The sequence below is a fragment of the Culex quinquefasciatus genome, chromosome 1, assembly GCF_015732765.1.
Source record: "Culex quinquefasciatus strain JHB chromosome 1, VPISU_Cqui_1.0_pri_paternal, whole genome shotgun sequence".
Taxonomy (NCBI): Eukaryota; Metazoa; Arthropoda; class Insecta; order Diptera; family Culicidae; genus Culex; species Culex quinquefasciatus.
Genome location: NC_051861.1, coordinates 4,758,703 through 4,880,012, shown reverse-complemented (window position 1 = coordinate 4,880,012; position 121,310 = coordinate 4,758,703). Strand labels below are relative to the sequence as shown.

Below are 121,310 nucleotides of genomic sequence, written 5' to 3'. Positions count from 1 at the left end.
TGCAAAATGGCTTCTTTGGGCATACCGAAGGCACCAAAAAAGTTTCAGCCGGATTAAAAAATACAAAAAAATCGAATGACCGAATTCCTAGAGAACTGCTCAACTCGAAGAATCGCTCTGCTACTGAACAGTTTCCAAATAGCCCAAGTAACATTTTTTCCAGGAGGTCTACAAGAGCTCTTCAAGATAGCTACAGCATAGCAGTTTGGACCGCGGTAGGATAAAATTCTCTTCAAAACTTCTTCAGGAGTTTGGAAGAGTACTTGAAGAGAGTTTTATCCTACCGCGGTCCAAACTGCTATGCTGTAGCTATCTTGAAGAGCTCTTGTAGAACTCCTGGAAAAAAATGTTACTTGGGAGTGTAGTCCTGATGATGCTCTCTGACGGCACCGGTCTTCAATCAGTCGAAGATTAATCTAATTCTATCTACTAAACACGAACAAAGTATTAAATTACCAGCATTTTGGACTGTGCGAAATCTTTAGACCTCCAAGTCAGACCTGGTTAACCTCCCGCGCTCGCTACACCGAGATGAGTCAGACACCCAGAGAGACCTCTGATCTCCGCGAGGGACCTCCAAGTACAAAATGATTAATTGCAGTCCGTCCGTCCGTCGCGTCACCCAGCTTCAGTTTAGTGCAAATTTGTGCCGAAAAGCACGAGTGCGCGCGCTCGTGCAATTATCGATGGCTCTTCAGCACCGCACCGAAGAGGTCCTCGAGTGAGAAGCGCTTAAGGTAAGACCTCTGGCACTCGATGTGCACGAGCCGTGATGACCCATAGACGAGGGTGCTGTTTTTTTTGTTGAGGGGGCTTAAGAAAAAGGATAAAAATATTGAATTCGTATGATTTAATTATTAACTTAAACTGAGTCATCTATTTCTGTAAAACAATTGATAATTTTTCAAATATTTTTTTTAGAATTTTTATGTTTTCTATTTCCTTCCCTGCGCAGGACGTTCTCCCTGCAACATTCTACCCCGCATTCAAAGTGGTGAATGTTCATCAGCATGCTGGGGCACAATATTGTTTGGAGTTTGGAAATAGAGTCGTAAACCGTACGTGATGTTGTCGGGTTTCGTTATTGTGTATGTATAGCTTCAAAACTTCAAGTGGAGCGCGATCGGGTACAGACGTGAACTTTTCTGAGCCCACTGCGGGGGTTAAAGTGAACGTTTTTTTTTGTTGTTGTTTTTGTATAAAAGTGTTGACCTTCCAAGTCCAAGTCTTTCCAATGCTCTGTTCTTCTCCACTGTTGCTGCCGCTTATTGTTTTCCAAACTATTTGGCCAAAATGTGCGCCTATTAAGAGATATTTTGCGTTCATCCTAATTTTCTACGCTCATTAACAAGCATGACGGGCTGAAGGTGTCGTCGCCTTCGGAGGGTCCGAAAATGGAGTTGACCCCCGCTGTCGCCGACGAACTTCACACGTGATGGCCGCCGCCGACGGGATCATCGAAGCTGTGCAAAATATCTGGACATCTGAGTCGAAGGTGGTCGGCGTCGTCGTCGGAGTCGTTTGGAGGTTGTTAGAGAGAGGAACAAGTTTAATCACCAAAGCCTTGATTACTCGTCTGGATCGTCGGATCTTGGACGGAAGTGGCGCTTCTCTAAGGCTGAAGTGATTGAGATAGTCGTGAATCCGATGGTTGGAAATAAAATAGAACTTAACGTTATGCTTCTGAGATACGATTTTCTGTAAACAATATTTATCGGAATTCATGTAATGGATCAATTCCACGTCAAATAGAGAATCGGTTGTACCCGACCCTCTCCGATTTCAATGAAACTTTGTAGACATGTTATCCTAGGCACATATAAGCCATTTTTGTGTATATAGAGCCAGATAAGCTTATTACATTGCTTATAACTGAAAACATAATATTTTTTCAGTGTATTATAGTACTATCTAGGTAGTAAATAAGCATATATCTGTAAGCCCATACATCCAATTGAAATGTGGTCAAAGTCAAACTTATGGGAAATTGGACGAGCTTTCCGGTAAAAATATTTTCGAGACTGAAAAATCAAGTCTGTCTTATAGAAATTGCCAAAGACAATCAAAAAACCTATTTTTTCAACATTTTTATTTTTAAAACCGCTGTAACTTCACAAGGATTGGACTTAGGACAATGGTCAATATGGAGACATTTATGTAAAATTATGTGGAGAATCGATTCCCGTATACGGTTTTTGAAAATTTTGACGCTTAGAGCACTTTAAAAAAAAAAACAGTTTCAGTAAATGATTTTTAGGTGAGTTGCTCCATTCTGCATTTTTAGTGAGTCTTTTTAAGACATCTTAGGCCATTTTCACAAAAATGTTGAACGAAAAAAAATCGTGGGCTCACCTTCAAATTTAACTTTTAAGCTTAAAAATTTGAAAATCTCATAAAAGTGGAGTGTTTTTTTCTTTCAGTGTATTTTTTCAGAAAGCCCGTCAAATTTCCTACAAGTTTGTCTTTGGCCACTTTTTGATACGATGCAACGGCTTCGAGAAACAGCAATATTTAAATTACGAAATACAATAGAGCAATTCCCTACCAAAGCCGGAAATGGATTTTGGAGTTTAGTTGTATTTTTTGATTTGGCTCAAACTTTGTGGGGGCCTTCCCTATGACCAAATTAGATATTTTGTGTCATTGGTTCACCCATACAAGTCGCCATATAATTTTGGCTGCTGTCCATACAAAAATAGTATGTAAATATTCAAACAGCTGTAACTTTTGAGTGAATTTTCTGATCAATTTAGTGTCTTCGGCAAAGTTGTAATACCTACAACTTAGTGAAAAATAGTGATTTTTGGAAAAAATCGAAATTTCATGCAAAAACAAATCTGAAGTTATTTTTTGATGCAAAATTGAATTTGCAATCGAAAACTATTTTACATTTTTTTTGATAAAGGGCTCCGTTTTCAAGATATAGTCACCAAAAGTTTGATTTTAGCAAAATATTTGCAGTTTTTCGAATGTTAAAAATAGTGACCGTGAGCGACCATTTCTAAATTGTCTAAGAGACATTGAAGATAGGACCTCGGGTTGCTGAGATACAGCCGCTTCAAGAAAAAGAAACACGAAAATTGAAGTTTTCTAAGTATCACCAAAACAACCCACCATTTTGTAATGTCGATATCTCAGCAACTAATGGTCCGATTTTCAATGTTAATACATGAAACATTTGTGAAATTTTCCGATCTTTTCGAAAAAATATTTTCAAAATTTTCAAATCAAGACTAACATTTTAAAGGGCGTAATATTGAGTGTTTGGCCTTTTGAAATGTTAGTCTTGATTTGAAAATTTCAAAATATTTTTTCGAAAAGATCGGAAAATTTCACAAATGTTTCATATTTTAACATTGAAAATCGAACCATTAGTTGCTATGATATTGAAGATAATGGTGGGTTGTTTGGAAAACATAAATTTTCCTGTTTTAAACTGTTCTCAGCAACTAGGTCCTATCTTCAATGTCTCTTATAAAACAATCGCAAAATTCGAAAAACTGCAAATATTTTGCTAAAATCAACTTTCGGTGGCTATATCTTGAAAACGGGCCTTTATCAAAAATTGTAAAATATTTTCGATTGCAAATTTTTACAACAAACTGCAGATTGTTTTACATGAATTCGATTTTTTCAAAAATCATATTTCAAAAATCATAACTCGGCAGATTTTTTAACCATGTTTCTCTATAGCTCAAAAGTTGGCATTTTCGTCCCTAAAACATATCAAAATCTCGAAAATCAAAAAATACGTATTTTGGAAATCAGTTTTAGTGAAAAAGTTGATAAAAAATCACCAATTTTTTTACCGTGTATATTTTTTTCTCAGTTGTCCTCATCAATACCTACAACTTTGCCGAAGACACCAAATCGATCAAAAAATCCTCAAAAGTTACAGATGTTTGAATATTTCATACTATTTTTGTATGGACAGCTGCCAAATTATATGGAAACTTATATGGTAACCAATGACACAAAATAGCTAATTTGGTCATAGGGAAGGCCCCCACAAAGTTTAAGCCAAATCAAAAAATACAAAAAATAAAAATGGTCGAAATCGGCCGATTTCGTAGAGAGTTGCTCAATAATATTTAAAACACTCTTCTTCTTCTTTAAACGCTCTTCTCAAATGTCATTATCGAGTGTAACTGGCTCCATATACACAAAAATGGCTTATATATGCCTAGGATAACATGTCTACAAAGTTTCATTGAAATCGGAGAGGGTCGAGAAAAAAGTACCTAAAAATTTCCTGTTTTGGGCTGGAATTGCTCAATGACATAAACCACCAGGCGTCTCCAGCAAAATGTACTGGAAACTAATTTTGATGGAGAAGCATGGTACTTTGAATTCTATTGATACCTTTATCGAAATTCGCATTTTGCCTTCCTCACTGTCTAAACCCTAATCACCAAACAATAAAATACGGGTCTAATACAGGTCAAGGAATTCCTATGCTAAATTTGAGCCAAATTGGAGCACTTTTGATCTGGATCATTACTGGCTAGACGAAAATCTACAACAATGTTCTACTTTTTAGAATCTAATTTTTACAGGACGGGGTCGATCAATGTAAACATGTTGAGCCAACAACTTCCATGGTTGATGTGTATCCATTACTTCGAATTTGTATGAATTAAAAGATTTTTTGATAAAATTTTGTAAAGTTTTTAGGTTATAATCGTTTTCAGGACACCAAAATGAAAGAAATAAAAGATCAAAAACTTAAAACAATCAGAATATCTTTTCCTGTGCTATAACACGGCGGTTATTGAATGTGCAATGATTCTGAGTCGCAAAATGTGCTATATTACCTTTAGAAATGTGTAAATATACATCTTTTTTATGTGTTTTTGCACTTTTACCACATCAATTTAGGTATATTGACATCGAAAATTAGCAAATTAGCTTATAAAAACCATAAAAACTAGAGCCATCATAAATTAAACTTTTTTTACCTATGAGTTTTTAAATATTCTAAATGTATTGCGCGTATTCCCGTAAAAGACACGCGGCAAACCAGCCTCGAAACGACGCGCCGCACTTTCGGCAAATGCGCGCTGTCAAATCCCATACTGTGCGTTTTGTTTTTGTTGATCTTCTTCTTCGAATTGCATGGCATTGTTGCCGGAAATGTTCTTTATTGCACCAAAAGTGTAGAAAATCGTTGGCAACAGTGTCTGCGGCACAATCTGAAATGCCGCGCGGCGTGTACCTTCGAAAGAAACGGACAATATACAAATGCATGATTTATTTGACTTATTAAAGCTGCTTTGTTAACTTTTTATTGCATGCAACATGTAACAAAAATTTACAATTTGGAGGCCAGCGTAAACAAACCATGAGCGCTCCTGAGCATAATTTATAAACAATAAGAGTTTTCTAACAACAAGGGAAGTAAAACGCAATGATTATCAACAAAAGGAAAACACATGTTCAACTATGCTCGAAACCCAGCATAGCCTACTAATGCTTCATGAGTTTCCCGACTTGAAAAAAGTACAGGAGCGAGTTTTGTTTTGTTTTTATTACACTAAAACCCCCGTTTACGCGCAGGCGTTACGCTTTTTGTTTGGTTAATTTCTCGAAAACGGTGTAATGTTTTTACATTATTTTGAAAGCAATTTGTAGATCTGCACAAGACCTATAAATCGCTTTAAAAAGATTGCAAAAATATTGCGTCGTTCCAGAGAAATCGACGAAATACAAAGCGTAACGCCTGAGCGTAAACCGGGGTTTTAGTGTAATTGTTTCCTTAAAGTTAAGAAAATTATGTTTGCCGTTGTACATATAACTGTTTGACATGTACAAAATATGAACAACATTTGCTTGCACTGTGGCATTAAATTTAGTAAACCAGACCCAACGAACATGCCCAAACTCAGAGCAAATGACTACTTATAGTGTGTGTGCCAGCACACAAACACGCATTCTGAAGAAGACGAGCATCGTCGTCAAAATAATAAACGTCCAACTAACCGACTAAACCCAAAAACTTGACCACCTACAACGCAAGGTTTGAGGTTATGCGGTTGGATCATCGCAGCTCACAGCCTACTGCGGACCCAAAAGAGGTACTGCCGAGGGTAGAAGTGCCAAATTGCATGCTGCCCCTCGTGGATGAAATGCAAATCCACGGTTGCGGGCAGAACGATTTTCGGCTTGAATGTGTGTGTGGAGACCACTTTTGGGCAGTTGGACGACTAGCAGGGCTGTTTAGGCTTTTTGAGGTTAAAGACAGTTGCTACAGTGGTGAACGTTGGAAGAAGCTCACGTTGGTGCACACATTTCGGTGCAACGACTCTGTTGTGTAACGTTAATAAATTGTTTGCAGGTTTTGGCAAATAAATAGAGGAGAACCTGTATAATTTTGGAATTAGGTTAAAGTTCAAAACATGCCATAACCTTTAGTTGGATGTTTGCAAATAGTTTCTTTTCCAAGGTCAAGCTGTAAATTTCTACCAACTTCCGAAACTTCCGTCGAAATTACAATTCGTTGTCACCATCATAAAGCTAATTGTTTGTAAATCAGCTGGCTTCCAGACCAGCAGCAAAATCTCAACCTTTTTAACAACTCGCAAATTAGTGTCATAAAATCCCGTGAAACTGTGGTAGCTTTTAAGCAAATGCTTGACATAGAAAAATTTGCACTCAATCAAGCGATACGACCGAATTTAGAGACCAACAAAATTCTCACGTCAAAGCACGGCTTAGAAGCGCAAAACCCCCCAAAAATATAAAAAGTAATAACCGAGGAAAGATTAATTGTCGTCGGTTGACGGCGTGGGACCAAGATTGGGTCGTAATTGGACAACAACCATGGTTTAGAGTAAAACATAAATTTACTTCTATTGTTGTTGTTTTCACCAGTTTCCGAAGTAAAATAAAACATTTTCTGACACAATATCTGTCAGCATCTTTTTACCATCTTTTATTAATGTCTAACAAGATAATCGTGATTCGATTTTTTGAAATGTAGTGCTTTTTGAAAATTAATCCAACACTTTTTAATTGTGAGTTTCCCGAGCAGACGGAAATAACTTGGGAAGGTCAGTTTTGTTGTTGTGAGAAGATCGAAATATGTTATTGGGATGATCGGATTAGTTGTTAAAATAACAAAAATCAATAACAAAGATTTGTTCGAAGAATAACTTGAACTGTTATTATGTTGTTGTTGCAATAACAAACCAATAACACAGAAGGAATCATGAAGGAAGAACAAGATTTGTTATTTTGTGCGGAGAGGTGGAGCAGCATAATAACAAAAAATGTTATTGAACTGGTATGTCTCCATAACAAAAAAAAGTTATTGTTTTGGTTTATTTGTGATTTGCAAATAAACCTGCAGTTGCCATAACTCCTCTGTACTAGTCAGGGCTGCAGAGTCGGGTACCTCAAGCGACTTTGAATCCATACTTTGAAGACAACTCCGACTCTGGATGCAGGATATGACGTCAACGACGACTTCAGCTCTCCAAAATACCCGACTTCACAGATTCCGACTCCAAGTAAAAGTTGCTGAAAATTTGCTGAATCCGATGCAGTCTCCAAGGTCTCACTTCAGCTCGAACTTCAACGTCAGCTCCGACTTCCTGGCTCTGTGAAAATAATAACAGTTTTTGTTATTCACACTTCAAAAATTCTCAATAAATAAATCAATTCCGTTAGGGAATATAACAAAATTTAAAAAAAAAAGAACTCTCAAAAGTTAATTTTATCGGATTCATTTTAGCTTGAAACCCCATTTCATGGTGAAATAAATGACCCCGATGAAATTGGTCAAAATTATTTCATAGTTCTAGCCAATTTTAGTATAATCCCTTAGGGGGTAAATCAAATAATTAAAAAAATCAACTTTTAAAATTTCAAATTTTTAGAATAATTTTAGCTTAAGGACCCCATTTCATGGCCAAAATAATGACCCTGACGAAATTGGTCAAAATTATCGCATAGTTCTAACCATTTTAAACAAAGTCCTTTAGGGGGTATATCAAATAATTAAAAAAATCAGCTTTCAAAATTTCAACTTTTTAGAATAATTTTAGCTTAAGGACCCCATTTCATGGTCAAAATAATGACCCTGACGAAATTGGTCAAAATTATCCCATATTTCTAGCCAATTTTAGCAAAGTCCCTTAGGGGGTATATCAAATAATTAAAAAAAAACAACTTCCAAAATTTCAACTTTTTAGAATAATTTTAGCTTAAGAACCCCATTTCATGGCCTAAATAATGACCCTGACGAAATCAGACAAAATTATCCCAAAGATCTAAACATAGTTAACAAAAGAAAAAATAATAACAGATTGTGTTATGGACACTTAGAAACTTTTCCATTTGTGCGATTTATGGTTGGTAATTTTATTTCTAAGTCATTATACCGAACGAATAACAAATTTTGTTATTAAGAGAGTTTTTGAAATGTACAACATTTCCTCTTATTAACGTGTTATTAAACATTTTCAATATAATACCACTTCTATACCAAAGTTTGTTATTTTATCAGAAACTGTTATTATTTTTTCTTCTTGAAGTTGAACTTCAGGATAAAATAATAACACTTTTTGTTATTTTAACAGGATATGTTATCGAAATATATAAATATATAAATATATTTTGTTATTACCGTCTGCCCGGGTTGAAATTTGTTTTCATCAATATTGCGCAATTTACAAGTTCCTAGGCAATCCTGAAATTTTCGGAATATAGAGATATTTAGAAATGGTTAAAGTTACTTCGTCCTACGGTGCTGTCAAATGAATTAAATTTGCTTTACTTCTTGGAGGCCGGTGGCGCCTCCAATTAGCAATCCCATTTGACAAAGACAAATTTTGAGCGGAACCTTGGGCGCGTTCGTTTTGGCGTAAATCAGTCTTTGGCGCCCCCCCCCTTCTTGAAGAGATTCAACACCAGATGCTATCGCGCCCTAATTAACTCGTAAAGATTAGGATTTTAGTCACGAGGGTCATCACATAAATTGGCAGTTTTGTACATAATTTTCGCACCACCTCGAATTGTGTCGCATGGGAAGTTACGCTACGTTGTCAACATTGACCCAGTGAGGAAAGTGCATCGTAAATCTGGTCCGGACGACCACCAACGGCCACAGATGCACATCAAAGTGGGCGGGGTAATTTTGGGGTAATTTGGTACTTTTTTCGGCGGGTCACGTTCGGCGAACCTTCGCTGATTACGTGAAGGTGATGTGCAGTTTGAGTTGCCAAGGAAAGCCAAAGGGCATTGAATGAGGTTAGTAGATTACACGGTAAGCCTGAGGAGCGTTCCTGACTTACGTACATGTTGTGCGGTTCGCCTTTCTGTTGTTGCCAAATCGCGTTTTCAAATGTATCCAATTTCAATTAATTTGTTCTGTTTCATCCTTTTATGCCTTTTGTTGTGTGTCTTTCGAAACGCCTTCACCTCCGTTGGATTTTTTTTCAAATATATTTTTATTCAACTTCTGCTGCAGGCCGCCGTTTGCCCATCATCCCAAATACAGAGACCCTTAATTAAATCATTACCAGGTCACCATAATTGAGACTTCAATTTCACCGCACCAAGCACCAACAACAGTCGACGAGTCGTCCAGCCAAGAGTGAAGGCAAGCAACGGTAGAATGCAAATCGCATTCAAATGGCAGTCTGCTGCGTTCGTTTGAGAGACCAAGAAGCAGAGGGAGGAGGAGGAGGAGGATGCTTAAAAAACAACAAACCTCGCGCAACATGCAATTATCAACCAGCAGCCTCAAAATACGTGTGTGCATTAGGGTGGCAAAAACGTGGAAAAAAAGCTCATATTTCTAATGCCTAGTCAAAACAAAGTCTGGATTTTTAGCAATTCGTTAAGGTAAGTAAAAAAGTTGAGCTCCACACTTAGTTTTTAGTTTCTTCTAGCTACCCTAGTATCAATTCATACGCGAAGAGACCTCCCTAAGCTGAGCTGAAGAGCATCAACAAACATTCGAGCAAACACACACACACTTTTGGCACACTACATCAGCATACCCCTAAAAAAAGAGCCAAAAAAGTGATGGGCCCAAAGGGGGCACTAAAAATAGACAAAATCTTAGACCTGCTGCAGCAGCTCTCAATCGACGGATGCTGCTCGGCCGGTCATATTATTGCATTGCAAGTTTCGATGGCTTTTGGGCTCATAAGGCATCAAAAGGCCAAAAATTGAGGCTTTGTCATGCGAGTGTGACCCTCATCTGAAGAAGACGATGATGTTGTTTGCCATGTAAATAAAACCTCAAATTTTGGTTTTTAGTCAATTGCGACGAAGACAAATATTGTCGGAGAAAATAATGTTCTAAAGCAAATTTTCAGCTTCACAAATCAAAAAAGTCTTCAAGAATTGCACAACACTGTTCGCAACCGCCATTTGTTCCAGCAAATAATCCTTTCCAATTTGTTACGGGTTCACCTTCGACTCATCACGGCGCGGCGACAATTTGATAGATTGGCAAATAAAATCGTTCACCCTAGCGACAACAATATTACTGATGCTGCCTTTGCCAGGAGTCAAAAGGTACCGCAAAATGTGCGCAAACTTTACACCGAGGTGAACCGTTGTTTGTGCAGTTAGGGTGGTTCTTAAAAAAATATTCTCGAAATTTGTGTTTTTTGTTTGAACGATGTTCCAAATTTCAACAAGCATTCATGATTTTTTTTCCTGCAAATAACCTCCCTAGGATCCCCACATGACACAGAGATGTGCAGAACGTGAAAAATTAAAAACAATCAAATTAAACAAATGAAGCGTCAGACCTTGTACGCAATCCGTGATCTGACTGTCAAACAACAGCGAAAACCCTACGCCAGCATTGTCAGCCCCCACTGATCGCAGATCCGACCCTGGCGTGTTCGGTACCATGGAGCAATTTGCACGCCGCCAACTAGATAGATGTGATATGCGAAAATGTTTGGCAAAAAAAAAACAAAAAGTTAGCATTATGCATCAAGAGGAGCCGAGACCCCTAAGGGCAACCCCGCTCGGGGTGGGAGGTTGCCAACGTGTTGATGCTTTTGGATAACCGGCCACTAAACGACATTCAGTCAATTGGAGCTTAACATTTCAAAAGGGCACATAACTTTTGTAAACAATAGTGTATCCCTTTCACTCGAATGACAGTTTGCATAAGGTGTGAGAGGGACACACTCTTGTTTACAAAAGTTTTGTGCCCTAATGAAATGGAAAGCACGAATTGTGTCAATTGTCAGACACCAAGCAAAGAAAAATAGTGTAATTTACAAAGTCCAAGAAATCTACATATTTTTCGGAGAAACTCAAAACATGTAGCGAAAGGTATCTCAAACTTAATTTTAAATCTAAAGTAACAACTTTTCGTAGCTTCAAAAAATCAAAATAAAGAATTGAGATTTGTGTTGTCAATATCAAACATTTGCCAATTATCAGAATTATCTGAAAATGTCATGTCTATCGAATTACTTTTATTTTTTCCTGTTTTTCCATTTTTTAATCTTTAAGTAAATTAGCAAATGACATATTCCGGCGTTGCAACACCACGAATTTTTTTGTAAAGCTCTTTTCAGAGCAACTGAATATGACTTCGGTTTTATTGTAGCGTCAAACGTGGATTTTATAAAATAATAAAAAAAAATCCCATTCAAATTCCCATAGAAAGTTGAATCGCTTTGCGCAAAGTGAGGACTAAACCAACCGTTCCTAAACTTTAAGAAAGTTGTTTAGGGCCCAAAAAGGAACTGAAAAATCACTCTGCTCGCTAAATTTGGACAACTTTATGTAATCCACACAACCATGTTACATCCTAATGTTTTACGTGTTGGCAACAACAAATTTCTAGAGTTATCTTCTGAAAACACTCAGTCGCCAGCCAGCGACAAGTTAAGACGTGTTTTGCTCGTGTTGTCATCTCGCGTGCTTGAAAGTTTTTGACAGATGGAGGTGGAAGAATCCTCCGAGGAGGAAGATTTTCGTCCCGTCCGCGGGAATCGGAAGCGGAAGAAGTCAGGCGAGGTCACTGGAAACGGCATCGAAGGAGAAAAAGTTGAGAAGACCCTGCTCAACAACAACAAGTTCAGCCCGCTAGCGGATAACAAAAACAACAACAATGCCAGCCCAGCAGGAGGAGGGGCCGCCCCGGCGGTTCCACCACCCGGCCAGTCGGCAGGTAAACAAAAGCAACCACCTTTGGTGGTGAAGAATACCACGGATTTTTACAAGCTCGTGGCGATAGTGGAAAGTTGTAAATTAGGTTTTAAACCGATTTACAAACTAACGATTGGAACCAAGGTGACCTGCTTCTCTGTCAAAGATTTTGACAAGTTGCAAAAGCTACTCAAGAAGAAGAAAGTGGAATTCTACACCCACGATCGGCGGAGCGAACGAAATCATCGGGTAGTTCTTCGTGGTTTTCCTGATGAACTGAAACCGGACGAGGTCAAGTATCTCCTGAAGAGGGATCTCAAGCTGGACGCGCTGGAAGTGCATGCCATCAAGCGGAAGGAAAAGTCCACCGTGGACGAAATTCCGTACATTGTGGTCTTCCCCAAGGGATACACCAATCTTAAGAAGCTCTCTGCAATGAAGGTTGTGGCAAGCACTATCATCCGGTGGGAGGCCTACCGGAACAAGCGGCCGAACGTGACCCAGTGCAGGAACTGCTTGCAGCTGGGTCACGGAACCAGGAACTGTCACCTGAACGGCAGGTGCAACAACTGTGGGGGTCCCCACAAGACGGACGAGTGCAAAGTCCAAGAAGCCGAGCCGAAGCGGTGTGCCAACTGCTCTGGAGCCCACGAAGCCACGGACCGCAGCTGCCCTAAGCGTGCGGACTTCATCCGGAGGCGCCAGCAGGCGTCGAAACCGAAACCGCCGGCAAGGAAGGCGGAGAAGCAGAGTCCAGCAGTTCCGGCGTTTACTCCGGCGGAGTTCCCTCCGCTGCCCGGCGCAGTTCGGACGGAAAATCAAGGATCGCCCTCGTCCGCAGGAAGCAGCCAAGGTGGCCCCCGAGACGGTGGAGCCACGGAGAAGGAAGCCGGGGAGGTACTCTACAGTTCGGCTGAGCTGTGGGGGATTTTCTCCGAGTACATCGGCAGGTTTAAGACCTGCAAGACCCGCTTGGACCAAGTAACCCTCGTCAGTTACATGATCTCCAAGTATGGAAATTAAGGAGTTTTTTTTTTGTTATTATATATTGTTTTACTGATCCTCGGTCCCAACCTGGTCACAGCACCTAAAAGGACCTAATAAAAATAAGTTAAGAAAAAAAAAATATATCTTCTGAAAAGGATCAATTATCCATTTTTCATTAGTTTTTGGGTATTTTTGAAGACCATTTTCTAATGGCGGTTTCAAAAACTCTTCAAAATTGGAACTTTAAATATGGTGGTGCAAAAGGTTAAAACGACAAATGTTTAAAAAAAATTATGCTAAGAAGCTTTTTTTACCGATTGAACCTTGTCATGTGTTGCCTTGTAGCAAAACCTAACTATTCGATTGATATTTAATCAGCCATAAATCACTGTTGCAAAAAAAAAGAAGTTCATATTTTCAACGGTAAGGACCGTCGACTTTATCAAATTGATGTACAGCTTTGGTTTTTTTGTTGTTGTTGAACACCTCAGTTGTTCCGGAATTATTCACGTAAAATCACTACTTTTAAACTGCCAAATCATCAACTTCCGAACAGCTAATTGAAAAATTACCAGTTTGAGGAGCAGCGCACTCTAATCATCAATTCGGAACTGGGCTTCGACCTTGGCGCGATTCTCTATTCACGATTATGACAGCGATGAACAGGTGACTTGAGGTGGCCCCTCTGCCATCTGCTCTCAGCTCAACCGTGCCAAATTTCGAAAGTCATAATTTGATCACCCTTTTGAGACCGCGCGACCGGCTGGCTGGTGGCGTATGACGTGACGTTCTGACTCTACAAGGTACGACGACGACACGTGGTCTGACTGACTGCGACTCCTCGCGGCCTGCCAACAGATTAGATTCAATTAGATTGTAAACTTCAATTAGTTGGGCCCGCGGTGAGGATGCTGAGTGTGTTAGGAAACAAAAGCCCTGCTGCAGGTTCTTGGAGGCTTTGACTTCGTTTTTACGACGTTGGCACGATTTATGACGGCTCGTGCCGCAGTCAAATATATAAAAAAGGGTACCTTTGATGAGCTCCGGTGGCGGCGGCGACGGCGTTTTTGATGATGAGAAAAACGACCGGCGAAATACCGTCGATGGGCTACAAAAAGATCCCGGCGTAGAAAAGGTAGTACTTAGATTGGAGGCGGATAGTAGATGCAGGTACACCTGAGCGCGGCGCGAAACTGGAAGTTCACTAGATGAAAAACAACCGTATCCGAGCATAATGTAAGAAGTTTCACGCTAAATTACATCACTTTGAGTGTGATATAAATCACAAAAGCGAAGATTCGGATGGCCTCGAATGAACATTATCGAAGCTGAGTTTACGACAGAGATCGCGTTAGAACATAAACTATCAAAGCTTTGAGCTAGTTCATAAAACGGTTCCGGACCTGCGGTCCGGTTATTTTGTACTTTATCCAGTTTAATGTTTCTGTGACCCTTCAAAGTTTAAGGCAGGTCCGTACTTATTCAAGCGCTGCCACTTAAATCTTGTAAAATGCGTTTATATTTATTTATTTAGGTGTGTGCCATTTGATTTAATGACAACCTTCATTATCTCATAAATATTAGTGTGAACTACGACACTTAAATGTTTGCTATACTCACTTAAGGTTGAAACTCCATTGTTTAGTGTCGAATGTTTGCGTCATATTATTTTAAAATGAGTGAAGAAGCTGTTAGGGTACAGAAAAGACATTTCCCGCTTTAAAAGATGCATATAATTTTTCATAAATATAATTGATTATTGAATGTTTATAGCTTACACATTTAAAAAAAAAATCTGTTCGCAAAAAAACTAGACAAAAATTTTAATTTTATATGGAACTATTTAACATTCGTATGAATGTTATCATGTTTTGACCACTTTGTAATATGTTTTTTTTTGCTTCTTTTTTTAAATATAAAATATGATCAGGGCAGCAGGCTTGGTCGAATGGTTGTTGTCCGCTTAGTAAGCGGAAGATCATGAGTTCAATTCCCATCTGCTCCAACCTTCCATCGGATGGGGAAGTAAAACGTCGGTCCTGGCCTTGGATGTTGTTAGGCCGTTAAGTCATTCCAAGTGTAGGAGTCGTCTCCACGCTATAAGTACAAACAACACATTATACCAAGCCTGCTTCGGTGGAATCGGTGGCGGCGGTTGGATTCGCAATCCAAAGGTCGTCAGTTCGAACCCTGGAGTAGAAGGTTCCTTGGAGTAAAAATAGGTTTGGGGCCTCTTTGGTCCCGAGACCCTCAAAAAAGCATTTTAAGTTTTCGTTGGACCTTTTTAAATGTTGGACTAGATATTTGAAACTTTGAACTATTTTTCCTTAATAGCCTATCTTATATACCCTTTCGTTTGCACCCAAGACAACTAAAATAGGTTAAAATGGTGCGGAGTTATGATTTTTTGAAAAATGTGGCTTTTGCGAAAATCGGCGAAAATTGCCATTTTTCGGACCACCTTAATACGGCGTAGGTCGCCCTGATGGCCAAACAAAAAACTACGGGTCAAATTATTTCGGCCAAGGAACCCCCAGAAAAAAATTGAGCCCGATCGGAGAACAACTTCAACAAAAATTAAAATTTTGGTGAGTTTTTATTGCCGCCTAATTATTTTGTAATTTTTTTTAAAGGGGGTATACAAAAGCTTGAAATACAAAATGGATTCGCCTAATGTAAAATTTGAAATATATAAAAATCGATCGATCGACAACAAGCAAACCATTGAAAAAGTGACATACAAGTATGAAAACTGAAGAGGCTAAAGATAACGATAGGAGGTGGTGGAACAAGCCTTATACTATAGAAACAAACATAAACTTAACGAGATAAATGCAAATTAAAAGATAAAAAATTAAACAAGAAAAACATAAAACAAAATAAGTATAAAAAATCTACAACTAAAGTTGTTCAAAATAACTTCCTGAACACGGAAAAAAATAAAAAAATCGAGGGATAAGAATTTTGGTTTAGTAGTTTTAAGTATACTTTAAATAAACTTATATATTTCAGAAACCAAAGTGTAACATTTCGTTTTTTACCGTTATATTTGAAAAAAAAAAATTTGCGTTAAGAATTTTTTTTTTTGCAACAAGTTGCAAAAAGAGGATTTTTTCAGCAAGAGTCGTACATTTATCCAACGAGGTTCACCGAGTTGGATTAATACGAAGAGTGCTGAAAAAATCAAGTTTTTCAACGAGTTCCATACAACATTTTTTGCAATTCCAAAAAACACACACTGAGTGAAATTTTATGTCAAAAAAGTACAGAGAAATTAAAAAAAGATTGTGTATTGGTATCACTCTTAAAAATGAACCAGTAGTTCGAACGTAGATGATATTCAACCGTAGTTATTCAAAGAAATGTGAAAATATCTGTAATGCTTGCATTTATCTGTGAACCTGTGATTATGAAATTGTGTCAAACTTAACCTAAAAAAAGCATTGCACCTGCAAGCTATCATTACCAGTTTAGTGTTTCAAATAACAACAATTTGTGGTACCCAAATTAATTCACTGTTTAATCGGTACAACCACACAACACGCAACATGTAATCTACACTACCATTATACAGTCTCTATCTCTCTCTCTCTTCATAAAAATAAGACTCACAATTGAGCCGTTAATCGCATTTTTGTGCGCCAATCATCCTCACTACCTTTCGTGCGTGCTGCATTTTCTCTTATGTTTTGAGCTTCTTTCTTTTGTGTACGCTAATCCAAAACTACTCAGTTTTTTTTTGTAATTTAAAAATAAACCCCTAATGAGTTTTTTTCCACGTGGCAAGTGTGTACTCAACTTTTTGCAGCAATCCTAATCAGATCATTAAATTTTTCAAGTCACTTTTCGAAATCGTGTTGTACCGGCAACATGATCCAGCAGTGGGGCAGCATAAATGCTATGTTGGGACGGTAGTGGGGGGTAAGCGGCAAGGTAAACAATAATAAAGGTTGGCTCATTCTAAAGAAGGTGAGAATTGCACAAAACGGTTGGCACGACGTGGTGTACCACGTGTTTGGAACACTGCCTGTGGCAGTCGAAACAAAACACAACAAAGTCGAAAATATGCCCGTGGAGGGACAGATACCGAAAGAAACATCAGTTGCAAATGCCATACCGTTTGGGGTAGTTTGACAATCGTACTGAGCAAGTCTGAATCTGGGTTTCATTGAAAATTTCTAAAATCAAATTTTCGAACGTTTCAGCAAAAAAAAAAATAAGGAAAAAATTTACATTTTTTTTTAAATGACATTTTTTTGACGCAAATTTACAAATTTCCCCACTCATATGCATATTATCAAAGTGTAGCATAAAGCGATAATTGATGGAAGCTGCGTAAACAGCCATCAGGCAGCAACGCCCCAAGCTCGTGTTGAGCTTTTGCGGTTGAGCGCGTTTTTTTGCGAAAGCTTCCCGCGTCATGCGCCATCGCAGTGTGCCATGCTAGCGGTGATAAAATCTTTTCAGCTTGCGCAGAAAATTCACCCTGCGGGGCGGCTAGAGACGCCTAGAAGGCAGGTCACACTTTTCACACCTGACTGACCTGGTGGTTGAATTAGGTGCAGAAATAGGGGGAATGTTTTGAAAAAGGCTGAAAACTTATTTTAGAATCATAAATACAGTGGACTCTCTGGCTGTCGATCTTCTGGATATCAATATTGCTCCAGCTGTCTATAAATTTTGCAGTCCCTTCAAATAGATTGCTTTGATTTTTCGTCTATTGGCCTATCTACAATCACTTAGCTTACAATAGTTAAGTAAAGTAAAACTTAGAAAATGTACACAACTTACGGCCGTCATCCACAATCAACTTAGAAAATTTGCTGGGCTGATATACGTTGCTATGCAGTTGTTTGTTTACCTTTGATATGGAAACGTCAACTTACCGTAGATTTTGAAATTTTCCAAACCATACGTCAAGTTTCTAATTTTATTCCTTTTCATTGTAGAAGATCAGATTCATTTCCATTGATTCAAACTCCTAAGCTAAGTGAAATTTTCTAAGTTAAGTGATTGTAGAGAGGCCATAACGCTCTCGACGGTCTTTTCAAAATCGACAATGAGAGAGTTTACTGTATCAATGAAAATTTGACAACAAATTTAAAATTGAGATTAGCTTAACAATGCCCCTTTCAAGTGTTATACCCCAAACGTGAGGTGTATTATCATGTGGTTGAACTGCTTCATATGTATGGAACTGTTTTGGAAATCCGATTTGATTTTGTTTTTGCACCACAAATGAGAAGTGTCTCAACACATGTGACTTGACTGTTAATTTATAAACATTAAACGATGCAATGTTTATTTATGACTATTGTTCAACAAACAAATTTCAAATAATAAATAGTCATAGAAGTTCAAAATTACTTGTTTTCTGAATGATTTAAAACTCCATATATTAAAAAAAAGTCAAATTCGTTGAACTATTCAAAAGTCTGAAGCTATACACTGCAAACCATAATTTCCCGGTTCTCGATTCCATCCCCTCAGGACGATGGTAAACCGTGTCTCCTGCTTCCGTTTGCCACCACTCCCGAATGGCCTGTTGGTGCACATTTCGGAGGAACAAAAACGTGCTAATGAAATATTCATAAACGTGGCCTGCATTCATCATCCCGGAACGGCCGTCCGTCGGCGTATCCAGTTACAGCGAAAAGGGAGGGTTGTTCGGTTTTCAAAAAAGCATAGTTTTGTTTTCAAAGATTTATTCATAAAATTACTATAAATTTTTAAATGGTTAAATTGTTTAAGTCAGGAACATGAAGTTTTCTTTGAAATATAAAATTGAACATTACACACAGTGGACTCTTTTTTTTATATTCATAACTTATATTAGGTCAGGGATCGACCAGAGCAGGATCAGTTTCAAAATATAAAATAAAATAAAAAAACTCATCTCCATTGGAGATCATGTAACTGACGAGGTTACTTGGTCCAAGCGGGTCTTAAGGTTTTGAATCTGATGTACTCAAAAATGCACAGCTCAGCAGTGTAGAACCTCGACAGTGGACTCTCTCATTGTCGATATTGATCGTCGAGAGCTGGAGGTATAAAACTATAGAACACAAAATCAAAGCATTATGGAGCATGCTTTACAAACAATATAAATTTCAACTTTTATTTTGCAAAGCATTGAATTATCTGCACAAATTATGAAAATTGCAAAGATGCATAATTTCATTATTTCATAAATTCCGAAATGAAATTAAATTAAACAACCCTCACCGAACTAACCATCGTAAATGTTCCCCAGTTGTTGTTTTCCGTTTGACCCGCGGGCGCGAGGTGGAAAAAAGGGGTTTATGGATGTTGATGGGGGTGTTGTTGCAAATGCCGTAGCGGGCAAAAAATCGATTCTACCGGGTTTCTCAAATTCAGGGCAGCAATCTACCAGCGCCACCAGATGATATGAGCTACATTATTTCGAAAACAGTACCGCCCGTGTGTGTGTCCAGTTTAATAAACAAACGAATAATTCAAATGTGAGGAAGAACATTTGGAAAGGGGTTGAACATTTTAATGTACTTCGAAATACCAGAATTTTATGGTTATTTATTTACAAATGAAAATATGTCTCTCAAAAGCATACTGCAAATACTACTTTTAAAATTGCAAACATGATTCGATTAATAATTCGAAAAATTGACCGCTTGTACCATTAAGCAGCTTCTGTTCATCTAAGTGTGAAAATGTATCATGGTTTCCAGCAAGATTTTCCGACTCATCTAGCTGGAAAAAGAACATTAATTGATTATGATTTCGAAAGCTTCCTATGTGGTTCTCTATGTAGGGATTAGCCAGTAAAGTTTTAATTGCTTACTTCAACCTACGCTTAATTTCCATCTTTTTCCAGATCAGATTCACCTACAAACCATTAGTAATAATCAAATTTGCAGAGATGATCAAAGGGAAACATTGAAATTAACATAAATCTTCATAAATGGTCTGCTAGAAAGAAAAACGAAACCGATTTGGGGTCACAAACACACGCACTCACGTGGAAAATCGAAAAGTCACGCAAAACAACTGCTGCCGATTGCTGGGAAGAAATGGAAGAAAGCTCAGAAAAGGAGGAAAAACGTTGGAAAACTATTGGCCATTTGCGTGCGAACGGTGCTGGAGGGCAATGAATATGAATTTTTCCCCGTCCAATAAAGTTTGCTCAAACGACTTTCACTGAGGGTCTCTTTTGGATTGAAATGGTGTCGTAAAGAATCATCCGGAAAACTTGAATCACCTTTTGACATGAAAAAAATGCCAAAATTAGCTTTTAGTAAAAAAAAAAACAGATTGATCTCAGAATCAAAAAATCTTCTGAGAAGCGTTAAAATCCATGAAAAGGCTCGACTGAAAATATGTTCTCCTTAAATCCAGCAAAAGAATCATGCCAACGGCCAACAAACAAATGTTGATGCAAGCCATTAGAAAGCGAAAATATTGACAAATTGAAGAGATTTTTCAAGCAAGCGAAGTTCCACCAAGGATAAGATTATCCAAACTAGAGAGGACATCGAGAAAAGAAAGCATCATTTGAGGAGATTGAAGAAACCTTAGATAAATATTGAAATATTGAGATAGCGAAAATCGACAACGAGAGAGTCTACTTCAAAGAAAAAAAAAACACAATTTCTTAAGTCATAAGTATAAGTTTAAAGAAAAATCATCGATCACATGTGAAGCAGGTTGAGGAATTTCATTCAATTTGCGGTTTCTCAAGCAGGTACTAGACTATGATAAACAAACTCACACTTTTTGACAGTTTGGCAAGTTGTTTGAACTGTCAAATACGAACAACTGCGAATTTGTATGCTTCTTAGTCCAATAGCAATTAATAAACAGCTGAGAAGTTTAAATTTGATGAAAAATTAGTTTTCGTTGTCGCCTTATCAGCTTTTTTTCCAACTCGCGATATATATTAGTTTTTTTAGAGTTAAAAATTGAATCCTTTGTGAAATCAAAAAAAAATATCATATTTTTTAACATTTCAAAATGTCCCAAACAAGTGTAGTGGCCGATTCAAAAAAATACTTTAAAAAACTCCGAATTTGACGCTCGACTGAGCTGCGAACAAAATTCAATTAAAAATTCCACAATCTCTCGATTCTAGCAAACGACCGTTCCGCAATCTGGATTAGATATTTTGTGCCGTTTTCCCACCTATACATTGGGAATGATCCAATTCTGAACCCCTCTTGTACGCCCTCACAAACATCTCCCGGAAACTGTAACCAAGCCAAGTTGACAACAACAAAACCAAAGAAAAAAAATCGAAACAACAAACATTTCACCGAAATAAAAAAAAAGACAACTTTTTGTTTTGCACTGTCCACTTCAACGACTCGTAGGAGGAGTGGGTGTGATGCGAGGGGTTCCCTCTCCAGGGAATCGTCCATTACGGAAGAGTGGGTTTGCATGTGATGGTATGTGGAGTACGCGAGCGCCATTTTTGGTTCCCCAACACCCCCCCTCCCTCCCCATCTGACGGGTGCCCCACAAACACAAGAAGACCAAGAAGATCCATCTAGTGGGCCGAAAATAGGCTCCTCTGACGGATACGGTTAGGTCGAAACTATTTCGACGCAAGGATTAACGGCCTGCTACGGTTCTTATTAATAGCCGGGAATAAGTCGCAGGTTCTCCTGGATGTTGATGGTTTCTTCGGCCGTGCCGTTAATATTTAATGGGTTTGTCGATACGGTGACGTCACACCGGGGAAGGACCAATCAGGGCCGTCGGCACCGAGCGGACATGCGCACCACTTTTTTCGGAGGGACTCGCGAGCGAATCCTGGCGTGGTGAATTTGGCCAGGATTCGCTCTCACGGCCGTTGTGTGCAGCCTGATGGGGGTTCGTGAGCTCAAGAATTCCGAGCACCTGGCTAGAATGTTTCCACGTTTGCTGCGACCAGGTCGAACGGTCCTCTCGTCGTGGTCCTCTCCGTCGTCGTCGTCGTCGTGCGGCCACTGAGGAATTTTCCTCACTCACACCACCGCCGTTTTTCACCGGAGTTCTAAGTGAAAAGTGTGAAAATTTTAGGATTTTTCCGAGTTTTTTTCCGTTTGAATTTTGATTTTGAGAAATCGCGAGTGTGAGTGTGTGAATCAATTCCTGATGCGCAACTTTCTTTTCTTCAGTTTTGCGGTGCCCTCCGGGGGTTGGTAAAAGCAGTGTGCAAAGTGCCGAGACAACCATTTTCCGAGGAAACTTCTAGGTGAAAATCAGTGAATCTTGAAGCCGATCGAAGGAGTCCACAGCTATTCGGATAACACAGCGCGGGTCGCAATCCAAGACACCCGTGGAATTATCTAGTGTGCCGCGGCGGCGACCAAAAAAGAAGGGAGGGTTCTAAGGCCCTTTGCCAACCCGTGACAGTGGCGTCGTCATCCGAGGGAAACGGTGGGGGTGAATCGTCCGCCCTGTTCTCCAAGTTCGGAAGCTCGCTGTTCGGGCCCACCAGCTCACCACAAAAGGTCGTAACCAATATCCGAGGATTCCTGTCGAACCGGCTGACCGGAGTGTCCATCCCCGATACAGGTACGGGTTTTTCCCTTGAATCCTTCCCATCCCACCGAAATTCCCCCATCAAAACGACGCGCTACCAAGCAAGTTTTCTTAGACCAACGAAAGAGGTCATCCCACAATTCAATAAACGTCAACGAGCCAATTATGTAATTAAACTTTATTCAATCTTCGTCGCAGCAATTTGTCTTTGTCCCTGCGACGACACGGCACAAGACAAGACGAGTAATTCGATTAAACAGACAGTCTTCTCCCCCCCTTAAAAGGGCCACCCTTTGCAGCGCATTTTGAAACCTAACCTCATCGTAGAAGAAAACAATAGCGGAGCTGTCAAATTAGACGCTAATTAAACAATTTAGCAAAAACAATTCAATTCTTCTCATTTTCCATCGTACTGAAAATTAAACATTCAGAAAAACAAAATGGCGGACGAGATTTTAGTCTTTTCCACCTGCTCCCATTTTTTCTTCGAGGAGTTGGGGTGTTCGGGGGTCGTTTGCTCCCCAAAGTCGTTTTCTCCAGCTCCGCTCTCACACTCACCCCTAGCATGTATGTGTGAGAGAGATTCCGGGGTCAATGTGTTGGTAAACCGTGGTGAAATTCCACCATGGAGGGGTCCGTCCTAACCAAAAGGGGGGGGGGGCTGTTTGGGGGGTTACATAATCGCCGCATGTATGGGTGACTGTTCTTACTGGTTCTTACGCCGGATGGCGCGGAGCTTTTGTGAATGAAGGCATTCCCGTCAAACACGCACGCACACAAGCGCCCGCAAATCGGCCCCATTGGGGAGAGACCACGCGAATCGATAACGAAGTTGGCTGTGGAGCTCTCACACTCACCTTTCGAGACCAAAATAGATCAGCGGTTGCTTGGATGTTTGGCGGTTGGCTGCAAGTTCAAGACTTTTCCAATCGTTCTTGTTGGAAATAAGGAAATGCAAAACCAGAAATCGGAAAACAAATTGCCGGAATTGGCACTGATGAGCACAGTTTCCAAAAATAAATTGGCAGATAATCCAATAAGTCGGGGTGCGGTTTTGCCACTAGGAGAGGTGGATGTTTCCGTGATTTTTGATTGGGCTCGTTCTGCATTCTTTGGCTTTTCTTGCCAGGAAGGTTTATGTAATCGATTGTTGGTTGAATGGAAGCCAGAAACGTTTATTTGTGCTAGCGTTTATTTTTAGACTTTGCTGTTTATGGTCTTGCAAACAATCAGATTTATATTTCTTAAAAAAGAAATAAACACTTCTATGTTAAAACAAACTATGAAAGTGGATAGAATATAAAAATAAGTGTGTTTATTTAGCAATTAAAATAGAAAAAAAAATAAATAATTTACGGGGGTACGCTAGTATTTGTCCCAAAAAGTAAATTTATATCCATTTTACATGAAACATTAAAATTTATTTTTAAAGAAATATTTTTTGCTCCCGTTTTTTTTTTCATTTGACGGAAAGTGGGGGTAGGGGGATAAAAACTTGACTTAACATATTTTTAAAGACAGAAAATTCACCTTCTATGCAGTCATGCTTTTGAACGGGTTCTCCGTTCGTTCAAGTTCACACAGCAACACGGAAAATAACAGCTCTGAGAACGAACGCTCTTCTCTAAGAAACGTTCGTTCAGTAGGCTTTTTTGAAACGAACGGAGAACCCAGTTCAGAACTCTAGCTTTTTCCTTTGATGGGACCTCAGTAGACCAGCTAAACTTCATTCACTTTTAATCACCCCTTGACATATCAGCCCTGCTAGCTCAGTGGTAACACATAAGTGTAGTAATCAAAGGTAGTGAGTTCGAGAATTCGAATGATTTGTTTTTGTTTTTTGTGTAGTTCGAATCATTTTTTTTTCATAAACTTGAAAGCTTTAAATTTGTTCAAAACCACGGTGGTCATAAGGTTTCGTCTGTTTCTTAGTTGAAAGCTTCAGATGCATTTTTAAATATAAATCGTTTAGCTTTAGTTTTCATAGCCTCTCTACCTGGATTTTCCCTTGAATGGTATAATAATTTAAGTCCAAAAGTTGTTTCACTACCCAACTAAACACCAAATAAAATAAATGAATTCAACAAAATAAGATTCGAACTCACTTTCTCTGATTACCAAACTTTCATGTTACCACCGATCTAACCAAGCTATATGAAAGTCAGTCTACTGATTGTCAATATAAGTCAAACTGTCGCCATGGAGAACCTTTGGCTACAGGCGGTTTACAGAACGCGTTCCAAATGTTGAAAGAGAACGGCACGAAAAAGTGACGTTCTGTTTTTGGAACGAAAACCAATGGCTCCTGCGCTGTGGGTTCAGTTCACACTGAAGAACGAGAACGAACGCAGAACGGGTTCCGTGCAAATTGCATGACTGCTTCTATGAAACATTTAGAAAATTTTCAAATCTAGTCATAAATGAGAAAATGTCTTTAACCCCTCTTAAACTTAAACTATATTATAGGCTAAATTTAAGATTTTAGGTTTAATTTAAGAAGATTTTGACAATTAAAAATGGTCACCGGGAACACAAAGAGAAAATGTACCAAATTCAAAGAATGCAAAGAAAAGTCTATCTGCGAAAAGAAAAAGAACTACTGAGGTTTTTAACTCTCGCATTCTTTTCATGAACCCTTCCACCCCCGTTTCCCACAATTGTTATGTTCTGAAATTATTGAATTCGTAAATTCTTAAACTTTTTATTTCTTCAATTCAGTTCTTTAATTTATAAATTCTCAATTTTAAATTTCTGAAAATCAGATTACCTTGAATAATTTTTGAAGTCACATCTAGATTCGATTATTCCAAGTCAAATTTTTGCAAGGACTTCAGGTACTATTTATGATTTGAATTAATTTGTAAAATGTCTGTATTTGAGAATTTTGTTTCTAAACCCTAAGCTCTTTGCTATTTCTATGTTCAACGGTAAAAAAACACTTTTATAAACCACGTTTAATCATCTTTTTAATTTGAATGCCAAAATGTTACAAAGACAAGACAACATTTTACGATTGATTAACAATTATCCCCTTGAAACGAGCTGTGAAGTAAGATACCTTCTTCGGTTATACAAAGTGTCATTGTGCTGATTAAAATAAGTTTCTTCATCATTATGAACAGTAATATCAGCAATTTAAGCATTATTTTAGAATGCCGATTTAAAATATAAAAATTTAAAAAAATAAATCTTTGTTTTTTTTATATTTTAAATTAATTGAATTTTTTAATTTTTGATTTTAAGATTTTTTGTTTTGTCAGAAATTTGATGATTAGTGTTTTGACTTTTCTCTTTGTTCGACTTCATCCTGAGCAAAATAAAATCTTTTTTTTAGTAAACGGCATTTCAAGATTTTGCATTTTGAGATTCGGCTTCATAAAGTATTTTTGGATTTTCGATATTACTATATTAAGTGCATAATTTTACAGGAAACGTTTGTAATTTTCATTTTGTAACAAAGATGCTATCATTTATCTATAGAGCAATTCTCTACGAAATCGGTCTTTTTTCTTCAATTTTAATTTTTGTATTTTTTAATCCGGCTGAAACTTTTTTGGTGCCTTCGGTATGCCCAAAGAAGCCATTTTGCATCATTAGTTTGTCCATATAATTTTCCATACAAATTCGGCAGCTGTCCATACAAAAATGATGTATGAAAATTCAAAATCTGTATCTTTTGAAGGAATTTTTGATCGATTTGGTGTCTTCGGCAAAGTTGTAGGTATGGATACGGACTACACTGGAAAAATAATACACGGTAAAAAAATTTGGTGATTTTTTTATTTAACTTTTTATCACTAAAACTTGATTTACAAAAAAACACTATTTTTAATTTTTTTTATTTTTTGATATGTTTTAGAAGACATAAAATGCCAACTTTTCAGAAATTTCCAGGTTGTGCAAAAAATCACTGACCGAGTTATGAATTTTTTAATCAATACTGATTTTTTCAAAAAATCGAAATTTTGGTCGTAAAAATTTTTCAACTTCATTTTTCGATGTAAAATCAAATTTGCAATCAAAAAGTACTTTACTAAAATTTTGATAAAGTGCACCGTTTTCAAGTTATAGCCATATTTAAGTGACTTTTTTGAAAATAGTCGCAGTTTTTCATTTTTTTAAATTAGTGCACATGTTTGCCCAGTTTTGAAAAAAATATTTTTGAAAAGCTGAGAAAATTCTCTATATTTTGCTTATTCGGACTATGTTGATACGACCTTTAGTTGCTGAGATATTGCAATGCAAAGGTTTAAAAACAGGAAAATTGATGTTTTCTAAGTTTCACCCAAACAACCCACCATTTTCTATCGTCAATATCTCAGCAACTAATGGTCCGATTTTCAATGTTAATATATGAAACAATTGTGAAATTTTCCGATCTTTTCGAAAAAAATATTTTTGGAATTTTCAAATCAAGACAAACATTTTAAAAGGGCGTAATATTGAATGTTTGGCCTTTGTGAAATGTTAGTCTTGATTTGAAAATTCCAAAAATATTTTTTCGAAGAGATCGGAAAATTTCACAAATGTTTCATATATTAACAAAATCGGACCATTAGTTGCTGAGATATTGACGATAGAAAATGGTGGGTTGTTTGTGAAAACATCAATTTTCCTGTTTTTAAACCTTTGCATTGCAATATCTCAGCAACTAAAGGTCGTATCAACAAAGTCCGAATAAGCAAAATATAGAGAATTTTCTCAGCTTTTCAAAAATGGGCAAACTGTGCACTAATAAAAATGAAAACTGCGACTATTTCAAAAAGTCACTTAAATATAACGAAAACGGTGCACTTTCAAAATTTCAGTAAAGTACTTTTTGATTGCAAATTTGATTTTACATCGAAAAATGAAGTTGAAGACGATTTTTGAAAAATCAGTATTGATTAAAAAAGAATTTTTGCACAACCTGAAATTTCTGAAAAGGGCATTTTATGCCTTCTAAAACATATCAAAAATAAAAATTAAAAATAGTGTTTTTTGTAAATCAAGTTTTAGTGATAAAAGTTAAATAAAAATCACCAAATTTTTTTACCGTGTATTATTTTTTCCAGTGTAGTCCGTATCCATACCTACAACTTTGCCGAAGACACCAAATCGATCAAAAATTCCTTCAAAAGATACAGATTTTTGAATTTTCATACATCATTTTTGTATGGACAAATTATATGGACAAACTAATGATGCAAAATTTCTTTGGGCATACCGAAGGCACCAAAAAAGTTTCAGTCGGATTAAAAAATACAAAAAAAATCGAATGACCGAAATCCTAGAGAACTGCTCTATATATATAAAAAAAAAATTCGACGGTTTTGGAGCGTCGGAGCGTCGGACCGAGGTGCTCTTTGTTTCGTTGGGTTCGTATAAGCCCAAGGAAGGTTTATACGCTAACTAATTGACACTTTGGCCACTCTGGAACCGATTCCGGAGCATTGGCAAATTGTATGGAAAAAGTTACGTAAAATCAATTTTGATCACAGGAGGCTGAATAAGCAAAAACCCAAAAAACGTCAACAAACCAAAAAAGGCAGAACGAAGTTTGTCGGGTAAGGCTTGTTATTTATAAAATGATAGGTTCCTGAAAACTTTAAAAATAAATCTTATTTAAAAATTACTTCAGGAAAAAATTGGTCATCCCTTCGATATTTAGATTGTTTTAACAGTAGCATAACTGTAGCATAACATGTTACCATGAGTAAACAAAATTGTGACACGCTTGTCTACAACTTCAAGCTTGAAATTCGATTTATGACGTCTCCATATTTAATCTGTTAATTGCTTTAACATACACCCAGAACTGGGTATCGGCATTCGAGAGGATAAAGAGCACGGTTCGGTAGTAAAATGGTACTGTGTGCGGACGGAGAGGATAAATCCCGAAATTACCGAGAGTACTTTACTCATGGTTCATCTTCAAACAAAGTTCATCTATAAAAAAAGTACCGGTACCGAGACTCGAACCCAAGACCATCGTCATATTGAACCGTGCCTTTGCCGTATGGGCCATCTTGGTTCGGTAACTAAACGGTGGTCATTTGTCCATATAAGCCACTCAATAGGATGAACTGTTCCAATGAACGAATGAATACGCGAGAGGACTATACTCTCGCAAAATAGCACTTTCCTCACGTTTCTTTTCGTGAGGACTATCCCCTCGTTTTTTAACTTTGGGAACTCTCCTAGGAAAATTACCTTCATCGTAACAGATTTTTAATACTTTAATGTTGGTTGTACAAAAGTTTAACAATAAAAATGTGTTTAGTGTAAGTGCATATCGTCGCCGTCGTGCTAACTTGTCGTACTTGCATTTTGGTCCAAATTGAGTTAAGAACGTAATTTTGTGCAGCTCACAATCCCTCACCTTTTGACTTTTAACAGATCGCCAAAATTCAATTTCAATCCTGAGATATTCAACGAAATCCGAAAAACTCTCACTTAACATAGTTTCAATATTATCGTGCTAACTTGTCACGCCCTGAAAATTGATGAAAGAACGACAACTGGCCAAAGGGATTTCAGTTCAGAACGCGTTGGACGCACGTACAAGTTAGACAACCGTAAACATTTGTAATTATAACTCGGGGACAACCAACATCAACCAAACTTCGGGACATTGCACATAATGGTCAGCCAAACAAATCGTGTTTGTTTTTGTTTACATTGCGTGCTTTCGTTTTTGTTTATTCAAGGTCAAACATTGAAAAGCGTTTTTCTCGGAACGTCAAAAAGGCGGGTGCGACGAGATAGCACGACGACGTCGATATATTTTCCACCTTCATCTCAAACTGGTACATCAGAGTTAATCTCGTTAGTCACGGCATCCAAGTGCATTCAACCATTTCATCGTAACGTAAATACTAAATTTGTTTTGCAAACTGCCCCATCCCTTCAAGTTTCAAGTTTAAACGCTAGGTAAAAACTTCATCTAGTCTGAGCGAAAAAAAATCGATTCCATTTCCCTCAAAAAAGATTCGCTTCCAGCGAACTGCAAAATAGGGAAGTCCAACTTCCTACGAATTTTCGTATCCCGCTGTGTCTACCTGCAAACAGTAACCACCACGTTTTTCGTCAGTACGATTTTCCACCAGACATCAAAAACTCGTGCCGGGCTGGGCCGGTGACTGACAGGACCAAACCCCAATCAACCACGCCACACCATCCAGCCTCGAGGGCAAAAATTATAACTTTTCCCCAACCCTCCTGTTATACAAAACTCACATCCTGAAGATATACAGCTATACACTGTAGCAACCCCTCGCGAATGCGCCCAAAAGTATACACCACCGCCCGTGAATTATTTGAGCAATTCTCTACGAAATCGGTCTTTTTTCTTCAATTTTAATTTTTGTATTTTTTAATCCGACTGAAACTTTTTTGGTGCCTTCGGTATGCCCAAAGAAACCATTTTGCATCATTAGTTTGTCCATATAATTTTCCATACAAATTTGGCAGCTGTCCATACAAAAATGATGTATGAAAATTCAAAAATCTGTATCTTTTGAAGGAATTTTTTGATCGATTTGGTGTCTTCGGCAAAGTTGTAGGTATGGATACGGACTACACTGGAAAAAATGATACACGGTAAAAAAATTTGGTGATTTTTTTATTTAACTTTTTATCACTAAAACTTGATTTACAAAAAAACACTATTTTTATTTTTTTTTTATTTTTTGATATATTTTAGGGGACATAAAATGCCAACTTTTCAGAAATTTCCAGGTTGTGCAAAAAATTATTGACCGAGTTATGATTTTTTTAATCAATACTGATTTTTTCAAAAAATCGAAATTTTGGTCGTAAAAATTTTTCAACTTCATTTTTCGATGTAAAATCAAATTTGCAATAAAAAAGTACTTTAGTGAAATTTTGATAAAGTGCACCGTTTTCAAGTTATAGCCATATTTAAGTGACTTTTTTGAAAATAGTCGCAGTTTTTCATTTTTTAAATTAGTGCACATGTTTGCCCAGTTTTGAAAAAAATATTTTTGAAAAGCTGAGAAAATTCTCTATATTTTGCTTATTCGGACTTTGTTGATACGACCTTTAGTTGCTGAGATATTGCAATGCAAAGGTTTAAAAACAGGAAAATTGATGTTTTCTAAGTTTCACCCAAACAACCCACCATTTTCTATCTTCAATATCTTAGCAACTAATGGTCCGATTTTCAATGTTAATATATGAAACATTTGTGAAATTTTCGATCTCTTCGAAAAAAATATTTTCAAAATTTTCAAATCAAGACTAACATTTTAAAAGGGCGTAATATTGAATGTTTGGCCTTTTGAAATGTTAGTCTTGATTTGAAAATTCCAAAAATATTTTTTTCGAAAAGATCGGAAAATTTCACAAATGTTTCATATATTAACATTGAAAATCGAACCATTAGTTGCTATGATATTGAAGATAGAAAATGGTGGGTTGTTTGGGTGAGACTTAGAAAACATAAATTTTCCTGTTTTTAAACCTTTGCATTGCAATATCTCAGCAACTAAAGGTCGTATAAACAAAGTCGAATAAGCAAAATCTCAGCTTTTCAAAAATATTTTTCAAAACTGGGCAAACATGTGCACTAATTTAAAATGAAAAACTGCGACTATTTTCAAAAAGTCACTTAAATATGGCTATAACTTGAAAACGGTGCACTTTATCAAAATTTCACTAAATTTGCAAATTTGATTTTACATCAAAAATGAAGTTGAAAAATTTTGCGACAAAATTTCGATTTTTGAAAAATCATAAAAAATTCATAACTCGGTCAATGATTTTGCACAACCTGAAATTTCTGAAAGTTGGCATTTATGTCCCCTAAAACATATCAAAAAAAAAAATTAAAAATAGTGTTTTTTGTAAATCAAGTTTTAGTGATAAAAAGTTAAATAAAAAATCACCAATTTTACCGTGTATCATTTTTCAGTGTAGTCCGTATCTATACCTACAACTTTGCCGAAGACACCAAATCGATCAAAAAATTCCTTCAAAAGATACAGATTTTTGAATTTTCATACATCATTTTTGTATGGACAGCTGCCAAATTTGTATGGAAAATTATATGGACTAACTAATGATGCAAAATGGCTTCTTTGGGCATACAAAAAAAATCGAATGACCGAAATCCTAGAGAACTGCTCATTTAACAACATTCGTGTGAATATTTTATGAGCAAAACATAAGGCAAATAGCAAATGCCTGGATTTCTACTCCGGTGTGCTCCGGCCGACTCGAAATTGTGTTTATTCCCTCGGGGCAGACGAGCTAGTGAAGTCGTAGGAGTAGGGCAAGAAGGGCCTTTTCCATCATTTTCCCCCTGGATTTGGCCGGCAGTTGGAGGGAAGCAAAAACTCGGTTTCGCTCTCGGATGTGTGCGAAATTGTAATACAATTTCTTTAACGTAACTTTTGTCGTATTTTTGCCTCGTTTGCTGAAATCGCTTTAAGGATGCTTTTGCATTCGGAAAAAAAGGAGAGAACTTTCCGGAAGGAAACCTGGAATTACGTTCTCCAGGCTGAAGATTCGGGTACAGGGCGCGTGGGAAGTGGGATTAATGATTTCATGAATAAATTTGAAAGCAGTGTGCGATTGCTTCCTGCACTTCAACGGGCAGGAATATTTAAGTTGAGCGCCGAAGAATGAAGGGTGTAAAATCGTTGAATTATAAATGAATTTTTGAATAATTTTATGAAAAGATTTAATGGTGCTGCGAAGAAAATAAAATGTACCTGTATAAAAAGAAGCCATTTTGCAAAATCAGTTTTTCCACACCATTGAGCTTGTGAATATTATACAAAAGTGTATTTAGCCTTATCGACGACAATAAACGATAACTCTTTTAAAATAGGGGAGAGTGGGGAGACTTGATCCCCGGGGACACTTGATCCCAAGCCTGTATCTCGTCAGCATGTGGGTAAAACAATTAGCTTTGTTCTAGAAAGTTGTGCGAAATTGACTAAAACTCATTGTAGAAAACAAAGAAAAAATATTAAAAAATGTTTAGATTGAGTTACACACAATTTTCTAAAAAGTGCTGCAAAAAACTTCCAAGAGATCTTTTTTCTTTGTTTTGATAAGTATAGAAAGCACTCAAAAATTGTTCAAAAAAATATTTTTTATACATGAATTGTTTGATAAACATATCAACTCCAAAACCCTTACGCATTTGACGTTAAATTTATCGTCATACAATTTTTACAATCAATTGTTTAAATAAGTGCGTTTAGGGAGACTTGATCCCTGCATTTTTACATTCACTGGAATCAGCCTCAAGATTAAATAATTGGGCTGGGTTTTAGTACATAGTTTCCTTAGTATAGTTGAACATAACTTACTGCAGATTGAACCATTTTTCAAAAGTTTTGTAAACAAAAATTACCAGCTTTTGTAAACATGCTCAATTTTGGCCTAAAAAAGAAAATTTTAAGTTTTTAAATATTTTGCATGCTAAACATGTTATATTTTGAACACAAACGTACAGGTTTAATGTTAAATTGCTGTAACTTATAGAAAATTAAAAGTTTGGATGAATAAAAAACATTTTGCTTAAGATTTCTTCAAAATGTTGAAAGGGGGATCAAATTACCCCCAACATTTTGAAAATGCCGGTTTAAAATATTTGTTGAAACGCTTGGCATGATTCGAAGAGTTTATTTGATGAAATACCCTTATCAGCCAAACATAGTTGAATGTTTAAGCTTTCAATTCACGCAAAAAGATCATAGTTTTGTGAGAAATTAACAGAGTTATGTGCGATACAAAAAAAGAGGATCAAGTCTCCCCACTCTCCCCTATCTCACTAAAACTTCCTTCTTGAAACCAAATCTGGTTAAACCAGATTAAAACAGAAAAAATAGCTTTCACTAACAAGATAATTGCTGCGACTTTTTCAGAAATTTCCGTAGTTTTTTTCAATTCTCAATTTTAATAATTTTCAGTATACCTAGATATTTAACGGAGCGTTTTAAAGAAAAAAACACATCATTACAGTTTGTTGTAAAATACTCAAATTTTCACAAAATGTAATATTCCCTGCAAATGCTCGAGTTTTAATAATTTTCGATATGAGTATCAAACGATGAGAAATTTTGTAATTATTTTCAAAGAATTGAATTTTTTTATTCATAAAATACTAAAATTTTCATTAAAATACTAAAATTTTATTATTTAAATGAAGCGCAATTTGATATGCATTTTCACTGTTATAGATTTTTTTTGATAAGGCCGTTGCAAATATTTTTCAAAGTTTATGCCCCCCCCCCCCTTTAAAATTAGTCCGAAAAATCCGGGGGCAAACAAAATATTTTTCCAAAAAACTTAAAAATTTCCATGAAAATAGAAGTCTTATCAACGGAAAACAATCTAAAATGCATTTTTTGCATTTCCGTCTTGAAACTTCCTACTTTTCCTGTCATTCTCGCGTGACGAAACAGCCTACTTTTATCTACTAAAAATAACAGAATCGAATAGAAACACATTTCAAAACAAATGCTGAAAAGTTCTACTTTTCAGCACTAAAATGGATGCTGAAAAGTTGAACTTTTCAGCACTAGTTTTGAAAAGTAATATTTTTCAACATTTTTTTGACGATTTATTGACAAAATACATGAACATTCGACTTATAATTTCACTCAATGGGTGTTTTTCAGAAATGCAAAAAATGTTGTATGGAACTCGTTGCAAACCTTAATTTTTTCAGCACTTGTCGTATTTATCCAACTTAGTGAACCTCGTTGGATAAATGTACGACACGTGCTGAAAAAATCTTCTTTTTTGCAACTTGTTGCATAAACTACTATTTCTGCATTGATAATAAATTTTAGCATGTTTGGGCTTGTTCAAAATGTTTTGAATTTTTATGAAATTCCAACGTACAGCACCGCAAAAAATTTATTTTTCGAAAAAAAAAATTTTTGTCAATGCTTAGATATTTTGCAAACTAATGATGGCAAAACAAATGGACAGGTATATAATAGGATGTAACAAAAATGACTTTTTGGCGGGCATTCAAGGGTTTGTTCCGGTGGGCATACTAAGCCCAAATCCAAAATATGAGCTTGATTGGACGTAACAGGAGCTGGCGCTCCGGCCTTCAATTTTAAATGGGATTTAACCCGTAAAAAAAGATTTTTTCAAAAATGTCACTTTTTGAGGCATTTTGGCCACTGAAGCGTTTATTTTCAACATCATTGGCGTGTAGGCCAGATCCTTGCGCATCTTTTGGTATATATAACATTGAAATTTGGAGTACCCTGGAGCTCGGTACAGACCTTCAAAGTTTGGCATTTTTTCGAAAAATCGGTCCCGGCAAAAAAGATATGCGTCGCGCCTCGCGACGCCCTAGACGCCATTTGATTTTGCCGGGGTCGATTTTCGAAAAAATGCCAAACTTTGAAGGTCTGTACCGAGCTCCAGAGTGCTCCAAATTTCAATGTTATATACAGTGAGTCAAATATTTGTCCGTACCCCCCCCGTACGGGAAATGTTTGTGATATAAAAGTACATAAAATTCGACTAAAGTGCCATGTTTTATACATCAATCGACGCGGCAAAATGTCCTCTTTAAGACATTGTCATTGGATTTGCAAAAAACTTTTTCTTGAAAAATACAAAAATTGTTTACTGAAAAAAGTTAAAAAAAGAGGTCAAATAATTGTCCGTACCCCCTAGTAAAAGTACAAAACTTTCCGTGCTGAGAATTTCTGTACCGTTCTGGGTCAGAATGTTTTGCTTGGGGAATTTGAAAATTTCAAATTTCAGACTAGGGAATCGTAATCGGGCTGTAGTGGACGAAATTGGATGCTTCAAATTGCAAGAGGTGGGTTTTTTTGTCCTCTATCTGATCACCACAAAATTTCCCTCCGAGGGGTTGAACCGGTTCCGGGACAATCCGGATTGTTTAACGGTATTGTTCCGAAACAGTATTTTTGGTCGAAAAATGTCAATAAAAAAGATGAAATCAATGTATATTTTGAACAAATATTGTTGAAACTTGTTCAATAGAGACTCTTACAACACAAAATAGCAATTTTATAAAAATAGTTGTTTATAAACTAATGTTTTGACAAGTTTTACTTTAAAAAACTAAATTTAATCCAATTTTTAATATAAATTAACTAAACAAACTTATCAGAAGTTCAAAGTTGTCACAAACTGGCTAAAGGTACTAGTATTTGACACTGAAACAACATTTCATAAATGAATTCACTTAAATCGATCAGATTTTGTACTTTTACTAGGGGTACGGACAATAATTTGACCTCTTTTTTTGACTTTTTTCAGTAAACAATTTTTGTATTTTTCAAGAAAAAGTTTTTTGCAAATCCAATGACAGTGTCTTAAAGAGGACATTCTGCCGCGTCGATTGATGTATAAAACATGGCACTTTAGTCGAATTTTATGTACTTTTATATCACAAACATTTCCCGTACGGGGGGGTACGGACAAATATTTGACTCACTGTATACTAAAAGATGCGCAAGGATCTGGCCTACACGCCAATGATGTTGAAAATAAACGCTTCAGTGGCCAAAATGCCTCAAAAAGTGACATTTTTGAAAAAATCTTTTTTTACGGATTAAATCCCATTTAAAATTGAAGGCCGGAGCGCCAGCTCCTGTTACGTCCAATCAAGCTCATATTTTGGATTTGGGCTTAGTATGCCCACCGGAACAAACCCTTGAATGCCCGCCAAAAAGTCATTTTTGTTACACTCTAGTATATAATGCATTTTAAAACACTTTTTTTCATTAAAATGTTGAAATTATGGGTCGTAAATTGAACTTTTATACTTTTTTATTATCCACACTTTAGTTTTTCCGATGGATTGTATGGGGCTTCGAATAATCGAATGGTTTTTGTTTTATTTTCTACTTTTGACAACAGATTCAATATCTGCGACCCAATTTTAGTTAAATTTATTAAAAGTGAAACTAACTAATGCATTTTCTCAATATTTAATCTCCGCCAGTTTGGACGCCATCTTGAATTGAACAAATCTTAATCACTTAAGAGTAGTTTAGGGGTGCTTGACTTGAGCTTGAGCTCGACAATCAAAAATAAGAGAGTAACAATTTTTCTTTGTGAAACAAAATATACACTCAAACCCCGATGGTTTGACACCAACTGTTGTCAAACGAACGGGGTCACTTTTTAGTTTGACACCCCTATTACACGGAGTTCACACGCACTACCAAACGTTTGTTTTGATAGTGTGCGTGAGCGCCGTGTAAAAGTGACAGTTGGTCGTTTTTTAGTTTGACTTTGACCAACCAACGCACAGTGGTCCGAAACCGAAATCTAGCGTGACAAAATTGATACCGGCCACACGTTAAGATTTAGAGCTTTGGTGTCTTCGGGACAAATTATCAGGGTCAATAGGGGCATCTTTTGGTATGGTGGACATTAGGGTGGTCCAAATTTTAGGGTGGTTCAGAATTTTTATTTTGGCGGGATGACGAGATAGCGCTTTGGTGTCTTCAGAAAAGTTGTAGAGAACACCATTCTGAGCAACTTTGCTCAAAAGCACAAAGCTCTATCTTCAAACGGGAAGTTTCTAGAGCCATTTTTGTAATTTAGGTTGAAGTTTTTAGGAAAAAATGAGTTTTTTGAATTTATCAACTCAGGCTTGTGTCGTAGCGAGTTGGTGTCTTCTAGACATTTGTAGAGCTTATCAAAACACACATTTATCTTCCAAGAGAGCAAAAATCGGACCTTTAAAACGAAAGTTATAGCCAAAATACGACGAAAAAGACGCCATTTTGAAATGTGAATAACTCGAAAAGGTGGTAAAGTTTAACCTCGCTCTTAGAAGCATCTGAAAGTACACATTTTAGAGTACATTTGCTGAAAATATCTCGGGGGTCTTTTTTGTTTAACTTATTTAATCTCAATTTGAAAATGAGCCTTTTTCAATCGTTTTTTGCCCATAACTTTTGATAGAGTTGACCAAAATTCATTTTTCAAGAATAAAAATGTTCATTTTGACAAGCTCTACAATTGTCTAGAAGGGCTCAAAAATGTACAAAATGATCTAGTGGTTGTAAAAGAAGAAACAAGTTTTGGCTGAAATATTTCAGGAATAAATTTAATTATTTTGTTGATTCCTGAAATATTTCAGCCAAAATTTCTTTACAACCACTATATCATTTTGTACATTTTGAGCCCTTCTAGACAATTGTAGAGCTTGTCAAAATGAACATTTTCTTAAAAATGAATTTTGGTCAATTCTATCAAAAGTTATGGGCAACGATTGAACTCATTTTCAAATGGAATTAAATAAGTTAAACAAAAAGACCCCGAGATATTTTCAGCAAATGTACTCTAAAATGTGTACTTTCAGATGCTTAAACCACCTTTCGAGTTATTCACATTTCAAAATGGCGTCTTTTCGTCTATAACTTTCGTTTTAAAGGTCCGATTTTTGCTCTCTGGAAGATAAATGTGTGTTTTGATAAGCTCTACAAATGTCTAGAAGACACCAACTTGACAAGTCAAAAAACTCATTTTTCCTAAACTTCAACCTAAATTACAAAAATGGCTTTGAAGATAGAGCTTTGTGCTCTTGAAAAGTTGCTCAGAATGGTCTTCTCTTTCTCAAGACACCAAAGCGCAATCCAAACCACCTGGTCACCAGCCAGCCCCTATTGACCCTGATAATTTGTCCCGAAGACACCAAAGCTCTAAATCTTAACGTGTGGCCGGTATCAATTTTGTCACGCTAGATTTCGGTTTCGGACCACTGTGCAACGGGGTACAAACTAAAAAGTGTCAAACGAAAAAGTGACCAACCACCGGGGGTTGAGTGTGCAGCTGGGAAGGCAAGGTATAGAGTATAAATACAACACGTTAAATTATTATTGTTATTGATAAAAAAGTAGATATTATTTCAAAAGAAAAGACTCTTATGCCAGCTTTGTCTCGATGAAGAAATATTTAACGAAGGCTAAAAGCATCCCTGAAATGAACCCAGACGGTTTACGATCTCAATCCCATCAAAAATTCATAACTTTTTCCTTTCGAATATAAAAGTATTTTTTCGAAGCAAGTATTCCATCTGTCGTCAGGATAAAGTAACAAACATCATGAATATTTAACTACCAAGTACTCAAGTCCAAAATTGTACGAATATTCGTACAGAAAACAAACCCCTAACACACGCACAATAAAACCCACCAACACCCCCACGAAAAATAACCCATCTGATGTTGGTTTTCTCCCGACATCACCTCATCACGAAAATTTGTCACGTTCCAGCATTCCACATTTTCCGACGCGAGGTGAAGAGATTTTCACCTTTCCAACCCGTCCCGTCCCAGTCAAGGGCCACTTTACGCCCCTTCTATCTTTTGCTTTAAAATTTCAAACTTCCCCCCACCCGAATTGTGTATCGCTTTCGTCACGCCACAAACCACCACCGCCGACGGAACGCACGGCCCAAAATTATTGCCGGCAATCATAATTGTCACCCCTCTCGTTGCTCGAAAGAGAACAGGTCCTTTTTCCGCCACCCCAAGTCACAGGGATGCTGGCCGACCCTTCATCGCTCTTTTTTTCGGGCACCCCTGCGTTGAAGCACGAGGATAACAAAACACGAGATATTTTATTTTATCATTATGATTCTCTTATAATACTTTGTTTTGACATCACAATTCGTCTTGCTTGCCTTTGTCTTTGTGTGTGCGCGGAGGCGGTCACAAACACAAACTTGCAATCTTGTTCACGGAGAATCAGCATTACACTTTTTGCAGTTCGATTTTACACCACCGACTAGTTTCAATCCTCGAACTGAAAAAGGTGTAAAATGCGAACTGCAATAAGTGTAAAAGTTACATCTTTTCCAGTTCAGGTGTCCGAACTGCAAAAGGTGTAATTTTTGAACTTAGAAAATTTTTGAAGATTTTGCGGAATTGTTTCACCCGCTGTCAAATCGGGACTGTGTTTTTTTAGAAGCTGGCGGTCAGACGATTTGGAATGGTAAGTGTTGTACAAAGTGAGACAGGTGCCGGAAAAGGTAAAATTCCGGTTCCCACAGATCGAAAACCCAAGAATTACGGGCCAGTTAATGTTTTTGTGGCCAGATCCGGTTGATTTCTTGGTTCTTCGATCTGGGGGAAAACAAAATTGAATCCGGCAGGAACATTTACAAATCTGTCGGTTGCGGCCGGAATGTGCAATATTTCGGTTCCCCTAGATCGGAAAACCAAGGATAAAGAGCCAGTGAAAGGTTTTGTGGCCAGATCCGGTTGATTTCTTGGTTCTTCGATCTGGGGGAAAACAAAATTGAATCTTCCGGCAGGAACATTTACAAATCTGTCGGTTGCGGCCGGAATGTGCAATATTTCGGTTCCCCTAGATCGGAAAACCAAGGATAAAGAGCCAGTGAAAGGTTTTGTGGCCAGATCCGGTTGATTTCTTGGTTCTTCGATCTGGGGGAAAACAAAATTGAATCTTCCGGCAGGAACATTTACAAATCTGTCGGTTGCGGCCGGAATGTGCAATATTTCGGTTCCCCTAGACCGGAAAACCAAGGATAAAGAGCCAGTGAAAAGTTTTGTGGCCAGATCCGGTTGATTTCTTGGTTCTTCGGTCTGGGGGAGGCGAATTACTATCTTCCGGCAGGAACTTTCACGAATCTTTCTGTTGCGGCCGGAAAGTGCAAGATTTCGGTTCCCCCAGACCGGAAAATCAAGAATTACAGGACAGTGAATGTTTTTGTGGCCGCTTTCAGTTGATTTCTTGGTTCTTCGGTCTGGGGGAAGCGAAATACTATCTTCCGGAAGGAACTTTCACGAATCTGTCGGTTGCGGCCGGAAAGTGCAAGATTTCGGTTCCCCCAGACCGGAAAATAAAGAATTACAGGCCAGTGAATGTTTTTGTGGCCGCCTTCGGTTGATTTCTTGGTTCTTCCCCCAAACCCGAGAACCAAGAATATAACTGAATCCGGCCACCAAAGTGTCCACAGGCCATGAATTCTTCGTAATACGGTTTGGGGAAAAGGGAATCTTGAGTTTCGCGATCTTGGCCGGCAGATTTTAAAGAGTCCTTACAGGAAGGTACAATTCCGCTTTTCCCAGGGAATTAAGAATTTTACCGGAACCGGTTACAAAAGTATCCACCGGTCACGAATTCTTCATTATCCGGGGTTTGGGGAAAGCGAAATTGTACCTTACAGTCCGAACGTCTGATGCGAGATACCGAAAAAACATTAAAAATGCTGTATCTTTGGCATCTTTTGACCAAATAAGTTCGTTCACCCCTCAAAAGAACCGGACAAATCTCTATTTTCAGAATCTACAAAGAAATCCGGTCACTTGGCCACGGAGATATTCCGGAACCTAGTGGGGTAGGTTTTTGTCCGGGTATGCAACCCAATCTACAAATCATGATTATTATCATAAATTCTTCAAAAAAACCATCCCAATTTGCTCCAAGACCTGTTCTGGACATATAAGGCATATTCCTTTGATCCCGGACCATCGGATATGAATTGGCCACCCTTCCGGAACCGACTACACAGGAACGGATGTCGAATTCTACATCAAGTCTAATATGGCTTCCGACATGTCAAACGGCACTAAATTTGGCTCAGGAAATCAAATTTGACATCCTCAGTACGTTCTGGTGCCATTTGGCCACCCTTCCACCAACCCGGAATATCCGTAACATGGTTCCGGTGGACCAATTTCGGTAATTTCACGAGCACACTTTCCGACATGTCAAACAACACTGATTTTGGCTCAGGAACTCAAATTTGACATCCTCATTACGATCTGGTGCCATTTGGCCAGCCTGCCATCAACCCGGAATATCCGTAACATGGTTCCGGTGGACCAATTTCGGTAATTTCACAAGTACACTTTCCGATATGTCAAACAACACTGATTTTTGCTCAGGAACTCAAATTTGACATCCTCATTACGATTTGGTGCCATTTGGCCACTCTGCCACCAAACCGGAATATCCGTAACATGGTTCCGGTGGACCAATTTCGGTAATTTCACGAGCACACTTTCCGACATGTCAAACAACACTGATATTTGCTCAGGAACTCAAATTTGACATCCTCATTACGATCTGGTGCCATTTGGCCACCCTGCCACCAACCCGGAATATCCGTAACATGATTCCGGTGGACCAATTTCGGTAATTTCACGAGCACACTTTCCGACATGTCAAACAACACTGATATTTGCTCAGGAACTCAAATTTGACATCCTCATTACGATCTGGTGCCATTTGGCCACCCTGCCACCAACCCGGAATATCCGTAACATGGTTCTGATGGACCAATTTCGGTAATTTCACGAGCACACTTTCCGACTTGTCAAACGGCACTGATTTTTGCTCAAGAACTCAAATTTGACATCCTCATTACAATCTGGTGCCATTTGACCACCCTGCCATCAACCCGGAATATCCGTAACATGGTTCCGTTGGACCAATTTCGGTAATTTCACAAGTACACTTTCCGACATGCCAAACAACACTGATTTTTGCTCAGAAACTCAAATTTGACATCCTCATTACGATTTGGTGCCATTTGGCCACTCTGCCACCAACCCGGAATATCCGTAACATGGTTCCGGTGGACCAATTTCGGTAATTTCACGAGCACACTTTCCGACATGTCAAACAACACTGATTTTTGCTCAGGAACTCAAATTTGACATCCTCATTACGATCTGGTTTTTGAGTTTCTGGGCAAAAATCAGTGTTGTTTGACATATCGGAAGATACACTTGTGAAATTACCGCAATTGGTCCATCGGAACCATGTTACGGATATTCCGGGTTGGTGGCAGGGTGGCCAAAATGGCACCAGATCGTAATGAGGATGTCAAAAGTTCCTGAGCAAAAATCAGTGTTGTTTGACATGTCGAAGTGTACTGTGAAATTACCGAAATTGGTCCATCAACCATGTTACGGATATTCCGTTTGTGGCAGGTGGCAAATGGCACCAAATCGTAATGAGGATGTCAAATTTGAGTTCCTGAGCAAAATCAGTGTTGTTTGACATGTCGGAAAGTGTACTGTAATTACCGAAATGGTCCACCGAACCATGTTACAGATATTCCGGGTTGATGGCAGGCTGGCCAAATGGCGCAGATCGTGAGATGTCAAATTTGAGTTCTGAACAAAATCAGTGTTGTTTGACATGTCGGAAAGTGTGCTCGTGAAATTACCGAAGTCCATCGGAACCATGTTACAGATATTCAGGTTGGTGGCAGGGTGGCCAAATGGCACCAGAACGTACTGAGGATGTCAAATTTGATTTCCTGAGCCAAATTAGTACCGTTTGACATGTCGGAAGCCATATTAGACTTGATGTAGAATTCGACATCCGTTCCTGTGTAGTCGGTTCCGGAAGGGTGGCCAATTCATATCCGATGGTCCGGGATCAAAGGAATATGCCTTATATGTCCAGAACAGGTCTTGGAGCAAATTGGGATGGTTTTTTTGAAGAATTTATGATAATAATCATGATTTGTAGATTGGGTTGCATACCCGGACAAAAACCTACCCCACTAGGTTCCGGAATGGTGGACACTTTAGTGACCGGTTCCGGTTAATTTCAGTTCTTCTATTTGGGGGAAAGTGGATAAGGCAAGCGCAAGATACCGCTTCCCCCAAACCAGATAACCAAGACTTTTCGGACATGATCGGATTCGGTTGAATTATTGGTCCTCCGGTTGGAATTCTAATGTCTGTCAGGAGTAATCAGGAGATCGATTTTTAAAATATAACTAACATATTCTTTTTCTTATTTTATCAGACGACCCGGTCCAGATCTATTGATGTCAATCGTACAGGTGAACTTAGCACGTTCGCAATTCAACCCAGACGCTTGCTGCTTGTGTAACCGGAGGATGCGGAAACGGTGTTCTTACGGCAGATGGTTTGCGAGAAGCAGGCGACCGAGCAGTGTTTGAACCGGAATTAAAAACCGGCGAGTAAGACGAAGAGGACATTGAGAACAAAAAACAAGGAGCCCGAAGACGAGGATCAAGAGCAGCTACCAGAAACTTAGAACCAGAGAGAGGAGACAAACGCGAAAGCGACGAATACGACGAAGAACCATTCCGGAAGTTGCTCGTCCCGCTCGCGCTTCCGGGTTGGCTCCAAACGCAGCAGCTGATCTGGGAGTCTGGTAGCTTGGTAAGTACCCATCAAACATTCTCAACCATCAACCACATCAACCATCATCATTTTATTCGTAGCGGAACCTTCCCGGAATGTCTACCATGTACTGACCGAATAATCAACAAATGATGTTCAACGGAAGTGCCAACTCCTGCATAGATGCAGGCCCTGGCACAGGAGGTGGCCTTGAGTGGTGAGCACTCTGGTGGAATTCATTCACCGAAGGTCCAGGAACAGGTTCCGGTAACGGTGGTTGTCGCGGTCACTCCACCTCAACCAATATCGACAAGTAGCCTCTCTCTTCTTCATGAAGGGTGCTGAATCAATTGCGCACCCGCAACCCTCCCCACTCAACCTAGTTGACTCATGGACGATCCGTGCAACTCCGGTTCCGGAGAATGATGCTTCCAAACGCGCCGCCACTCTAACATCCCCGGATCGAACGTCACCGCAAATAACAGGATGCCCAACTCCAATGAAACGAAGTCGATGAACAGTGCGCAGCAGCTAAAGCAACAGATCACGAACGCAATGAAAAACTTTTTAATTCGTACGCTAGCAGGTGAGTTCGTCTTTTTCCGCTTAGGTCTTTATCAAATATTTAGCGGATCAATTATTTATATTTCCTTGCAGAATTAGGACACAGAATACGATGCTGGAGCAGACATCGGAGTAGTCGAGCTTCGATGCAGCTAGCCGTGGACAGGATTTCAGCAGGGCAAACCGAAGGTCGCCCAGTCGCTTGTGGAGATCAACAGTGGCAGAGCCGACGAATTCTGTGATTGTTCGCAACCATTACGTGAAGCGTTCCGAAGCGAACCGAACCGGATGTTGATTGTCCTGCTGATGGCGCTAATCACCTTGTTTCATAAGCCGCCAGTTGTGCCAGCTAGGTATGTTCCCATCTAACTAATTTAGAAATCAAATTAATTTCAAATTCATTTTATTTACAGCGCAGCAGCCACTCCGTAAGACGCTTTCGGCCATGCTTCAGTTCACGCTGTCATTCCAGGTCGAGTTTATTATTTGGATTTGTTCCTCGATCTGCTCGCAGGCCCCAAACCGAGAAAAAAAATGTTCGGCTGAACGATTCCTGCGTAACCTCCGTGACCTAAAGTACAAAAATGTACAAACTTGACTATTCTGCCGACCCGACGGCACCGCGGCGTGATCCTGGACGAGCTGCTGACCATGAAGTGAAGACCGACATTCGCGACGTTCCGGAGATGGTTCCACCGTTTGTATCTACGACGACAACTTGACCATAAGGCAGTCCGCTGCCGAAGAGCGTGTACAGCGAGCAGCAGGTTGAACAGACTTTCCGGTGGCTCGAATTGATTTGAATTAAATTTATTGTGAATATATAATTTGGAAATAAATAAACTTATTTTTGGGCTAATCTAATAGTTCAATCGAATAATAATTCTCTTAATAAGAATCCCAAATAAAATCTGAAAACGCCCAAATATAGGCAATAGGCAATTTTCACCCGGTGAAACATTTCAATTTCGATTTTACACGAAATCCAGTTCGACCCCTGTTACACGAAAATATGTAATCGTACCTGAACTGAATTTCGTGTAATCGAACTCGATTTCGTGTAATGCCTATCCTCCGTGATTGTGAACCGTTTGGGCTAAGCCTGCTGGGACACAGTGAAAACGAAATGAAATGTCTGGCTTTGCCCTTGCAGCAAAAGTGGTTTAAACTCAAGTTTACGCCACTATGCAATCAGCGTGTACGCAACTGTCAAACGCGCTTGAAAGCGAAATTGCGTGCAAGCAATGTGGGTTTTTCACAGTGCAACGATCTCACCGTCATGGTGGGATTATTATCATCATCCCGTTAGGGCTGGGGCACTTTTGCCCCGAGTTTTGTTATTGTTGGTGTTACGCTTTTAGTCGTCGTCGTCGTCGTCGTCGTCGTTGTCGGTTGGATGCCTTATCTAAACAACAGGGGATGTTTTACAAGTTTGCCCAACTGCTTCCTGGCTGCTGGCAAGAGAGGTGGGGAGGGGGATGATGGAAATGGTTCTTGTTATGGGGGTTGGAAGCAGGTTTTCGGGGTTTTTCGGAAAGGTCGAACAGATGGGATGTTTCTCTAGCGGATGATAGAAAGGAGTTATTAATGAAAAGTTTCAGTAATTTATTCATCTTATTAGTAAAATATAAAAGCGTTTGTTGAGGAATGTCCACGCATCCTTTCACCTTTTGCAGATTCTGTGAAATGTGTTCCGTTCTCAGAATCGTCTCTGCGGTAAATACACCGAAGAAGGGCTGACCGCTCTATTTTTTATGAAATTTCGGGCGTTTTCGAATGTACTTGACAAGAAAAGTGCTTGGGACAACGTTAAGACTTTCAAGCATGCTTTCATCTGGCTTGGTACGTCTGTGTTAGATTAGATCAATAAACTTTCCATTCCAATAAAGCTATTTTGACTAACTTTTCCTCAACTGATTTTGTTCAGTTTTTGATTTGTTTATGTGAACAAAAATACCAACTTTTGACTTAAAGAAGTTGACGAATTGTTTTCGGGAATGTTACCATTTCTTAATACAATATTGTGGCTTTAGCTGGTAGGGGAAATATACCCATTTTAATCACACTAAGCCGTTCGACCAATTCTCATCACTTTTGCCGTTTTCCGCTATTAAATTAACATTTTCAGATGTATCAACAATGATTAGTTGCTTGCTCACTTTTATTTGAGCTATTTATTACTTTGGAGCAGTCAAAAACACTTTATTCAAGCTGTATTTCATGATCAAAGTGCTGATAGGCCGATAATAGAAATAGGCTGAGAAAGGGTATAGTTCCCCTAGCTGGATTTTCTGGCATCTTCTCACGGTCATTGGAAACGGTCGTGAATAGACCTAGGGGTTCCCAATTAGAGTGAAAAAAGTTCAAGTAATTGAAAAATTATGGATTAAAATTTTGATTTTAATCACTTCTCCGACATCAGTAATAATTGTTTGAACATGCCGCAAATTTTTTATTCAGTCGGAAAAATATTATTTTTCTTGAAAAAAGTATCATTTTTAACCACATGATCACCCCTGATTCTGGCTCGATGCGACCGCGTGCTCCGTTTGTTTGTCAACAAAGCTGCAGCTGGATGGTGAGACGAAGTGAGAGGGGGAGAGGTTTTGACATTTTTATGCCCGCATCTGGCCCGCCGCCTATGTCGTCGGTCAATGAGCCAACGGTCATTTCCAACGACCGAGTCCAGCAAGGTACTGATTGTACAATATTGGAGTAATTTTGACAAAGTTTTCGTTTTCGTTTTCGAATTTGGGTAAATTTCACTCAATTTTTGGTAAAATCACTTGAATTTTAAACTAACCTTAAAACTTTATTCAATGTAAGTTTTTTTTTTCCACGAAACCTGCCTGATTTTGCATCATCTTTTAGGAAGCTTATATCAAACCACCTCCCGGGACTCGGTTGCTCGTAAAAAGTTCCGATTATGACGCCTTGGAAGCGCAAAAAATGGCCCTCCAAAGTGCAGGGCCGGATTTCCCAGGGGGGTGCTTCCGGGATTTTCCATTTACCCCGAACCCCGACTTTCTCGAGCAAAACAATCGCTCGAAATAGAGCAGGCAAAGAGCATCAGGAAAAAAAGAAAGGAAACCAGTGTTGTTGGCAATAACTTCAAAGGAAGAATCGCATGGGTGTGTGTTTTGTCGTTTAGGTCGTTTTGTGATTTTGTGGATGTGTGTTTTTGCTTCAGCACGGCTGGTTTCGGTGGTGTTTGCAAGACGATGCGAAAATTATTCAAATTACCATCCGCATTCAACTCCCACGAAATCAAATTTCGGCAAACACTAAAAGGCAATTTTCCACACACTCCTTTCGAGAGTGTCGACCCCCTCGGAGGATGCCTTGGCGGCGTTTTAGGGGGTTGAGTAACGAGTTTCGATATGTCTATGATTTCAAGAGGGTGTCGATGATAGCGATGTAGAAATATGTTTGCGAAACAGCGCCCAGATTAAGATATGGGTTCTCTGTGTCAAAGTCAATTACGTTTTAAGATTTATGGTTGAAATTGGGAAAACAAAAACCATGGATTAAAAACAGAACAACTGTGCTTGTATTTTTCCATTCAGTGTAAAATGGTTCACCCCATCAACACACTCAGAAAAATGATTTCCACAAAACGAGCTTGAATTTCCAATTAAACTAACGACCTGTTTTGCTTCAATTCTAACCCCCCTCGGTCGCCCACAACTTTACCACGGAAAATGCAAACGGAAATTTGCCTGTGAGAGCAGGGCCAGGTGGAAACAGGCTCGCTCCTCCGCCCCTTCCAGGACCTGGTCCGTTTTTCCCAAAATATCGATTTTTCTTATTCGTCTTATTCGTTTAACTTCCTGCTGCAAGTGGAGTAGAGTCACGACCACCGAAGAGGGGCGTCCAAAGTCGTCATCGTAAATCTTTACCGCGTGTTCGTGTGGGCATGTTGTTGATGTTGTTTGAGCTGGTGGCAAGTTAAGGTGCGCGCCTGGATGGTAGGCAGCACGTGAACCCACACACACACACGCATTAACTGAAAACGGACACGTGCGTGTTTCGACGTAATTACTGGCTACCGCCGTTTTCCTCTATATCGGGGAGCAGTAAACTACTTTTTTTTCATTTGGGAGGTGGGAGGGAAATAACCATCAACCTTCTTGCCACCGAAGAGGTTTACCCTAAATTCAAGGAACATAGTTTTGTAACGTTTGTGTGTTCGTAGAATCGTGTCACGGAACATTTCAAGTCACGAGACTAAAGGACTCTTGAGGGACGACTGAGTCGTTTTTTTTTTTCCTTTTTTGCTTCGTCGTAGTAGGCCTTAATTATAGACGGTACAATTTGCTTCGTCGAGTGCAGGTTAAGTGTCGATTGGAAAATGCAATGTGTCACACGTGTTTCCTCTTGGGGTGATGAGCAGCAATCAGGCTGGTAGAAAATTACCGATGGTCATTAGAAGAATAGGCCATGACATTGTATGAGTGTCATTTTATTAACGAAAGGTTGAAATTTTATGCAATGAATGCAATGTTGCAATTAAATTGAAGTTTTTGAAAAAGTAAAATGAGTTTTTTGCAATTCCGTCGTGAAACTACTTACTTTTCCTGTCATTCTTGAACGACGAAATAGCCTGCTTTTCTGTACCAAAAATAACAGAATCGAATAGCAACACTTTTCAAAATAAATGCTGAAAAGTTCTACTTTTCAGCACTTGTTTCGAAAAGTTCTACTTTTCAGCACTTGTTTCGAAAAGTAACACTTTTCAACATTTTTTAGATTTAAACGATTTATTGACAAAATACATGAAAATTTGACTTAAAATTTCACTCAGTGTGTGTTTTTTCGAATTGCAAAAAATGTTGTATGGAACTCGTTGCAAAAATTGATTTTTTCAGCACTCTTCGTATTTATCAAACTCGGTGAACCTCGTTAGATAAATGTACGAGTCGTGCTGAAAAAATCCTCTTTTTGCAACTTGTTGCATAAACTACTATTACCAAGCTAGATTAATATGAAAAGTGCTTAAAAATCGAGTTTTACGTAAGGTCTATTTAACACTGTGGGATAAAATCTGGAAAAATTGCGTCCACATCTTGGCACGCAGCTAGTTCCTCAAGTTCAGCAAAGACTTTTTTTTGTAAAAAAAATCTTTGAAATCGGGGGACCGTGATATGGTCGGATTTTCACAGGAACTTTTATTTCAACGATTTTGTTAGATTCCCCTATGGCGACATATAAAGATCTCCCGCGTTAAGACAGTAGAGGATTGGCCACAAGAATCATGCACTGGAACCCTGTTTGAAGATTGATCAGGAAGGTTCTGTAAATTTGGCTTGTTGCCATTCAAACTTCATGATTTCAACAGAGCAGGTTAATTTTTTTTTAATTTTTCATTATTAAATTTTGTTTAAATTCTTCATTTGAAAACACTTTAATAAATTTGATATACATCTTGCCCTTTTTACTAGACCATGAAGCCAACTTTTTACACTAGTTCAAGACACCAGTAAAAGGCTGGGTGATGAATAGAGCGAATGCGTAACGTGATTTTCGAATGATCCCACTTTGTTTACATCTATAAAGTAGGAAGCTGTTCAAGCACAAGCATGACTTTTTTCTCACCGGTAAATGAGCTGTTTTATAATCAGTTGGTTGTGTTTCATTTTGGCTAGGGGAACTATACCCTTTCTCAGCCTATTTCTATTATCGGCCTATCAGCACTTTGATCATGAATTACAGCTTTCATAAAGTGTTTTTGACGGTTCCAAAGCAATAAATAGCTCAAACAAAAGTGAGCAAGCAACTCTCCATTGTTGATACATCTGAAAATGTTGATTTTATAGCGGAAAACGGCAAAAGTGATGAGAATTGGTCGAACGGCTTAGAGTGATTAAAATGGGCATATTTCCCCTAGTTTTTGATTTTTTTTGCTGAAAAATTGTGTGTGTTTTCAAGTTTGGATCGGTTAGAAGAGGTTTTTCTTTTTTACGGATGACGAAGAACTGCGGCGAGAGTGTCATTCTGCGATGACGCAGATAAATTCCGTGAAATGTTTCTAGTAAATTGATAAAGATATACGCATTGTTTGAGGACCACACTTACTTACAATGAAATAACAATGAAAATGATAATATTACACAATGTTATTACAATGTATTTAACATAGTTTACAATTAGTTCTACTCTTTTTGCCTTCCTCACCTTACTGAGGAAAGGCTATAAAATCACTCGAAAAATGAACTTCTTAATTTGACCTCGTAGACCCACCTTCACGTATACCTATCGACTCAGAATCAAATTCTGAGCAAATGTCTGTGTGTGTGTGTGTGTGTGTGTGTGTGTGTGTGTGTGTGTGTGTGTGTGTGTGTGTGTGTGTGTGTGTAGGGATGTGGGTCTGTGCACCAAAAAATATGCACTCGATTATCTCAGCACTGGCTTAACCGATTTGGACCGTTTTGGTCTCATTCGATTTGTCTTGGGGTCCCATAAGTCCTTATTGAAAATTATGAAGTTTAGTAAAGTACTTCAAAAGTTATGCTAAAAAAACGATTTTGGCGTATGTCCGGAAGATTGTAAAAAGGGTGGTTTTGTAAGAAACCCTGTCATGTTATACATTTTCAGAAAGGTATTAAAAAGACCTTTCCAATGAGCCTAAAACATCAAGGATCTGACAATCCTATCAAAAGTTATTAGCACTTAAGTGTTATTTATACACTTTTTGGAGGCCGGATCTCAGATATTTCAATGACAATGATGTCCGTGTCCATCATGCGACCCATCGTTAGTGAGATAATCGAAATACCTTTCAAATGAGCCTAAAACATCAAGGATCTGACAATCCTATCAAAAGTTATTGGCACTTAAGTGTTATTTATACACTTTTTGGAGGCCGGATCTCAGATATTTCAGTAAAAATGATGTCCGGGTCTATCATGCGACCCATTGTTAGTTAGATAATCGAAAGACCTTTCAAATGAGCCTAAAACATCAAGGATCTGACAATCCTATCAAAAGTTATTGGCACTTAAGTGTTATTTATACACTTTTTGGAGGCCGGATCTCAGATATTTCAGTAAAAATGATGTCCGGGTCTATCATGCGACCCATTGTTAGTTAGATAATCGAAAGACCTTTCAAATGAGCCTAAAACATCAAGGATCTGACAACCCTATTAAAAGTTATTGGCACTTAAGTGTTATTTATACACTTTTTAGAGGTTTGATTTCAGATATTGTGATAAAAATATTGTCTGAATCTTCCATGCGAACTATCGTTGGATAGGTTTTTTTATCAGACCTTGCCGATGAGCCAGAAATATTGATGGTCTGCGAACCATATCAAAAGAAATGAGTAATAAAGTTGATTTGTTAAACATGTTAAGGGGGAATGTTGCTATTTTTACTCAATGTATTGACTTTATGAATATGAGGAAGGCACCAACCACCTAAAGGTGGATTAAGTAACGTTTTTCAATTAAATTCAATATTGATAATTTTTTTTTAAATTGTTAAGGGGAGGATGGAGAAAAACTTTAAATAAATTTATCAATAGCCTAAGAAAATTAATAATCGGCAATTGGGTTCTAAAATTAAGCATAAATTAGCAATATTATCAGTGATCCGCGTGCACCGCGTTCAACCGCGTTCTCTGTTTTCTGTACTCGATCAAACACCAGCACCGCATGTGCACGCGTACAAGCAAACCTAAACTCTGCCGTGTACAGTCTGTACGCGCACACGAACCTCGAGTTTAAAACCGAACCTTGCACCCCGGGTACAAACCCGTGCAAGCCGACGACGCAGAAAAGAGAAAAAATAGTTCCCTCACGCTCCCTCTGCTGTAAAGCGGTGTTTCATTCTCCGCTGCAGTCACACTACAGTGTTTGCCACAGAGAGAGTGAGAAGCAGTCATTTTTTCGTCTCTTTATACGCTCTTCGCTCGCACGGCGTTGTACCCGAGGTGTGCACCCCGTGTTTACACCGCGTGTAAACTTGAGTGCGTCGTGCGGGGAGAACTCGAACATGGCAGCCTGGTGTGTTTGAGGTTCATTTGCACTGAAAACTTGTACGGCGTGTACGGCGTGCGCGCGTTTCGGGAAGACTGAATATTATTGTTGTACAATCGCTAATCATTGACCCTTATTATTATTTTTTTAATTAACTTCGCAGCCCTCCTTGACAGAAAGCATCCTACTTGACAGCTCGTTCCAAGGGGACCATATTTGATCGTAAAATGTTGGCTTGTCAACTTATATTTTTTGCATTAAAATGAAAAAATAAATTTTAAAAATGGGGTTTAATCGTTTTTTACCGTTGACATAAAAGTAGATACAGGGTTTTAGGACCTTATTAAACGGAATATAATTGAAGTCATCATATTTTTTTCATCATAAAAATCAAATTTTTCAACAAAATATCAACAGCGAGTTTAAATTCAGGAAAACGACTCAAGCACCATAAAAATCAATTGAACCACCTTTTGCGAAAGGTCAACCATGTGCACGTGCGTCAGACAAAGGAAAATGTGGGAGTGAACGCACGTGTGAGCACTCGAAAAGTAGAACAACAAAATTCGTTCATTGAAATCGTCGTCACACACGCAACCTGCGAGCCCAAAAATCCCCCCTCCCTTCCCAAATGGAAAGGTAAAATCGATTCGACACGCTCTCCTTCATGCACCATTCAAATTCGATCCATAGTCCAAGAAACGAGGTCTTCGTCGAGCGAGGGGTTCGTCTGCGTCCAATTTATTTTTTTACGGTTGACCTTCAATCAACCACCCACGCCGCGCTCGTTCGTCACTCCATCGATGGATGCGCCCCCTCTGTCGAGCAGGATCAAAAGGGAATTCTGACGTTTGTCTAGCAGCCCCCCGGGGATTCGAGACTAAGCCCGTTCAAGATCTGAGCAAATATTTTCGCTAGCGTCACACAACTCTTTTCGTTGGCAAGTACTAGACGAGTGTGTCCTCTTGAAGAGCTGGTGCAGCTGAGACAAGTGGTCTGGAGAGGGTTAAAAAAATGCTTGGCAAAAATCACATTAAGGGGGAAGAAATCCGAACTTTGTTGAATTCTTTTTTACATTTAAATTTTAATTCGAAAAAATTTAATTTTTAAGGCATAATTCAAATTAATTCCAAGTTTTCAATTCATTTCACCGGAAAAGGGATTCATTTCCGCATGCTCTCTCAAAACACGGGGGTGGTAGCGTGATGAGCCACCTCAAAGAGGGTTGAAAGATCAAAGGTAAACTTTTGCCCCCACCCACATAGTCAAGTGCCGGAGAGCTGGTTGAAATGGGTGATGGGTAATGAAAAGTGCTCGCAATATGGCCCGGATTAAGTCTCGATGAATTGATTGCTCGTTTTCAACAGCTTTTGAGCGAAAACATTATGGTTATTCTGTAGTGAGTGGGCGCGAAGGATGAGAGGGATTTTAAATTTTATTTTATTAAATTAAATCGTTGCTTCATGGACCCATTTTTTGATTGCGGCTTTTAGTACAGGGTTCTCAGTTTATTCCCAACTTTGTTTCATCAAAATGCAACACCCGATTTTTTTAGCACTCAGCGTATTTATCCAACTTGAGAGAAACCTCATTTTGCAACTTGTTGCTTAAAATATTTTTTAAAAAAACTCAATCACTCCCTGCTAACGTCTCTTCCCCAACACCTCGTGCCAATGTTTCCACTTGATAAATTGCTTATTTTCCCTGATTAACGTCAAAACATCTCCAAACAAATCACAATCTAATTTGAATCGTGTACCCTGTTTCGTCAATCCTAATGGTGCGCCCTCTCTGTTTGATCAAGTTTTCTTCGCGTCGACGGTTCACAGACCAGCACAGACGCTAATCTGGTAATCAGTACAATTGGATAAGAGAAGCGTCGAGAGACTTCGGAAGAAAAACGACTGACGTCGTCGAATAAAAGGACACGACATTCAATAGAAAAGTTGTCAAAAGAAGGAAGCACAAGCCAAAAAAAGGAAGAAAAGAAGGAAGCAATCCAATTCGGAAGGGAAAATGACATACATTTTCCGGTCCAGTCCCTTTCGGTGCTCTTATCGTGTTCATTGTGTATTCTGGAGGGACACTCATCGAGATCTTATTGAGCGCAAAAATGGGAAACCTTTTCGAGGCCCCGTAATGACTTTTATTTGATTTTGCTGGTGCTGTGCCAGTTGGAAAGTGGAGAGAAAAGTTCTGACGTTGATAAATGGCAATAATTTTGTTTTCACGGGAAACAGACCTTTAAAAGTTTTATGTGTTTTGATAATCTTGGAATTTTATTACGCATAAAACGAGTCTTTTTGTGCTAAACATCAGGCTGTTTTTGGTCGATGTCAGTCCTACAAACATATACAAACAAGCAATTTTTTTACCGGGTGGATCAAGTAGGCGCTGTAAAGACGCACACACTAGCTGAACAATTGTGCAACTTTTGAACAACTTTAAGCCTGTTGGCCAGTGGCCAACGAGGTGTTAAATTCCCGACACCTTGTTGAGCGTCCCCTCCCCAGCCAAGTCCGTGTCCAACTGTCTTTGCCGGATTACCGCACCGGGATGGAGGAAGCCCTACGAGACAAAGTTTTTCACCAGGCCTGGAACAAGCGAGGGGCAACAACCGCACAACAATTGTGCGGCGTCAAAATAAATTGTTGCCGAGATTATGGATTCCCGGGGATTAGCAGTAATCGTTTCATTGTGGTTCAAACTCCCACCCTTCCCAGTTGGAATTTCCCCCGATAGGGATCGAAAACTAATTTCAGTGCCGATAAATTTTCGGACGGTCAAAGGTCCCCCGGAAGAAAACGTGTCAAACGGGGTTCCAGTTAATAAAAGACGCCGAGCGTTCAAATAAATCATTTCCTTGCCGGGATATATTCCGCAGTAAATGGACCAAACATCACACCCAGTAGGCGCTTCGGAGCCAAATCAACCGTGGCATGTTACAGTAGGCGGCTGTGGGGGTGGCAAAATGACGAGGGGGAAAACGTCGTTGATAGAAGACGGCGCGACGCAGGAAGTCATGACCAGACCAGAGTAAACGTACAGACGGGATATTAAGGTACATGGCAAATGATATTTAATGAACATGATGTTGATCAATATCTAGCTGAGACCAGCAGAAACATGGTTCGTTGGGCTTCCTCTACGCTGGTTCAGACAGGGATGGGAAGTTTAACTTTAAGATTGACATTTTCATATTGGCCAGTCCTAGTGTGCTGCTTTTACCACATGGACAAATCATAAAGCACTTGATTTTTCAACAAAGTTGGTTCCACCACTGCACAGTGGTCCAGATCGCAAAATTAAGTGGAAAATGGATTTTCCGAAAAATGGTGACGTTTTGGAGCTTTGGTGTCTTCAGAAGATATGTTGCAAATGGAAAGGGGCAACTTTTGGTTTGGTTTAAAATTAGGGTGGTTCACGATTAGGGTGATTTTGAAAATCTAACTTTTCAGGAATATTTTTGGGAATTTTATGTCTTCTAAAAGTTGTTGGGCTGGCCAATTCAAACAACTTTGTCGAAGACACAAAATTTATCTCGTAATCTACGCCTTCTATGACCAAATTTATAGAAAGCATCTGAGCAAACCTTCAAAATCAGTTTTTGAACGTGGCAATTCAGGGTTAACTTTTAGAGAAAAGTGATATTCGAGCACTTTTAGAGCTCTACAAAACGAACATTTTCATTTTTTGACATGTCAATTTGGACTTAAGGGTCAAAAGTTACAGCCATTTTAAGGTAAAAAAGATGCAAATTTTAAACTTAAATATCTCAAAATGGCGCAAGCCAAATTTTAAGACTAGGTTGCATTTGAAAGAGGAGATCCAGCACTACAAACGCTGAAAAAATCTCAGGGGTGTTTTTCTTTAAACTTGAGATATCTTCATTTGAAAATGTTTAATTTTCAAGGGAAAACCATATGGGACCACCCTAACGAAATTCGAAAATTGTCCAAATATATGTTTTTCCATGTAATTTTGCCCGCTGAATCTGAATCTGCCCTCAGAATTGAGCCAAAATGTCAACAAATCGATTTTTGGTCATATTTTGGGTTTAAATGATAATTTTACATGGAAACCAAAATATGACCAAAATCGTTGACATTAAATTCTGATTCAGATTCAGCCTGCGGATATATTTTATTTTCGAATTCAAGTGTCCCATGTTTTCCTTGAAAATCAGACTTTCAAATGAAGATATCTCAAGTTTAAGAAAAACACCCCTGAATTCAGCGTTTGTAGTGCTGGATCTCCTCTTTCAAATGCAAATTTGAAATACAAATTTGCATCTTTTACCTTAAAATGGCTGTAACGACCCTTAAGTCAAATGACATGTCAAAAATGAAAATGTTCGTTGAAAGAAGCTCCGAATCACTCTCTAAAGTTAACCTGACCACGTTCAAAACTGATAAAGGTTGGATGCTTTCTATAAATTGGTCATCAAATGCGTAGATACGAGATAAAATGGTGTCTTCGACAAAGTTGCTTGGATTGGCAAAATCAACTTTCTACAAGACATAAAATTTCCAAAATATTCTGAAAAGTTAGATTTTCAAATTCTAATCGTGAACCACAACCAAACCAAAGTTGCCCCTTTCCATGCTCTGAAGACACCAAAGCTCCAAAACGTCACCATTTTTTCGGAAAATCCATTTTCCACTTAATTTTGCGATCTGGACCACTGTGCACTGTCTATAAATAAAGATATAAAAACATTAGACTAGAATTTCACTCCCCTACAACAACAAGACGAGAGACCAGATGCGGTGTGTCTAAGGTAATAAAACCTGCCTGATGATAAAGTTCGGCTCCCCCTTGAAATCCCAACACAGGAGAAGCCACAAAATGCTAGGACCATCCAATCCCTCCGTCGGAGAAATTTCCATCGCAGCAGGCTCTGAATAAAACATGAGATGTAGGACCAGCCAGCCTCTACATTAAAGCAGGCAGGGGAAAGGATGTCCGGAAAGTGCGAGATGAATGAAGTTATTAGCTTTAATGGAATGCAGGGAATTTGGTGCGCCACCACCGGGCGTAATTAGGTGTCGGATCTCGGAAAATTGTTTGGAGGTTATGATTGTGAGGAATGTTTGAAATATTTGGACTGCCAAACTGATTTGGTGAAATATTTTCCAACAAACAATGCTATTTCATTAAGCAAATAATAACTTCAATGCAAACAAAAATACTTCCGACAAAAAATCTACACATTTTAGGGGAACCGAAGCCAGTGACCCACGATCACTCTTGCACGGTGACGTCGATCCAGATCAGGAAAAGATCGCAACTTTTTCGCGCGCCAATTCTGTTGGCGCCTCACCGCGCGCCATCGGCGGTCAATAACCGAAGCAAATGGCGACTTAAGCTTGGCCCAGCCAACCGCTCTTGACCCCTCTAGGCTAGAGATACCGAAACAAAAAGTGGTCCAAAGGAGGTTGCGCCGCTTTTTATTGATTTGTTTTCCTTCCATTACCCAGTATGATACGGGCCGCCACGCGGAAGATCCCATTTTGCCTGATCACCCCGACCAGCAAAGATCGAGCGATATAAAGGGGGTTTTGGCCACCACTGGCGTACGTACTGATTCCGAAGCCGCCCAATGACAGATCCATTAGTTTTAACGGCTTCTGTGCGGCGCTGAAACGCTGCTAATGCAAGTTGTCAATTATCGAATCATCGCTGCTCCAACTCCTGCAATTATCACATTACCGAAAAGATTCCACGAGTAAAGCTGTGGCTCCGCCATGCGGTAAACACGCAAACCAAACGCCTTACGCACAGAGCGTATAATTTGCTATGATTGAAATGTATGTTAATAATCTCTAACAATTGTTTTATCTGTCAAGATCTGTTTTGATGCGATGTCTCTTTCTCTCTTTCTTTGTTCAAGTCTCTGGCAAGCTTCTTCTGCTTCTTCTTGATCCATCAATCACCTAGTTCCCTTCAAACCTCAACGAGGATGATCCATCAAGACCGTGACCAGCTTCTGTTCTTCCCTTCCCCTAACACTTCCCAATATTTCTTTTAGTTTAAGCCGGTTTGTGTAGCCACTAGCAAGAGAAATTCCCAGAACTTGCCAAAAATTACCCAGAGGCACCCTTGACGAGCACAGAAACAATTGCGAAAACAGCATTTCAATCATACGAATCTATGCGATCTGTAAAGCTTCAGCCTAAAATCATACAAGCGCCTACTTCGACCTAAGAAAACTCACCTATGGCGCCATTTCCCTCAGAGAATATCCCACTGTCCCACATTCCAACTTATTCATTATAACAAATAACTCACCTCTCATCACTTCCAACCAAACTGACTAAAGTCCTATTGTTTCTGTGTTCTCAAGGTTGCCATCTTGGACGCTTGCGCTAGGGACCATACACAAAGAGAGAGAGAGAGACCCGACAGACCAAACCAGGAGACAGAAAAAGGGCCCCCACAAGCCTACTACGATGTCCCAGTTAGAAACCAGCAGCTAAGCAGCCGAAACAAGTAAAGTAAGAGAACTAGTCAAAGTTCGAAGAAAGACGAGAGAACCAACAAACCAAGATGGCGCCACTACCGGTGATAAACCTCGAGCCGAGCGAGGTGAAGGAGATATTCTGGACCAAGGTGAAAGAGCCCGGATCGCAGCGTCGGCTGATCCTCGTGATCGTGTCCATTGCGCTACTGCTGGATAACATGCTGTACATGGTGATCGTGCCAATCATTCCCGATTACCTGCGGTACATCGGCACGTGGGGTCCCGAGGAGCCGGTAAACGCAAGCGCCCCAACGACGGTGTGGACTCCCCATGCACACGCCCACCACGGTCAGGATACGGCCACCGGAGTACTGTTTGCGTCGAAGGCGATCGTCCAGCTGATGGTGAACCCGTTCTCCGGTGCGTTGATCGATCGCATCGGGTACGATCTGCCGATGATGGTCGGGCTGATCATCATGTTCCTGTCGACGATGGTGTTTGCCTGTGGTCGTAGCTACAGCATGCTGTTCTTCGCGCGATCGTTGCAGGGCGTTGGATCGGCGTTTGCCGATACATCGGGCTTGGCTATGATCGCCGATCGGTTCACCGAAGAAAATGAGCGATCGAAGGCACTTGGAATCGCGCTGGCATTCATCAGCTTCGGATGTCTGGTCGCGCCTCCGTTTGGTGGTGCCCTGTACCAGTTCGCCGGCAAGGAAGTTCCGTTCATTATCCTTGCTTTGGTGTCGCTGCTAGACGGATTCATGCTACTGCTGGTGATGAAGCCGATCAAGGAAATCATGGCCGATAGACAAGAACTTCCCCAGGAAACTGTTCCGATCTGGAGGCTGCTGATCGATCCGTACATTGCGGTGTGCGCTGGAGCGTTGACCATGTCCAACGTTGCGCTGGCATTCCTCGAACCAACCATCTCACTGTGGATGGAAGACAACCTCACGGCCGAAAACTGGAAGATCGGAATGGTCTGGCTGCCAGCGTTTTTCCCGCACGTGCTTGGTGTGGTCATCACAGTCAAGCTGGCTCGCATATATCCGGAGAAGCAATGGCTGATGGCTGCCGGTGGTCTTGCCCTGGAAGGTCTCTGCTGCTTTATAATCCCCTTCAGCAGCTCGTACATCGTACTGATGATCCCGATCTGTGGCATCTGCTTCGGAATCGCCCTCATCGATACAGCACTACTGCCCACGCTCGGCTACCTGGTGGACGTCCGGTACGTGTCCGTGTACGGCAGTATTTACGCCATTGCGGACATTTCATACTCGATAGCGTACGCCGTCGGACCAATCATCGCCGGTGGAGTCGTGGAAGCGATCGGATTCACCGCCCTCAACTTTATGATTGCCTTCGCTAACCTGTTCTACGCGCCGGTACTGATGTATCTTCGCAACATCTACGACTTTAAACACTTTGAGAACGAAGCCAACATCCTGATGGGTGAACCACCGACCAAAGAGTACCAGACGTACACGATGCAGGACCAGCAAGCCGTCGGCACCGAATACAAGAACCACCTGGAGTACGGCCGACCCCAGGACGACCAAGGCTACCAACAGCACCAACAACAGGAGACTAACATCGATCAGGGCTACTCGCAGAACGGAAGCTACGAGCAGGGCTACCAACAGCAGGGCGGCTACCAAAACTACCAACCCGGCTACCAGGAACAGGGTGGAGCCTACCAGCAGCAGCAACAACAACAACAATCGTCGAGACATCTTCCATCGCAACCGGTGGCCAATCCGTTCCGGCAGCAGCAGGAGCAACAGCAACAACAACCGCAAGCTCCGTCGCAACCCCGGATCTCGAATCCGTTTAGGCAAGGTTTTTAAATTCGTGGTTATCGGTAAAGTGTTTTCGTTAACAGTTTTCAAACTTTATTGTTCCGTTGTTTTTTGTTGCGTCTAACACGAAGTATTACTTATATAGATTAAACTAGTTCTGCGCAGGTAGACTACTGAGGAATGATCGCGAAACGAATGGTTTGTGGGTGCAGTTCAAAACTGCTGAAAGAGCGTTGAGGTTAGAATCCGTAAATTGTTGCTAAATGTTGAAAATTCAGTTTTCTGTACAAGCTTCTGCTGCTCTAGAGTTATGGACACCGACGGGTGGTAGCCAAGGTTCGCGGAAGCTCGTCAAAGGCGTATAAAAGAGGTATAGACGAAACTATTTAAAAACCAGAGTATATATCAAGCATACATCATGCTAAAACACACAGACACACCTAGCATCGTAAGGGCTTAGTCGATAAGAAGTCACTCCGGCGGGTTCCGGCTCGGTGCGATCTGCACCGGTATCGTTGACATATCAAATCAAGTTCAAGCCACTTTGGGTGCAGGGAAGCCGACGCCGGGACGGTTTTCGGGTGTGACGTTTCAGTTGTTTTGAACGCTTCGGTTTTGGATGGTCCCACGGGGCCCACCAAGTATTTTCTAACATAAGACACAACCAAGGTAACGATACATATCAGAGCTTCGGCTCGCCTGAATTTACCAAAGTGATATTATATAAATATTAAATACTTTTAGCGCGTAGGTTACACAAACTTGAAAGATAAATAGTAACTGTACATTGGAAGGATAGTATTTGCCCACCACCGGAAGCACTCTATTTATCGGAGACTTCCGGAAGGGTGCAAGCGACTTACGGTCAATATCTAGCTAAGCATACAATTCTACGTAGGTTATAAGTCAATAATTATGTTGAAAGGCATTTGGAAGTTTAGACACTTGGGAAATGTTGCTTGCCAATGAAGTTTCAGTTTCATGTTGAGTTGATTGATCTTGGCTCTGCCATAACTCAAATCAGTTCAATGTTAATGAACATAAAGGTAACGCGAATCCTGACTCACAAGCTGTCAAAAATCAAATAAAACATCAAGATAAACAACTTCAAGGTGTATACACTTCCAAAACTTGTGAATTCATCTTACTCCTGTGTACATTAATGCTTTCTTCGGTTCCCAACAGAAAATGGTGTGAAGCAAACAAAGAAAACAATGAAAAACGATCTCTAATGATATCAATTAAAATAGTTAAACGCAACGGCAAGTGGTGGGCGGTGCCCCCTCTGTATGTGTGTGCGTTATCAACGTTACAAACACCAGGGCACAACCACACACTCGAATGATTATACATATTCACATTAGAAATATATACAAAAACAAACAGCTAAACAGATGTATTTATTAGAGAAACACAGACAAATGCAACAGCAAATTACAAAATTATCGCAGTCATATCAACTATACACACAGACGGAAATAGCAACACAAAGCAGAGAAAGTATATACATATATTACAAGGGTTAATAAGTTCAAGACTGGTAAATTTTGCGTTTTCGGAAGTAGAGTGCATAACATCTTATTCAAGGTCAAATTGAGTTGACTTTACAAAGATGTCGCTTAGAGTCGGGGCGAAATTCCAAACATAAGTTTACTTACTAGCTTAGTTGATGTGTACATTGTAGACTAATCCAAAACGTCACGTCGATTGTCGTATTTCCTTAGCAAATACATTGTTACCGTTTTGTAAGGGTACGCGTGGTTTATGTAAAAATAAAAACAAAAAAAAACTTTAAAAACAATTACCGTTCGCCGTTGACGTTCTGGGACTCACTCTAATCGAAACAATTACTAAACGATAGGTTCGTCGATTTAACGTGGTAAAACGCATTGCAACTCGGTAAAACGGTTGCAGCGTGTAAAAGTATTACCTTTAGTGTAAAGTAGCTGTAAATATTGGTTTTGTTACGTTGGCATTACAACAAAACCACGCAATGTGGTACACGCTTCAAGGTGTAGAAACTGTTTACCTATAATTAATTTAATTGGTCACGTCGCGTCGGTCGAAGGCGTCACAATGCGACGTGCGGTCGATTCGTTACGCAAAACGTCAAAATTCAGAGCAAACGCACAAAAACATAAACATTGGTGACGGTTTTGACCGACAAGCTTAAAACATGGTTAGATAGACATCAGATACTTAAAGATAATTGTACTGATTTGGAGGAGAGACGAATCTAATAAACGAAAGCAATAAAGATGAAATTTTAATCCTAATGGTATGCAACAGGAAACCTAGAACGAACACAGGATGAAATAGCTAACATAAACCAACATTTGAGTTAATCTTTAAACAGAATGAAGGCATTTTGGATAATTTCGCAATAAATCCTAGAAAACGGCACATTCTATAAATCCTCAGTCGTTTTGTTTTGATGACGATAGGTTTCGAGTTTTTTTTACCTTACCAGACATTTCCTCTACTAATTATTTGGTTGCGCTTCCTTACAATCTTGACTTTGGTTATGGAAGACAACGAAGATATTTCAACAGAAGCTATCTAACTTTTCGATGAGTTGACACATCCAATTTTAATATTTTGTGAATGTTCATAGCTTACAGAATGTAAAAAGATATTGTTAAATGTAATGTATCACGACGAAATGGAATACAAATTAAACAAATTATAACATCACAAAAACAACAAAAAAATACCACAATTTAATTGTAGTAATCGTAATCCTAGTATATAACAAACCAACACTTGTTAGACCGCAAACCAAATACTGTTTAGAACGTAGATACCTTAACTATCGCATATAACCCATGCCTAAACCCCTGTTAATCACATTAATAGCACCAGAATCCTCTTACTAAACGATATCGCATCTACTGCCCCTTTATCTGTGCTACGTCCACGTTAACATTGTCACATTCACACACATAAAAATAAACAAAAAAATACACTCAAACTCATTCCTACGCTGTTTCTTTTCACTACCCCTGAATCAAATAAGTGTGTATCGATAATCCCCCCCTTCTCGTACTTCTCGTTATACACTGTTATTTCAAACTATCCAATATGACCTTACTCACTCACTCTCACTCTTCATTGAACTAACGGATGGAAAACTTTCCAGACAATTGCTTCACCCTTCACCTTATTTCACCGAAATTAAACAATCGATCAGATCGATCATGTACATACAACAAACAAAAAAAAAACTGTAACTTGAAGATAGAAACAAAACATACGCCGGCACGTGTAATAATATTCGTAGTTTAGACACAAAGCTAAAATACACGCAGCGGTATTAGCCAGACTGGTCGAGCTATCGAATCACGCTATAGACAAACGTCATCAATAGCATTTAAACAGTTGTTTATTCAAGCAAACTTGTTTTTTTTTTTGTATTTAACGTTCATTTTATTCTGTTTTTGACGGTTCTCGTTAGTACTCCAGATTGACTTAAATGTCGTTTGAAAACTTTTGTGGAAATGACATAAAGTTTTACTAGACTTGGGGTTTCTAGGAATTAAAATTCAATCGTTCAAACTTGTAAAATTGTTTAAATTTGTTTAGTACTTTTTTCGATAAGGTTTTGTTCTTGACGAGTCTCTTTTGTTAATTTTTTTGAGTTTCATTTCTTTTTTTTTATTTGATGTATTCTAGCATTCGTTTTCAGTTTTTGGTTAACGTTTATACGATATACATATTAACCATATCATCAAAGTCAAATAAGCAAAACCACTCACGTAGAGTCTCACATAAAGACATATACGAATGATAACCCACCCCCCTAGACGACGCTCCCGGAGATTGCAATTATTGTTCCGACTCGGAATCGGATTCAAATCACACTCATTCAAAAACATTATCATCGCCGTATTATATTAAAGGATATACTCTGTTGAAGCAAAAAAAAAAGAAAGAAAAAAACACAAATAGGAAAATATTATCTATACAAGCAAAACAAATAAATATTACGTTCACACTTTAAGGCGAAAGAAAGAAGAAGAAAACAAGCAAAAAAAAGTATCAAAAAATATAATCAATAGCTGTTCTTTAAAAACGAATCGATAAAAAATGATGAAAATAAAACAAAACTAAACATAAGCTAAACAAACCAAAGTTATAGTTGTATTGCATGATAACATTACACAAGCAAATAAGTACAGCAAGTATGTAAGTGGAATGCAAGTTAAGTAAAAAAAACACGTGAACTGCCTTCTCTCTCTTGAGAACGGGCCCGGCTAATGATTGGACAGAAAAAAAGGAAACAAGCTTGTAAGCAGCTCCATTCGTCAAACAAGAACTGATCGAATGCGAGAATGGGTAAATCTATAGAAATAAAATTTAGTTCAACACAAAAAGCAGCTGCTGTTTGCAATTATTCGCACCGAAATGGAAACAATTACTCAATTTTAAGTTGGTCTTTAAAAAAAACGTTACTTAATCCACCTTAAGGTGGTTGGTGCCTTCCTCACATTCATGTTGTATTTTAGGTTGTATTTACAAATTAATTTAAGAGTTTTTATATTTTTATTTTTTTCATTTATTTTTATAATTATTGATTTTACTTGAACAGCAATTTTCAATTCTTTTTTACCAACTCTCCAAAATAAAGGAGAAAGTCCCATGAGTTATATATTTCAGTAAAAAGTTCGTGTAAATCTTTGTCTAGACAAAATTATGCAGCAACATAATAAGTACAGATTTTTTTCAGAAGAGATGCAGATACTGCTTAAGCAATGTGGCAACCGAGCGATACGCATGCAAGGGGGTGTGGCTGCCAATCCCCCGCGTGGTCAGACCAAAATCCCTACGCATGCTGCGCGACTCTCGCTCGTAAGCAAAAAGATCCGGCCTTTGAGGTTATGCAAAAATCACCCTTTTTGCAGCTACAAAAACTTTTTCTTGGCATAACTTTGAAAGTACTTCATTAAACAGAATAAAATTTAATAGGGTCTTAGGGGACCCCAAAACGAACAGAATAAGGCGGATCCGGCCAAAATCGGTTCAGCCAGTTCTGAGATAATCGTGTGGAAAAAAATCATGTCTACACACATCCCCACAGACATTTGTTCAGAATTTGATTCTGAGTCGATAGGTATACGTGAAGGTATATCTAGGAGGTGTATTTAAGAAGTTCATTTTTCGAGTGATTTTATAGCCTTGCCTCAGTGAGGTGAGGAAGGCAAAAACTCCCCCAATTTGATTGCTGCGTCGCAAAACGTTGGATGCCATGGAAACGTCCACCAACCACCCACACGCGACGTGCTTTGCTGCGTTGTCAGTTTGACATTGCGAAGGAGGGGGGGGGGGATTCAGGTAGGCGCGCTCCTGAGCAAACATAAACATAGAACGCACCACTGCTATGTTTGCGCCGCCGGAAAATGTGCACACATTGGCGAGGTGTGTGTTTTTTAATGGACTTGAAACTTATAGTGGGGTAACTTTTTTCAAAATGTCAAAATACATAACATGAACAATTTCGATTTGAAGTTAAATTTGTTTAGCTGTCATAATTGGGCACTCTTCTTTACATTTATACAGTTTTAAATCAAACACAAAAATTTCCGTATCGAAACCTGTTACCCTATACACTCAACCCGCGGTGGTTGGCCACTTTTTCGTTTGACACTTTTTTAGTTTGTACCCCGTTGGTTGGTCAAAGTCAAACTAAAAAGTGACGAACTGTCACTTTTTACACGGCGCTCTCGCACACTATCAAAACAAACGTTTGATAGTGTGTGTGAACTCTGTGTAAGAGGGGTGTCAAACTAAAAAGTGACCCGGTTCGTTTGACAACAGTTGGTGTCAAACCACCGGGGTTTGAGTGTGTGACATTCCCGTCACATAACGCATCGATGGATATATCAAATTAAGCTGGAAATTGTAGCTCTGGGATACAATTTGATAATACTGTATTCGTCTACTATCAAATTTGTTGGAAGGGGTGTATGTTTGTATTGTTCGTAAGTTTTTTTGCCCGAAAATGTTTGTCATGCATCGCAAAAAAAAATCCATTCTAATATAAAATAACATTTTATTTATTATGTAAAAAAAAAATCGTCGATCACTTGTCACAAGAATCTAGTATCTTTCAATCGCTTTTAAAAACAGTGGTGAATTCAAAATTGGCGTGGTGAGTTTCCTCTTAGCATTCAAAATTACCGTTAATGATTTCATTCATGGATTTGAAAAAAAGATCCAACGTTTGTTTGTGGCCTAACTGTGCACCATCATGAACAACAATACTACTATCTCTTGACCAGGGATGGTTCCTGTTTTGTTACTGATTAGTGTACGTGCATTAACGACCAGCAACCGCAAGATAACGAAACTTTAGTTATGTAAATTCTCCTCTCGTCAGTTTGTGGTTGAATTTCAGAGCGGCTGGAATCATGTCATTCGAGTACATTGAGATTGACGATCCCACCTTTTTGGCTACCAATAAGGAACGTGCAGAGGAGGATTACCTTTTAGTAAGGGCTAAAACTACCAGCGATGTCCCCATTGAGAAGTGGGACCCTCCAGCGTACTGTTTTACGACAAGGTGAAATTCATGGGTTTTTTGAAGTGATTATTTGTTAATTTTTTAAAATTCCCAGATTTTCTCGATACGAGGAAGAACTGCTGAATATGGAAGTGAAGCCCGACGATATCTGGGTCGCTTCGTACCCTAAAAGTGGCACCACGTGGAGTCAAGAGATGGTCTGGCTCATATGTAATGATCTAGATTTTGATCGGGCCAAGTCGGAATCGCTGAGGACTCGATTTCCTTTCCTGGAGTATGGCTCAAGTTAGTTTGAGAATCAACATAAAATGACGACGATTTACTTTCAGCGTTAGCTTGATTCACGATCTACCAAATGATGAATCATCTTTCGAAAGAGTTCGAAACATGCCGTCACCACGATTCATCAAAACGCATCTGCCAGTTTCGATGCTGCCAAGTCAATACTGGAAGGTTCGTCCAAAAACGGTCTACATTAGCAGGAATGTTAAATCTGTTGCAGTGTCGTACTACCATCATTCGAAAAACTACTTTTATCGTGGAACGAAGGAGGAGTTCATAAGATCCTTCATGAAAGATTTGGAATTCTATTCGCCGATTCATAGTCACGTGATCGGGTATCATTCACTTGAAAATTGCAGCAATATTTTGTACTTGAGCTATGAAGAAATGAAGAGAAATTTGAGAGGTACCATCGTGAAGGTTTGCGAATTTTTCGGACGATCTTACAGCGACGAACAGATCGACCAGTTGTGTGAACACCTTTCGTTCGATTCCATGCGGGTCAACAAGGCCTGCAACTACGAGGACAAGGACGACCAAGATGATGGTGCACCAAGCGGTGAAAAGGCTCCAGACGATCGATTTATACGGCGAGGTCAGCTTGATGGATGGAGGGATGAGCTTTCGCCGGAGTTGATCGAAGAACTTGACAAGTGGACTCGCCGAGTTGTTCAAGAGGAAGAGCACTTGAAGTTGTTCCTGTAGATAAAGCACGTTGAAATGCATATTTAATTTGGACTGAATAAAACAGTAAATTTTCCATTCCCACTGTAACATCAAACGAATGCTCATTTTGTAGAATGCCTTACGGGCATTTGCTCAGAACAAACACAAAATTAGCTAATTACCATATTCCGGCTTTCATTTCACCATCACTTCACACTACCGCCACCATGCGGACAGTTGTTGAACCAGGCCCGTAGCCAGGGGGGGGGCTTCCGGGCTGCAGCCCCCCCCGAAATTTTTTCCAATTTTTTTAAAATTGAACTTCCTTAAAAAAATCTTAAATCAATGATTGTGTGTTCTCTTCCCAGAAATAATTTGTAAGATAGAGAATCAAGAATTGATTGATCAAACTAAGTAATTTGCCTGTCCATTGATGGGCTCAGTTTTTGTAGATTATGGATCCAAAATTTGGATATTTAAAAATTGAGCTGCAGATTTGAACATTGTTCCATTCAGTAACATCTCATTTATCTTATAGTTTTAGCATTACATTGGTTAGGATGGTCCAAATCTGGGCTTACTTGGGGCTATCCCCTGAAATCAAAGATTTACGCATCACTAGCCTAAGTTCCAAAATTTGAGCTTTTTCTGACCACTGACCACCAAGTTTGGGCAAAATCGTCAAATTGTATGGAGAAAAGCAACTGTTGACCAATGGAAGGCGCAATAACTATCCAGTTCTTATCAATTTTCAGAACTAATATCTTCTTTAAATTTGGAAAAACTTTCCCGAAGACACCTTATTTTTTTGGGTTTTTTGCTAAAAAGTTATTAACCTTCGAAAATAGCAATTTCCGAGCGGACCGCTCTAAGGGGCTACATAGAAATAATTACCGCCATCTGGGGCGAATCGGGACTACAGTCTAAATAGGGACAGCAAAAATCCTTAGATCTTGTTGTCTTATTTTTGATTGTAGAACTTAAGTATGACCCCTGAAGAACCATAAAATAATTTAGAATTTTTGGATTCAATGTGGCGGTCAAAATGGAGGTCAAGAAATATTTCTGGTGTTTTTTTTAAAGGTCTAATAAACCAAATTTCAGTTTTTGCTTTTGGGTGCTTTTGAAACCGTCAGGGGTATTAAAAACACCCAAAAATCAAAACTTGGTGTATTGACCATTAAAAACAGATGCCGAATTTGATGTTAAAAACAAGCAAATAAAACATGCCGATTTCATTTCTTTCTGATTCGGTTATCCGAAGTCCTTCGAACTTCGGATAATCGAAACTTTGGATAATCGAGGCTTCGGCTAGTCGAATTTGGATTGTAAAATTAATAGCCCTCCTTTATTTGCATTAAAACCTTTAAACTGTTAATACATGTTTTTTCTCTACATTTTTCAAAATTTATCATAATTTCTCAAAAATATTTAGATTTTGTTTTCAAAAACGAAAGCATTTAATATGAAAAACATTTGAGTGAATTTTGACTATTATCAGAAATACAATTCTAATTTTATCGTTTTGGTTTTAAGAATATGGTTAGTTACATATCTAAGACCTTAGAGAAAAATGCTTGAGAAATATCTGTGTGTATTTTTATTACTTTTTCGTAAACCTTTTTTCCGAAACCACTCGTCCAAAATGCTTTCTTTTGGTCACATTTTTAGTTTCCACCGTGGCCAATCTCCAATTTTTATTTAATATATCAAAATCGGAAGATCAACTAAGTGAATACTTATTGTCAACTAATTTTCACTTTGTGCATGAGCTTGCGATTTTAAAGGAAGAAATAAAATGATAAAAATATTCAAAACGTTAAAAAAATTTATGCTTGGATTCAAAAACTCTGAAATTAAATTAATTAAACATCATTTTCAAATTGTATAATTTCTGATCAATAATTCATTTTCAAACTCTTTAATTTCTATTTTTTGGATTTTACAGATTAGAATTTGCATTTTGAAAATTCTAAAATTTCTTTATTATTTTTTTTATAATTTCTTATTTCTGAATATCAATTGTAAATATTTTCCAAAGTTTATGTTGCCACCTTTTCAAAATGGACCAAAAAACAGAGAGCAAAAACAATATTAAAAAAATAGCTTCACAATTTTAATGGAAATAACTTATTTCGATTAAGTCTTTTTAGGACCAGCGACCAGGTAGGTCCGGAAAACAAATTTGAAATGTTTTTCCTGCTTTGATAATCATATACGACATGTTTGGGCTCGTTTAAAATATTTAGAATTTTTGTAACATGTCACGGAACCGCGGAAAGTTTTTTCTCACGAAAAAAGGATTTCGCCATCAGCTATATATTTTGAAAACTAATGATGCAAAACAACTGTACTGATTTAAAGTGTGTTTTGAACACTTTTAAAATAATAAAACCATAGCTTGTAGTTTTGATTTGTAACCCTCTCAACTTTGGTCAGATATTAGTGACATAAAGTTCAGAAAAATATTCGCAACGGCTAATTGAAGATTTAAAAATTTTACACTTTCAAAATTCTAAATTTTCATAATTTTTGATTTAAATTTTTTTGGTATAAGACAAAGAAATGCCAGAAATCAAAAATAAAAATAATAAAAACATAAAAAAATTAAGATAACAATTCAACAGAATAATATCAAAAAATCTGCAATTCAAAAAATTAAAAAATCTAAAACTGAAAAATTAATAAAATAATTGATACTTAAGAAATCCTAAACTAAAAAAAAATCATTTTAAAATTAAGTTATTCAAAATCCAATAAATTATGTTTTTTCAATCTTAATTTTTGGATGCTTTAAATATTTTTATGTTTGAATTCTAGTATTCCTAAATCAATTTATATTTACCAGAAAATTAAGTTATTTTTGTAATGGCTTTTCCCTTATTTCAGCATTTTAAGATTCAGCGTTTTGATAGTCAGCTTCATGAGGCAATTCTTCAATATTATTTAAGCGAATACATTATTTTCAAACGTTATTTTCAGTCGCATCCAAATAAACAAATCAAAATCTCATCAACACATATTGCTCCCGAAGAAATATCAAACGACGCTTTTTGTTTCTGTTCCTTTTCAGCTGCGTACCGCTTAAGAGAAGTCTTTTCGTAAACCTTTTCTTGACCGTTCCTTGAGATTTTTTTGTGTGGAGTTTTAAGAGTCTCCGTACTACAGGACATTTTTTAAAATTTTCGTTTGAAAGTAAAATATAGTTCTTGTAGCAAAATTCAGACTAAGATTTGATTTACAGGAAAAATGTAATTGATTTAAGAATTCTTACATAAAGTATTCTTTACTTTTAAAACAAAAATTTAAGATAATAATTACACATGATTATTTCAAAAAAATCAGAAATTCCAAAAATGAAAAAAATCAAATACATAAAAAATATAAAATAATTACAACTAAAAAAAATCCTTAAATTATAAAAAAAAACATTTTTAAATAAAGATATTCAAAAAATAATTTTCAGTCATTTCAATAAATTCTGTTTTAATAATCTTATTTTTTGATGCTTCGAATATTGGTATGTTTGAATTCAAGTGCAGACTAAGATTAGATTTACAGGATAAAACTAATCAATTTATGAATTCTTACATAAAGTTTTCTTTATTTTTAATTTAGCAAGGTTTCGTAAATATAAATTTTCTAAACCATAAAATGTGCAGAATTTTGTTCCTAGAGTCAAGATATTGCTTGAACAAACATCGATTTTAATAAATGGTTACAATCCTAAATTATTAAACATGTATATTAGGTGCCCAGAAAAATGACCCCTGCTCCACAAGCGGAAAACGGTTTTTGGGTTTTTTAAGCATCTGTGTAAATTTTGAGCGGAATTGGATGAGTTTAACCCATTGATACTGAGCCTAAAGTTGGTGAAAAAACTTTTTCATACAAAAATGACTTTTAAATTCCCAATAACTTTTCAGGATCAAGTTTTACAGCTTTGGTGTGTTCTACAAAGTTGTAGAGCATTAAATTTCCGATAAGAATCTCACTTTTGAGAATATTTGGATGGTAGTAGCGCACCATGTAGACCAAACTGTAAGAAACTTGGGATTCCCATACATTTTCGATTTTTCCCATACAAACTTCACCTCCGAGTATCAATGGGTAAATGTTGACCGATTTTGCTCATATTTGGCCCAGAGTTCTAAAATAGCTCAAGGAACAATATTCAGCTTGTGGAGCGAGGTTTGGAAAAAGTCCCATATTGTGGGCACCTAATGTATATAGATTAAAATTTTATTAAAAATTATCTTTAGAATTGAGATCCGATTAAATTTTTTGTCATGTTTTAAAATTTTATTTTTGCTCAAATTCTGGACCAATTTTCAGAATACAATGAGTAATGAATTTGAAAATGGCGTTTAGTCGGAATATTAAAGTTAAACATGATTCGTTTTAATGTTTGATGCAATCGAGGAAAATTTTAACGGTTACATATGCATTTAAAAATGGTTACATATGCATTATTAACAACTCTTCCAGTGAATATTTTGGCGTTAAAAATTAATTTAATACATTTTATCTAAATTTTTTAACACATTAAAATTAAACACAGGCACTGATTTTTTTTCTTCAAATATATATTTATTATAGGCCTACACAGAAAAAAAGTGAATTTACTCGACACGGAAAAAATGAATCACATGTAAACTCAGTTGATGTAAACTTGAGATTCGACGTATTTTTTTGTTGCCATGGAGACACTTCAGAAGCTGAAATTTCAACGGTTATATTTTTTGTATTTCATTAAAATTATTTATTTTTTAGAGCACCAGGAGCTTCGCAAAATATGAAATGGCTTCAATAGCTAAGAACAATAAAAATAAAACATTGTTTAAGTTTGTTTATAAAATTTTAAGAAAAACAAATATTCCAGTTATGAGTTTTATGTTGTGCTAGAAAAATTAAAATGTAAGATAAACCATCACAATTATCACACAGCTGAAAATGTAAATCCAGACGGTTTAAAATTTCTCTCAGTATAAAATACAGAAAACATAATACTTATGGTTAGATAAATCGATATTTCTTTAAAAAAATTATGCTTTCAAAAATTTGATTCAAGTTAAGTATATTTTAAATTTAGCGACGTTTATCACGAAATTGGATTACAATTAAACAATTCAAGAAAATGTTAAAAACACTTTCTCTACTCCTTTAATACAAACTAGCTGTTAAAATAAAGAAAAAAATGACGAACGAGTTTCTTCAATAAATACATTGATAACTTAATATGAAAATCTTCGAAAACTTTTTTGCATACATTACATTAAAATTTTACAATTCATCTCAATAATTATACCACAAACCAAGTGATGGTATAAATGATTTGCTGATTTTTATACTCCTTGAATTTTTGCACCCAAGCCCCCCCCGAACAAAAATCCTGGCTACGGCCCTGTGTTGAACTGCCATCTGTCAGAAACTGTTCTAGCACCTGAATGGCTTCCTTTTAAAATATACTTAATTTGGATGGATTGGATGTTGTTCGTGTCATGCATTATTCCAACCAGGTTCCGCTACCAAAATGTACACACATAAATTAGAGTTTGATTAGAACGAAAAACTTCCGCACCTTTCGCTGTTTCCCCCAGTGCCTATCCCATATCGCCTCTTTTAATTTAAATTAATGCATTTCGCCAGCCTTGATACGACCTTCCCGTAAATCATCGGGGCCCGAAAATATAGGGTTAGGCCACGTGCCACGGCACCGGCCGAACAACAACAACGAGCCGGGCAGATCCTAAAATTGCCGGCACGTGGCCTGATTTGCACACAATGGGACACGTGACCCAAGAAGAAGACGACGACGATGATGAGGTCGTTTCGAATGTAAATAAGTTAATGAGCATTAGAGAGAGAGAGAAAGGAGTGCCGAACCGGAATCGGATTCGATCCGGATGCTTGTAACTGATTAGTTCCGCTGGTTTGCTGGTCTTTGTCCGGGAAGATCGTTATCGCGTCGAGAAAAGTCAAGAGGAGTTGGGCGATTTTATTGCCGTTTTTGGGGTTATGTTTTATTGTTTAGGTATTATTAGTGAAAATCTAAATTTGGAGAGGGTTTCATAATCGTGACCCATGTAGGGGAACTATACCCTTTTCAGCCTTTTTCTTTTATCGGCCTATCAGTACTTTGATCATGAATAACAGCTTTCATAAAGTGTTTTTGACTGTTCCAAAATAACAAATAGTTCAAGTGAGCAAGCAACTCTCCATTGTTGATGTTTCTGAAAATGTTGATTTAATAGCGGAAAACGGCAAAAGTGATGAGAATTGGTCGAACGGCTTAGAGTGATTAAAATGGGTATATTTCCCCTATCTTAGTGGTTTTATTACAAGGATTTTTGCTTTTTTGTGAAAAGACAAAAAATCGGACTTGAGCTAAATTGATTTGAACTACGACAACTGCTCTGCTGTTATATGTACAAACTGAACGTCTTTAATTTGGGTAGTGAGCTGTCTTGATTATATGGTATCTTTGCCGTAGGGCAAACTGAATAAAGCGGTGTATGCACTTCGGAAGGAATCGGTAAAAAAATAAATAAATGGGCAGCAGCGGCAGCGAAAGCAAGCCAGAGAGGGTGAAGAAAAGTCCCAAGAAAACTCTCCCTCTCCTTTGTTCTGCTGTTCGTAAAGCTGTTTCTTGACCCCTTTCCTTCCGATCTCCATACTTGCCTTAAGGGTGAACTGCAACTGAGGAAGTTATTGTCTTCTTATTCCAAATTAGTCAATCTTACGGACCCAATCCTGTAAGAATCTGATTGTCTTATTAGTCAAACTTTGCTGTAAATAACTTTGAAGGCAGTCATTTAGGGGATGATTAAAAAAACATTTCGATAGTTCCCGTAGTTTTGAAGATACTAAAATGTCGGCAAAAGAAATCTAGGTGCAAAAGCTATGGTTGATGTGCACCGTTAAAGGTTTTAAATTTGGAAAAGGGTGTACACATTTTGTTGGTCTGAGTCTGTTCTATCCGATTCCAACCAGAAAAATAAAAATTTTGTGCTCTGACATGGTTAAAACTGCTGTCCCAATTCGCCCCATGTTTCCCAATTGGGTCCTAAAGCCCCATGTAAGTTTTTATGTACAACTGTTAAAAACACGATTAAAAATCATTTCTGATAACTTTTTTTTATTTTAATGCAAAAAAATAAATTGAAAAGACAACATTTTTTCGATGGATCAACTATGGTCCCCTCGGAACGAGCTGTCAAGTAGGACCTTTACTGTCAAGAAGGTCCGCGAAGTTATTTTTTTTCAAAATTGAATTAAAAATCTATTTAAAATCCTTTGCGTTCGTTCAAAGGGCCATTGTACTAAGAAAAATAAGCTTTATCGTTGTGAACAATAATATCACAAATTTAAGCTTAATTTTATAACCCAATTCGCCCCAGTTGACGGTATTGATTTTTTCCACACAGAATTTAGTTCTTGTTCAGCAAAATATCACCTGTCCAATTTCAACCGTCAGAACCATTCCAACGCAACGTGACGACCAACCACACTCGGCTTGTACGTGATTCCACCAAGATTGCAAGGCTCAACTCTTCGCCAGGAGTTTGTGGCCAAAATTGGGTCATCATTTTGTGGCAATGTCACATCCCTTCCTTCTCTATGCCTAAGGAGGGTGAAGACAACCCTCGGCGGAGCTCTTCCTCCAAGACTTTCATTTTCCAGTCCAACGTGACGAAGATTGCCTCGGCAAATACGGACAGACCATCATAAATCTCGTTTTCTGTGAGGAGGAGTTGATCCAACCGGTTGATAAAGCACATCCACACTAGAGCGACAAGCCCCGGGAGCAAGTGTAATCTCATTTTATTGCCCTCTATCGGTGACAGTGGAAGTGTAATGTGATGAATTAACGTGAAATGTGCGCCGAGGGGTTTGTGAATGGGGTTGTGACGTAGGACTATTTTTTGCATTGCATTATAATCCGCGTATATTTTTTAAAACTTCAAAAAATATTTTTTTTACGTTTGAAAATATAATTTTAAGATTTTCTCGCCCTAATCTCAAGCAAACTTTACTTTTTGCAAGTACTAGAACACGGCAAAAAAGAGTTCCCAAAATCGTGAACAAGTGTTCATGAAAATGGGAACCACGAACAAAGTGTTCAAATCCCATGGTACGATTTCCACGATGAACACTTTTCATAAACACTGTTCACGATTTTGGGAACTCTTTTTTCCTCCGTGAACATCCAATTTTCTTTCATTTTCCACCTTTAAATGAAAAAAAATAAACCCCGCTGAGAGCTCTCTCCCCAGTTCTTGAACGGAAAACGAGAAAGAACATCACCGCCGACCGACCGACATCAGCTAAGTCCACTTAAGCCGAGGGGCTTACCAACGCTTCCAGATCGACCTTTTGCTGTACACACGGCGAAGCAAACCGGGGGGTGTGTTTGTACTTTGGTTTGCGGTGAGGGGTGGATTCTTTTGTTTCCAGTAAGTGGCGTATCCTTTGGAGCGTGTTTTTCCCCTACACCATGGCAGCGGTTTCAAAGGATGTGATGACTAAGTGACGAGGGGAACGACGACGTCGGGAATTTAAAATCGATTTAAAAGTTTGTCCCGGTAATCAGCGAGGCTTAAGGACACACACATCGTGGCCGTGGTTTGGAAATCGACCGAGATTCATCGAGATAAGCGAGGAATTTAAAGCATTTAAAGTTTAGGAACCATTTACAGAGTGAATTGAACTGCATTCGAACTAACGAATCAGCTGTCAAAATTATGAAACCACGTGCTCTGAAATCGTCTAAAAATGCAGTTGAAATGTCATCATCTATTTGAAAACTGATTTTTACGTTTGATTAGTATTTTTAATTTAAATATGTTCGAACTAGCAAACATCCCAATCAGCGAATCCACTCTGTAAAGCTTTTTTTTTGTTATTTGTAAACAAAATCTGGAGCAACACGAGAAAAGGGCGGATAGGCATTTTGACAGCTGAAACAATTTTGAAATTTCCAAGACAGCAAGTAACTTTTTCACAAAACTCAAAGTGTTTAACTATAGCAGGCCTTCCCAGCTACCTCCTAACGCTGCAGGTTTTGTTAAATAAATACCTGTTGTTTCGAAATTTGCGAAATGGTTCTAGCTGTCAAAATTCTTATGCGCCCTTTTCAAATGTTGCTCCAGAAATATACTGTCATATATAAAATTTCGACGGTTTTGTTCGAACGCGAACGAAAGTCGGATCAAGGTGATCTTTGTTGCGTTGGATTCGTATAAGCCCAAGGAAGGTTCTTATGCCAAAAAATGACATCTTTGGTCACTCTGGAACCGATTCCGAAAAATCTACAGATTGTATGGGAAAAGTTGCGCAAAATAAAATTTTGATCACAGGAGGCTGCATAAGCAAACAAGCTAAAAACGTCAAGAAACCAAAAAGGGCAGGACGAAGTTTGCCGGGAAAAGCTTGTATTTTTTAAAACTTCTAAAAAAAAACGTTTGAAAATATAATTTTAAGATTTCTCGCCCTAATCCCAAGCAACCTGTACTTTCTGCAAGTACTAGAACAAGAGTTAAGCGAGAAATTTAAAGCATTTAAAGTTTAGGAACCATTTACAGAGTGAATTGAACTGCACTCGAACTAACAAATCAGCTGTCAAAAGTACGAAACCACGTGCTCTGAAATCATCCAAAAATGCAGTTGAAATGTCATCATCCATTTGAAAACTGATTTTTACGTTTGATTATTATTTTTAATTTAAATATGTTCGAACTAGCAAAAATTCGAATTAGCGAATCCACTCTGTAAAGCATTTTTTTTTGTTATTTGTAAACAAAATACTGTCAAACTTAAGGCAGTAGTGATCTGGTTAAGGTGCCACTTTATTTAGAAAATTGATTTTTTTTTTCTTAAAGGTCGCTAAAAATATTATTTAGCTTATTCGATCCCATGTTTTCAGTTTCTTCGGTTATAGGGATGTCTAATTAAACAAACCAAAAAAAACATGTTGTTGAAATCTAGCTAAAGTTAATTAAAAATGTTTTATTTTAAATCTTATTTCTCCAAACCTTCTAAAAACATCTGAAAACCGCCAAACTCCACTGCGAGGCCCGTTTTAAGCAGGGGATCTCGCAGTAAACTCAATTTACCGTCGGGAACACGTTACGGGATGGTGCTCAACCACGCCGCCACGTAATGCCATCAAAAACATTAGTCCGGATATTACTCGCACATGTGGAGGCAGGGACCGAGGAAAAGTTGGTAATTTGAGTCTATCCCCTGGAACGGGCACACGGGCGTGGGGAGGAATCCACTTAAACCAAAACTTCAACCTTCCGCCCTGGAACCGTAATTTAGCTCCCCTCCCGGTGGTGGCAACAGGAGTCAGGAGTCCGGGTCGGAAGTGAAAATCAATGAAGAGCACTCTCGAATCAAGTGTCTTTTTTCAGCCAAGTCTCCTACAATGGATGAAGATGAGAAGGAGTGAAGTGCTTGCGTTTCCACTTAAGTTGTTTCTTCTTCTTCTTTTTTTGTGTTTGTGGCGCCAAAGTTTGTCTTGACACTATGATGCCCTTAAGGGGGCACAAGAGAGTGCGGAGCAAGTTTTCAGTTAGAGTAATCCTCGATTTTTACTTAATAATTCACTTTGAAGCTATCAAATTTTAATGGAATTCCATGGATTGGATGTCAGACAAACGAAACGTCGAAACGTCGGCTTTAGTAGTGTGTGTGAGCGTTGAGTAAAAAGTGACAAATTGACTATTTTTACATTATTTTTGTCGATTTAAAAAAAGTGCAACAAGTGTCAAACTATCGAGGTTATAGTGTAAAACATCAAATTCACAAATAAATACTCAAAATTCAATGATTTTCCCCCAAACATTTCACCTTATGTTCCGTCCCCTCACCTGGCAATCAACCTAATTACGCAATAGGGGTGACACGGCACCACTAATTGGGTTCGGTGTGTATAATTAATAGCATTAAAAGTTGGGCCATGCGTCGATACGTAATCGAATTTGGACGCCGCCAGTAATCTAACGCAATTCATGGCTTTAGTAGTGTGTCAAAATAACACACGTTAACGTATCAAAACTGATGTTTTTTAGGTTAGGTGTAATCACACGCAGAAAAATAAGGCATATTTGAATCAACGAAACGTTTTGTTGATTTGAAAATCATGATTTTTGTTGAATCCACGCTAAACGTCAAAGCAGCCTTTTCAAAACAACAAAAGAATTTTGTGGAATTGAGAAAATCAAGGTTTGTTTCAACGCAATTTTTTGTTGATTATATTCAACAAAAATTTTGTTGATTCAAACCTCGTACAGGCTGATTCTACAAAACATTTTTCTGCGTGCAATCAATCAAATATTGATCATAATTGTTCTTCAAAATGAGAAACATTTCATCCCAAATTGAACTTTTTGGAAGCCTTCCAAATTGTTACAGTTTCAAAAGAAATTCGTAAACTTTTCACCACCCCCTACACAATCCAACACAACTTCACCTTAACAGTTTAAGGGGAAATTACAAAACTCATCTGCTCCGTTGCGTCGTCTTAGGGCATCTCCACCGGCTTCGCGAACAATATCTTAATTAACTGTAATAGAATGTTGTACCATTTATTTCTTTTCTTCCTTTTTTCGTGCCTCCACCTTTCCACAAAAGTTGGAATTAGTCTGGGTGTTCTGTTCTTGCTGAAGCTGCTCCGACACAAGAAAGTAAGGTAATGCAATCAGCAAACGGAACGGAACGATCTGCGAAGCACCGCGATTTGCACCCATCTTCAGGGAAGATTTAGGTTCGGTTGGGTAAAATGGGCGTTTTTTTTTAATTTTCCTAGAAATTAAAAATTCACCGGAATTGTGAATATTTCCAGAACATTTTTTAAACTTTTAAATCATTTCCCCATTTTACCCCAAATCTCAACTTAAACAGCAAACTTTGGCCACGATAGAACAAATACTGACGGAGAAAGTTATTTTTGCCGAGCAGGTCCCGAAGGAATCAGACTTTCGCTTGCTTTTGCAACGCAGATGGGCTTGAGGATGAGCCTCAAAGTCATTTCGGTGAACGTGACGAACAATCTTTCACTGGAGTTTACGCCAAAGAAACACCAAAGCATAGACTAATATTCTAGATTACTAACTTAAAAAGTTAGAAACCCAGGGAATTCAAACATTCCTCTAGTTATCAATATAAAAATAATATAGAAACTCTCATCCATCTCAAAATAATTCGGATCATTATCTTGGCTATCCGTAGCCCGTTTTCGGACGTGCGTCACCGATTGTAGCCAGAAACTACAGTTCTACAAGCAGCAATACCACCAATAACGAGCCGGAAGTGTGGTCGTTTCCGATTTGCAGTTTTCAAGAGTGCCTTTCCCTCGTTATCCTCGACGTAAAAAAAGAACTTTTGGACCAAAGTAGAGAAAAACTCCTTAAATCGATGTACATTTTCTAAGGTAGCTTGCTCGATTGTTGGCTGTTTTCTATTTGTTTAATCAAGTTTAAATTTGTTGCTCAAAACTGGTCACTCTCCCCTACCAGAAGTCTCCATCGAATCCAATGGAGCATTTTATTTCAACCGGAATCGAATCCAACCTTTAGTTCAAAGTGTGTGTTAACTGCCATTGTTGGCCCCCTGGAACAAGTTCATCCTTTGTTGTTCGTTAGCCCAGAACATGGAAGGGGGAGGGTATCCAGCTCAAACCATAGAACAGGGAAATAAATTCAACTAAACAATCCAGCAAAAAAGGGGGAGATGCGATGAAGACACGACTCCCATGAACGGTGGATCTTCTGGTACAAGCAAAACATATGAGATAACACGGCGAGAGTAGCTCGTCTTTCCAAGGTTTTCCCTCCGTCCCAATTTGCGGAAGAGTTTCGTGTGGGGCTTTGTTGAACTTTCCCGTTGTGTTTACCCTGGCTATAGGTGAACTTTTAAAGTGGATTTGCTGGTGGATCAGCTTACTTGTAATAAAAATTAATCTTAAAATGGGTTAAATTCGGCAAGCGTGCAGCGTCCCAACCAGCAAAGGCTGTTTTTGACAGTTCAGTGTAGAGCAGTTTGGGCGATTGTCGGGTGGACATAAAACATGAAACGAAAATAAAAGAACCGCTGGGACAGACAAAGTACAAGTGAAACTCATTATTTTATCGTGAAATAAATCTACATCAAAAAGTCATTTCCCGAGTAGAATTTGTTCTTCGTTAAAATTGAGACATTAATTGCATTGCCCTTCTTTTGTGCGATTTGAATACAGGGGGAAAGATCAGACAAATCTACAATCGGCAACCCCCAGGGGAAATTTTCTCGACAAAAGTTAGGCAACGGTTAAAAATTTCTGCTCTCTAGCAAAATAAATCGCAATCGACCCTTTTGAAACGTTCGTCCAGAGGCAACCCAACAACGCCCTCGGATACACACGCCGCGGCGGTTGGAAGTAAGGTAAACACAGACGCGCCTGAAGTTGGACGAGAGGGTGCACAAATTAGACTAATTACTAACGCAAACCTTACCCCTGGAGGACCATGGCTAGAACAGGGGGAGGATTCGTCCTGGGCTAGCTGCCTCAGTATCCAACAACCCGCAGGGGCATCTGGTTTATTCAGTCGTAATGATGAAATCAAACATTCTGCCAGTAAAAGGGGATTTTAATTTGATGAATCTTCTTCGAATACAATTTTTGCTTTAAAAAATCAAGAATTGCTCGAGAGAGAAATTGATGGCAAGACATCAGCGTCAAAACTCACCAAAGCATTCTCATAACCTCAAAAATCCATTCTTTCCCAGCAAAACCAGTTTATTAAGGTACCACCCGTGGAGCAGTGTTGCCATCCAACGGAGGTGAACAGTGTTCACGCCTTTTGGAAGGCCACCCCCCTGGGGAGCACTCGATTGATGCTCCGAGGGGGAACTCCACTGGTGCTTCACCTGCATCAGACAGGTCCGGGACCGGGTGGTATGGCAGCAGAAATTCGATTCCACTCACGTCACCGGCAGTTCCGGGAAAACTCCCCGGGGATCGGCGCGCGCGAGATGAAAACAGAGCTGGAAGTTTAAGGGTAGTGCTTCTTTAATTTGGAGGAAGTTAAGATTTGTTTCACTTTTTTCTAGTTTTTTGTTTTCGATTTTTATAATAAATTTATGCCAAAACTCCAAATTTCAATGAACTTCAAACCACCCTAACGTTCTGTACCGATCTAGCTACCGACAACTTCCTGGAAATTGTTAGCGCCCCCGAAAAAGGAAAGTTTGCTTTTCATTTATCGTCCTACCAAAATTTGGTCTGTTTGTTTTGCCACCCTACAACCAACTCGACACCGGCAAATTCTCAGCGGGACTCATGACTCATGATAAAGGCCGTAGAACCCCGGTTCCGACTAGATAATGCAAACATGGAACTGCACTTGACGCAGCGTTTTTTAAACTCGAGGATGAGATGTCCTTTTTTGCGACATGAAATCACAATTGCTATAAACACATACAACTTTGGCTAAATCATGCATTCTCGATAGCGGACCATCCCCTTTGTCCCTTATTAGTAACACCAAATTATCTCTTTTGTATCGTTCCATGCATCGATCGTTCCCGCATCTCATGAAACATTCATGACACATCTTCATCCCGCTGATTGATTGTGTCCTTCCGTGAACGCCACGCGTGTTCCGGGTGTGAGCAGGATGGAAAGATTCGATACTGTCACTTCCGAAGAAATGGTTGTCCACGTCGGAGGCGACCGACGAGTTTGGGTTCCCGGAGGTAATTGTTTGACAGGACCTTTCTCATGTTTTCATGAACATTTGTTCACGAACCAAAACTGACTGAACCTCACCCTTTGCAGATGCTACCGAAAGTGCCCGTCCCAACGCTGGACCAAACGATGGCCGAGTACCTGCGTGTACTGAGTCCCATCGTGACGGCCCAGCAGTTGGACCACACTCGATCCGTCATTAAGCACTTCACTGCACCCAACGGGCCCGGCACCGCCCTGCAGCAGTATCTGCTGGACAAACGCGACGCCGATGACAACTGGGCCTATTACTACTGGCTGAATGATATGTACCTGGACAATCCGCTCCCGCTGCCGATCAACTCCAACCCGGGCATGGTGATGCCACCGCGCAAGTTCACCACCGTCAACGACATCTCCCGGTTCGGGGCGCGGCTCATCGACCATCTGATGCTCCACAAGGAGATGCTCGACGGCGGTGGACTAATCCAGGAACGGGCGACCTCCCGCGAGAAGGGTCAACCGCTGTGCATGGCCCAGTACTATCGTCTGCTAGGGTCGTGCCGTAGACCTGGGGATCCGAGGGACAGCCAGTATCTGCCGGAACAGAGGACCGACGAGCACGTGGTCGTTTGCTGCCGCAATCAGGTAATTTCAGCTAGAGAAACCTCAAATTTCATAAAATTATTGTAAACATCCGTCTTCCAGATGTACTGCCTCCCGGTGAAGGCCGGTGATCGCGGCCGTCTCAACGAGGACGAGATCGCCTCGCAGCTGCTGTACATTCTCAACGATGCGCCCTGTTTGGCGCGGAAACCACCCCGCATCGGAGTTCTGACCACCGCGCAGCGTCCTCAGTGGGCCAGGGATCGTCAGATGTTGCTGCTGGAGGAGCAGAACGCCCGCAACATCGAACTGATCGAGCAGGCCCTCGTGCTGATCTGCATCGACGAGCCGATCCCGTTGACGTACAACGCGCGCGGGTTCAACGGGTCACCGGCAGGGGCGCATTACTGCGGCGGTCGTGACGAGAGCAACATGGCGCAGGAGATGATCCACGGCGGCGGTTCGGAGTTCAACTCCGCTAACCGGTGGTTCGACAAAACCATGCAGCTGATCATCTGCAACGACGGAACGTGGGGCCTGTGCTACGAACATTCACCGTCCGAGGGCATAGCCGTGGTACAACTGCTCGAGGGTATCCTGAAAAAGATCGACGAGATGCCGGCCGAGGCTGGGAACGACACTGCCCAGAACCATCTACCGCCGCCGGAGCGCCTGGAGTGGATCGTTCGACCTGAAATCGATCTCCGAATGCGGGAAGCCGCTCGCAGCATTGACCGGAGCATCGAGGACCTGGACTTTTACGTGTATCGCTACAAACCGTTCGGCAAGAACTTTATCAAGGCTTGCCAGGTCAGCCCGGACGTCTTCATCCAGCTGGCACTGCAACTGGCGTATTTCAAGTTAGTACCCGTTGAAACCCTTCCCCATGTAGAGTCACAACCGGGACTCCATGAGACACGACGTTCCGGACGCAGCACCATCCCTGCCGATCATTAACCGTCAAACCACCCACTAACCTCATGTCCGCTTCCGTCGTGTCCTGTTCCGGATTCCGCCAACCGGTTCCAGCACAATCCAATCACACTCACACTTCCGCACCAAACGTTCACTCTCGACTGTCCACAGCGTAAACATAAACACGCGCCTCTTTTCATTCGCTGTCAAAACCAAGTACACGCTTCAGTAAGGAATAGTCTGTTTCGGGCTATTGCTACCCGGTCAATATATTTATTATTCTTTACATTATTTTGAAAGACGGCGACCCTACACGCCCTACACCCACCAGACTTACTAATCGAGGATCTCCTTTCAGACTCTACGGCCACCTGGTGAGCACTTACGAAAGTGCCTCGACGCGGCGATTCATGCTCGGTCGGGTCGATTGCATTCGCTCGGCCAGCTCGGAGGCCCTAGAGTGGGCTAAGGCCATGTGTCAGGGCGAGGGCGCCAACGTAAGTAGCCTTCCCATCGTTTCTTGAGTACTTTTTCAAAAGGTCCCGTGTGCCTAGGTAACGCTCGAGAGTGACAAGGAAGACGACTACAGCGCCGAAGCGGCCAACGACGCCAAAAAAGTAACTTTCAGTATTTACAGTGTATGTACAAGCCCTAAGACATTTCTACTTTCGTCGTCGTGCTCCGTTGTAGTCTTGGTCGTCATTAGATTCTAATACATCATACATGTTTAAAATTTTCTGGAATTTCTTTAATCTTGATATATTCCCAATGTATTCTTTAGAGAGATAACTTGCGCGAGCTGTTCCGTTGTGCGGCGGCCCGTCAAACCGAAGTCATGGTCCAGAACATCCTAGGTCACGGCATCGACATACATCTGTTGGGACTCAGGGAAGCCTCCAAGGAGCTTAACCAGGGTACCGTCCATGATCTGTTCACCGACGATTGCTACAAAATTGCAAACTGTTTCCTACTGTCCACAAGCCAGGTATAGCTCGACAACCGGAAGATCCGCACAACTGGAGCACCACAAAAGCAGCACTTTCCAAGTTCAAGCACCTCTTCGGCACTGCACCTGATTCACAAGGGTATCCAACCCTGCTTCAATAACCCAAACTAACCCCACTATTTGTTCTCCCCACCCAAAGGTCGCCTGTTCCACCAACAGCTTCATGGGCTACGGACCGGTCACGCCCCACGGTTACGGTGCCTCGTACAATCCGCATCCAAACGAGATCATCTTCTGCATTTCGGCGTTCTTTTCGTCGGACAAAACGAGCGCCTCGCGGTTTGCCCGCTCGCTTCAAGATTCGCTGGACGCCATGCGGGATTTGCTGTCCTAAAAATCCACCGCTTCGAAGGCCTTAAAAAACGACGGGGATTCCCCGAGAGAGGAAACCCCTAATACGGTTAAAATCCAGTTTCCGGATTAATTTTCACAACTGTGTAACCTTGACAGCTGTCAAAATTACACGCTTGTTGGAAAACAATTCTTTGGAGATACCTACAACACGGAATCTTATTAACTATTGCATTGAACTAAAAACACAAACAAACAAATCGAACGCATACATATCAAATAAATGTGAGGTTTTAAAAGTTGATACAACACTTTTAGTGGACCTCCAAGGGTAGATCATCCCGAGGAGGCCGATCCAACCAAAGAAACAGGAACATATCATTAGCTTGTAAGGTTTATATTAAGACACTAGGAAAAATCGAATCTACGAAACATATCACTGAATATATACGAAGTATAAAGTTAGTAATAATACTTACATATCCTATTAACATTTACTCAACAGTGTTGTTATCAATATCGTTGCTGTATGTGTATATCTAGTTGAACTTATTATGTTTGCCGGATTCTATGCAAATTATGTTACTCAATTTGAAACTGCGTGTAGTAGCAATACCCTAAATAATTTAAATCATATCGATTTAGAACTCTTGTTTGAATATATAGAAACAAAACTAGCTCTAATTTGTTCGGTTTTATGTTCCAAAGGTGAAACAAAGCTTCACCTATCAAGTCACCTTAAATGCACAGTTGAAACAATTTCGTGATATGTTAAGTTTGAAGTTGCTTTAAAAAAGAAGATCTAAAATTTTTAAATAGCTTACATAGGGTAAATCACTAATCGGTATCAAACATGCAAGAGAAGCTTGATTTATTCATGTGACGTTTAGTTATTTTGAATGCTCGAATCGTGCTGCTCTGGCGTCGCGATTTTCAAGCTCCGATCCGATCGCAGCAGCCACAGATTCGGGCGCCCGCACAGTAAATTCTTGTCCATTTGAATCGAAAAAGCAAAATCTTAGTAGCCATAGAAAGAACACGCGCCGTACAAGTTGAGGTCCGACGACAGTGTTGAACAAAACTGAACATCCCCACACACACTTGCGTGCAAGCTTGCACACAACTTTGCGTGCAGTTTGTCAGGAAGCACGGTGAATGCTTGCAGCTCTATTATAAATCAGCAAAAAATAAGACACAAATGCAGAACCAGTTTTAGGAAAAAAAAACAATTGTAAAACAAGGTATTAACATGTGAAAACAACAATATTTAGCGATGAGTTTGAAACTAGCGGTCGAGTTATGTAATATAGCATTTACAGTGAACCTGATATTAACTAAAAACATATCAATATGATGAAAAAATGACAAATATAACAAACTAAATCTCTACATAAGTCACATTTTGAAGATAGAAAATTCGAACGACTGTATTATTTTGAAGATTTTATTTGAAACAATTTTATTTCAAATAATCTGACGAATTTCAAGATCAAGGTTGAATTGTGTGGTCTCTATGAAATGTTAAAGTTTCAAATAATTTTCTTTATAAAAAAAACAGTATAAAATTAAATTATAGTATTTAAAGCCGGAATAACAACTAGCAAAGTAGTATGCTTTTAAATGTGTTGCATTGAATATTTGAGAAAAGTAGAAAAAAAAGCGCGCTCCTATAAATAGGAGCAACTTAAATAAGCTAACCTCTATTGTTGCTGATCAGTATTGTTATCCCCATCACAACTTGTTACGTTTCATGTATAATCGATCTTTTACCTGTGTTGATATAAAATTTGAACTTTGACAGCCGTCAATAAATGTTATGTTTGCATGTTGTAATAAGTTAAACTAGTCTAATCTACAAAAGCTGTTTCAGCGCCATTCAGAAAATATTTAAATTAACATTCTAACAGCAAACCACCCAACTAAATCATACGAAGCTTATCAATTGTAGACTGAATCGTTCTAAAGCGAGAAAAACTGTTTATTTTCCCAATCAATGTAAAGTTGCAAAATCCCAGGTAACAGAAACAATATATTTGGTTTCTAGAATTGTTTTTTTTTTATTGTAAACTGTTAACTTTTTTTGTGATCAAGAAACCCATTTTGAACTCACTGCAGAGTTTTAACATCTGTTATCTGTGGGTAAATGTCGAGTTTTTGCAAACTCCCAAATGAATCAGAAAAATCATCTTTGAACCCGACATTCACGTTTTGCAACTCACCCGACAAAATATCAATCCATGTAAACCCCAAATAAAACTGAGAATAAGTGAACCTGCATGTCAATAAACCAATTTATCGGCGAAACCAGTGATATGTTTTCTTTCAAAATATTAAAAAAAAAAATATCCTTGTGAATGTGGTTAAAATTAAAACAGTATATATTTAGAACAATGTTTAAGTAGTTAATAATAATCGATCAAATACCTCAAACCGCGTGCCAAGCTAGTGCTTGTCTACATTTCTCATCAGTGCTGCACTGTAAAAGCCTTTAAAAAGGTGCTAACAAGGCACTTTCCTCCAACAAACTGGTAACTGTTCATACTCTTCCAATCGGAATGTATTTCTGCCCTTGTTGTTATCGCGCCTCGTGAGATTAAGTAATAATGTCCTCTATCATGCCTACATAGGATTCTCTTTGATCGCTGCGTCACTTCAAATACTGAACAGTCTTTATTCATACTCGTAATCGTGTGGTTAAAACGTGTTTTGTTCAAAACATGGCTAATTACTCTAATAGTACGTATGCTTAGGTGTCTCACTTTGCAGTCGATCTGATCGTTGAAGCGGAATTTAGATGCCGCCGGAAGGAGTTCCGGATCTGCTTGTCGAGCTCAACTGTTGGAGAATCGTCGCTGACCTAAAAATCAAACAAGTTTATTTATATGTCCTCGAAAAAAATAAAAACAATCAACCGACCTTGCAAAAGTTATGCTGAAGAAGCTCCCCGGCCGACTTGCGCACTTTCGGGTCGTGCTGCAGGCAACTCTCCACAAAGTCGTGCCCTTCCTCGGACAGGCAGTCCGGAATTTCGGGCGATTCACCCATGCCGACTTTGAACATGATTTGAAAGTTGGAATCAAACTGGTGCCACGGGCGCTAAAAGATTGACGTTTAACTTGAATCAATTTTCCGGAAAATTACTTTATTCAAATCTACCTTTCCACTGCAAATCTCGATGACGACACACCCAACGGACCAGATGTCGGCGGCACGTCCGTGTCCCTCGCTATTCGTTTTGGTGAATACTTCCGGAGCCATATAAGCTAGAACGCAGCCGAAACTTATGACAAGAGCTTGTAATAATATAAAACAAACCCACCTTGCGTTCCGACGTAACCTTTCAGCTCTCCCGGCAGCGTCGTATGCGCCTGGATCTTCACGGCGGACCCAAAATCTCCAAGCTTCAAAAAGTTACCATCGCTGGTCAAGAAAATGTTGGCCGTTTTAATATCCCGGTGCACGACGCCATGCCGGTGCAGTTCCTTAACGCCACTCAGTAGCTGCATTGTATAGCGACGCGTTTGTCCCTCCGGCAGTCCACCGTTCAGCTCGACCAGACTTTCCAACGTCCCCTCCGGACAGAGCTCCATGAAGATCAGCAGTTCTTCCTACAGAATCAAGCTATAGTCGACTTTTTCAAACGTCACCTTCCTCCCTTTCAAACTTACCCGATGCACTTCTACTCCGTAGTACTTGACCAGATTTCGGTGGTTGATACCCTCGAAGATCTTCAGCTCTTCAGCGACCTTCCGTATCGCGCTCGTCTCACCCGGCTGAATAGCAATCTCCTTCATGGCCATCAACTCCCCGGTACTGTTGTTCACAGCCGTATAAACCTTCCCAAACCGGCCCTGACCTATCTTGATGCCGCGGTGCCAGCTGAAGTTCACGCTGCGCGCCCGATTCAGCGCCTTATCACAGTAGCTTATCTCCTTGACACTGCCAATCAAACTTCGCTCGCGTAATCGCTCCTCGAGCTCCGTATCAAGCCGATTGATGGCGTCACGAACGCGTAGCTGACGCAACGGTTTCGTCCCAAACAGGGCATCCCCCGTCGGGACGCGAATCTTCACCTCGTGGACGACACCCTCGTACGAACTCTGCTTTCGGTAGATGTCGTTCGTGTCCACCAGATGGTGAGCACGCAGTGTAACGCCGTCCTCACGTAGACTAAGCTGGTTTTGGAATGTTTTATTCAGCGTTATCGACGGTATCGAAGCGCGTCCTTGCGACGGAGACGGCGAAGGAGAGCTCTTACGCGATCGAGGTGACCGCCGAAGTCGCTCCGGATCACGGATGCTGCCGATCACGTGTGAGATACAAGCGTCCATCTTGGTTTTAAGATCCTCAAACTCGGTATCACTCAGATGACTAGTACAGTGTGGATCACATGCCGAAATCAAAAACTCCAGCCCTTGATTTGCCCATCGGGGACGTAACCCGCGGCCACGTTCGCACCGTTCCATCACAAACTTCATCCACAGTTTGGCAAAGTGAACGATTGCGTTCGACAACTTCAGCTCTCCCTCCATATCTCGACAAATCTCCGCCTTAGACTCAAACAGCCTCGACAGATCCTTGTGGAACTCAAACCCAAACTTGTACCCCTGGTGAAGAATCTCGCGGGTCCGCGTCAAAACCGCAATACGATCCATTTCGTCCATATCGGCCATGTTACGCACGTGGCACTCGTCTTGCAGATTTTCAATCACCGACGTCAGCTTGTTCCGAAACAGCAACACATTCTTCTTCAATATGCGCAAAACTTCCACCACTTCCTGGCACACGTGACTGGTCGGCTTCCTAAGCACCACACAATCCTCCTCCGTCCCTTCTTCACAATCATCACAATGATCACGGTGAAAATCACAACTCTCTAAATCCCGAAACAGTCCCTTCGTAAAGGCCATCGTTTTCATCGTCTTTTCCCGCGCAAACGTAAACACATCTTGCGTCTCTCGACACAACGCCAAAAATTGCCACTTCTTCCCACCACGGTCAATATCACTGCTATCTATCTGTTTGATCTGATCTTCCAGCTCTCGCAAACTCGTAATCATCTTTCGACCAGTTTTCTCCAACACTTTTTCCACGATCTTACAGAACCCTTTAGCGGCGATCGCGTGCTGCCCCGGAATCATCGGACAGATCAACTTGGTAAAGCGCCACTCCTCGTCCAGAGCAGACTTTTGCTGACCTTCCGGTGTCGCACCCAGTATCCACTGCTCCGCATAGTCCAGATATAACTCGAAGATTCGCTTGACCGTCCCGTCAAACGTCTCCAGCACGGTCATGTACCGGTCCAGTTCCGACTCGCGATCATACAGCGCCGTATTGATGTGCTTTTCGAAACGATCCCGGTGGATCATGGCTAGCGTTAGTCCCTCCTTCAGCTCCTTGATGTGCTGCTCTAAACTGAGCGGATTCGGCTGGACAGGTTGCGTTTCCAACCGCATCTTCAGGAACTCCTGAATCACCTCCAGCGGAATCAACGACAGGAAGATGAACGCCGGCACGTACGATGGCAGGTTCAACTCTTTGGCTTCTTTGCTAGCGGCACCAAAACGACGCAGTTCACCTTCCTGCTCCTTCTCGAGTGGTGGCTCGATGCAAGGGACATCCTCCTCGACAAACAACGAATCGTCATCTAGCACCTGCATGCCAGGTTTCTCCAACGTCAGCTGCGCCTTACGCAGCACTACATTGTGGAGCCGATGCAGGAACGTTAGCGACTTGCCCAATCCTCGGCACTTGAGGACGTTTTCGATGTATTTACGGTACAACGCGGTGGAGTTGTTTGCCGTATGCGAGGTAACTTCCGTTATCGAATTGACACTGTAAAAGTTGAGTGTATTCATGTACTGACTCATTTCTGTATCGCCGGTGAAGGCGTAATGTTTGCGAATCGAAAAGTTGTCCATCTCAGCCATATCTTGCCCCGATTCGTCACTGTTGGCACTTTCGGTTGCACTTCCAGCTTCGTCCATGAACTGGACACGCTTTGTCGTACAGCTGTTGATGGAGCTGGTTGTACTCGAATCGCCCTGTCCGCTATCTACGACCTCGCCGTTCTCCTCTTGCACCGATGAACTGGTCGAGCTGTCCGTCTCCATTATCGGCCAGTGGTACGACTTCTTGTTGCCTTGCAGTCTGGCCAACAGTTTGCCCAGAATCAGCAGCGTTAGTCGATGTTGTTTCGTCATATTGTACCAAAGGCACATTGCCTTCACCCTGCCGACAAACGCTTCACTCTGATAGATTGGGTAGGCAGCTCCCATTGCCTTGGACGATGGAAAAAGACTTTCCTTCGACTCAAGCCGAAGCAACAGATCTTCTACCTGTTTCAACGCAATTGTCTGTATCTCCAGACAGTCTTTGCAGTACATCGACAGGCATCCGAAGCAAAAAGGCTTATTGGTTTCACCGTTAGCGGTTGAAGCCGTGGCGTCCGAGCCAAAGCCACTGTCCGCCATGCTTAAATCACTAACAGTGCGGGCCAGTTGTCGCTGGAAGCGGAAGTTCATGATTTCGTTCAGTAGGCTGTCGATCTCGTTGCGAGCTTGGCAGAGGATTTTATCCTGCTGCTCAACGGAACGATCTGCATGCCAAGCCTGCAGTTCCAACCACAGAAGATCGTTGACGTGCGTCTGCCACAGTCTCTCTTCAGTGGAAATTATGTTCTTAGTGGTGCGATCCTTGTCGATGCTACCCAGTTTTATCAGGTTGGAAAAGGTATCGTGGAATGCAATCCGGTTTTGGGGAATGTCCGACTTTGAAATGTGTACACTGTCGCGGAAGTTTGCAAACGCGGATGGCGGAGCCGACGTTCGACATCCTACGGGGCGTGATTTCACACTCATGAACCTGTTACATGACTCGACTACAGCCTGCGGAATGCCTGAGGTGAGCGAAGGAATGGGCATGCTTTCGGCACGTTCCTCAATCGATCCTGGTGGAATTCCGAAATTGGCCGAATTCCTTGCAATGACGGTATTGATCGCAGTAGCCATCTTGGAGTCTCGTTCAGACTCACGAAGCAGCTGCGTCGAACGCTTATCCCCGCGTGCTTTTTCATCAGTCGGCTCCATGATCAGCTGGTTCAGGATGGCACAATCGACGGTGTTTCGCCGGTCGGCACGTGGCCGCGCCAACCGTCCACCGGTTCGCATTCGGACGTTTCCTTCCCTGTGTAGATAACAACAAAAATATTTACAGTACTCCATTCAATCGGCAATCGCACGCGTTATCTTATCAAAGTGCATTCTTCAGCTGGTCACCGAACACCAGTGGTCGGATGACCACTCAATCTTTCCGCCTGTGTCTGTGTGTCGAGTACCTGTACTGGACGGACAATCTTATCAGCCACATCCACAACCACGCGTCACACTTTGGCGAGCGAAAAAGTGCTCCAAAATCCAACATGGCGACCGATTTGCAGAAGAAAAATGCCCTTTGCCGAGATACCACGCGATCGATTTCCGCGATCATCGCTATGCCGTATACTTACATTCTCTGCCGGGAGCTCCTGTTTTTGTTCTTTATTCTGGTCCGCGGAGGCGTACTACCATACTGCTCGTACTGACTGAGCACGTCGTCCACCGAGGACACCCGAAACGCTTCCTCGAGATCCTGCGAGTTACAGCCACCGAGCGATCCTACAAAGTCCGGCTCGTCGGCAAAGTGAAGCGTGCAGCTGCACCGGAAATAAAGAGTTGATGTAACACAAGAATTTGAAATCTACAGAACTTCACGCGCAAATTGACGACTTTTCAGCAGCAAGATTGGCAGGCGAATAGGTGCAACATCTTGTCGGTGAGAACTAGCGGAGGCCGTTATCTTATCTCGAGATGGATGTACGTACGGACGAACGAGTATGAGACTGTGTCCGACAGCTCGTTCCGAAACCGTGTATTGGGGGGGACCGCAGCGATACGGTGGTCTCGTTTTAGTGGATTTAGCGAGTGACAGGGACGGTAAAACAACATTGCTGATTCATGGCCGGACTATAACCCGAAGCACATGTCTCAGTGGACAGGGATGACAAAGTGCTAATAAAGCACAATTCGCAAACGAGTTAGACCTATTAGAAAGTGGCGATAATTGCGTTTAGCCACTTGCGCTATTTTAAGAAGGTTCGTTGATCCGGATTACTCATGTTCCAAACTAAATTGACACTATCTTTAAAATTAATTATTTAAAACGAAATCAATGCAGTCGATAATCGTCACTACGTCACAGCTACGCCATTCCATAAACCTCGCTGACCTTGTCTAATTTTGTGTACTGGTTTTCATCAAAACAAACAGAGAAAAAACAATCTATAAATAATTAACAAATACAACAAAACATCTGTTGATACCGTGTAGCACTCCAATTTACGGTTTCATCTCTGCCGCCCCCTAAGACCAATCCCCCTCGTGGCGCTTATCAAACTACTGTGCCAGTGCCCTAGCTCTCCAGAGACTATGTAACAGCACCGTCACCCCCAGAGAATACTAGATTAGCGGGCCGCTCCAGCGCCTACTCTGCAATCAATCATTTTGCAGCAAAGAGTCGTCTTATCATCGTACAAATAGCGCGCGGCGTCGCCAACTGTGTGCGGGGCGAAACTATTTGTATTTGGACTGGTCGTCGTCGTCGTCACCAACATTTGCGCAAAAACGGCCAACTTTGATGGTGATTTCGATTCGCCGTTTTCGCTTCCTCTTTTCCGCAACGCAGTGTTTGTTTAAAACACTGCCAAACGCTAATTAGCAAGGTAAATGAAAAATATCGCGCTCGTCGCCTGTCCGTGTTCAGCTTTCCATCGAGTTGCCGTTCGATTACATCAGGCTGAAGAAAAAACCTTGACCACCTTTTGCTCTTTTCTTCTCGTTTTTTTTTTTTCGGCCAGACTATCCAAAACAAAGTTCACGGCCGTTTGCGGAGCACTTCTCTACTCGCAATCTGTTTTGATCCATTCGCCTGCTACGATCTTGCTTGCACGTACTAAACCACCGGCAACGTACCTACTGTCGTCGTCGTCCTCGTCGCCGGAACTGAAATTGATGTCGATTCCGACGCGCTCCTTCCACCTCGAATCGGCCATTTTTCACAATTCAAATTCGCTGTCTCGGCAAAATTCTGCAACCATTTGGTTCCCGGTTGGCACACCACGCTGCTGTTGGAATCTCCGGAAGCGGATTTCGGTATGATGTGAAGTTTCGAGTTTTCCGGACGACGCGAATCGGGGAAACCCCACAGCAGATTCCCACACAATACGATTGTTGCGTGAGGAATTTGACACGCAAAAAAACCGAACCGTCGCGGCCGATGAGTGAAATTTATCTGACACTTTCCCTTAGTTCGGTTGTTGTTCGGTCGGCGAGCAGGTTGATGGACGATGCGACGAAGAAGACACAGCACGGACTGTCAAATTCCTAGGGGTAGGACAGTTAAATATTGCGAGTTTGTAAGTCATTTTGAATTCCGTTTTGCGTTTAATTGCTATTGGTTTTAATTCAAACAAACAATGTAAATGGACCAATGCGGGTTTGTAAACAAACATTGGCGGGAGTAGAATAAACTGCATGTTTTGCCTGCTTTTTTTTTTTTACTCGAGATCACCTAGTGGAATCATCTACTGACGTGAGCTGAATACACTCTTTGTTTACAAACTCACATTAACCCTTTTGCATTGTTTTGTTTGACATAAATTGATTATTTTAAATAGCAGTTTTTAGTACTTGACTTATGTAAAACAGTTGGTGTCAAACCATCGGGGTTTGAGTGTATTGCGAGTTTGTAAGTTATTTTGAATTCCGTTTTGCGTTTAATTGCTATTGGTTTTAATTCAAACAAACAATGTAAATGGACCAGTGCGGGTTTGTAAACAAACGTTGGCGGGAGTAGAATAAACTGCATGTTTTGCTTGTTTTTTTTTTACTCGTGATCACCTAATGGAATCATCTACTGACGTGAGCTGAATACACTCTTTGTTTACAAACTCACATTAACCCATTTGCATTGTTTTGTTTGACATAAATTGATTATTTTAAATAGCAGTTTTAGGTACTTGATTACAGTTGAATGTTGCTTTTTAATTGAAAGTCAACGGTTTGATTCCAGATGAGGAAATGATTTTTTATGTTGTGTAATAGCAGAGATGTAAGATTTTTCAGCACAGACTCAATGCTTAAACGTATTGTTTGCCTATTTTTTATTGTTATCTTTCCATGAAATTACTAACGCACAAAAACCGAAAAAAAGTTCTTGAAAATGTGTGTTTTTTGCCCAAAGTATTGATCCGTAATAGATTAAGGGTTATTTCCACGTGTCCAACCCCTCATCAAAACGGTTTCTATTCAATGACAGCACGAAACAACTTTTAAAGCGCCCGCAAGTATGCAACCAATGTTCGTGTTATCTCGCTCTCATCACCGGCTTTGTTTGAGCGTGAAAAGGGGCGTTACTACACTCGTCTGAATGAAATTTTAAATCTTCGTTTCGGTAAAATTCCATGTACTTATGTAAAATTTTAACTTCTTAAGATAAATTTTTTTGTAAAATATGTAAAATTTTATCTTCTTAAGGTAAAATTTTATCTTGCTCACAACAAAACGACAACTTCAGCCTCAGCCAATCAGCACCTTTGTTTACATGCAAAACTCTCTGCGAACAAATAAAACAGATGATTTTAAACTATTATTTAAATGTTGAGCTTTAAAAAGAAACAAAATGGTCACAATAAATCGAAACTGAACAGAATAAATCAAGTTCGCCTGTGTGTAGGCATCGTATTACATTGTTGATTTGTGTCTTGGGAACTTGTCAAAAAACTCGTATTGTTTACGCAAAATTATACTTAGGCAAACGAGAGATTTCATTGAGATTGATTTATTGAGAGATTTTTCGAGAGAGCGAAATTGAGAAAAAAGATAGTTTCATGCGCCAACCAATCTCACCACGTGGCCCGCGCGCCACGCAGAAGGGAAGTTCATGAGACTGTACGGTATATCCTTTCGCGCGTGGGACTCGAAAAAAGGAGAAACAGGTGGCGGCTCTGTCACGAAAATGGTTCCGTTGGACGTAGCGACGATCAGTTAAGATTTAATCCTCGAGCGGGCAGGACGTGCTCTGTGCGGGAAGGAAGACAATAATAATTTTACAACAATGATGCTCACGGACAATAATTCCGGCAAAGCTGCGGTGTACAGTCTGGAAGAGGTGGAAAGTGGGCTCACAACCGAAAGTGACGCGACGACTGTAACCACACTTCCAAGCAAACCGTCTTCGCCGCGGAAGTTTTTCGAACGGTTGTACGGTCATCTCGACAAAGACCGCAGTTCAAAAGAGCCGGAACCCGTTCCAACCCGGTCACCGTCGGTCAGTTCCGGTAGTTCAAACCGATCGTCGCCAACATTACTGGATATTGAAGAAACAGACGAGATCTCGCGGCAAGAAGTTAGTGCAAGTGTCTACTACGATCAGCAGCAGCAACACCAGCGTTCGCAGCCTTATGGATTAGTGGCTCAACCAGTCGGGCAGATTAGTCAGCAGCAGTTGCATTTTGGGCAGCCGCCGTCGTCGCTGGTGACCGCAGTAGGCGGTGGGTACGCCACCGCCGGAACGTTTCGACCGTTTTTTGGACTTTCGGCCGACGGAACGCACCTGCCGGCGGGGTTGTCCGCTTTTTGTAAGTTTTTATTGAGCGGTTTTCTGAGCAGAATTTTGAAAACAGTTGCAAGGGAAAAGAGCGTGTTTTCATCTGGAATCTAATTTTGTCTCAACGGTGCTTTGATGTTAGATTGTAGTAGCTTCATGAAAGTTTTTTATGTTTGTTTTAAATTTGTGGTGACCTAACTTTAATTCTACTGTGGAAATTCGAATATAAATGACACGTCACTTTGAAATTTTATTAGACTGATTTATGTGAAAACCTTGATTGTTTTTAAATGTGGAAAGTATTAAACATCAAAAGTTTACATGGAATACTTCTTTTTGTAATGCCGACTTTATGGTGATTAATTTGCCATCAACATATTTTTGTGCAGATAAAAATGTATAGTTCTCTGATTTTTATTTATTAAGCTTAAAAGTTTAAAGTTATTAAGTCTGAAGTTAGTTATTTAAAAAAATAGACCTTCTGACATTTATAAAATGACAGGATGCAAATATTAAAGCTGTATTTCTAATTGAAAGTAGAATTTGAATTTTGTAAAATCTTTGCTCTAAATTAGTTTGCTAAATTTTAAATAAAACACCTTGTACATTTTGAAATATTTTAGGCATTTTAAACTTATAAAGCTATTAACATTTTTTAAATTTTGAGACCATTGAACAGAAAAGACATACATCTTTAGGAATCAACTTTTTTATGAATTCATTGATATGTTATAAAAGTTTGACAGTAGCAGCTTTGTCAAACCTCTTTTGATACTTAATTTTTCGATACTATCTTGAAGTTTTTTGTTTATTTTTTTGTTTTTGTTCTATTTTTTCAACTTGTTTCCCGCAGTTCCAATCATTTAAATCAATTAATTACAATAAAGGTTATAAAAATATTTTAGGGTAATTTTTTTGTTGCAGTAAAAATGGTAAATTCTTAATATTCTCAATGAAAATGGGTTCGATAAGTTCGAAAACAAACTGCATCGTACCCTACCCGAATGCATGGTTTGAAAAATAAATTGGAATTATATCAATGTCAGTAAATTTAAGAAACTAACTTCTAAATTTCCAGGCTCCGAACCAAGGGGGAATGTTGTTGAAATTCCCGCTTTTTCTTGAGATTGAGATTCTAGTTGTTTAAAGAACAACTAACAGAAGCATCAAAACATTAGCAAACCACTCTTGAGGCTAGCCAACTGAAGTAAACTATAATCAATAATCAATTATGAACACGACGAGAGCTGCAGCGAGTTGCACACAACATTTTTTGCTATTATTCCGAAAAACAAGTTTGAAATAGTAGTTTATGCAACATGTTGCAAATAGAGGATTTTTTCAGCACGAGTCGTGCATTTATCCAACGAGGTTCACCGAGTTAGATAAATACGAAGAGTGCTGAAAAAATTAAGTTTTGCAACGAGTTCCATACAACATTTTTTGCAATTCCAAAAAACACACACTGAGTGAAATTGTATGTCAAATTTTCATGTATTTTGTCAATAAATCGTTTAAATCAAATTTTTCTGTTATTTTTGGTACAGAAAAGTAGGCTATTTCGTCGTTCAAGAATGACAGGAAAAGTAAGTAGTTTCACGACGAAATTGCACTCGAAAAACGAAATTCTTTTTTTGACTTCCTAGACCGCCCTTCACGTATACATATCGACTCAGGATCAAATTCTGAGCAAATGTCTGTGTGTGTGGTGGGATGTTGATCTAAAAAACTTGCACTGGATTATCTCGGCACTGGCTGAACCGATTTGGACCGATTTGGTCTCATTCGATCCGTCTTGGGGTCCCATAAGTCGCTATTGAAAATTAAAAAGTTTAGTTAAGTACTTCAAAAGTTATGCTAAAAAAACGATTTTAAAAAAAGTCCGGAAGATTGTAAAAAGGGTGGTTTTTGAACGAAACCCCGTCATGTTATACATTTTTAGAAAGGTATTCAAAAGATCTTTCCAACGAGTTCAAAAGATTGAAGATCTGACAACCCTATCAAAAGTTATAAGCACATAACTGTAGTTTTTTTTTTAAAGGTCCAATAAACCAAATTTCCAGTTTTTGCTTTTTGGGTGTTATTGAAACCGCCTTGAGTCAGAAGGCCGATTTTCATAAAGTCAAAAATATTTTTATGTTTTTTATATAAGAGATCGTCAGTTTTGATTTTTATATTTTTTTAAAAAAGCAAAATTCAAGAATCGGGCTTCGTTATGCATACGGGATATGTCTTGAGAGTCTTCATCCAAAATTTCAACTATTATAAAAAATATTTTTAAGTTTTTCATGTAAAAAATCGTCCGTTTTTAATTTTTGTATTTTTTAAAAAGCTTAATTTCAAAATCAGGCTTCGTCATGCACACGAGATATGTCTTGAGAGTCTTCACCCCAAATTTTAGCTAATTTGGTCCATTTCATCTCGAGATATCGTGGCACCCGTAAATCAACTCTGTGTTTTGAGAAAAACGCTCAAAAAGTTTGACAGTTGAGCTTAATATCGTCTCTTAATCAGTTTAATCATGTAATATCTTCATGAAACTTTCAGGAGTGATTGAAAATCTTCTTTTTAGTGGATTCAATACATTTTCTGCAATATGAAATTTTGTGATTTTCTACATGTATGTAACCCCTTAACGTGAAGACTTCCATCATTGTCATGATTTTTCGTTCAAAGAAATAAATTTTGCGTCGCATTCAATATTTTGACAAAATTCCTTCAACAAGTAGTTTAGACTAGTGCCCTACACATGCTGATTTCTTTTGGTAACGATTATCCCATTCCTTGTTAAGTTATGGAAATCATCATTAATCAATGATTGCCAATTAGGACGTCAATGACTGTACCACAAAATTGTATAAATTTTGAAGCACAGTTCAAGAAGGCAACATGCTGATTCCTTTTGGTGCTGAAATTCGTTAAATTGAATTTAATACACATTTTTTAAATAGATGATTAATTTTCTTCGAAAATAATCAACGGCTTCACCTTAAGCACAACTTTTGAACTTGACTAAACTTCAATTTTTTCAATAGGGACTTTCGGCGCATCGAATGAGACCAAAATCCAAATCGATTTAGCCAGTCCCGAACTAATTGAGCGATCATTTTTTTTTTTACATTTTTTCACCCACACGCTCAGACATTTGCTCTGAATATGAATCAAAATCGAAATGGATACGTCGAAAACCTTTCCTCATTACACGGTGAGGATGGAAAAAAGTACAGAAGCACTTCAAAGGAAAATCAAACTACAAATCACAGTTCATAATCTCTGTCCAAAAAAACGGAACAGCAAAAAAGATCAAACATGATCCTAGCTCTACAATTTCACCCCGTACAAGACGACAGGAAGCATGTCAATAATGTCACAGGTTCGGTAATTTTTATGGCTTATTAGTGCATGCATTACACACTCGAACCGGGGGGAGAGAAAATTTGGCGGCAGCTTATTAGAGTTTTGCAAAATGACCCCAAGACGTGTCAACCGTTCCATCCTTCCCATCGTAAAGGAGGTAATTAATACTTGAGCGACGCTACTTTGTACCACCGCATGCACACCGTGCAAGCGTAAATACCTGAGAAATGTGGTGAAGCCTAACAAATTACCGAGTGGCATGCCAATTGAGCAGCAAGCTAACAAAAAAAAAATGCCGGACACTGCAGTTTTGTGGTCTTTCCGTTTTTCGGTAAATCACGGATGCAGCCTGTATATTCAACCCCTTTTGAACTTTTGCAAAGGATAAACATTGGTACTTTGAAGGAGGAGATCAAATTTCATCGAAATTGACTCTGACTTCACAAGGGTGGCTTAATGAACGTTAAACTGATTCGCCACAGAGTTGAGGTTTGAAATGTGTCGTGAATATCACTTTCACAGCTATGTTGTTATTTGCGTTTTCAGTTGTGAATTTTTTATAAAATACAATCCTTAACCGCCAAACTTCGTCTTGACTTTTTTGTTTTTTGACGTTTTTAGTTTGTTTGCTCATTCAGCCTCCAGCGATCAAAATTTGATTCACGTAAACTTTACCATACAATCTGGAGATGCTCTGGAATCGGCCCCAGAGTGGCCACAGTGGGTTTTTTTAAGCATATAAACCAGGGGTGCTCAAAGTTTTTGGTGCGTTTTTTCAGCATTTTAAGCGAAAACGGCGTTCGAATGGTGAACGCCCGAAATGTCAAAATCACGCAGTGGTGCCAACATTACGAAAAAAGTGTTCCATGGCATGACAGCCGCATTTTTTTCTAATGTTGGTGCTACTGCGCGATTTTGACATTTCGGACGTTCAACATTCGAACGCCATCTTCGCTCAAAAACCTGGATACGAACCCAACGCAACAAAGAGCACCTCGATCCGACGCTCCGTACTGAACTGATTCGCGTTCGAACAAAACCAGTTTACACTAGTTCAATTGTTTTGCAATCATTAGTTTACAAAAAATGTAAGATGTGTGATTCTATATGAATGCATTTTCAATTGATTTGAGCTTATTGCACCTAAATTTTCTTTGAAATTTTGAATTTTTCAGAAATTTTTTTTTGTCCCCTGATTTTTCAGATTGCTTTTGAAGGGGTGGCTTTACATGACTTAACACATGTTTCAATAATGTGCCATGTTTTTAAATAAGTTTTTTTTCAAGGTATTTTTTTGATTTTTTTTTTTTTTTTTTGTAAAGAAAAACCACTCCTGTTTATGCAATAAGGTGCAAAAAGTAGACTTTTTCAGCAAGAGTCGTACATTTATCCAACAAAGCTCTGTCGAAAAAGCAAAATTGAAAAAAAATTATTTTGAAATTTTCAGCACTTTTCTATAAACCAAAATCCAAAATAAAACAAAATACCCAGCATTTGAAAATGTCAAAAATAAAGGATTCTAAAAATTCGATATTTTTTTGAAGAAAAAAGCTGAAAATTCCACATTTGTTTTAATTTTGTTGGGTTTGGGTTTTAACCAAATTTAAACTTACAACGATCAGTCTAATGTCAAAAAAAAGCAAAAATTTTGGACACTTGGAGCTTTTCGAAAATAAATTTTGTAAAGGTGCCTTTCCTTCATGAAGTAGGGGAAATATACCCATTTTAATCACACTAAGCCGTTCGACCAATTCTCATCACTTTTGCCGTTTCTGCTATTAAATCAACATTTTCAGATGTTTCAACAATGGAGAGTTGCTTGCTCACTTTTATTTGAGCTATTTATTACTTTGGAACAGTCAAAAACACTTTATATAAGCTGTAATTCATGATCAAAGTGCTGATAGGCCGATAATAGAAATAGGCTGAGAAAGGGTATAGTTCCCCTATTTTTAAATAGCGAGATAATATACTTTCCAAAAAATGCCTTAAAATGCTCTTGTACCTTGTGCAACGCTCGACATTTTCTTCCCAAAAACCATTTTTTTATAAAATGTATGGCTCTATGGTACCAGATATTTTTTATATTTCAGAATTCAATTTTAACAATGCAGGGGTGTCCAACCTTTTGGCCCTGCGGGCCAGATCTGTCAGTGTCGGGCCGGAACTAATATTTAACAAAAGTTGAAAATGTAAACACATTTTTTATGATTGGGTTCCTTTAAAGTATAAAAAAAGAACTAGTGTTATCAATAAGATTTATAGATCTCGATTTATTTTAATTTTTGTTTGTTTAAAATTGTATAGTTATTGTTTTTGACGATTGCAATTAAATACCTGGATATATTTTTTTATGTAAAAAATCATTCAAATTTCAATGGTAATTGCATTTTTTAAAGTTTAATTTTTTCAACACTACAATATAAAAAAATCAATGAGACATGATAAAATGTATTCAAAAGAAATTGGGATTCGAATATCCTTTACAAAAAAAAATATATTTGCGTTGTTGTGCACCTTTTTTCAAATAAATTAAAAATATTTTAAAGAGATTTTAAACACCCACAAAATTTAAAAAGTTTAAAAAATATATACTCAATCATCATTTTAAATTCGTTATTCTTCGAAATTCAAAGTTAATGAAAAATGTATTTTTGATTTCTGGACTCATTTTGAGACATTTTTTAATATTTGTTAAATATTTGCAGCGATCTATTTTCAGTATGAATAGTTTGAAACTGAAAAGTTGTTCTGGAAAAATACATTAGTTTTTGCTTACCTATTTAATTAAAAAAATATAAAATAGAAATCAAACTTCAATTTGAAGAAAACACAGTTGAAATTTGATAATCAAGATAATTTTGTTTTCACCAGTTTCCAGTTTGAAAATATCAATATAGAAATTATTAGAATTTAATTCGAACATGAAGAATGTTGTTATAATGTGTTGAAATTTCATCCAAAGTATTTTTTTTTTCAATTCAGACAATCAATTTATATATTTTATATTTAATATTTCATGAACAGTCTAAAGGTCCAGTCATAGAACTATTTTGAAAAGTCGTAGCAGGCCGGATAAAATGGCTTCACGGGCCGGCTCCGGCCCGCGGGCCTTACGTTGGGCAGGCCTGTGTAATGTTTTTGTTTGGACGATTTGTTTTTATTTTTTCAAAATTTGTCGGTTTGCCATTTTTCTCAAATGCATGACAACTGTCGATGTAATAGGCCTATTAAAATTTTATGTGAGTTAATAAAATAGAATGTACTTCACAAATTAACGAATATTGTGCTACATGAAATCCAGGAGAAATGAAAAATTTTATTGTCAGGAAATAATTAAGGTTTATAGAAAAATAAGATCTTTTGGATGCATATGATTCGTCAGACAAAAATAAACAGCAAAAGTGCTTTCCTTAGCATCTTTTCCACTCAATTGATAAAAAAATATCAATTATTCATTGCTAAATTTTCCACTCCAAACAGATTGTTCCAAAACAAATTTCCTCAATTGTCAATCCACCAATACAACCACTTGCAAAACCACCCAACCATATCGATTTTCACGCATTCGCGCCAAAGAAGAGAAAAAACAGCTCGTCACCACAGACAACAGCCTAACATCCTCATAACACTCTCATCAGATTTGCCCGCGATCGCGCGTTTCCCAAGTGTGAAAACGCCACGGAAACTCACACTGGCAGACAAGAACAATGCGCAGAATTTTATTCACCACTGAGCATAATCCCATTATTGTTATTTTCCCTGATACTATCACACACACACACACACACAAGTCACAATGGACGAACACTTGTGAAGCGTCACAGATTATTATTGTTATACAATTATTATGTTTGTCAACCGTCCCCTCTCCCTCTTCCTACGCCCTCTTCACAATTTAGAGGAAGGAAATTTCTGGGAAATCTCGGCGCACGGAGCATATTTTCCGCTATTCCGAGCGGCAAAGATGTCTCCCAGCAGCTGGCGAGACAGACAAAAACATATGTTGTGTGGGTATGTTTGTCTGTGTTATGCTCCTCCTATAAATGTAACGACAGAGGAGGCGCTCCCAGTTTTGCTGCTTTCTCTGTCTCGTTCTAGGATATTGTGGAAATTGTGCAAAATTAGGGTTGAAAGATTTTAATAATTAACATCTAGAAAAATAAGATTTGATTTAAATCTTCTACGACATAAATCCTTAACATCCTTAAGCTATAGTTTTTCAAAATACTTTTTTTTAAAGACCACATACTGGCAACCCTAATCGGGAATCCCGAAAGCATCAGGGTTGGTGTTCCATGCCTCGGCACAAATCCCGGAACATCCCAAGCTGGAGTGGATGAGGAGCTAATAATCACGGAAGGTCCAACCAGGCGTGAAAAACTTTCAATCGCCACAACAATAGACTTTGTTGGCCGAGAGAAGATGAGGAAAAATCCTTTCCCGGATTTGAATTGGATTGGTTTGGATTTCGGTGGGTGGGATGAATGAAGAGAGAAAGTGCTGCTGGACACTGCACTGACGAGATTCGAATTTTCTGTGCATTGATAACCATCATAATCATCAGCATCGTTGTTGGGAATATTTTCGGATCTGAGTCTGGGACTCCCCTGCCTACCAACGCAATCAATCGATGGAAAACAGATTCGTGGGAACTGATGCAAAGTGTCCAAGTGGAAATTGATTCAACTAGAATCTTAAAAATGATCTGTACACACAAAGAGGAAAATGCTCTCAAACTGATAGTGAACCAGTTGGTTCAGGACAAGATAAGGAACCAAACCATGACTCAGGGGATGATTGAAATTTTAGTATATACAAAACACCAATACCAATTTTATTTTTTTGGAAAGTTTTTTTCCCTCCTCAATCTCTTAATTTTTTGTTTGTTTTAAAATCAGAGGGCAAGAAAGTAAAAATTATATGAATGTTTTGTTTTTATTTAGCTTGCTTTAACAATCCGTTATAACATATTAGAATATATTTTTTGCAATTTCGTCGTGAAACTACTTACTTTTTCTGTCATTCTTGAACGACGAAATAGTCTACTTTTCTGTACCAATCATAACAGAATCGAATAGCAAAACTTTTCAAAATAAATGCTGAAAAGTTCTACTTTTCAGCACTTTAATGGGTGCTGAAAAGTTGAACTTTTCAGCACTTGTTTCGAAATGTAACACTTTTCTACATTTTTTTTTATTTAAACGGTTTCTAAACGAAATACATGGAAATTTTACTTAAAATTTCACTCAATGGGTGTTTTTCGGAATTGCAAAAAATGTTGTATGGAACTCGTTGCAAAACTTGATTTTTTCAGCACTCGTCGTATTTATCCAACTCGGTGAACCTCGTTGGATAAATGTACGACTCGTGCTGAAAAAATCCTCTTTTTGCAACTTGTTGCATAAACTACTATTATTCAACGTATTTGTGTACCTGTGTTTTATGGCATTTTACAGAAAGTTGTTTTGTATTGTTTCAGAAATTAAAAACAAAGATAAACAAAAAAATGGTTTTTGGGTACGAATGCTAAATCTTACCAAAATGCTACAGAAAATAGATTTATATGCAAGAACGATTTGTTTTGCAATAAGTTGTTCTTGAAGGCTAGACTCTTACTTCTCATAAAACTTTTCATTACTTGATTAGTTGAAAACCTTTTTTTAAGTTGTAACTAAACGACATTGGATGTTTCCCTTTATTAATTTTGTTTAATTTTTTTTTTTTTGTTTTAAATTGATGTTTGAATTTCTCGTATTTTCCTATGTTTAGAAGGAATTCGGCAGGAAATTTCTGCATCGAATAACATTGTTTTTGCGATTCTGTCGTGAAACTACTTACTTTTTCTGTCATTCTCGAGCGACGAAACGGCCTACTTTTCTCTACCAAAAATAGCGCTTAAAAGTTGAACTTTAAAAAAAATGAGAAAAAATATTTGCAACACTGAATACTGAATACAACTGAATATAATAAATCTAGCTTAATTTTTAAAAAGGTCTTATAGACATAGGAAACCCATGTCGCATTGGTTGTTTACAACCACACAAGTACAGTCATGCCTCGGGTTTGCACTGCCCCGGTTTTGATTCGTACAGCTGCCTCGGTTAAGCACGGCCCAGTGCTTAACTGAAGCACAGAGCTTATGGGATTTTGGCTATATGGGAGACATTGGCTTTAAACGTATGAAAAATCTTGTAAACAAAAAAAAATATAGTTTTTTGGAATCGGGATGATGTCAGCTATCCATTAAAATTATAATTTCATGAAAATTTTAACAAAAATACGTATTTTTATTGAAAAATGCAATGTTTCTCGAAAACATACTCAAAATTTTTGTTATTGAAATATGGGCATCCTTATCATTTATCAGGATTTTTTCACACATTTCGTTATTACATCAACGTATTTGAAAACACTCAAAATTTTCACAAAGCTACGTATTTTTGAAAAAAATACTCAAAATTTATGTTTTTACAATATGGGTATCAAACGATCAGGATTTTTTCAAACATTTCGAATGTAACAACAATATTTTTTGAAAATACTCAAAATGTTCACAAAACTACGAATTTTCGAAAAAATATTCAACATTTCTGTTTTTATAATATGTGCATTAAACCAACGGGATTGTTTCATACATTTAGAATGTAATAACAATATACTTTGAAAACACTCAAATTTTTTACAAAACTACGTATTTTCGAAAAAAACTCAAAATTTCAGTTTCTACAATATGGGTATCAAACGATCAGGATGTTTTCCTACATTTCGATTGTAACAACATTTTTTTTAAATACTCAAAATTTTGATATCCATATATTAAAAATGGAAATTTGGAGTATTTTTGAAAATACGTAGTTTTGCGAAAATTTTAAGTATTTTCAAAAAAATTGTTATTACATTCGAAATTTATGGAAAAATCCTGATATTGTAAAAACTGATATTTTGAGTATTTTCTTTCAAAAATACATTCGAAATGCATGAAAAAAATCCGATCGTTTGATACCCATATTGTAAAAACGGAAATTTTGAGTATTTTTTTCGAAAATACGTAGTTTAGTGAAAATTTTGAGTAATTTCCAAAAAAAATGTTATTGCATTCGAAATGTATGAATTCTGATCGTTTAATACCCATTTCGTAAAAAACTGAAATTTTGGGTATTTTTTTCGAAAATACGTAGTTTTGTAAAATTTTTTAGTGTTTTCAATGAAATGTTGTTATTACATACAAAATGTATGAAAAAATCCTGATCATTTGATACCCATATAGCAAAAACAATATATTTTTGGTTTCTTTAGAGAAAAAAAAATGCATTTTCAAAATACAGGAAAAATACGTATTTTTGTAAAAAAATATATGAAATTACAATTTTAATGGATAGCTGACATCATCCCGATTCCAAAACACTTAAATATTTTATTGTTTGCATGATTTTTCATACGATTATAGCCAATGTTTCCCATATATCCAGAATCCCATAAGCTCTGTGCCTCGGTTATGCACGCCTCGGTTTTGCATCCCCCATATGCGGTGCTAAACCGAGACAACGCAATTTAGCCGCCATCTTGGATTTGTAAATTCTAAATAACTTTAGCGATTTTTTGAGGGTCATATTAAAGCTCGACAATCAAAAATAAGACATTGAAAAAACATGTTTTTGTGACTCAGTTATAAGACTTTCTTCTCAGAAATTTACAATCACATTCAAAGTATGTTTGCAACAGATTTTCTATCTCTTTCTAGCAAAAGTTTTTTGTCAGGCGACTTCTGACCACCCGATATGACAGCCAACATACTTCGCAGGGCTGTGACAGCTCGAGCTTTATCATTGTTTGCATCAGGACACTGTGACGAAAAGTGCGTCATTTTTGGGTTAAATTATATTTTTTTCACTGGGCCTAGAAGGCCTTATACGAAGATTCGATTATCCGAATTGAAATTTTGCCAAGGCCTTCTGATAATAGATTCTGGACTGTATTTCATAAATTTCTTGAAAAACTAAAAAATTAGAAAAAGTTTTAGAATACCAAAACTGCATAAGATTTGACAAAAAATCACAAAAAAATACAATATATATATAGCGAAAATAAACAAGTTCTTAATTGCAAGTTGAAGATTGATACTAAGATTCTTTCAGTTGTCATAAAGGAGGTGAAAAATCACAAAAAAGCAAAATTGTACAATCGATTTACTTTTCATAAGATTTTACAAAAGCGTGTGCTAACAAAAGAAGTTAAACGTGTTGATAGCCATCTGTTTGGCTTTGAAAATAACTTTCAAACAACAATATGCACAACTTGAGTTATCAAAACGCGGCCATCGAGCGCGGGAACCCGTCCACGTGGCGCGTGTCCAACTCTAATAAGCTTATTCCACGGAGCCGACTTTGCGCCATCGTCGCTCATAATAAAAATAAAAATGCCCAACAGGAAATTGAATAGAAAACTGCTCCTGAATGCTCGAACTCGCCCATCATAATAACCATTATCGCCACAATAATCATCATCCTTCTTCCCCTCTTTCAACTGAACCTGATGGTCGCTAAGCAGATATGCTTCGGACAAGGATGCTTGCTTCTTCACTTTTGAATGATGCTTTCTTTCTACAAGTTGATTTAAAGATTCCAACCCAAATCGACATAACCATTTCTTCACCGTTTTACTTGCAGTGGCACGCCGGAGGAAAAAGGAAGGCCGTCCACGCCGCCAGCGGACCACTTTCAGCAGCGAGCAAACCCTGCGCCTCGAAGTGGAATTTCACCGCAACGAGTACATTTCCAGAGGGCGCCGCTTCGAGCTGGCCGAGGTGCTCAAGCTGTCCGAGACGCAGATCAAGATCTGGTTCCAGAACCGGCGCGCCAAGGACAAACGCATCGAAAAGGCCCAGATCGACCAGCAGTACCGGTGAGGGGGCGCTTTGAAATGGGTTAGCAGTTGATGATATTTGCTTATTTATGTTTTTTCTTTTGTTTTCAGGACATTTGCCGCCGTAAACGGGCTGTTTACTCCGTTTAACCCGCAGTACACGCAGGTTCACCACAGCTTTTATGACCAGTTTAGCAAAGATGATCACGGAATCGCCAAGTAGTGAAGCGAGTTTAAAATAATTTCTCTGTAAATATGTTATACTTTCGTTTGCAATCATCAGTCAAGCTTAATGGAAGTTACGCTTAATATGAATAAATGGAGTTTCTTTTATAATTGAGAATTTCATGCAAGCTAGTTCGTTTCATCTGCCGACTATGGACTTCATACTCAAGTACCTCTGATAAAAATGCATACTTGGGCTTTAAATCGCAACGATATTTGAAATAAAAAAAAAACTTTTCATTAGAATTAGTAATTTTTTATTAGAATTTACTAAACCATCATCACCATCAAGTGAATTATACCATCTACGACTACGACCTTAAACATTTAGCGTTGAATGGACACGCAGTATTTTATTAAAGGGGATCACATTTGATTTGCACCCCAGCCGTGGGGACGGCCTAAGTGCATCTCCAGCGCGGGTAGCAAACATCGAACCAAATCAAATTGGCCCGACGTCAACCCCACCGCGGTACCTGTCACGGTAGCAAATTTGCTCTCAGTTCTTCGGGATTTCACTTTGCTACCCGCTATTCTGCTGGTTTGCTACTGCGGCAAATGGAATGATGCACGGAAAAAAATTTAAATTGTTTTTTATGTAAAAAAAATGGCAAAATAAAAAAAATTAAATGAAAACAAACATAAAAATTTAGCAAAAGTTAAGAAAATAAAAAAAATAATTTAAAAAAAATCAAAAACATTCAAAAAAATAAATATAAATAAAAAATTTATTTTTTTTAAATTGAAAAAAAAATATAAAAAATTGAAAAAATTTAAAAAAATATCAACAAAATTAAAAAAAAAGAAAAAAATAAAAAAAATTAAAGAAATAAAAAATTAATAAAAAAATTAAAATTTAAAGAAAATTAATAAATTGAAAAAATGACAAAATGGAAAAAACTAAATTAAAAAAAAAAACATAACTCGAGTTTTTTTTTAAAAGGTCCAATAAACCAAATTTCCAGTTTTTGCTTTTTGGGTGTTTTTCAAACCGCCTTGAGTCAGGGGTATCAAAAAACACCCAAAAAGCAAAAACTGAAAATTTGGTTTATTGGACCTTTTAAAAAAAAACTCCAGATAAATATTCAAGCAAATTAAAAAATATAAAAAAATGAAAAAAAATTAATATTAAAAAAAAATTTATTTTAAAAATTTTAAAAAAGAAAAAAAATTATTAAAAATTTAAAATTAAAAAAAATCAAGACAAAAAAAGGAAGTAAATTAAAAAAAATAACATTAAAAAATTCAAAAAATATAAAACATTTAAAAATTAAAAAAAAAAATATTTAAAAAAAATAAAAAAAAAATAAAATTTTAAAACAACTGGAAAAATTAAAAAAAAATAACCGTTTTTATTAAAATATCTGAGATCCGGCCTTTTTTGTATTTCTGTATTTTAGAATTTTGGAATTTTAGAATTTTTAAATTTTTGAATATTTGAAAAAAATAAGCTATTTGAACTGATTTTTGAATTTTTGTATTTTAATAATTTTGTATTTGTGTATTTTTGAATTTTTAAATTTTTAAATTTTTAAATTTTTGAATTTTTGAATTTTTGGATATTTGAATTTTTGAATTTTTGAATTTTTGAATTTTTTAATTCTTTAATTTTTCTGGATTTTTTTTAAAAGGTCCAATAAACCAAATTTCCAGTTTTTGCTTTTTGGGTGTTTTTGAAACCGCCTTCAGTCAGGGGTATTAAAAAACACCCAAAAAGCAAAATCTGAAAAACTGGTTCATTAAACATTTAAAAAAAAAACTCCAGTTTTGAATTTTTTGAATTTTCAAATTTATGAATTTTAATTTTTTTGAATTTTTGAAAAAAAAATAAGCTATTTAAACGCATTTTTGAATTTTTGTATTTTTTGCATTTTTGAATTGATTTTTTTTTTTGATTTTTTTAACTTTTTAAATTTTTGAATTTACAAATTTCTTGATTTTGATTTTTTGAATTTTTGAATCATACACAAGTGCAGACATACAAATATCTCCGAAACACGCATTCAAAACTTTGCCCCCGGCTTGCCGGTACTTGTCGGGTATCAGAAAATGAGTACCCGACAGGTACCGACACATATTTTTCTTCTACAGATGAACTTGAGATCAAATTTGATACCTGCTTTGCTACGCGCGGTGGGAGACTCGGGGGCAAACTCGAGAGCAAATTTGGTGGGAATCAAATCGGGTAGCAAATGGTTTAACTTTCGACATTTTAGAAAAATGAAATTCTTTGAAATTTTCAATAGGATTAAAAAGTTTGATAAACTTTTAGCATTTCTAGGCATGAATCAACACATATTTATTGATTTTGAAGGTAAACGAGAGCAAAAAATGATAAAAACCCATATTTGCCCCCCGCGGTGGCAAATTTGCTACCCTAGCGGTGGGGATGACGGAGTTTTTTCAAGGTGACAAATTTGATCTCGGTATTCATGAGCCGGGTGCAAATTTGATTTGCACCCCAGCGCTGGAGATGCCCTAACAAAACAAATTTCGCAGGTTGTTATGTTACACATGACCAATATGACACGGAACTTTGGACAATGCTGTTAAAATTTATTCTGTTTTTTAGAACATTCAATCACCACTTCAACAGATGCCAGACATAAACTTAGAAAAATATTTGCAACGGCCTTATTTTTAGAATTTTAAATTTTGAATTTTTCTTAAAATTTTGAATTTTTGATTTTTTAGTTTTTTGGAGTTTTTAATTTTAGATTTTTAAAATTCTGAAGTTAGAAATTTCGGTTTTTTAATTACGATTTTCGAAATCCGAAATTTGTTTAGTCCGAATTTTAAAAATTTTTGTTAAAAAAAACTATTAAAATGATTTCGCGGGTTTTATTTGCCTAGAATGTAAACGTAAGCCCGTCAATCGCTTTTGGATGCGCGTATTGTTGAAACTTCCATGCAACAATAAATTGTTGCGTTGTTGACCACTTTCCTAACACGGACGGGAACTTCAAGTATCTAAAAGGGAATCGTCACGTTACGCGCAACACTTTTCATTGTTCCGGATTGACACCGCATCAGAAATAGAGCCTTCAGGACATTTTTTTTTTTTTTTTTGAGTTTAAAGGATTTTGTCATCATGGATTTACAATAGTTATTTCACGCTTACAATGGACATTCTTTTATTCGTCGAACACAACCAATAGTCACCAGTGACACTTCCGGAACAAACTGATCCCAGAAGCCGGTCGACTGTACATTTTGTTCAATATGACAAGTGACATGCATGCAACACAAACTAATTAAACAGTCACGACGTTAGTTTCGGCCAAACAGTTACTTACCATTTCATCGGAGTCATCCAGAGTCGCCGTCGTGAGACCTTTAGGCAACTACGGACTGTTATTGTTTTTTTCGACAACAAGATTTGGGGGAAAGCACCAACGCAAAAAGAAGACGAAAGGAAAAACCGATTAGTGGATTAGCGTTTAAAAATTGGGAGAAAACATAAAATCTAGTTGATTGTGTCTAGTTGGGGCGATCTCGCCTAGAAGTTTGTGTACAACTCTCAGTTTCGCAGCGAAACTGAGACAGATTCACTCCTACGACTCTTGTTTGCTCTAAGAGCAGCGCCCGGGAATCGAAAAGGGATTGTGGTGGTGTGAATGGGTTGTTTGGTGTTTCTCTACACGACCGTGTAACTTACTAGCGGTTTCGTTCCTTTTTTACTAACCATGATCTCTGCCTGGCCTGGCCCCTGTCATAGTCTGCGCTCTCTGACAAAGCTCTACCACACCTATATTGATTGGAAGGGGAAATAAGTGAAATCTAACGCAAAACTTACTCGCTAAAAGAAAAACAAACTGGTTTTGGTTTTTTTTTCTCACTATACTTTTTATCCTTTACTAGTCTCGAAATTTTTACTTGATTTGAACATTTAGTTTGATTAAATCTTAAGTTGTTCTTTAATGCTACACGTTAGTACAGTTGAATCGTTACTTCTCGCTTCTGTTGCGACTTGCTTCTCATTCTTTGTTATGCCTTTTGTCGTTCCACGCTCTGTTCTACTTCTGTGACATAGAAGTTTACAAACTACCATACATTCTATTGTTTTCGTCTGCGAGATTTGCTGCAGAATGTTGAGTTTGAGGTTAAAAAAATCCGTTCAACGAAAGGGAAATAGTTGGATTTGCTTTGTTTTTGTGGGACGGAAGGCCAACCAATAAATAATCCAAACCAAGGAAAGAAAACGAAAATCTGCGTGGAAAATTTGGGCAGATTTGTTTCAAGAATCATATAAAAACAGCACGCTTCAGAACGGTTACTTGCTGGGTCGAAAAAATATTTATAAAACAAAAAAGATTTGATAGAAAATATGTACAGATGTTTGCGTTAAGTTTGATTCCCATAACTTGCCTTCTTTTCACTGTACCTTCTACCATCTGTGTAATCTTCTGCTCAACTAGTAAATTTGTTTTGTTTTGGTATGTTTTTAGTGTGGTTTTCTTTTGTATAATCTTTATCTTTTGATGGACGATTTTTACGAGTTTTTTTTTTCTTACCTAAACATTCCTTTACTATACTTAATTGTTTCTTTTTTTTGTGTGTGTAATATTTGTGGATGTGTGTGTAATGTGTTTGTGTAGGCGTATATTGCGAGAGAAAAATAAGGATAACTTGTTCTTACAACCGAACCTTACAAAGTAGTGTTTGTCTACGTTTAAATGTTTGCATAATCAATATTTCTTCTGCTTTGTTTCACCTTAGTTTGTCACACAATTCGTAAGAAAAACGAAACAAAAAAAAGAACCCGAAAAATTTCTGCTCTTTTACATCTGCTTCTCGCGGGAAGAAATTCCAGTGAGAGAAAGAAGAAAGCGCGCGTTTCTCTCCGGGACTCAACTAACAGCTTATCTGCGAGCGACTGATTGTACTTTGCTGGTGGTTATGTTCTAGTTCTTCTCGTGTCTAGTTTTGCCCAACACTGCTTACTTCTCTTCTTTTCACTAAAAGTTCCCCCCACCCCGAATTTGCATGATTTGTCTATTATAATTGTGTTGTTGTTTCCTTCTCAATTTGCTGTATTCTTGGTTAGCGTAATAAAAAAATAAGAATGCGTTCGCGTCCTGCACTCTCTCGCTCTTTCTCTGTTTCTGCTTTCACGATACCATCTGCCATCCTTCTCCTTCCTCGTTATCCTCTTCCTGGCGAGCGCTGATGCCTATTGTTCTCTCTGCCTCTGTTTACTTCTCTCTCACTCTCTTTCTGTTTGTCTGTGCTTCAGTCAATCAACTCCTGATTTCTGAACCTCTCAACTTGCTTGACTTACTCTCTCTCTCTCTCTCTGTTTCTCAACACACCTAATAAAAAGGCAAAAAATTAAGAGAATATACCATGCATTAGAAATGACCAACTAGAGAGTGGAAAGAGAATTTGATTGTTTTGGTGGGGAGTTGAATGTAAATGCTGTTCACGAAGTGCGCTTTCAGACTAATTTACTTTCTCTGCCAGAAACTTAATGAAGGAAAAAAAAACAAACAAACGAACAATGAAACGCGAATCGACAGAAGATCTCAATGTGAATCAAAATTACTGTCTGCTGTGCTCTTTAGAAATTGGGCTGCGCTCTTCTAAAATCCCGACAGTGATTGAAACTCACACCTTTTTGCTCCCACCCGTCCCAACCTTCGCACAAATTGAAACGAAATCCACTGAAGCAGCAAAGACGTTTTGCCAAAAATTGCAATCAACACAGGGAGAACGAAAAACTCAAGAAGGGAAAAGAACCCGGGGGTGGGTGGGTGTGTGTTTAAGGAACGAAAAAAAAAAACGAAAACGAAATCAACCGATAGTTACCTTGTACACAGTAGAATGTGTAGCTTTGCCCGTCCTCCAGAGGTGCATCAGGCCGCCGTTGTCGAAGCTGGTCCCCAAAAGGCCCATTTTAATACCTTCGATTGCCGGCGCCTCCGTAACCGCCCCCGCTGCCGAATCCACCCTGGTTACCTGGAATGAGACGGACGGAATGTCGTTGATGTTAGCTGGTTTGCTGCGCAATTGTTACTGGCGATTGAGCACTTTTCAGAAATTTACTGACCAACTTGACATTTCCACCTATTCCCGTCGCTCAACACGAATGAGAGCAGAAAAAGGTTGTAAAGTGAACTTAAACTTTTCGCTTCTCACAAATCGCATTTTTTTTTCGAAAAACTGACATTTTCAAGCAAAATGAGCGCTTCCCTAACACAGGCGGGAAGGTTAAGTACCAAGAATGCATAAAATTGGCCACCGAAAAAGCGCTTCCCTAACACGGATGTAAACTTCAGGCACGTTTACCAAGCACATCATTGAATTTATGGTACCTCTCTATGAACTAAAATAACATGACCTACGTTATTCAAAACCATTCCGGTTATGTCGCGGCATAACTGCTTGTTTTTTTGCTTTTTTTATGCACAACGAAGATGCTGATCTCTGAGATAAACGGACGGCACCGCTCTCCCGCCAACGGAGGGGAAACCGATCCAGAACAGTTGACACACTATTTGGCTTGCGTTTCTTCGGCTTTACACTTTTCTGTGCTGCTGCTGTGAAGTTCTTTCGTCAACTTCTTGAGACTGGAGAGTACGATGAATGAAGTTTCAACTACGGCGGTAAGCTGTTGTTTCCGCTTGATAGCGTGACAGCCAAGACATTCAACTGATGGTCTGTTTAGAGCAGCTTCTTGATGAGTTCCTGTTGCAAATTTGGAAGTCCTCGAATAACTGTTTAGAACTGCACCTTATGCTTCTTCGGAAACCTTTGGGATTGGAATTAGCACCTGAAAACGATAATGGGCGGTTTCCTAACCCTTCTGCTCGCTGAAAATTTAATCATCTCGCTTGGTTGTGTGTTGTCCTCGCTAGCTTCCTCACGCTCTATTTCGTTATGCCAAAACAAAAATATATCTAATTCTTACGTAAAAGTCCTCTTATATTTGTCTCTGGTTAGTGTGAAAAGTGCTCAAGTCGAGTACAAAGTGTCAGTCAAGTAATGCTGTTTCGTAGCGGTAACCGTACCATACGTACCCCCCTCGTACGATTCCATTCCGTACGGTGCCGACCGCTGGTTCTGGTAGCCTCCGGCGCGCACTGGCCCGGCGTTGTAGCCCTGCTGGTAGTTGTTGCCGAAGCCGGACTCGAATCCGCCCTGCTGCTGGCCCCAACCGCCCTGCTGTTGTCCCCAGCCACCCTGCTGGCCACAGCTCTGGTCCCACGGGTTTCCACCCTGGTTCCAGTTGCCGCCACCTCCGGTCTGGCCGTACCCGCCACCGTTTCCGTAGCCTCCGTTGTTGAATCCACCCTGCTGCTGGAATCCACCTCCGTTACCCCACTCTCCCTGGCCGCCACGCTGGCTCTGGCCCCAACCGCCACCTCCACGACCTCCACCCTGACCCCAGCTCTGGGACGGTCCACCTCCACGGGGCGGATTTCCCCAGGCTCCACCACCGCCGCCACCTCCACCGCGCACTCCGTCACTCTTGAACCGGTCCATCTCCTGCTTCGGCAGCGCCTTCTTCACGTCCAGCATCTTGTTCTGGATGGTGTGGCTCTTTTGGACTGCGGAAAGAATTCGAAAATTAGTCGCAATGTCGCCTCGCGCAACCCACGTCCCCAAAAATACTCACGGATGATCTTGTCCACGGGGTCGTAATCGTCAAACTCGACGAACCCGAAGCCACGCTTCTTGCCCGACTCCTTCTCCGTCACGATGCACGCCGAGATGACGTTGCCGAACTTGCCAAAGTAGTCCCGCAGGTGCTCCTCGTCAAAGTCGTCCCGCAGACCGCCCACGAACAGCTTCTTGACCGAGGCGCCCGCCTCCGGCCGGTTAATGTCCTGCCGGGGGACGGCCCGCTTGGGCTCCACCACGCGGCCATCGATCTTGTGCGGTCGCTTCTGCTGCGCCTCGTCCACCATGTACGGCTTCGAGTACGTGATGAAGCCGAAGCCGCGGCTCCGCTTCGTCTTGGGGTCCTTCATGACCACCACGTCCACGACCTTGCCCCACTTTTCAAAGTACGCCTTCAGCGTTTCGTCCGTGGTGCGGTAGTCCAGCCCGCCGATGAACAGCTTGCGCAGGTGCTCGGGCTCGCGAATCTCCTGAAAGCGGTAAGAGAGACAGAAACCGTGATTGACGTGCCGTTTCCACGCTTCGCGCGAAGAATTTACATTGCCCAATCGTGATGTTCTAGTTTACAACCCCTTCCCCCACCCACCCTTCGGGTTCGGGGACCTGCGCGCTCGTGTTACAATCTTTCCACCCTCCTTACATCCTCTTCCAGAGTCAGCAAGTCAAATCAACACGAAAGTGGCACACAGCCGCGCGTTCGTTTGGCCATCAATCGATAAAAATAAAATTGAATATTTTGAGCTGAACGCTTTCCGGTCTCTCCGGCGAACTGACTGACTTGATTGGCTTGCGTCGAAGCGGCGGTTTCCCAATGTTGGACGTGCTCGTTCAGAAAATAACATTGCTGGGGAGGGGGTGAAGTTGAAGAAGTGCGCGGGGGCAATGACCGACCAAAAACGGAAAAGAAGTGCACACGCGAGAGGGCAAGAAAACGAAGAAGGGGCCATAAAGTCATTTCCATGCCGTGCCGAAACGAAAAACGAAACTATTGGCACTACGCCCCCCGGGGCATGGCCTTCCTCTAACGTGGGATTTCTGCTCCAGCGCCTCTGACGAGACAGGAGAAACCGGGACCGACGTTTTACTTCACCATCCGATAGAAGCTCAGTGGATAAGGCGGGAATCGAACCCGCGTCTCATAGCATCATCGGGATCGGCAGCCGAAGCCGCTACCCCTGCGCCACGAGACCCACCATGCCGTGCCACGGTTCGGTAATTGAAGGAAATTCAATCAAGCAAAACTGTCTGATGTGTGTCGTTGGAGTTCGATTTTAAGAGCCCACTTCATACCAACACCGCTCGGTTGGCACGTCGACAGTGAAGTTTACACAGAAATGAGCAGCTTGGCATGTGAGACACTTTTGCAAATATCACATGAGTTTATTTCTCAAAGCAATAAAACGTCACGGTACTTATCGCACCGTTATTTTCCAGTTGTTTGAAAAATAAAGATCAACTTCAAGCGTTGTTTACATTTTCCCACCAAGCAAACCTAAAAAAAACACTCTGGTTTAATCATCAATCAGTCGTGAAAAGTGCCGAAGGGAAGTTTCGTTAGCTTTTGGTGTGATTGCAGCATGATATCATCGCCTGCTTTGCTTCTTTTTTCTTCGACGCGTCGATTTTTTCTTGAAATTTCCAACATGGCGGCGCAATTTCAAGCACCGAAAACCCAAGCCATATTCTTTCGACCCGAATTCTCGCAAAAATATCAATCAACCAGCTTTGAAATTACTTTTAAACCAACTATCAAACATCTAGCCACAAAACTATACTATTTTCAACCAGAAAATCCCCCCAAATCAAACGAAACTTACCTCGTCACCGTTCTGGTGATCGCCATTTTGGTGGTCCTCGCTCATGATTTCGCTCGGTAGGTTTTTTTTCCTTCTTGGTCACAATTTAAACTGGATTCCACCCGAATCCGGTTCGACTTCCGGTAGCTCGCACCGGAAACAAAGTAGGCGAGCAAAGAAGAGGGGCGCGCGCTGAACAAACACACTTGCAGCTTTTTTTTCACTCCCTCTCAATCGGTCGTCGTCGTGGCAGAGAGAAAACGACCCGCGCGCAACGAAAGGCAAAACTGAAGTGAAGTGAAGAAGCTGCCTCTGCTCGTTTTCAGGTTGGTCCCCGCGAAGAAGAAGAAAAATGGCGGCGGCGGCGGCGGCGGCAGGGTAGCTGTCAAAAAAGTTTTACCGGCAAGCGCAAAGTAGGTAGATGGAGGAAGGTGTACGGGGGGAACGGAAGGAAAGTGGAACAAAATTTTGAGGGTTATCGAGGGGAATGACAACTTTACATTTTACGATTCTGACAGTTTCAAACTCAAACACTTTTTAAAAGCGATTTTAAAACGACTTCTTCAGTTTCAGATTTGTTTCTGAAAAGGCCCAATCAACAATTGCAAACTTATTTTTACACATAAGCTTCCATCCACCTCGGGCTTCGAACTGCCACCGGGATTGGCACCGGGACCTTCTGGGATCGAACTCAGGCCACCGCGTTAAATTCTTAAATTGTAAAATTCTTAAATTCTTGAACTTTGATTTTTTTTAAAGTTCTTGAATTTCACTCCGTGATGCCACAGACAAACAGACATGAAAGTCGAGGTCACTAACTTGTCCCAAAAATGTAACGGTCATTTTTCAAAAATCATACAGCATAGTTTATGCTTTCCGGATTCACCGCCAGAGGCGCCTTTGTGTTCAGTGGCCAGCGCTTGTTTTTCAAATGACAGCTTTGAGCTATCTTTCTTGTTTTGTTTTGGTTGCAGAAAACACGTGGACACGTGCACGTGGAGCATTTTTTTCGAAAATCTTCGGATCAAATTCGTTTTTCATGGGGCTTCGCGTCAGATCGATCATTTCTGGAGTTTTTGCCTTCCTCACCTCACTGAAGCAAGGCTATAAAATCACTCGAAAAATGAACTTCTTAAACACGCCTCCTAGATATACCTTTACGTATACCTATCGACTCAGAATCAAATTCTGAACAAATGTCTGTGGGGATGTGTGTAGACATGATTTTTTTCCACACGATTATCTCAGAACTGGCTGAACCGATTTTGGCCGGATCCGCCTTATTCTGTTCGTTTTGGGGTCCCCTAAGACCCTATTAAATTTTATTCTGTTTAGTTAAGTATTTAAAAAGCTATGCCAAGAAAAAGATTTGTGTAGATACAAAAAAGGGTGAGTTTTTGCCTAACCTCAAAAGGCCGGGTCTTTTTGTTTACGTGTGAGAGTCGCGCCAGATGCGAAACGCCCGGTTGCCACATTGCTTCAAATGAGAGTCTGCATGTTTTCTGGAAAAGTCTGTATCAGGTATATATGTTTTCATAAACTTATTTTCATTATTACATTGTAAATGTGAGGAAGGCACCACCCACCTAATGGTGGATTAAGAAACGTTTTTTTTTGAAAAGGTCCAATAAACCAAATTTTCAGTTTTTGCTTTTTTGCGTGTTTTTTAATACCCCTGACTCAAGGCGGTTATAAAAACACCCAAAAAGCAAAATTTGGAAATTTGGTTTATTGGACCTTTTCAAAAAAAACTCCAGATTTCTTCTGCTGAATTAACAGAACCGCGGGGTGATTACGCACGGCCGCTTTCAGAGCCTATTGCTCCGGTGGAATAGGCTACGCCTGTGGCTGTGAAGATGGTTCCATCAGTGCAGTTCCTTGAATAACCGGTACAAAAGGGCAAGTTCCCTACCACCCTCCTCCTCCAGCTGCACAGCCTCGTTCCCTTTGGCGCGTTTGTTGCCACGTTAAAATTAACGTGGTGGAAGATTCCACGGTGCGTAGAGTTTCTCAGGCGCCCAACGGATTGTTCAAGCTGCTAGGTTAGCTAGGCCATCTAAAATAGACAGGTGGGGTCTTCCATAACCAACCTACCCTGAGTCATCGTATTATTGTACGATCAGTTCCTAGCTGGACTCGGTCACTGGAAATGACCGGCGACTCAGTGACCGACGAAATAGGCGGCGGGTCAGATGCGGGCATAAAAATGTCAAAATCTCTTCCCCCCTCACTTCGTCTCACCATCCAGCTGCAGCTTTGTTGGCAAACAAACGGAGC

At 39.1% G+C, this 121,310-nt stretch overlaps 6 protein-coding genes across 7 annotated transcripts; 4 read left to right on the top strand and 2 right to left on the bottom strand.

Moving 5' to 3' along the window:
- Positions 1–22,382: 22,382 nt before the first annotated feature.
- On the top strand, positions 22,383–87,831 carry LOC6032576 (choline O-acetyltransferase; the record flags this gene model as incomplete). Its single annotated transcript, XM_038248293.1, has 8 exons — positions 22,383–22,650; positions 82,656–82,735; positions 82,818–83,354; positions 83,415–84,172; positions 84,586–84,724; positions 84,782–84,865; positions 85,009–85,212; positions 85,373–87,831. Coding segments are annotated over 8 exons (2,265 nt in total), but the record flags the coding sequence as incomplete, so codon positions are not given.
- On the top strand, positions 22,516–64,901 carry LOC6032572 (vesicular acetylcholine transporter). The gene is made up of 2 exons (XM_038267058.1): positions 22,516–22,650; positions 58,610–64,901. Exon 2 carries the CDS (start codon positions 58,813–58,815, stop codon positions 60,574–60,576), a length of 1,764 nt encoding a protein of 587 aa, XP_038122986.1. The 5' UTR covers positions 22,516–22,650; positions 58,610–58,812; the 3' UTR covers positions 60,577–64,901.
- On the top strand, positions 66,779–68,106 carry LOC6032573 (sulfotransferase 1 family member D1). The gene is made up of 3 exons (XM_001843096.2): positions 66,779–67,087; positions 67,143–67,322; positions 67,378–68,106. The coding sequence occupies exons 1-3, from the start codon at positions 66,936–66,938 to the stop codon at positions 68,033–68,035; spliced, it is 990 nt and encodes a 329-aa protein (XP_001843148.2). The 5' UTR covers positions 66,779–66,935; the 3' UTR covers positions 68,036–68,106.
- A 47-nt stretch (positions 87,832–87,878) lies between the features above and the next one.
- On the bottom strand, positions 87,879–94,869 carry LOC6032577 (mitogen-activated protein kinase kinase kinase 4). The gene is made up of 7 exons (XM_001843098.2): positions 94,533–94,869; positions 93,032–93,217; positions 89,193–92,709; positions 88,844–89,132; positions 88,681–88,787; positions 88,441–88,620; positions 87,879–88,381 (listed from the first exon to the last, which is right to left on the bottom strand). Exons 1-7 carry the CDS (start codon positions 94,610–94,612, stop codon positions 88,280–88,282), a joined length of 4,461 nt encoding a protein of 1,486 aa, XP_001843150.1. The 5' UTR covers positions 94,613–94,869; the 3' UTR covers positions 87,879–88,279.
- Positions 94,870–96,567: 1,698 nt separating this feature from the next.
- Positions 96,568–109,682, top strand: LOC6032578 (homeobox protein rough). The gene is made up of 3 exons (XM_038248759.1): positions 96,568–97,198; positions 109,194–109,428; positions 109,501–109,682. The coding sequence occupies exons 1-3, from the start codon at positions 96,676–96,678 to the stop codon at positions 109,610–109,612; spliced, it is 870 nt and encodes a 289-aa protein (XP_038104687.1). The 5' UTR covers positions 96,568–96,675; the 3' UTR covers positions 109,613–109,682.
- A 3,751-nt stretch (positions 109,683–113,433) lies between these two features.
- On the bottom strand, positions 113,434–119,329 carry LOC6032579 (heterogeneous nuclear ribonucleoprotein 87F). 2 transcript variants are annotated; one of them, XM_038249825.1, is made up of 5 exons: positions 119,055–119,329; positions 117,233–117,707; positions 116,625–117,164; positions 115,423–115,572; positions 113,434–114,926 (listed from the first exon to the last, which is right to left on the bottom strand). In XM_038249825.1, the coding sequence occupies exons 1-4, from the start codon at positions 119,097–119,099 to the stop codon at positions 115,511–115,513; spliced, it is 1,122 nt and encodes a 373-aa protein (XP_038105753.1). In that variant the 5' UTR covers positions 119,100–119,329; the 3' UTR covers positions 113,434–114,926; positions 115,423–115,510. The 2 variants fall into 2 exon arrangements, with proteins under 2 accessions (XP_038105753.1, XP_038105754.1); XM_038249826.1 differs by having other exon boundaries at positions 116,634–117,164.
- Between the last annotated feature and the right edge of the window lie 1,981 nt (positions 119,330–121,310).

Excerpts from the sequence above, each read along its gene's own strand:
- LOC6032572 (XM_038267058.1), top strand. The coding sequence starts at position 58,813 with ATGGCGCCACTACCGGTGATAAACCTCGAGCCGAGCGAGGTGAAGGAG.
- LOC6032573 (XM_001843096.2), top strand. The coding sequence starts at position 66,936 with ATGTCATTCGAGTACATTGAGATTGACGATCCCACCTTTTTGGCTACC. Across the intron at positions 67,088-67,142 it reads GCGTACTGTTTTACGACAAG|ATTTTCTCGATACGAGGAAG; the intron begins GTGAAATTCATG and ends TAAAATTCCCAG. Across the intron at positions 67,323-67,377 it reads ACTCGATTTCCTTTCCTGGA|CGTTAGCTTGATTCACGATC; the intron begins GTATGGCTCAAG and ends ATTTACTTTCAG.
- LOC6032577 (XM_001843098.2), bottom strand. The coding sequence starts at position 94,612 with ATGGCCGATTCGAGGTGGAAGGAGCGCGTCGGAATCGACATCAATTTC. Across the intron at positions 92,710-93,031 it reads AGGAGCTCCCGGCAGAGAAT|GGAAGGAAACGTCCGAATGC; the intron begins GTAAGTATACGG and ends TTATCTACACAG. Across the intron at positions 89,133-89,192 it reads ACGGAGTAGAAGTGCATCGG|GAAGAACTGCTGATCTTCAT; the intron begins GTAAGTTTGAAA and ends TTGATTCTGTAG.
- LOC6032578 (XM_038248759.1), top strand. The coding sequence starts at position 96,676 with ATGATGCTCACGGACAATAATTCCGGCAAAGCTGCGGTGTACAGTCTG. Across the intron at positions 97,199-109,193 it reads GGCGGGGTTGTCCGCTTTTT|TGGCACGCCGGAGGAAAAAG; the intron begins GTAAGTTTTTAT and ends TTTTACTTGCAG. Across the intron at positions 109,429-109,500 it reads CAGATCGACCAGCAGTACCG|GACATTTGCCGCCGTAAACG; the intron begins GTGAGGGGGCGC and ends TTTTGTTTTCAG.
- LOC6032579 (XM_038249825.1), bottom strand. The coding sequence starts at position 119,099 with ATGAGCGAGGACCACCAAAATGGCGATCACCAGAACGGTGACGAG. Across the intron at positions 117,165-117,232 it reads CCCCGTGGACAAGATCATCC|TCCAAAAGAGCCACACCATC; the intron begins GTGAGTATTTTT and ends TTCTTTCCGCAG. Across the intron at positions 115,573-116,624 it reads GTACGAGGGGGGTACGTATG|GTAACCAGGGTGGATTCGGC; the intron begins GTACGGTTACCG and ends GTCTCATTCCAG.